Below are 144,179 nucleotides of genomic sequence, written 5' to 3' on the forward strand. Positions count from 1 at the left end.
TTTGACAAAAAAATTCTGTACAACAAATTATTTTGAAAGTCCACCTATGCCTAAAATTTACTGGTTTACCCTGAAAAAATAACTTTACTGTGAAAGTTACTGTGTACTTCATATTTTAAGCCATAGGAGGCTTAAAACTTTCCACTACAGTGTCTGACAGATGCCACTTTTTTTATTTTTGTGTTATTTTTTTTTAAATTTGTAACTGAAATCAAATCCCCGTGTACTTTTATTCTCTAACTAGTTATACGGTATTTTATACTTTCATTTCGATATACGATGATATTCAACAAACTACTTTTTTCTAGTTATGTTCCTAAATCACCTTCGTCATTTATTTACTATAAATCATAGAAGTTTAGTTCTTCTTACTCATTTTTGGAATGTCAATCTTTTGCTATTATCTTAATCATAGAAACATTTCTTCACTCTACTATTCTGGAACCTGAATTATTTCAACCCTCTTATATTATCTACCATGCTGATAGAAATTCTGGGGGAGGAGGAATTGTAGTGTTTCTTCAAAAAAAAAAAAAAAAAGTCAACATTCTTTCTTTCAAGCACTTATTAATTTTAGGTTTATCTGTGCTAGTAAGTTTTGTCAGATATCAATTTTTCATGTTATTCGATCTGCCTCCTCCAGTTGGCTCATATGTGCTGTCAGTTTTGGATGACGTTATCAGTGAAGTTGTGTTGAGCAAGCCAAACCAGGCCACCTCCCACCCCACATTACTATTGGTGGTTTTAATATTTCCAGTGCTTTTCATTCTGAACACTAATCTATGTCAGCTGCTATTCAGTTTCACAGCATTTGGTTCAGCAATAATTCAGTTAGTTTTGTCAGTTCCCTACCAGGAACTGTTCTCATCTTGATTTAGTTTTTATTTAGGTTCCAATTGTCATTAATGCTTCACAGGTAGCCCCTACAGGAAATTGAATTATAATAAATCTCTGTCAAAAAAATCAATCTGAAATAACTCTTTGTTGGATCCCAGGTCACTCTGGAATAGCAGGCATTGACAAAGCAGATAATGCTGCTAAGTCAGCATCACAGCTACCCAACAAAGCAATGATAGTCCCTTACAATGACTTTGGACCAATTATTAGAAGAGCAAGTGAAAATGAATGGGCCCCAGGCATAGAGAAACCAAACCAGCAATAAATTACATGAAATAAAACCTAATCCACAAATATGGTACTCCAGCAGCATCAGACTGTGACCTGGCCACACACACCTGCCATTAGCATCTATTAGCTAATAAAAATCCAAGTTCAACTTTCAGTAAAACACATTCTTTTGGTATGCCCTTGGTTTCACAGAAATTCCAAAAATTTGAACTAAATTGAAACATACACCCACACTTTTCAACAAGCATTATTCTTGCTTTGTTTCTCATTATGAAAATTCAGATCTTTTTTTCACAAGCTTTTTCAGCATCTTCTCTGAATTGTGGCAGTTTCTGACCACTATTCTCAGCCAACAGTTCGCATTCGGGATTATCTGAGTTCAACTTAACTTCAGCCTGACAATATTTTAACTATTATTTTTAGCATCAAAGATCATATTGAAACAGAACCTGATGGGTTACCAGTTATTGTTTAAAAAATGCTTGTGTTATTTTTTAAACAATAAGGAACAGGCAATGGTGAATACACCATTGCCTGTTCCTATAATATATTCAATTTCTGCATTTCCTTTGATGTTTATCCTAATGCTTTCAGAAGTTCACACTCAGTTCCTGTTTTCAAAAATCTGTGAAGATAAATACGATCCCTGTATTGATTATTGACATTTTAGCCAAGATCTTTGAAACTGAAATCTTCAAGTTTTCAGTGCATGCACATGTCCATCCTTTAATACACAAATTTCAATTTGGGTTTATGCTCCATAGTTCAAACCACTCCACTTAGGCCTCATTTTTGCACTTCACATATATTAATCTGCAGAACGGTCATCAGACTGATTGTCTATTCTTAAACTGACAAGGCTTTTGACTCTGTCCACCCTAAAGTGGTGTTTATCTTAAGAAGTGCTACCACTTTTACTTGACTGTAATTCAGCAAAAGTCATTTGCAAAGGGACTTCATCCTTTACTGTTTTTCTTTCCCTTGAGGAGCACCACAGAGCTCTCCTCTGGGCCTTCTACTGTTCATCATATATCTCAATGACCTCACAACAGCACTACAAACTTTCGATGTCAAAATGGCAAATGTTCGCTGGTGACCTTAACGTCTACAAGGTTATCAATTCAGTATCCAATGCTCATATTTCACAGTCACCTTGAATTCATCTCTTATATTAGCTTTAAATACAAGTAAGTGCAAGCTGTGTCAGTGTTTTTCTCAGATGTCAACTTAAACCTTTAATACTATTGAATTATCACATTGATCAAGAAGAGGTTGGTGTTACTGATCACTCCAGAGATCATGGTTTTGCAATACATCATGATCTTCATCCATCAGTTCATAAATTCTAATATTTCATGGTATGATCCAGAATTGATATTTTTGTTCCCAAAAATCTGTTCATGAAGTTGACTCTCGGTGTGCTAAAGTAACTTCCCACCACCATTAACTTATTTGTTCATTTAAGGCAGGGCTGTCCAAAGCACGGCCCGCGGAACGATTTTGTGCGGCCCTCCTGTGGGTTAGGCCTTTTGATTTTCACATGCGAAAATAAAACTCGTCACAAAACTAGCTTCTACGTGTGACTTCAAGTGCATTTCGTTGCATCCATGCTAGATGTCTCGTCTGCCAGGGGCAAAGGTTGATGACGTTGTAGAGCGAATATCATCTTTTAAGGGCACAAAAGGTGATATAGTTGTACACGTTGGCACTAATAATATTAAGAGTAGGAGACCGGCAGAATTACTTAACAAGTACAGGTCACTGTTGAACAAAAGCCGAGAATTAGGGTTGAATTTGAAAGTGTCTGCAATTCTGCCCAGACACGATAGGAGGGAGTATATGATGAGAGCCTTGTCGATCAATTCGGCCCTGGAAAGATTGTGCAAGGCTCAAGGGGTAGAATTTTTTTCAGCCTGGACTGTACTTGTTAACAGGAGAGATTGCTTCTACAGGAATGGGATACACTTAAATAGAAAGGGTGCAAGAATATTTGCTGATGCTATCGAGGCAGTGTTAGGTGGGTCGGAAAACTCCTAGCTTGGGGGGAGACAAAGACCAATAGATTGACAGTAGCCACTGGCAGAGGTGAAAGAGATTCTTGCACTGCTTCTATTAGAATGAGCAGAAGCCTGAAAAACAAGATGCATGGTATTTCAGAGACTCTTGGAAGCCATTGCGGTACAAGTAAACACATGGGTTGTGTTAGGGTAGCTAAGAATAGAAACAGGTGCACGTATACTTGCGTGTACACCAATGCTAGGAGTTTAGTAAATAAATTTGATGAATTTGAGGTATTGCTCAAAACATCAAAGGCAGATATTGTTGGGATATCAGAGACGTGGTGTCACACAGATATAAGGGATGCAGAACTGCAACAGAAAGGATAGGAAGGGGGGAGGGGTTATGCTATTAGTTAAGAAACACATAAAAACCAAGGAAGTGAAGCCAGTCGACATCGCTGGACAGTGCAGTGTTGAGTCAGTTTGGTGTGACATAAGCATTGGGAGATCAAAATTGAGAGTAGGAGTGTGCTATAGGCCTAGTGACTCTGATGAGTATAATAAGGAACTGTACAGGGAAATAGAGTGGGCCAGTAAATCAGAGAGTCTTATAATGGGAGATTTTAATTTCCCAGATATTGACTGGAATTTGGGGGCTGGTTACTCACACACTAGCAGGGCTTTTGTGGATTTATTGGATGATTGTTTTCTACATCAGCATGTTTGGGAGGCAACTAGAGGGAGTAATACTCTTGATTTGATTATCAGCAGTGATTCTTCATGCATTAAGAATCTGCAGATAAATGAACCACTAGGTGGCAGTGATCACAGTGTGCTGAAGTGGGATTTACTGAAAGAGGTAACTACCATTAGGGGTAAAGGGAAGGGTTACTGCTTCCGTAAAGGCGACTACGATGGACTGAGACAGTATTTAAATTCTATACAGTGGGACCAACTGATGATGTTACCAACAGCAAATTCAAAATGGGAAGCATTCAAAGAACATATCTTGGAAGCTACTAGGCTTTACATACCAACTAAGAAATATTGTTCAAGGTTTAGGCCAAAATGGATGTCAGATGAAATAATGAGGCATATGGCAGAGAAGAAAAATGCGTGGGATACTTACAAATTAACACATGACACAGAAGCCTATGATAGATACAAGTTGATATGCAACCAAGTTACAAAGGAGGTTAGGCAGGCGAAGGCAGATTACGAGAAATCCTTGGCAAGGGATGCAAAGAAAAACAGCAAAGAGTTCTTTACTTATGTAAACTCTAGAAGGAAGGGGATGAATCAGATTGGTCCACTTGATATCGATGGGTCAACTGTTGATGATCCTGCTCAGGTAGCTAACAAACTAAATGAATATTTTGCATCGACATTCACACATGAGTTATTCAGCAAGGGGAATGCCAGAGGTGTATTCAACTCTAGCAGTAAGCTACAGAATCTTGAAATAACTGGCAGTAAAGTGGAGGAGAAACTGTTGAAGATAAACACAAGAAAGGCACCCGGGGTGGATGGGATCTATCCAGTTATATTAAAGGAGGCAGCAAAGGAAGTAAGCAAACCCTTAGCCATAATTATGAGAGCTTCCTTGGACTCAGGGTAGGTACCCATAGACTGGAAATGTGCAAATGTGACCCCAATTCACAAAGGAGGATCAAAGGCTGACACAAGTAATTATAGACCTGTGAGCTTAACTTCTGTTCCAGGAAAATTAATGGAGGCACTGGTTAAAGAAGCACTGCAGGATCATTTAGACAAGACTTCAGTTATAGCTCAGACACAGCATGGTTTTGTTAAGGGGAAGTCTTGCCTGACCAACTTGATTGGATACTATGATGCAGTCACAAAAGAACTGGATGCAGGGAATAACTTTGATATTATATACTTGGATCTTAGAAAGGCTTTTGATACTGTTGCACATGGAAGACTGCTACACAAATTGGAGCAGTGTGACATTGGAGGCAAATTGCTGCTATGGATAAAGGGGTGGTTGAGGGGGAGAAGACAGAGAGTGGTAATCAATGGACACTGCTCATCGTGGACTAATGTTATTAGTGGAGTCCCTCAGGGTTCAGTGTTGGTTCCTTATTGTTTTCTGTATTTATAAATGATATTGATGATGGTATATCAAGCTTAATGTCCAAGTTTGCAGATGATACAAAGGTTGGCAGGGTTGTCAAGGACTCTACTGACACTATGCTGCTGCAACAGGATCTGGAAAGGTTGAGCAGATGGGCTGAGAGGTGGCAAATGAAGTTTAACATTGACAAATGTAAAGTACTACACATGGGAAACAGCAACCCCAGAGCAACATATCAACTCTGTGGTACTACACTGACAGTGGTAGAGAATGAAAGGGACTTGGGGGTGATTGTGCAGGCAGATATGAAGTTCTCTGAGCAGTGCAGATGGGCTGCAAGAGTAGCTCATGGAGTATTGTCAATGATATATAGGAATTTTTCCAGCAGGGATAAGGAGGTGATTATTCCATTGTATAAGGCAATGGTCAGGCCACACCTAGAGTACTGTATACAGGTCTGGAGGCCTCATTTCAAGAAGGATGTAGAGCTGCTGGAACGAGTACAGAGAAGGGCAACAAGATTAGTGAATGGAACAAAGGGGTGCTCTTACGAAGAAAGGCTTAAGTTTTGCAAATTACAGTGTCTGGAGACTAGGCACCAGCGAGGTGATCTGATAGAGGTGTATAAAGCCTTGAATGGTTTAAGCATGCTCAATGCTGATGGGATTCTTCCTCTAGCTCAGAAAAATCACCTGAGAGGGCATAAATTCAAATTGAGGAAAGACAGATGTAGGATAGACGTGCGGAAATTTGCCTTTAGCCAGCGGGTGGTTGGTTGGTGGAACAGTCTGCCATCCCTTGTGGTGGAGGTTGATAGCCTAAATAAGTTTAAGGCTCAGCTGGACAGGTATTTTGAACGAACAGAGGGGTGAAGTGGAAGTGGGTTTTTTTTTTTTTTTTTTTTGGCTGATGCTGCATAAGCTTGCTTTCTTGCATCAAATGCCTCTACTAATGCTAATGCTAATGTTTCAACGCGCATGCTCCAGGCAGGTTGCCCTTCGTTAGTGTCATTCGTTCATCCGTTTACCAAAGTTGTGTCACCGTGGCTCACCAAATTACTAGATACGCATTGCGATTGATTTCCGTGTTATTTTCAATATACTTCACTTCTACTTAATAAATTACTACTTATCGTCGAACAAGAAAAGAAAAATTTCAAAAGTGGCAAAATGTGGGTACTTTTCATTGTGTCTGGATTAAAGCACTGATCAAGCAGATGTAAGTCAACTTTTAATTTTTGTTCGAACTATTCAGGAGGATTTTACTATTAATGAAGAACTGTTCAGTCTTATATCTTTGCATGGGACTACTAAAGGTACTGATATTTTCAAAGCAGTTCAAAACTCTGCTATAAACTATGGAGGATTGGATAAATGTTCCTGCATTGTCACTGATGGAGCCAAAGCTATGACGGGGACTGGAATCGGGTTTTTTGGACTATTGAAACAAAATAATATTAACTGCCCTACCATTCATTAAGAAGCACTCTGTGGAAAATCTCTACGTCAAGTCAATGCCATGAAAGTAGCTGTAAAAGTAACTAATATTATATGAGGAGGTTATAGATCTCTGACCCATCGTAAGTTTCACGATTTTTTGAGCGAAATTGATGCTGCATATGGCGATTTGCTCCTCTGTTCTAATATTCACTGGTTAAGTGCCAGAAAATGTCTGGAGTGTTTTTTTTGCCATTCGGAAAGAAATACCCATATTTCTTAAAAACGAAATGAAGTCTGACACAACAGAACTTGAAAATAAATCAAATGCAAGATCCCACCTTTTTCTTTGATCTTGCATTTTTAACAGATATGACCAACCATTTGAATGAGTTGAAGCTGCAGGGCAAACAATAGAATATTGCCAACTTATATGGTCATTTGAATGGTTTTAAAAGTAAATTGAAGCTTTTGAAATCAACATTGGCCAATAATATTACTTTTTTTTTCCTAACTGCAAAAAACAATTTGAAGAAATGAAGAATTTTGAGAGAATATCATTTTCAGCTCATATAAAGTGCATTGAAACAATCATGGAGGACTTTGAGAATCGATTTGGCGACATTAAGGAAATTGAACATATTTCAGTTTTCATTCAACCATTGACTGTCAGCATTGAAAACGTAAGATCTGACCTCCAACTGGAATTGTGCGATTTGTAATCTGACCCTTTTTATACTGGAAGAATCGAAAAATGAGGTTTTTTTAAAATTATTACCAAGAGAGTGCTATCCGAAATTGAGGGACTTTGGACTCAAGATGTGCTCAGTGCTTGGGGAGCACATATCTTTGCACTTTTTCAACGATGAAATTCATAAAATCTAAATATAGATGTTCATTGACTGATAAATCACTTTCACGTTTACTGCAATTGGTAACAACAAGCATCAATATTGATATAGCTACATTAGTAAATGAAAACTAACAACCTCAGAGCTCTCATTAAAATGAAATAATTATAAACAATTGTATCCTGTCTACTCTTTCAATAAAAACCTTTATAAGCAACATGACTTTCCTTTATTACGAAATTTTAGAAGTGATTGCTAAACCTAACGGTAGGACTCTCCAAATATTTTAATATCTGTACTGTATTTATTATTCTGGATGCAGCCCTCGGATTGATCTTCTTTTTTTTTTTTTTATTGTGGCCCTCGGATTACATAAGGTTGGACAGCCCTGATTAAAGCTGATTTAAGACAAACCAAGAGTATTCACCTTCTGTCTTTATGTTATTATTCATATGCCATTAAATATTTTTCAAGGCTATAAATAGCTGTATATATATCACTGATTCATGTAGAATATGTACAATAATTATGTACATGTAGAATATGTACATGAATAAGAATTCATGTAGAATAATTGAACCTTATTTTGTACAGTTAATTCAATTCTTATTTTGTATTTCTGCATACAAGTGAATTAGTGCTTAAGCACTGCAATGTATGCAATTTTCCAAATAAATAAATATGAATTATAAGACATTAAATTTTTGTTTGGCATTTAACAGATACGTGGACAGCATTTCTCTTTCAAGGTAACTCCCATTCGCACATGGTATTGTAAGATGCCAGCAACAGGTGTCTAATCTTGCTTTGGTTTTACTGGCACATGACCAGTCGATAAAAATACAAATGTTTTCATGTTGTATCTGCCAGATACCACACATTTGTGTTTCATTCCAGGAGATAAGTGATCTTAAATTCTAAAATAAATATGATAAAAAATTTATTATTATTATTATTGGTTTCTCTCATTTATTTTTATTTTGAGTTTAAAGGATCATAATTAATACATCACCATTTTCAATTCAGTAAAAAAGAATTGAAAAAACTAAAAATTAATTTTTTATAATTAAAACAAAAAAAGGGTGTCTCATAGGGGTCATGTAAGCATCTCTATTAAACTGAGAGCACAAGTGACAGAAGGTTAAGGAGATGGTAAAAGAATTCAGGATCACTTCCTCTCCAATGTTCTCCACATTTTTGAATGATTATGCTAATATTCTTCGTTCCCTCAACTGATAATACTGTCTTTACTTACATGGGCATTCCTAATTCTTAATATAGTTCTCTTCCTGAAAAGTGTTGAGGATTCCAACTATAATACTGAACTGGAACATCCAAGGTGAAGAGTATTTTATCTATTGCTAGTTAAGTTTTAAAAATACCGTTTAATCTTATTTTCATTAAGCATTTTATACACTTAAGGAGGAGAAGCAGGAAACAAAGAATGAACAGATACTTCTTTATTAAGCCTACTTCTCAGTATCACAACACACTGCAGTCTGGTCTCTATCTAAATAACTAGGCATAATTTTACTTCTAAAAAACAACAATTTTGATATTTCATACAAACTATAAATACACTTATGAACATTTTGAATATTTTTAAAACAGTTGAGAATATATGCACAAAACCCACTTTTAATATACCAAACTGCACATCAAAATAAATACTTGTAAAAAAAAAAAAAAAAAATCAGTAAATTTACTAGTGCTATAAATTGTGTATAAATTTCTAAAACTGGAGGAAACAGAAGGCAGTTCTCATATATGCATTTACAATTTCTGGGGAGAAAAGAATTATAAGAAACTGCTTTAGCACCTGGCATTTTGCATAATCATAATAAAACTTTAAGCTGCACTTAATATATGAAAAAAACTATCAAAAAATACAATTAAAAGATCAAAATATAGCACACTTGTTTTAAATGGGTACACACAACTCTATTTCTGGTAAAACTTGAAACAGGTAATTTTTTTTTTAACTGGTTGATAATTATATCACCATTTCAACATTTAAGTTAAAAACATTAATTATTCTATATAATTGCTCTATTTAAATCTAAATACCATACTTTTAAGAGATACATCAGACAATCATTAACAAGATTCAGAGAATGTAGGAGAGAAAAAATATATAACAAGTCTATAAAAAAAACTTTCAGTTTATAAGTTTTATTATCTACTACTAAACGTACACATGAATTATCCATCATCTGAAGTGATTTCTTTCTCATACACCTAATGTTTGATGCATACAAGCAAGTAAGCAAGCAGTGGTAGGTGGGGTATTTCACTCATCTTAATAAACAACAGTAAATTTAAGACAAAAATCTGTTTTAATAGAAGTGTACTATAATTTTCCTCAGTAGGTATGATTGTTTTATTAAAACACAAAAGTCTGTGTTTTACTAAAACAAGCATACTCACTGAGGAAAATTATAGTGGACTGTCCACTTGACTAACATTTCTTAAAAAGTCACACTTTACCCCTGCGTACAATAACTGAGGGAGGGGGAAGTTTAGTTTTTCAACAAAGGTTATGCAGTTAATCATGAGAAATGCTATACTGTACATGAAATGTATAAACACACACACCTGAGGTATGTTACCATTTGTGGTGGCTAACACAGTACAGTGGCTTGGAAAATATCATACACACCCCTTTCTCCTCACTGCTACTCAGCTGAAATTATTGTTTGAGCAGATATGGCTAGCTTAGGAATAACTTCTTAAGAAATAAACAGGACAATGCAAAACTTTAGATATCTTAAAATACTGTGTAGATGGACTAATAATAAAATAGCAAATGCTTAAAAAAAGGGGGGGGACTCACCTTGAATAAATCTGCATGGTTTAATTAGAAAGGGTTGGTTAATATTTAGGTTGGATAGTTGAGTTAAAAAGACTAAGGGAGGGGAAAAAATAAAGTGTTATTTCGGAAATTAGAATAGGCACAAGGAAGGAGGTGTGTACACATCTAATCCTTGGTTGTCATTAAAGTAAGGAAAAATAGTTGAAATTAAATAAATAATATAGTGGGCCAATAGTCATTACGGGGACTTTTGTTGGATTACAACGTCTTCAGTTGGCAATTGAGTGGGTAGAGAACGTGCCCGATATTTAAGAAAATTTTTATACTCTCATGATGCACTTTTTGACATGCGGTAACCTCAACCGTGAAAGGTTCCAAATCGGTGAAAGGTTGAAGAGAAGTTTAGTGTTTAAGACTTTAAGATTGGAATGGTGTTGATACCACTCGATGGCTAGTGCTTCGTATTGAAGAATCCTATAGCTGGATTTGAGTTTAATAATAGAAATGGCAGAATCAAAATAAACAGGAGTGATGAGACTGAACCTTGATTTGGGAATGCAGTCATTATGGACAAAGGAAGGGTGTAATTGAAGAAATTCTGCATAATGATGAACCTGCGTTTTTTGCAAATTTTCATATAGGTGCTACTGAACTAGGAGGCCAGTACTGAAAATGATAAACAGTCCACCTAGGAAGAAAGTGAGCAATTGCAATAAAACAAAAATGATTGGGTGCATCTACTTAATTGAGCCTCTCCCATCCCAACACATACTTTGACTGGTTGTCCATATGTATTATGCATTGCACCTATGGGTGGCATTCCTCTGACTATGCATTTAAACTCACTTTAGTTCAACAAATGTAATGCCAATATCCTTTTAGCTTAAGTAGAAACTAACTTGCATTGATTCTCTTGGGGGGGGGGAGGAGGAACTGACAACACTACCATATTTCTGCATATGCTCCTAGCAGAGCCATCAATGAATTTTTGTCAAAACGAAGGAATGTATACATTCTTAACTACCTTTTGAATTTTTTTGTCAGTTGTTTACGATCCCAAGATTCTGTTTAGGAAACTTGCAACTCTGGCATATTTGTTCTGTGTTAAGATATTCTCTGGCTGGAGTGACATACCGGTTACTTTAGGAAGGATGGCACTAAAACTAACTTGGATCGTTTCAACTTGGAACTACATCTATCCTCAAATTAAAATGTGGCCATTCATGACTTTCTCAATTTTTTTTTTTACTCCTTGGAAATGATACCATGTGCATAAGTACTGTACTGATAACAGCAATGGTTAATTTTTTTTTATAGCTTTCATATTATTGGTTAACCACACTGGCCAATTTCCAATATTAATCTAGAAGCATGTAATGCTTCTGCAAATAAGATATTTCCCATATAAATTTGTTCTTCCAGCTAATACTCTAATGCATTAGGACTTAAAGCCTCAAGCTGCGAAAGAGATTAGACTATGTGTATTTGAGTGCAATTGCATCATTTATACACAGCTAAATATAGATTAGCAAATTTGCAATAGCGGCATCGTTTAAGTTACATCTCATATTGTGAATACCTTCACGACGAGTTGCCATGACATTGCACTACTTCGAATAAGTAACGCTTCACCTGAAGGAGAAGACTGTTGTTACTTATTCTCAGTGGATACCACCACCCAGACGGCACCGTTTCAGGGCTATTTGGCCCTTCTTCAGTGGGTTTGGGTAGGTAGGTAACCAAGTGATGTAATGATGGCAAAACAGTTGTGAAGTATATCTTCACAATATGAGAGATGCTTGATGGTGTATGATATAAGTTAAGACTCTAATGCATTAGGGCTTAAAGCCTCAAGCTGCGAAAGAGATTAGACTATGTGTATTTTAAGTGCAATTGCATCATTTATACACAGCTAAATATAGATTAGCAAATTTGCAATAGCGGCATCGTTTAAGTTACATCTCATATTGTGAGTATCCACTGAGAATAAGTAACAACAGTCTTCTCCTTTGGGTGAAGCGTTACTTATTCGAAGTAGTGCAATGTCATGGCAACTCGTCGTGAAGGTATTCACAATATGAGATGTAACTTAAACGATGCCGCTATTGCAAACTTCCAGCTAATATAATGAAAAGGACTATGAAAATAAATTTATCAACTTATATGGCTGGCAATAGCCATTTTTAATTAACTTCGTTTCCCTAATCAATAATACTACATACACTACGGAAATAAAATATCCACAATTCCAACAGCAATTTTAAGTATTTTTTTTTTTTTTTTTTTGTGTATATAAAGTGGTCATTATCTTGACAAATTTCACAACACTTAGGTTTATGCTACCAATAGAGATTTCAGATTTCACAACTCAGGTTTATACTGCCAATAGAGATTTTTCACTTAATTAATATTTTCAGAGATTTTTCAGAGCTTTCTTCCTTCGGTTTGTAAAATGATTAGTACATCATGATTGGGTTGTTATAGTCGACAGGTGCTTAAGCCAGTCCTATGGTGGGCATTTAGAAACCAAGGTGCCAAGGCTCCTGATGTGATCTCATCACAATAGACATCATGAGACCAAAATCCTTCATTTAATTTTTAGGGAATTTGGCTAGAATTTAGTTTCATTACATATTATAGTTGGCTTTCACACTAATCAAGGTAAGTGACTAGTAAGGAAGGCAGCAAATGTCTATATTAGTGAATTTTTTTATTTTATCATGCAAATTTTCACACCTTCAAAATTGCTATCTACAAAGGAAATATGTGATAGTAAAAAAGCACATCTTCTACTCAGTGCTTCTCAAACTAATGCAGTATAGCATAAAATACAACATACATTTGTAATTATCCTTTGACTATATTTTGACTATATTTAAGGTATTATTTTATGCTATAAAATACAACATACATTTGTAATTATCCTTTGACTATATTTTAAATAATGAAAGATTAGAAATTTATAATGCACACTATGAAAATAATTCAGTTTTTTTTTTACCAAAATTCAATAGATGTGCAAATTATAAAATTCAGCCAAAACTTCTACCATTCAATAATATTTATTTTAAGAAGAATTACTCAGATAGAACTGGCATAAAATGCAAACCTACCATACTAAATGAATTGTCCTGCTAAGAGGTTATTCACAAATTAAACTCTTTGAATCTCTCCTTACCTGCAACAATTTGTCATAACAGCTTTAATCTCCCAATTATTACATAACAAAATGCTTCAATTCAAGTAATTATTTTTATACGAAAAATTCTGGTACGCAATTCCACCCATAAATGGATCATGACATTTTACACATACCTCCCACCCTCCCCTCCTTGCATTACATAATCTGAATGGTCCCTAATGGTAATATTGAATTAAAAAAGAAAACTAAATTATAACAAGCTGGTTTTTGTTTTCACTCAAACTACACTGCTAATCTGCTTTACAAAAGCTGACTGAGTGAATGCAAAACTATTAAGCAAATAAATTTAACCAATGAAGTATGAAATATGCTACAGCATACTACTTATTGGTAAAATGCTTTCCACATCACAAATATCAAAAGTAGGTAAAAGCAATTGCAAAATAAATGTATTCCTTTGCTAAAATCTCAAGTGGAAGGAACAGGCACCCCATCTGACATGTATTCAGATTTTTTTCAGTCTGCACAATATGCAAATCAGCCAGTGAACAAACACACACTTGTAAAGATATAATACATGATAAACCATATTGTTAGTACTCAATGGCTTGAGTAGCCACTTAGCTGAAAAAAAAAATAGTAATATATATATATATATATATATATATATATATTACTAATTGCTTGGAAATTTGTTTTTCACAGCCAAAAACTAGTCCCAAGTTTTGGGTAAAACAAATGTGAATGAACTTCAATATAGATGCTGCCCCAAGGCAAGGCTTGCATTTCAAAATGCTAGTTCTGGTCATTCTGTAAGGTATTAAGTAACTGGCATACACAAATCAAACCCAACCCAGTAACTGGATAGATTAATAATTGTCAAAATAAATTTCAGTTCCTAAGTGTATAAGTGGTACACTATGATTTTTGCCATCAAATCTGATTTGAAATAGTTCTTTCAAAGGAGCCTGAAGTAAGATAAATTGTATTAAGTAACTTTGAAAGAAAGCATTCAGACCTGAATGAAAGATCAGCATTTATTTATTCTTTCTGGTTGCAGAAAAAAGTATAAATCAAGCATACAGGTACCGACACTGTTCTGCTTCTTTAGTATGGAATTAGTGCTTGATGTGTTGACAGCACAAAAAAAAATACGTAATCTGTAATCAGAAGTAACAAATCTTATACTTCACGTAGCTCTCAGTACTTTCTTTTCAAGATTATAAATAATTAAGAATATTTCTGCTTTTCCATCCATTTTTTCTGAAAAAAAAAAAAAAAAAACTTCAATAGTGAAGGATTTTAACAAAGGTTAAAAAATGGATGGAAAAGTAAGTGGTGTTGGTCCCAATGATGTTAGCATGTTACTGTAGGTGCCAGAACCACCAAATATTGCTCACAAGTATACTACAGATTTTTGGGAAAATATTTAATTGTGGTTAAATGTGTTGACTGTCTTATATTGTCTAGTACATTTTATGTGCAATGCATGATACATTCATATTTCTTGAAAATAATGCATGCTGTATCAGTTTTTGAAATGGGCATCAAAAAACTTGAATAGCCATTTTTCACCCCCTATAAAATTAGTTGGTTTACTGGGAAGATGGAAAATTTGCAAAGCTGGCAGTCACACAAATCACTTATCTGAGATATGCTCAAGCAATTTCAACTTGTTTTATGATATACAGTGAGTAACTGCTATCTGGTTTGTTAAGTCCTTGCTCCCAGCAGTTAACAGAAGATAAAAAGTTTTAGCAGTGTTGCAGGTCAGAGTTGGAAAAAATTTGTAATTCCACTCATTTTTTCTAACACATGGTACTTTTCAACCCTTTTAGAACTGAAATGGAATTTTCCACAGAACCCAATATCTACAAAAATAGTTAACACACAAGGAAGGATCCAAGTCTCAGGATTCAATTTTTATCCTCAACAGTCACAAATCAGGCAAAAACCAATCAAATAAACTTCTGCAAATTAAATAGAAACTTCAGCCACAGAAGTTATTTCCATATGAAAAGGCACAAACAAGTCATTCTAACAAGATTACACACTGGACATGCTCATCTCACACACTTGTACTTGCTCAAAAGAAAATCCTCCAGAATGTCTGCTGCTGCTTTCAATGCTCTGTGAAACAACTCCTTAGAGAATCTCCACTGCATCATATGCAACAAACAGCCTTCTATTGCCCCGTAAATAAGCAGGACACCCTTACCTTATTGCAAATCATAGGCAATAACTCTAACATTGACAATGTATTTACTTTTTTAAAATTAATAGAACATTTCAGCCACATATAAATCATGTTGAAACAATATTATTTTTCATAATACCAATAGTTAAGTGCAATATGGCCAAAATTGCTTTTGCAAAAAAAAAAAAAAAAAAATCCAAACAAGCACACAAGAGCTCAATTACTTGATTTCTAAGTACAGTCTTAGTAATGGGTATGACCTAATATAAATTCATAATGAATTATTCCTTTAAAAAAGGATTCTAGCATAACTTTACACCAGTCAATCTGTGGGAGATGTGAGAAACTCCCATTCAGAGGGTTAATGCTTTTTTCCCTATACTACACTTCATCTCCTGTCACTAGTGCTTTTATAAATCTCGGTTCATGATCCCAAATTTAAATTTTAATCTTTTTTTCAGAATTAAATTGTGTGAAAAATTCAAAACCCATTTTTACTTGTCACGTTCATATTCACAGATTTATTACTATTATTATTAGTACTGGCAAGGAAGCAAGCAAGTAGAGCAACAGCAAAGAAAAACTACCCATCTTATCTATTTGTCTGCTCTAATAATACGTCTAATTCTTCCTTAAATTCATTCAAACTACTCACTTCCACTCTCTGGCTGAAAGCAAAGTTATGCATAACTATCCTGCAACCATTCCTTTTCAATTTAAGTTTGTCCCCTTTGTGGGCGTGTTGTCTGAGAATGGGCAAGATGCCATCAAGCTTACTTAATCCATTTAAAGTCTTATCTCATCAGGTCTACCCAGAAGTGCCCAGTTTCCAAGTACTTCAATTTGCATAACTGAAGTCTTTTGTGGTAAGAGTACTCCTTTGTGTTTTTGACTAAGCTGGTTGCTTTTCTCTGCACCCATACTTAAAATGAGGTTTCCACACCTGTATGCAGTACTCAAAGATGTGGCCTAACCATTGCCTTATCCAATGAACAATCATCTTGTCCCTGCTGTCAAGATTCTGGTATATCATTGACAAAACCCATGATGTTCTCACAGGCATGCTTGCACTGCTCAGAAAACTTGATGTTAGACTATGCAATTATTCATAGTTCTCTTTTATTCTGCACCATCTTGGGTGTAGTACTACCCCTAACTGGTATGCTATTCGGGAATTACTGCTGTACATATGCAATACCTTGCATTTACATTGTTAAACCTCAATTGCCACTTCTCAGGCTCATCTCCTTCATTTTTCTAGGTCTTGCCATATACCTTGCTTCCTGTCTTTACCAACCCTACCAATCCTGTATCATCTGCAAACTTGCACAATAAGCTTGACAGCCTTCATCAGTATCATAAATCTTGTAAACAGTAAGGTGCCCAACACTGAACCCCAAGAGACTCCCACTAATAACATTAATTCAAGAAATGCAGTGCCCATTTTTAACTACTATCTGCCACTTAAACACATCTCTTTATCCATAGCAGTAACCTGCTACTAATAACAAACTGCTCTAATCTGTACAGTAGTCTTTCACATGGAACACTGTCAAAAGGATGCTGAAATTTCAATATATGATGTCAAAATTATTGACATCATATATCTTGCATCTAGAGCCTTTGTTACTGTAGCATAGTAGCTAATCAGACTAGTCAGCAGACATCTCCCCTTTTAACAAATCCATGGAGTGATTTTTGTATAATTACAGGTCTATAATTACTCATATCCTCCCTTTGTGACTAAGAGAGAGACATTTGCACACCTGCAATCTGTAAGAACCTCTCCACCTAAGGTTGACTAACCCTTAATCCAAGGATGCTGTCATAATAATAATGACTAGAGGTTTGCTTACATCTTTTGATGCTGCTTTTAATATAATTGGAGTGATGCCATCGACCCCAAGTGCCTTGTTTACTTTTAGCTGCAGCAGTTTCTCTTCCACTTTCTTCTCAGTTATAACAAAATCATTTGGCTCCCAGTTATAACTTGGTGTACTTCTGGTGTTTCTATCCCTAAAAACTTCATGCAAAATATTTATTTAGTTTGTCATAAACCATCAAAAGTTATGCTGCTCATATCTATCTAGTGGACCAATATAATTTGTCACTTACCTTCCAGTATTAACATAAGCAAAGAATTCTTTGCATTCTTAACCAAGGGCTAAATCTGCCTTTGCTTGCCTAACCTTCTTAGCAACCTGATTGCAGACTATTTTTTACTTACTGTGGGTTTCCATGTTGCCTGCTAATTTATAATCATCTCTTGCATTTCATGATCAGAAATCCAAATAATGTACAAATCATTCTCAAAATATGCTTGCATGGCTTTTATTTTATGAAATAAAAGTATTTCATAAAAAACTTGGCAAATACAATAATTTTTTATTTGATTATTATTCTATTGTTTTTATGAAGTTATTATAGCCTTAATTTTTTAATAGGTTGCTTGGCTTATACAACCCATATTGTTTTATATTCCTATTTTTAGTAAAATATTTTAAAAAAATATTTCAATCCGTATGTTGTTATTAGCTAATATTTAAAATAATTAAATGCACATGGCATAATACTTTAAGAGTTTAGTATCTATATAATATCGGTGTTTAGATACACCATAGACACTCTTAAAAAAACTACAAAGTAGTTGTTGTGGGCATCATTTGCTCTTTCTCATATTGTGCTCTGCCTTCACGACGAGTTGCCATGATACTGCACTACCTCAAATAAGTAACGCTTCACTAATAGAGAAGACTATTGTTACTTATTCTCAGTGAGTACCACCACCCAGACATGTTTCAAGGCTATTGGCCTATCATCAGTGGGTGGGCAGGTATCCTAGTATTGCAGACATGACGACCCAGTTGTGAAGTTAATCGCATCATGGCAACTCGTCGTGAAGGCAGAGCACAATATGAGAAAGAGCAAATGATGCCCACAACAACTACTTTGTAGTTTTTTTAAGAGTGTCTATGGTGTATCTAAACACCGATATTATATAGATACTAAACTCTTAAAGTATTATGCCATGTGCATTTAATTATTTTAAATATTATCTTATACACCTTTTGGCATCTCTCATATTGTGCGATTAACTTCACAACTGGGTCGTCATGTCTGCAATACTAGGGTACCTGCCCACCCACTGATGATAGGCCAATAGCCTTGAAACATGTCTGGGGAGCCTGATATTCACGGAGTTTCCGAGAATGGGTAACAATAGTTCTTCTCTACTGGGGAAGCGTTACCTATTCGAGGAGTTTATGAGTTTTTGAGTGGTGTGAGTTGAAGGAGTTAGTCCCTTTCATTGTTCTACATGTTTCTTTTTCCTCTTCCACTCCTACTATTACTTTCCCTCTACCTTTTTTGCTTTCTAAGTCTAATAGGGACAAGTGGATAGTAGAGCTATTATCCCACACATATACAAATAGCCTTGAAACATGTCTGGGTGGTGGTACTCACTGAGAACAAGTAACAATAGTCTTCTCTATTAGTGAAGCGTTACTTATTTGAGGTAGTGCAGTATCATGGCAACTCGTCGTGAAGGCAGAGCACAATATGAGAAAGAGCAAATGATGCCCACAACAACAACTACTTTGTAGTTTTTTTAAGAGTGTCTATGGTGTATCTAAACACCGATATTATATAGTTGTTATTAGCATACACTAGCATTATATATTAACAAATTTCAATATTGCAGTTACAATACTTATATAAAACTTAATACTTAAATACACATAGAATATTTATATACTTACATCAAACAGTCATTTGGTATAGAATAAGGGTGGATAATTTCTATTCATCTGCAGGTTGGGTGAAAATTTTATAAATTAGGTTTGTGTGTGCCATTTATATTTTCAAAAATTATTTAAATAACTATGTTTTTAAAAACAAAAACATATTTAACACATTTTGCAGCATATATAATATACTAACACAAGAAAATTAAAAAAAAAAAAAATTTTAATGTGATTTTTGGACATTGATATTTTTCACAAAAGTCTATTTAATTACTTAAATGCTGAAATAAGTGGTGCTAAGTCTTTATTGTAGCTATTTCTAAAAAAAAAACAGTGTCAGATACCATGCGAGGTTAAATCATAAAAGGTTAAAATTGTCATGCAAAACAAGAAATAAAGGATTATCACCACTTGTTTCAGCATATAAAAAGGTCCACAGGCTGGGTGCAAGTTGTTATTGATTTTTCAAGGAACACATCAATGGCTTAGGCCATATTGTACCAAAGTTTTACCTGTACAAGTATGTTTGTGGGCCAATTTGCATATTGTTGGCTAAAAAACCCGGAATAACTTTGAGAAAAACTACTCTCTCCACCTAAGGTTGACTAACTAAAGCTGACCAAAAATAGCTTTAAAAATTCCTCCTTCCTCCAAATATTTGAACTCTCAAAATAAATAAGAAGTGTTGTGAAACCACTATACTCTCATAGATGATTAGGCCATAGATTGTCTAACCCTGATATAGAATGTAGCAGAGACAGGCATGCAGCACGTTAAACTTTTGTCATCAGGACACCCATAAAAGAATAATAATTAGACTCATAAGACTATAATTAATTTAAACTATTAATATTGTTCAGTCTATTTAAATATGCACATAAGTGCACATACTTAAACACAGTTGAAATTTATTAGAAATCAGGGGAAACAAAAACAGCTTGGAGACTAATATAATACATGAAGAATATATGTAGACTTCATTGAATTTATTTCATAAATATCAATATAAGGTACTCCAATTTCTTTATGTTGATAAATTTCATTATCTATCTTTCTGTCTTGTTTCTCATTATTTGATTTATAGGTGCAGCAGGAGAAAGAAGGTAAGGTTTGTCGCTCATGAGGCATTTTACTTTCTTGGGGAGCTGAGAAATATCCTTTAAGAAAATTATATGTTGATATGTTGAATTTGAGCTTTTTTGCTCCCTTTCTCACTTAGTGCTTTAATTACTCTCTCAATGTAATTAGATCTAAATGTATGCCTTTGACTTTAGCAAATATGAACTTCATTACCTAATGTCATACAGTACAATTTGTTTCCCCCCAAGAGTTGACTCAACTCCATTTCTTCCCTTATTAGTTTAATACTCCATAATAAACTAATAAAAAGATCCACAAACAACTGAGAGTTGAATAAGTTGACATTTAGGAAGTGAATGATTTGAAATTTATCCATTCCATTAAAGATACATAATATTTCATTCCAAACTGACAACACCATATAAATATCTCCAACAATAACATCACTTAAATGACATGTTTTATATACAGGTAGTGTGTAAAACATGTCATTACATAGTACTGCTATCTGTATACTAAATCTCAACAAAAAAATCACTATAATCATTTCTTTTACAATTAAGTAGCTAGTACATAAAGACAATGTATAATGGTTAAAAGTACAGTACTAAAAATAAGAGGCTAACACAAAATGCCAGAGCTTTTCAAAAAATATACTCTTTCTTTATTGATAGTAATTCATTTCAAGTTGTACATCAAACTTTACAACCAGCACAACTATATGATGGTCAATGATTCCACAATGCTCATCCATTTCCAATAACACACCCCTATTATGTGCTATCAACAAAGGGTATTCTTTCAAAAGCTCTACCATTTTAACTTTTAATCTTTTTTAACCATTAAAACATAATGGTTATGTACTGGGTCATTTATGAAAGAAGTGCTTTTCTATTTTGGTTTCCAACAGTGGGTTATTTCTGATCTTTGGTTCCTTCCCCCTCCCCCATCCAACCTTCTTTATAGATCAGAGAAATCTACACTGCTAATAGAAGGAAAAAGTATTAATAACTTGCTAATAATTCAGTTCCTATCAGGAAACTGTAAGCCCCATCAAAAAGCACAATGTATATACAAAAACAGCTAAACAGAGAAAAGTAAAGGAGGTGGGCTGAATTACCAAGGATGGGATGAACAATATCAACTCCAGTAAGGCAGGAAGCAACATTTTCCAACATTAAATAATGCCTTTTACAAATATTGTATTTGTAAAAGGCTATTAATGATATTATATTTTAATAATCAGAAACTTTATAATAATTATATAATATTGTTAATTATTGATTTTGATGTTTGGTTAAATGACTAAAGTTAAGACTGAATTATGAAATTATCAGCAACTAATTTAAAATAACTTTCCACCATTTATTATCCATTTATTTTTCACCCACACATTCATACTATGAAAAAGTAACCCAATTTATAACTTCAAGAATCAGCAAGAAATAATCCAAATTGTTTACTTTTTAATGCAACCTTTATTTTTAATCTCTTCTGAACACATTTTCAATCTTTTCTGTGAAAAATACAATTTTGAATATTGAAAATATATTTTTTTAATTAAATTTTGTAAAATAAAACATTTTTTTGATGAAGTCCCCCCGACCACTGTGCTTCAGACATTTTTGTAATACAACTTTTAATGCTCCATTTTGGCATTTTTCTCACTGTCAAGCAAACAAAAATCAAAAAACCCACACCCTTCAACATTCATTGCCAGCCAGAATCTCAAGCAGGCATCAGCAGTTAGGAAACTGCTGCAATCAAATGTGAAGCTAGCACACTCAATTACTGGCCAAATGCTGCTAATTTTAAATTCTCATTAAAATTTTTAATGGTAGATAAAAGAATAGGCTTACTAAAAAAAACAATTCCTTTTATTCTTTTAGGGACAAGCTTCTTCAATAACAAAACAATTAATGATACAGATAAATTCAAACCAATAGTGAACATTTACCAGCAATGTGTCCCGAAGGTAGTTCAACTGCTTGTTATCACCATCACTTATTTTTGTGTAGATGGCATATTCCAGTCATTTGCACACACACACACCTACCTAATTCACACTTTGTATCTGCATAATGTACATGCTTATTCCAGATTAGCAGAATGTAACATTAAAAGCTTTTTTATGAATGACACTCATATCATATGCTGTTGCCACTAATATGTAGTTCTAATCTTATAAAAAAATTTAGGATGCAAAGGAACTGATTAGTACTAATATATAATATAGTACCTACTCAATGACTTTTAAATGAAAAAATTATTACATATACAATTGAAAGCAAAGTTGAAAAAACTTATTTTGATCTTTTCCTTATTAAATCTTAAGCTGAGTTAGGCTGCAAATTATAACAGTCTTCTTTCTTTCTTCTAAAATTGTGCATTACATATTCATATATCTTAAGTGACAAAAGTTTGGCAGTGGCTGACAAAAAATTACTATTACAATCTATCAACATTTAAGATACTAGAAATAGATGATACTGAAATCTAGGACTTTCAAAGAAGCACAATAGTTTCTATTTACAAAGTGTTAGATACACTATAGCAGAGAATATTATATAAAGATAGAATGAAATCATTTGTAAATGCTGCAGTCCTGACTGGATGATACCAAATCATTTGTTTGTGGTTTCTCCCTCTTTTACTTCATTTTATGATACTAGAGGAGTCATATCCTGTAATATAACTGATTTATAATCTAAAATCTTTTAGGATTCATAAAATGGATAATTTCAAGCTGCTTTGGTTAAAACCAATAACATAATTTATAAATTGGGAAGAAAGAGTCAGAGTTACTTTCATTAGAGTAAAAAGGTCAAAAATTTTATTACTAATTTTATCAAATTTTATAAACGAACAATGGAAATTCAAAATCTCTTGGCTTGTTTGCTAGCTTGATAAACACACACACACTTTAAAAAAAAAAAAAAAAAAATGACCCCAATCACAAAAAAGTAGTCACAAATTAGAAAAAATTTCATTATTTACATTTGATATATTAAAATGAAAGTAATGTAAAATCTAGATAAAAGCTGGAATGTTACTATGCTGTAAAAGAAGTGTGCAGTGAATGTTTCTGAGAATTTTTTGTTGTATTCCTTTAAGGAAAGATCAAAATTACATTCTTAAAAATAAATTAATTTGGTATTTTAAACAAAACTCTACAACAAAGTTCTTAAGGTAATATCAGTTATTTATATAAAAAATTAATAAAACCTCAACTGAATTTTTAAAATAGTTAATTATGAGATAGACTATAAAAATAATCTATTCCATTAAAAACTGATGTTCTTAATATTACTTATAACTTCAGTGTTTTTATGATCTGATTATATACACATCATTAGTTTTATTAAATAAACAACACAAAAAATCATTTGAGGTATGATTAAAAAGTAAAATATCAAATTCCATCAGTTTATAAACAGTATATTACAGCCTATCAGAGGAGTTTGAAATATAGGGCACTCAACATATAAATCTTTGACTTCTAAATAAGAGATACTCATTGCCACATTTCTTTCACATACAAAATGTATCTTTCGGCAATAACTGTTCTATCAATTCAATGCTTTAATGCCACACATACCTGATATTTCATTACATATTAAATGCTTAACTGTTTACATGAGAAAATTTCAAGTACTTAAAAGGCTTTTTATTGTCTAACAGTTTGATTTGATTAGTGAATCAAAATGGGATAGAATGAGAGATACAACTTTGCACTATATTCTTTCCAAGGAAGTTTTAACAGTGTTGTTGTTGTTTGTTCATATACACATTTAACACCCATTACAGGACCACTGTTCCCCTTTTCTTTTTTTTTTTCAAATAATTGATTATTTTGAAATAATTATTTCAAATAATTGATATAATTTTGCAGATACTCTGAGCCATCATTGAAAAAACTTTTCCCTGCTTTGACAATGTTGTACTGTAAATTTATGCTTGAGCATAGCATTTCACCTTTACTCTCTCATAATGGAGGACAGACTCAATACTCATCCAACCAAGTTGCTAGATCAATAAACATATACACTATTTCTCTCCATTCTGCAAAGCTCTTGCACCATTACAAATTAATCTGCCAATCATTATTTCAGCTGTATTTTGTTTTCAGTATCACACTTTATAGAAATGAACTAATTGCTACAGAAGAAAAGCTAGGATTATGACGAATAACCTATAAGTTTTTTTCATTACTTTCTTCATACATTTTAAACAATATAAAATTGTAGTTATTTATATTTAGAAACATCAAAAGTATGGAAAACAGAAATATAAAAATTATGCTCATGAATTACTGCAAGATTTCAAATTAATACAACTAAGTTTCAAATATATTGTAAATGTACTGGTAATAAGTAAATCATGAACAGGCACAACATGGTCCAGATGGCCCTTCCAAAAAATAACAGCTAATAAGCTGTTATTTTTTGTATAAGAATGTATATTCTTATGCATTCTTTCTTATTTCTATAATGATCTATATTTGTAAATATTCACAATGTGAAAGTCAAGGTGAGAATATGTGGATAAGAAAGGCACTGAGAAAGAGGTACAATAGCTGGAGTCATTAGCATGGGATTACTGAGAAGCTGCTCTAGTTTTAAGTTTAGAAATTTTCTGATAAGTTTTTGAATTTGATGTTAAAACTAAATTAAATAGTATTGCTCCAATTTACATTTTGCTAAATAAACTACTTTTATGCCAATTGAAAAATTGATACCTCACTCGCCATCTGGTTTTAGTCTACAAACATCACTTTGTTCATTAAACAAACAAAAACCAATTCTATTTGCAAAAAAAAAAAAAAAAAAAAAAAATGATCACCTCACAGGTGCCTAGTCTTCAGATGCTGCAATTTGCAGAACCTAAGCCTTTCTTGGTAAGAGCATCCCTTTGTTCCCCTCACTAATCTCGCTGTCCTTCTCTGTACTCGTTCTAGCAGCTCTACATCCTTCCTAAAATGTAGCCTCCAGACCTGTATGCAGTACTCAAGGTGTGGCCTGACCATTGCCTTATACAAAGGAATAATCACCTCTTAATCCCTACTAGCAAAGTTCCTGTATATCATTGACAAGATCCCACCAGCTGCTCTGGAAGCTCATCTGCACTGCTCAGAGAACTTCATATCTGACTACACAATTACCCCCAGGTCTTTTTCATCCTCCACTACCCTGAGTGTAGTACTGCACAGTAAGTACATTTCTCTGGGGTTACTGCTACCCATATGCAGTACTTTGCATTTGTCAATGTTAAACTTCAGTTGCTAACTCTCAGCCTATCTGCTCAACTTTCCTAGATCCTGTTGCAGCAGTGTACCATCATTACTGTCATTAACAACCTTGCCAACCTTTGTATCATCTATAAACTTGGACATTAAGCCTAATATACCTTCATCAATATCATTGATAAATACAGAAAACAACAATGGTCCAAACCCTGGGGGGCTCCACTAATAACATTAGCCCACGAAGATCAATGTCCATTGATTATCACTCTCTGTCTTCTCCTACTCAACCAGCCCTTTATTCATAGCAGTAACTTGTCCTTAATACCATACTGCTCCAATTGTGATCACATTGTAGTATCGAATCAAATTTGTCAGGCAAGATTTCCCCTTAACAAATCCATGCTGTGTCTGAAAACTGCAGTCTTGTCTAGATGATCCTGCATTGCTTCTTTAACCAGTGACTCCATTTGTTCATTACTGGGATAAGTTGCCCCATGGGGGGGGAAATAGAGTCAGCTGGCTAGATACCTACATAAGGAAGAAGTCAGTTTATTATTTTTTTATTAATTTTAATGTTATTGGCTGGTGTAGCAAATGCCTCAGGCTTCCTTATATCATATTGGCTAGTACTAATACTATCAATTTTTTTTCGTTGCATCATTCTATCTACTCTTTTTTGGTAGTATATCTTGACAAATGCAAAGTACTGCATATTGGTAGAAGTAACCCCAGAGAAACGTACCGACTGTGTGGTACTACACTAAGGTGGTAGAAAATGAAAAAGACCTGGAAGTAATTGTGCAGTCAGATATGAAGTTTTCTGAGCAATGCAGACAGGCTGCCAGGGCAGGTCATGGGGTTTTGTCAATGATATATAAGAATTTATGAAGGGATCCTCTTACCAAGAGAGGCTTAAGTTCTGCAAATTGCAGCGGCTGGAGACTAGGCACCTGCGAGGTGATCTGATTGAGGTGTATAAAGCCTTGAATGGGTTGAGCACGCTGAATTCTGATGGGATCCTTCCACTTGTTCAGATTACGAACCTAAGGGGGCATAAATTCAAATTGAGGAAAGACAGATGTAGAATAGATGTACGGAAATTTGTCTTTAGACAGCGGGTGGTTAATTGCTGGAACAAACTTCCATCTGTCGTTGTGCAAGTTAATAGGTTAAATAAATTTAAGGAGGACTGAACAAACATTTAGACGGATTTGTTTTGTAAATTTTTTTTTTTTTTTTTTTGGCTGATGCTGCATAAGCTCATACACTTGCTTTCTTGCATCACATGCCACTACTGTTATTTCAGATTTTAAGCTCTAACAACTGATTGTGCCAATCCTTTGGATATTTTGTTGAAATTTTAAATGACTTGAGTAGTAGTTAATATATGTTGTGTTAACAGATCATTTCATCTGAACAGCCAAAAAAAAATGAAGGTTTTTAGCATTTTTATGATTGTGTTAAATCATTAAAGGAATAAATATGTTAAATTACCCTCCTGCCCAACTCAGACTAGAAAAATGTCATCTGCAAAATGGATCCACAGTGGTAGTTTCAAGGGAGATTAAACATGCTTCTTTATTGGTGTGCAGCAAAAGTTACTTTACTGCAAACCAATTTCAGTACAATGATAGTTGTTTTGTTGAGGTGTACGTTTTGTTGGTATGTAGCGAATATAGTCCACAAAGTCTATCGCATTTGCTAAGAGTTGGTTATTATGGATTTGGTTATGGATTAAATTTTTCCTAAGGATGCATAGAATTTTCCATAGTTATTTCTAAGTATGGTGATAGCATTCTTAATACTGTAGGGTATAAATTAAAAATATATTTAAAAATATATTTAATGGATCTAACCCACCAAAGAATGCCATTCATTCATGATTTAAATATACAGCTAATCTATGGACTGAAGTTTATTCAAATCAATGAAAATCTATCATTACTAAACTTTTGCACATTATATAAAAAGATCAGTAAATTTAAGTTAATTTAGTAATTTATGATATTAATAACTGGTTCCTTCCTGCAAATCATGAAAACTAACGTTTTTTGTTTTTTTTCACAAAAAAATAATACCACATAGCTTCTGATTACAAAAGTACAATATGTGCAACATCAGATATGAAATCTTGCAGTATTTCTTGATGTTGATGTATTATAGCTACAACTGCAATTAACAAGTTAAGCTTTCATTATTAAAAACATTAATTAAATCATAAACAATAAGGATCTTACTGACATATTTTGCTCTACTTAAATTACATGCACAACTTGGCATGACAATAAAATGAAACTAGGTAATTATAATCAAGGCCACTGAATAACCATCTTCATAAATATCCCAAATGACAAATTGCATAATAAAATTATGATTAAAAAAAATATATATATATATCACCAGAGTAATCAATGGTCATGATTGGTCCTACAAAAACAGGTCAAAATAAAGTGGGGAAAACTCAAAAGAAATGTATGCGTGAGCGTGTGTACATATATATATACACACCAAAACACATCAAACTGAATTTAAAATACACTAGACTAGTTTAAGTAGTATTGAGCACATTTTTGACATTTTCATGTAAATAACTGGTATCTTCCTGTCAGAAAACAATGTAACTGCTAGAGAGCAGTAGTAGTTGAACTACTTTGCCTAACTAATGTTGTATTAGTTTTCTGGGTTCCAGAAAAGGGATGGAGGGGAAAAAAATCACAAGGAGATGTAAATAAAGAAGATTAAATGTTAAAATGGAATTTTAAATTAAATGGTAGACTCAAAATGAGAATCAGCATTCTGATGGGATGTAGCTTCATGAAGCACAACATTGCAATTATTGTTAGATTTTACTTCTTTTGGGCGCTTGAGTGGAGACCGAGTTTTGTAATTCCCCACTTTGTAAGCTACTACGGAAACATGGTCAAGTTTCCCTGGAACCATAGCAAGTTTTTCTCCAACCTTTTTCCTTCGAGATCTTTGTTCTAATTGTGTATCTGGGTCCCCTTCCTTGTAGAGTTCTGGATCCTCAAGAATTCTTCGCTTTGCAGCTGTTAATTTCATGGCAAAGTCAATTAATTCTTCACACAACTTTTGAGCAGATTCACATGGTCCATCTCCTTCATGAACACCATTATTGAGAAGGTCCTCCATTCTCAAAAGTGTCAAGTCATGACGTTGATGTGCCTCCACTACTGGAAGACTCAGTTCAGTAGGTACTGGTTCTTTTTCATGAAGATTACTGTTTTGTCTTTTCAAACCATGTCCCTGGCTTGTACTATTTTGTCTTTTTAGCCCATTACCATGACTCCGGCTGTTCTGGCGCTTTAGTCCACTTTCCTGAGCATTACTATTCTGTCGTTTTAAGCCAGAAGGATTCTTACTATTTTCATTTCTACCATCTACAGATGATCTATGATGAGGTTTATCTGCTTTTTTTGGAACAGCAAATTTTCCAACTACAGGATCAAAATTATCTGATATGCCATCACTAGCAAGAAACACAATGTCACCAGGGTCAACAGTTGTCATGGAAACTGTTAGGTTATTTAGTTCTGGATTCTGTCCATCAACTGGTCCCAGGGCACCAAGAGCATCTCTCATATCTCGCATAGAATGGATATCATGTGATCCTAGGAAGGGAAAAAAAAAAGAAAAATTATTTACAATATATGGTTCACACAAAATTCTTTGATTCACCCTCCCCCAGCAAAAAGACTAATATTCTCCAAAGCAAAACAAGAATTGCCCCTTAACTTGTTGTGAAGAATGTTATTCTGCATGTTTTTGGAATGTTAAGACAATCACACTGAACACTACATACATTGAAAAATCATGTATCTGATTCAATCCATAAGAAGATTTAGACTCGAGTATTTTATTCTAAAACTGCATATGGATTATCAGTGAACCATACTAGATGCACTATAGATCATGTTTACCATCTGTCAGCAGATTCTGAAGAATCTCTTTTCATATTTTACCACATTTGCCCCTTTATGTGGACACCAGTACATGGTAAGGGGACCTCCTAGTGTTGCTGCTGATCCTCCAGATTAGCATCACTGGGATCCAATGCCCACAGCCTAGGTTTCAGGCTATGATCATAGAAATCCAGCATGTCTGTCGTGTGCTGTGACCAGTGGAAACTTTGAAAGGGGGATCCTGGTGGTCGAGGGTCCAGTTTAAATGCACCACTTTGGCCACTACTTCAACAAAATGGGTGGTACTGGGATGGGTCACCCAGCATCAAAAGGCTAGGGGATTTGCCTGCAAGGGTCAACTGTGCCAATGCCATGCCCCCACTCTTGCAGTCCAAGAGACGGGATTCAAGCTGGCAGGGGTGTGGGATGTCAAAGCTACCCATGAGTGGGTAGCCTTGGCATCCCACTCCCAAGAGCATTTATTGCTTGCCACTTTGGTTTCACAGTCATGCAATGTGAGGGTTATCAAAAGACAATGCAGCATGCCTCTGACCATGTCAACCCTTGGGCAACAACTAATGGGTTCAAGTTTTCATCCCAGAAGACTATCTGTGTATACTTTTTTCGTAAACAAAACCTTCACCCTGAACCAGAACTAAAGCTCAGATAAAACATCATTCCAATAGCACTTGAGACAAAATTCTTTTAGGGCTGGTATTTGATAATACAGTCAGTCCTCGTACAGCACGATAGTTGCATTCCTAGAAACCCTCGTGCAATGCAAAATCGTGCAATATAAACAACAGGCCCTATGGGAAAAATGGGGTTAGGTGCCGACCACCCAAGATTGAACACACATTTATAACCAAAACATTACCAAGCACAATAAATAATTGTAATAAAATACTTACGCATTTTATTACGACTATTACGTAATAAAATATTGCTAATGCTTTTACTTCTATTGTAAGCAAACTTGTTTTTTGTTTGATTTTCTATCCAAACAGATGACAGCCGTTCCATCTCTAATTCTTTGTGTCTTAATCTAATGGATTTTAATTACACTTTGAGTTGTTCCTGCTATGAAACTTGTTTTTATTTTCTCCGCATTCTTTGTAATTCTCGGCGTTGCCTCATTTAGGTCTGTAGCACGTGCATTATCACATGGTCTTTCATTTCGCTCAAAGCGTTTCACAATTTCATATTTTTTCTCTATCGACAGAGGCGGACTGGCCATAAGCCTTACCGGGGAAACCCCCGTGGGCCAGAGCCCGGTGTGATTTTGGCCATAAACGCTAGTGTGAGGCCACTACAAATTTTCCCGGGTAAGAATTTTTGACCCAGTCCGCCTCTGTTTATCGATATTGCTTTTCTTTTTCTCTCTGAATATGCAGTAACTTCACCAGGACGCTTCCTTTTCACACCTTTTAAGTATTTTACTCATTTTTAGGGAACAAAGCACAATTACAAAACGAGGAGGCATGCTTGATACACATAAACAAAGCTGCGCGCGTGTAGCAACTGAATAAACAACACCGTAAAGGCAGAGATACACTATTAACACCTCACATTTTACTAAAGCACATTTCTGGGGGTTACTACCATAAAACAATAAAAATAATTTCCAGTTTCGTTTCTGCTAGTGGAATCTGTTATAAACTGGTAGTAAACTTGATCTAATTGCATTTGCGATTATACCGATAGCTGGAATTGTGTTGGTTTTTACGTTATTATGGTGAAATGTGTTTCCCCTTCACTGATATAAAAAACATAAATACATTTTTAGAATCTTCTCTTTATTCCTATCGTGTTGCGTTCAGTTGGGGTGATTCTGCGTTCGACTACCATTTCTTGTAAACACAAAGGCGAATCGTGCATAAGCGAATTCTGTTTGTGTTATATAAGATATCGTTCCCCTATTTATAAATCGTGTATGATCGAATTCGTGTAGTGTAAACACGTGTTATACGAGAACTGACTGTAAGTTGATAATAATGCCTGTCTATTGTCATTCACCTCTCTCTCTCTCTCTCTCTCTCTCTCTCTCTCTCTCTCTCTCTCTCTCTCTCTCTCTCTCAAACTTACAGGAATTGTCACTTGGCCATATCATAGGCAAAAAATCAAATCTTACAGAATTTTCTTTTTCCTGAAATGAACAGATTTATATGACCACTTCTAACTGCTTCCATAGCACCAACACAAGTAGTATGAGCCACACTGATAGGTGTAATATGGCCTAATTAGCCACTGCAACAGAAAATCCAATAATAACAACAACAATAAGTAACGTTTTGCTGGATTCTAGGGCATTCTGGCATTCCTGAAAATAAAAGTGAACCTTGCCACTAAACACCCTCAACTTGCTCTCTTACAACATCTTAATGTTCCTTATGCTAACTATAAACTTATCATTTGCAAAGCTTGTTACAATTGATCACAGATCTGGAAACGTAATACCGAGAAACTATCACATAAAGCAAAATCCAAATATGTGACCCTCTGATCACTTCCTCTGGTCTGTTTCCAGTGAAACAGATGAGAGAAAGTGGTATTGGCAAGACCGAGAATTGGGCAAACCCCTCTTCCTGTTGTAACGAATGGGTCTGGTGTACTGGGGTCCATGATTATGAAAAATATATACAGTGATAACCCAGTTTAATATAATACAATAAAATATACAATAGTATATTTTATTCAGAAATCTGTATTCAGAAGCTTTCGAGACTGTAGCGTCTCTTTTTCAACTGATAATTTGATTTGAATACAAAGTATATAGTGCATTGCACTATATATGTTGATAGTGCACTTGCACTATATAATTTGATTTGAATACAACGTATATATAGTGCATTGCACTATATACGTTGTATTCAAATCAAATTATCAGTTGAAAAAGAGACGCTACAGTCTCGAAAGCTTCTGCTATTGTATATTTTATTGTATTATATTAAACTGGGTTATCACTGCATATATTTTTCATACCCTCTTCCTGTTATTGGGAGAAACCCTCCCTAGTGCTCATCCTGTCATCCTAAGTTTACAGCCTTTGTCCCCTATATTTAACCATCTGCTCAAGCACTTTTCAATCATTCTCCATATTTAATGTTTCTCAGGATTTTTCCTTTCTCCTAGGAAAAATGAAATTATGCAAATATAGAAGAACTTTTACTCTATTTGAAGCATATTGACCTATATGGAAGCATATAATTCAATATCTATGATGATAAACTATGGGCAGACACGATTTAGCCTGTAGCTCTTGTGTCGTTAAACCTGAAAACAACAATAATAAACTATGCTACGAAAATAAAAGGATAACCAAACCATCCAATCTATAAAGCACTCATTTCTCCACATGGGGAAAATATATAGAAATCATATCTCTCCATAAATCAATCTACAGAAATAATCTTCAAGCCTTACTTACCGAATAAAAAATTAAACTCTCTAGTACTTCCCCCCCCCCCAATACTCATGCATTTATTATATTCAATTGTGTGACTTTTCACTACTAAAGTGGGGGAAAGTATTTTCCTCCAACAAAACATTCAGTAACTGCATGCTCCTGCTTCCTCTCAACCAGCATATTCAGTATACACTCCAATTTACTCAGATGGTTTCAAATCTGGAAGTAGCATTGGCTCAGCAGTGGTATTTTGGATCATGATGATATTTCCCAATATCACCATGGTCCAAAGACTTCCATGCAGTAGTTATGCCTGCCAAACTTTATGCAATCAAAATAGCTCACATTTGGAATAAATCTGTATCTCAGCATCATATATATATGGACTCGATCAGTGCAATCCAAACTATATAAAAGAAGAAAAGGCACAATACTCGGTTACTTCAGCAAATTTCGAATAGTCTCTAACAAGAATAAATGATAAAAAAACAAGTTACCTGCCTTTGTTGGAACCTTAGTCAAACAGGCATCCCAGGAAATGCAGTAAGTGTGGACATGGTGCCAAATTAGCAGATTATGTGCACCACATTATCACCATTTAGTGCACCATTAAATGATTATAAATCTATCATAAAGGATTGGTGTATTGAAAAATGGCAATAGAGCTAGCAAACAATAAGCTATACGGCATAAAACCAATCCTCAAATCATGGAAAGCCAGTGTTTGAGATGACACACACGAAGAAGTACTAGCCAAATTAAGGACAGGCCACACCCCTATCTACTTACATTTTCTGTTTCACCTCAGTGCTCACATTGTAAGAGCCAACTTATTGCCCAACACTACCATTGTGGAATGCCCTTTATAGGACAGAGCATGACAAGCAATGTTTTACTTGAAATTTATGATAAATGCTACACACTCCATGATCCACATCTTACATGATGATCTGCAAGTGGCGTAATGGCCTGTGTAGCTCTTGTACCGTAAAACCCTCACAACAAAATGGCTACTTTGCAAGAGGACTAAATATAATTTATCAGTAACCACTCTTCACGAATGATTCTGTTATATAAAAAGTGTGAGTGATCATAAATTTTGGAAGAAGGTGTTGAATCATTTCATAATGGATGTAATCTGGTCCAACAGCACTTGCTTTGGTAAGAAGCTATTTTTAACACTTGTGTAGTGAAAATTTGATTTGAAGATAAGTGCCAGTGTTTCATTCTTTTTGCAACATCGTCTTGCTCCCCAGTGTTCTTGGTCCTCAAAAAGAATGAAACACTGGCACTTATCTTCAAATCAAATTTTCACTATACAAGTGTTAAAAATAGCTTCTTACCAAAGCAAGTGCTGTTGGACCAGATTACATCCATTATGAAATGATTCAACACCTTCCTCCAAAATTTATGATCACTCACACTTTTTACATAACAGAATCATTCCTGAAGAGCGGTTACTGATAAATTATACTTAGTCCTCTTGCAAATAGCCATTTTGTTTTGAGGGTTTTACGGTACAAGAGCTACACAGGCCATTACGTCACTTCCAGATCATTATCTAAGATGTGGATCATGGAGTGTGTAGCATTTATCATAAATTTCAAGTAAAACATTGCTTGTCATGCTCTGTCCTATAAAGGGCATTCCACAATGGTGGTGTTGGGCAGTAAGTTAGAAAAGGTTTCTTCAAGGGCACTGACCATTGCAATTGAATCTCCAGTAGCAGATTCAACTGAGGTCATTGTCAGTGAGAATATGCTCTATGACGCATCCCCTTCCATTAATACGATCATTACACCACAAGGTATTATGTCCATTGAAGTCCTTAGGAAGTTAAACAAGAAAAGGCATCTGTGTAATCAGATCAAGGTCTGTCTGCAGGATGCCAGTCCTAGATAGCAAATCTAGGACTGACATCCTGCAGACAGACCTAAGTATTAGATTATTAATACATGGAATAGACTTAACAAAAATTCCAATGCAACTGTGACTGCATGCCACTGTGTTTACCATGAACAACAAAGGCTGAAATGGGGTCTGCATGCCCACAAGGAGGGCAACTCCTCCATGAGTGGGAGCATCCATAACTCTATCTTTAGAGCTGATAGTAATTAGCATTAGTAGAGGCATATAATGCAAAAAAGCAAGCTTATGCACCATCAGCCAAAAAAAAAAAAAAAAAAAAAAAAAACCACTCCCATTTCACCCCTCTATTTGTTCCAAATACCTGTCCAGCTCAGCCTTAAATTTATTTAGGCTATCAACTATCACAACAAAGGATGATGGAAGTCGGTTCCACCAACCAACTACCCGCTGGCTAAAGGCAAACTTCTGCACATGTCTTTCCTCAATTTGAATTTATGCCTTCTCAGGTGATTATTCTGAGTAAGAGAAAGAATCCCATCAGCATTGAGCATGCTCAAACCATTCAAAACTTTATACCTCAATCAGATCACCTCGCACGTGCTTAGTCTCCAGACACTAATTTTCAAAACTTAAGCCTTTCTTCGTTAGAGCAACCCTTTGATCCATTCATTAATCTTGTTGCCCTTCTCTGTACTCGTTCCAACAGCTCAACATCCTTCTTAAAATGAGGCCTCCAGACCTGTATACAGTACTCAAGGTGTGGCCTGACCATTGCCTTATACAAGGGGATAATCACCTCCTTATCCCTGCAAGAAAAATTCCTGTATATCATTGACAAGACACCATGAGCTATTCTTGCAGATCATCTGCACTGCTCAGTAAACTTCATATCTGCCTGCACAATTACCCCCAGGTCCTTTTCGTTCTCTACTACTGTCAGTGTAGTACCACAGAGTTGATACGTTACTCTGGGGTTACTGCTTCCCATATGTAGTACTTTACATTTGTCAATGTTAAACTTCATTTGCCACCTCTCAGCCCATCTGCTCAACATTTTCTAGATCCTGTTGCAGCAGCGTACTGTCATTAGTGTCCTTAACAACCCTGCCAACCTTCGTATCGTCTGCAAACTTGGACATTAAGCTTGATATACCATCATCAATATCATTTATAAATACAGAAAACAACAATGGACCCAACACTGAACCCTGAGGGACTCCACTAATAACATTAGTCCACGATGAGCAGTGACCATTGATTACCACTCTGTCTTCTTCGACTCAACCATCCCTTTATCCATAGAAGCAATTTGCCTCCAATGCCACACTGCTCCAATTTGTTCAGCAGTCTTCCATGTGCAACACTATCAAAAGCCTTTCTAAGATCCAATATATGATATCAAAGTTATTCCCTGCATCCAGTTCCTTTGTGACCACATCGTAGTAGTAGTAGTAGTGGATGTGTGACGCAAGAAAGCAAGTGTATGAGCTTATGCAGCATCAGCCAAAAAAAAATCACACCATTCCCTCCAAATGCCTGTCCAGGTCCTCCTTAAATTTATTCAACCTATCAACTTCCACAATGACAGATGGAAGTTTGTTCCAGCAATTAACCACCCGCTGACTAAAGGCAAATTTCCGCACATCTATTCTACATCTGTCCTTTCTTAATTTGAATTTAAAAAAATCACACCATTCCCTCCAAATGCCTGTCCAGGTCCTCCTTAAATTTATTCAACCTATCAACTTCCACAATGACAGATGGAAGTTTGTTCCAGCAATTAACCACCCACTGACTAAAGGCAAATTTCCGCACATCTATTCTACATCTGTCCTTTCTTAATTTGAATTTATGTCCCCTTAGGTTCGTAATCTGAACAAGTGGAAGGATCCCATCAGAATTCAGCGTGCTCAACCCATTCAAGGCCTTATACACCTCAATCAGATCACCGCGCAGATGCCTAGTCTCCAGCCACTGCAATTTGCAGAACTTAAGCCTCTCTTGGTAAGAGGATCCCTTCATTCCCCTCACCAATCTTGTTGCCCTTCTCTGTACACGCTCAAGTAAATCTATATCCTTCCTAAAATGAGGCCTCCAGACCTGTACGCAGTACTCAAGGCGTGGCCTGACCATTGCCTTATACAGAGGGACAATCACCTCCTTTTCTCTGCAAGCAAAATTCCTATATATCATTGACAAAACCCCATGACCTGCCCTGGCAGCCTGTCTACATTGCTCAGAAAACTTCATATCTGACTGCACAATTACTCCCAAGTCTTTTTCATATTCTACCACCTTAAGTGTAGTACCACACAGTTGGTACGTTTCTCTGGGGTTACTTCTACCCATACGCAGTACTTTGCATTTTTCAAGGTTAAACTTCAGTTGCCACTTCTTAGCCCATCTGCCCAAATTATCTAGATCCTGTTGCAGTAGCGCACTGCCATTACTGTCATTAACAACCCTGCCAACCTTTGTATCATCTGCAAACTTCGACATTAAGCCTGATATACCTTCATCAATATCATTGATAAATATACAAAACAACAGTTGACCCAACACCGAACCCTGTGGGACTCCACTAATAACATTAGTCCACGAAGAGCAGCACCCATTGATTACCACCCTCTGTCTTCTCCCACTCAACCATCCTTTTATCCATTGTAGCAACTTACCCTTAATACCATTCTGCTCCAATTTGTACAATAGTCTTCCATGGGCAACAGTGTCAAAAGCTTTCCTGAAATCCAAATATATGATATCAAAATTATTTTTTGCATCCAGTTCCTTTGTAACCACATCATAATATCCTATTGAATTTGTCAAACAAGACTTTCCCTTAACAAACCCATTCTGTGTCTGAATTATTGCTGCAGTCTTGTCTCGATGATCCTGCAATGCATCTTTAACCAGTGACTCCATTATTTTACCCGGAACAGAAGTTAAACTAACTGGTCTGTAATTACTCGTGTCACCCTTCAATCCCCCTTTGTGAATTGGGGATACATTTGCACATCCCCAGTCCATGGGAACCTCCCCTGAGTCCAAGGATGCTCTCATAATTCTTGGACTCAGGGGAGGTTCCCACGGACTGGAGATGTGCAAATGTATCCCCAATTCAATAGTATCCAATCAAATTGGTCAGGCAAGACTTTCCCTTAACAAAACCATGCTGTCTCCGAGCTATAACTGAAGTCTTGTCTAGATGATCCTGCAGTGCTTCCTTTAACAGTGCCTCCATTAATTTTCCTGGAACAGAAGTTAAACTAACAGGTCTATAATTACTTGTGTCGCCCTTTGATCCTCCTTTGTGAATTGGGGTTACATTTGCACATCTCCAGTCCATGGGTACCTTCCCTGAGTCCAGAGAAGCTCTCATATTTATGGCTAAGGGTTTGCTTACTTCCTTTGCTGCCTCCTTTAATATAACTGGATAGATCCCATCCACCCCGGATTCCTTTTTTATGTTTATCTTCAACAATTTCTCCTCCACTTTCCTCTCAGTTATTACAAAATCATCTAGCTCACTGCCAGAGTTCAATTTACCTCTGACATTCCCCTCCCTGAATAATTCCTCATGTGTGAATGTAGATGCAAAATACTCATTTAGTTTGTTTGCCACCTGAGCAGGATCATTAACAGTTGAACCATCAATATCCAGTGGACCAATCTGATTCATCCCTTTCCTTCTAGAGTTTATATAGATAAAGAACACTTTGCTGGTTTTCTTTGCATCCTTTGCCAAAGATTTCTCATAATCTGCCTTTGCCTACCTAATCTCCTTGGTTATAGACCAGCTTATATCTATCATAAGTTTTCATGTCACCCATTAAATTTATAATTTTAGTAATTTTGTACACTTTTGTAATTACATGAGATAAAAAAATTGAATAAATAATTCTATTTACATGTTCGTTAAACATTTCTTTTTTGCTTCAATCAAATTCAGCATGCATAGTTGCGAGTGCTGCATAAGCATTTTGGGAAATTCCGACTTACGTAAATTCCGTGGAACACAACCCTTATGTAAGTCAGGGAGTGGCTGTATTCCCAATGACAAGAATTATGGCAGAGAGAGAGACAAAAAATGAATTATACCAGGTAAAGCCTATAACTTAAATATGGTAGTCTAGTCTAGTCTGTGCTTCCAAGTCTGGGCAACCTGGGAGTGGGATTGCTGGCACCCACCAGTATTGCATTAACTCTGGTGGGTGCGGGATTTTGTGCACATAAGCACATATAGGATAGTACCCAGGCCAGTGTCATCGTGCCTGGGGATGGACACCAGGTGTTGGCTGCTCCCTGGTGGCAAAGTGGCCTAGAGTTTCTATGTCATCACAGTGAACAAAGGTGGAGAGGCTACTGCCTTGGAGTCACCATGATACACGTACACACAAACAAAGTCTAGTCTGTGCAAGAATCAGAGCGAGGAAGTTGTTCTTGCTCAATTCTGCATAGGACAGTCATCTTGCACATTCATTCCTGCTGAGGGCAGATGGCCCTACTAAGTGCGAGTCTTGTGACACCATTTTATCTATAAAATATATTTTAATCAATTTTATTAATTTTACCCATGCTCGGCAATATATGTTTTACCACTTTTACTTATCTGTTTGGGCCTTATATACTCGGTCAGCTTTTATTAGACAATGGCCACGTGTCAGGTGTTTTTTAAATATCTACAATTTTATATATATATTTTTAGTCTAAGTATACCATCATTTATTCTATTTTTACGTTTGTGTATATATCTTGACACAGAAACCTTTTCAAATGGTTACCAAAAATCCTTATCTCTTATTGAATGGCTGTGGTGCACTACAACTTAATTTGCTTTTGAGCCAGAAAAACAGAAACCAATCATCTCTCTCTCTCTCTCATCTTGCCTAAAGACACCTTAAACCACTAGCAACATAGTTGATAAATTAGATTTCACTATTGTTCAATGTATTTTTGGAAGTCTGTTTAGATGATATGCCTAATTTAATGGTTTTCTTTCAACACATGTTCGAATGCCCTCTGCTTTCGAGGTAAGGATGTAAAGAAATAGAATTTATTGGTTATTTTTAATTTAAATTTGAAAGTTATGTTAAAAGTGTTTATTCAGAAAATGTTTTAACCCACATTTTAAAGTTTAAAGGAACATTCTTTCACATTTTTTAACATTCTTAATATTCTTTCAAATGCTGGGCAAAGCATGACTCTGTCTGTCCCTCATTAGAGGTTACTATATAAGCTTGAACAAGTTGGGATTACTGGTAAGATTCTAAGATGGATTGATGTGTGACTGCAGGGCAGAAAACATAGGGTTGTGATTAATGGATATTCTTCAGATTGGTGTAACATCAGGAGTAGAGTCCCTCAAGGACCACTATTGTTTCTCATTTTTATAAATTACATCAACAAAGGGATAGAAAGCATGATGCCAAAATTTGCAAATGCCGTAAAGACTGACACAGTCGTTAACGATCAGTTCCAAGCAGCGCTCCTTCAGTTAACACTTGAATGGACTTCAAAGATGGTCAGAGAAGTGGCAGCTATGTTTTAATGCTGCTAAATGCAAGGTAATTACATTACCTTGCATTTAGTCTTGGGGAGTAGCAACTACCAAATAAATTATACACTTGGTGGGGTTGAATTAAAAACAATGGAGAAGGAAAGGAATCTGGGAATTACAATACGGGCAGATATAAGTTTTGATTTATCAAATGTTATCCTGAAGAAATAGGGAGATCATAATCCCGCTGTATAACGGAATTCTAAGGCCACATTTGGAATACTGTCTTCAAGTATGGAAACCATCTGAAAAAAAGACATTGAGCTTCTTGAAAGGGTCCAAAGATAGGCAATTTGAATGGTGAGATTGGCAGAAGGATGACCATATGAGGAAAGACTCCAATTATGTGAGCTACAGAGCTTGGCAACCACCTACCTCAGAAGTGACCTGATTAACATTTTTAAGGCTCAGAAAGGGATTAGCAAAATGAATGAATGTGGAATTCTCACTGTTATAAAGAATTTCAGAACTAGGGGCCATAAATTCAAATTACAGGAGTTTGTTTAGATTAGATTGTAAGGAAGTTTTCTTTTAGTCAGAAAGTCGTTGCTTGTTGGAACAAGTTACTCTTGCAGGTAGCTGAGACTGACAGTTTGAACAAATTCAAGTCAACTGGATTGTTACCTGTATGAGGAGGGAAGCATATAATTTGAATTTTCTTATCTACTTGGTTTTTTTTTTTTTTTTTGTTTTTTCCAGCAAACATCTGTGGCTTCCTTGCACTATACGGCAAATACTATTATTAAATTTATATGATTATTGCTGTGTTCTATGTATTATACAAGTTCACAATACAGTAAATACAGTAAATTTGGTTATTGTGGCAAAAAGTGCAGCTTCTTACACAACATTAAGAAAATTATTTTAAAATAATCTTACCCTGAGTGATCTCTCTCACACCATGTTTTTGGCTATAAACATATGCCAAACTATCTCCTACGTTGCATGTGCAGACAATAAATTTTTCAGAATTCCTCATCTGACACACAACAGCTGCACAAAGAGTGGTCAATTGACCGTCTTCTTGTAGGATGAGGTTATGAGCAGCATGGAAAGACCTTAATAAACACACAAAGATGTCCTAAAAATATATATATACCAGTCATCATCTGAGGATTCTTTATGGTAGTTTTATAATAATTTCCTTTAAATTAAATAATTAGTAAAGAAATAAGGATATTATTACTTATTTTAAACAAAGGAGTCCTAATTCTAACCATTCTTATAAATGGAGTACTCCCCACTCATAGTCTCAGATTTACTGGAGAGTATAAAAATAAAATAAAGGATTTTATTAATTTTTGATGATGCTTTGACATACCAAATAAAAAAACAAACCACTTGTGGAAAACTACACACAAAACAAAATAAATTATCTAATTAACTTTTGCACATTTGTGAAATGTGCAAAAGTAATGCACATGAAATGAACTGCTAAATTCTGTCAGCAATTGATTGAACTTTCAATAAAATTTTCAGTTTTGTTCTGATTTCAGCTCAGTTTACATAGATGATCAATGCAATGTTGGGTCAGTTTGGTGTGACATAAACACTGGGAAAGCAAAAATGAGAGTAGGAGTGTGTTATAGACCTAATGACTCTGATGAGTACAATGAACAACTGTACAGAGAAATAGTGGGCCAATAAATCAGATTGTCTTATAATGGGGGATTTTAACTTCCCAGATATGGACTGGAACTTGTGGCTTGGTCACTTGCACACCAGCAAGACTTTTGTGGACTTACTGAATGATTGTTATCTCCAGCACATCAGGTTGTCACTCTAACATGTTAGAGAGACAACCTGAGAGAGTAATACTCTTGATCTAGTTATCAGCAGTGCTTATTTGTACATTTAAGAATTTGCAGATAAAGGAACAACTTCTGCAAATAAATAAAGAAAAAAAAAATAGATAAAGGAAAAGGTAGTGTACTGATGTGGAATTTACTTAAAGATGTAACTACCATCAGGGGTAAAGGGAAGGGTTTTTGCTTTCGTAGAGGTGACTACATTGGTCTCAGACAGTTTTTAAATTTTATACAGTGGGACCAACTGATGATATTACCAATAGCAAATTCTAAGTGGGAAGCATTCAAGGAAGTTATTGTGGAAGCTACTAGCTTTTCATACAGATTAAGAAATAATGTTCAAGGTTTAGGCCTAAATGATTATCAAATGAACTAATGAGACTCGTGACAGAGAAGAAAAATGCATGGGATGCATATAAATTATCAAGCAACTCAGAAGCCTATGCCAGATATAAGCAAGTCTGTAATCAAGTCACAAAGGAGGTTAGGCAAGTGAAGGCAGATTATGATATATCTTTTGGAAAGGATGCTAAGTAAAACAGCAAAAACCTCTTTAGTTATATAAACTCTAGAAGGAAGGTGATGAATCAGATTGGTCTACTTGATATTGAGGGTTCGATTGTTGATGATCCCACTCAGCTAGCAGACAACCTGAATGAGTATTTTGCATCTACATTCGCACATGAGGAGTTATTAAGGGAGGAAAATGCCAGAAGTTTATCAAATTGTAACAGAGTGCTTAATGATTTTGTAATATCTAAGAGCAAAGTGGAGGAGAAATTGTTGAAGTTAAACATAAGAAAGGCACCCAGGGTGGATGGGATCTATCCAGTTATATTACAGAGAAGGGTAACAAGATTGGTGAGGGGAAAGAAGGGGTGGTCTTAACAAAAAAGGCTTAAGTTCTGGAAATTGCAACATTTGGAGATTAGGCACCTGCAAGGTGATCTGATTGAGGTGTATAAGGCCTTGAATGGGTTGAGCAGGCTCAATTCTGATGGGATTCTTTCTCTTGTTCAGATTACAAACCTGAGAGATGCCTCCGTAGCCAGATGGGAAGGAGCAGCAGTGTGTAGCACACGCTTCTTGATTAGACCGGGGTTCGAGCCCGTCACCACCAAATACGGAAGATGCGGAAAGGTCAGGGAATGACCACCGCATATCCTGGAGCAATATAGCCTTAGTTGCTAATGCTCCTAAAAAACCAAATAACAACAACAACAAACCTGAGGGGGCATAAATTCAAATTGAGGAAAAATAGTTATAGAATAGATGTACAGAAATTTGCCTTTAGCCAGCGGGTAGTTGATTGCTGAACAAACTTCCATCTGTTGTGGAAGTTGATAGCTTAAATAAATTCAAGGAGGAACTGGACAAATGTTCAAAAGGAATAGATGTGTGAATTTTTTTTTTTTTTGGCTGATGCTACATAAGCTTTCTTTCTTGCATCATATGCCCCTACTTTTATGATAGCAAGAATTTTGGCATGGGTGCACCACCAATAAGCTTTTACTAAATTAAACCTGTAATTACACACTGGCAGTCTAGTCAGCACAGGATTCACCAGGATAAACAGTGTTGAATTGTTAAAATGGTATCATAATGCATTCCTATCTGTGATACCATTTTAACAAATCAACACTGTTTATTTTTATTCTATTAAGTGACTATTACTGAGTCTTATACGCTCAGTCAAGTTTTATCATACAATGGCATTTGTGATATATTCAAGTTTTTACTCCTTATTAATTTATATAATTTCATTTTAGGTGTTTTTACAGCTTTATCTCTTAACTGCTTTATATTACATATTAATTAATTATACTTTTTTATATCATACCATTTGACTTAGCCATGTGCCAAGTAAAATGACATATTATACATTTGACTTGGCCTTAGCTGCTAATGCACCATTAAAAATCTAAACAAACCAACTAACAAAATTACATACATTTAAAATTCACTGAAAATTCAACTTGTCACATTGTGACAAGTTGAATTTCCAGTGAAACCCTACTAGTATGCCTTCAGTTCAGAAGGTCCAGTTTACTTTGCTTTTGAAGTTTACATAATCAGAATGCATACTAAACAATGCTCCTAATATAGAGGAATTATTTTCCTTTATACAACAAATCTAACAAAACATGAGTTGAGTTAAGGACCCTAGAAAAGAAATTGACACAGGGGCATCTGACTTTACATGCCCTTGTGTCATTAAACACTTAAACAACAAGTGGCTCAACACTATGGAAATCATCCAGAAATTGACTGGGAAGTGAATGAGGAATCTCTGAATAGCCCACACATGTCATGTAATTTTCATGTTGTAAGAATAATGAAAAATGCTCTGGCAGGACAATGACTCCACAGACAACAAAGTATTAGTATCAGTACCAATAGTGCCAAATGATGCAAGTAAGCAAGCTTATGCAGCTTCAGCTTAAAGAAAAAAAAAAAAAAAAAAAAGCCAGCATATCAACCTATCCATCCATTCTAACAGTTTGTCTAGTTCTTCCTCAAATTTCTTCAAGCTACCCACTTCTACAATATGGGAGTTCTAACAATCAACTGCCCACTGGCTGAAGGCAAATTTCTGCAAATCTACCCTACCATCATCGATTTCAGTTTGAATTTATGTCTCCTCACGTGTGTAGTCTGAGCAAGAGGAAGAATTTCATCAGCATTGCTCGCTCAATCTATTCAAAGCCTTAAATACCTCAATCAGATCACCTTGCAGGTACCTAGTCTCCAGGCTTGCAAAAATGAAGCCTTTCCTGGTAAGAGTACCCCTTTGTTCCCCTCACTAATTTTGTTGCTCTTCTCTGCATCCACCCCAACAGATTCACATACTTCCAAAAATGAGGCTTCCAGAACTGTACTCAAAATGTGGCCTAACCATTGCCTTATACAGTAGACTTACAGCATAACGGCACCTTCAGGAATCCAAGATGCCATTATTTCGATTTTTCTGTTATCTAGAAAGTTTTATTTTTAATATATTTAATGCAGAAATAAATAATGAGGCTAAATAAGAAATAGAGAGATTGCAATTTTATTAACTGCACATAAAAAACATAAACATGTTGATGATCCAATGTTGCCATTAATACACTCCTGCTTACACCCATTCTATTTTCTGTTATTATATCAAGTTTGTCACTGAGCTTTAATGTCCTTAATTAGTCTTCTTTTCTTGTATGAGGTTTATTAACTTTAGGAGCCATAGTGAGGGGGTTTTTAATTTAAAATAAATGTAAAACAGGTGTATAATCCATGATATCAGTGCAGAATTCACTTTAATAATGGTGAATTTAAACAAAAAAGTAATCGCATGACTTGCCATTTTCTTTTTTCCAGCACTGTAAAAAAATCTGCGTTGTATATAAACATCTGATCTCAATGTGCCGTTATCTTAAATGTGCCTTTATTTCAACAGTCTACTGTACATGGGATAATCATCCTTATCCATGCTGGCAAAATTCCTGTATATATATATATATATATCATTGACAAAATCCCATGCGCTCTCCTGGCAGCCTGTCTGCACTGTTCAGAGAACTTCATAGTTGATTGCACAATTACCTCCAGGTCTTTTTCACTCTCCATTGCCCTGAGTGTGGTACTACACCCACACAGTTGGTATTTAACTTGTTACAGTAGTATAGTCTGATTAACCACCTGGCTACCCTTAGTATCATTTGCAAACTTTTTAGATATTAGCCTGATTTGCCTTCATCAGTATCATTAATAAATACAGAAAACAACAACTGGTTCAGCACTGAACCCTTGGGGTGACCCCGCTAATAACATTAGTCCAAGAAGAGCAGTGACCAAATCAAGTGAATGAAGCCATCAAATGTTTCAACTTTTTTTTTTTTTTTTTTTTGAAAAATACAGCAAAAGTTATTAGTAAGAAATAATTCTTGTTTACATCAGAACTTCAGCAAAGATTATCACATGAATGCACACACACACATGATATTCCTCAGAGAGATTAAGGTAGCTGAAGTAAATTGGCAATTTTTTTAAGGCAGTAAATATTTTAAAATAACAGATTTCTAGTACCATTCATGTTGTAATAGTTATATACGAGGGGATATCAAAAGGTTTGTACCCTTACCTAGAAATAATAGCCCTAGAAAGGTGAAACTTCACAGGAACATTCTTTTCTATGTACTCTCCATTTTTAGTAACACATTTCTCCCATCTATGGATCAGTTGTTTAATGCCTTGATCATAGAAGTCTGCACTTTTTGCCTGAAACCACGATTCCACTTCACTGATGACTTCCTGAGATGAATCAAATTGGCATCCATGCAATGCTTTGACATGTCTTTAGTCTCCATTTCATACTGGTACACCCAGCATTCGTCACTTGTCACCAACTGATCAAAAAAGTTCTCAACTTCTACATTACACAAATCCAACAGTTGGCAAGGATATTGCATTCGACATTGCTTCTGCAAAGGTGTCAGCAATCTTGGAAGCCATCGTGCAGAGACCTTAGACATGTGCAGATGGTCAGGTAAAATGCTGTGGGCAGACCCATAACTAATTCCCATCGCATTTGCAATGAAATAAATTGTCACACATCTGTCACTCGGCACCAGCTGCTCAACCTTTGCAACTGTCTCACTGTCTGGGATGTTGATGGCCTTCCTTCTCTTGGCTCATCAAAGACACTTGTACCACCACACTGGCCCATTCCACTTTTTTACAGTGTCACAGGATGGACAATTCTGCCCATACATAGCTTTCATTTCTTCGTTAATTTCCTGAGCTTTCTTGCCCTGAAAATGCAGGAACCTTATCACTGCTCGACACTCCACTTTGTCAACCATAGTGTCCTTCCTCAGATTCTGGGCTCCACCTCTGGTGTACAATCACCTACAGGAATGAAATTTCACATGTTAGTTATTGAATATGTAGACACCTTATATTAAAAACGGCATGTTCCTACTAATGTTTATCTAGGTCTGGGTACGAACTTTTTGATACCCCTCATTTTAAATGCTGAAATTTCTTCTCTTCTAGTAAATCTCAGTTTTGGCAATTACTTTAAGAAAATAAAGCTCTTGATGTACGATGCTCTTGTACGAATAAAGCTCTTGATGTAAGAGAATTAAGCTTTTCCACAAACCACTGAAATGATTTATGGAAAACTATTTGCTTCACGAAAAAGTATAATTTACAATAAATACAAATAAATCATACCATAGTAGTTTCAATTCGACCTCCTTCCCTGTAAAGTGCTTTGTTGAGGTAGTCCATACATCCATGAATTGCACAACGAGCAGCCAAACATGCTTTTTCGCCCCAGTTAACTCCATCAGCAAGTGCTAGGATAGCACTGTTATCTCGCATACATACAGCAAATGCATCAGCCACAGGCTCCCCTAAAAATAATGACAACTATTAAATTACAAGATCAATTTTTTTTTTTTATCTGACCTGATAAACCTCCAAAGAAAAATGTCAAATGATCTTGTAAATTGAGAAATTTTTAAAAACATAAGGGTTAACAGTAAGCTTCAGAAAATATGGTTGACTTCTGTACAGTTTTATTTAGGTCCTCAACTAATTAGAAACAATTTACTTTATATCATATTTACATTCCATTACAGTATATATGTTGCTGATGCACCAATAAAATCCAAACAAACCAAATCAAGCAGTATATATGTAGCACAGTCAAGAATTTTTCAGATTGGCTGCATAGTACTGCAGTCAATAAACAGAGCACAATTCGCTACTGTCGAACTGCAAGTTTAAACATATACAGACAGACAGATACACAAGTTGTATATCATTCACTACATATTTAGGTATACATTAGAAGTGCATTTAGTAAATAGAAGGAATAAAGTAATTAACCAGAAACATCTCATCGCCCTCTTTATACTGTGGACAAAACTTGATCAATAACAACATTTGGATACAGTGTACAAATAAACAAAAAAAAAAAAAAAAAAAAAGGGAATATCGAAATATATTTGTGCATATGAATGATATAAACAAATATAATGCAGAAAGAAAAATATTTAGAGATTACCTGGATATGCAAAGTAAAGGTTAATACTAAAGTAAAGGTTAATTACAAGAGAAATAAAATTTGCTTCATTTAAATTAATTATCTAGTATATTGAAAAAATGTGGGTTATGCATTACAGAATTTTACAATGTAAATAAAAATATATTAAAATTACTTTTTTTCAAAGTATCTATTCAGTTTTATCTGAATTTTTTTTTTTTTTTTGTCATCAATTTTACTTTTAGAAATGTCCAGAGCTACATGTTTCATAGGTCTTTGTTGTCTGAGTTCTTTCTAAGGAATTGACAGTTTTTGAAGACAGCTTAGCCATCACTTTTTCACCAGCTTCCATCTCATCTTCACTATCACTGTCAAATGAAAGCTCATTTCTTTGTATTAATTCCACAGTTTCCTCAGTTATCATTTCTCCAAAAGCAGGTTCTTCTTTGTCGACTGCAAGAAACTTTTCGGGAGACAGAGATGCACTCACAATTGGAAGATCATCCGTGGCTATTCACAACTCCTGTATAAGATTATCTTCTATTTCATCTAAATGAACTCTTTCGATAAGACCAGTGTGAGTCCAACAGTTAGTTACTGTTTGCAATGAAACTTCATCCCATGAAAATTTCATTGTATACAATGTGTCTTTCAAGGACAATTCAGCTGTCAATTCAGGTGCTTTAAGAATTTCAACCCATCCAAGCTTTACTGTTATGTATCTCACGTAAATTGATGGGTTGAAATTCTTAAAGCACCGAGGTTTTGCTGCCCTTCCAATTACAGTAGCAACAAGTCCCTTTGCCACTACTGTCTGCATTTTTACTGAACACAAGGGTGATTCTTTTATTTTTTTTCATCCCTTCGCAGTACCACTCAATATTGTTTTGTCTAGTTGTATTCTATAAAAGAGCTGTTTCATCCATGTTAAATGTCTCATTGATCGTATTTTTTAAAAAATATAGAAAATTCTTTGACGATATCATTCCACTGATTCGTTGTCAATCTCAGCTGTTTCTCCATATCTGTTTCATTGAATCAATTGATAGCGCTGCTTAAATTGCTGCAACCAACCTACACAAAATCTCTGATTTCCATCTGTTCTCCCATTAATTTCACCTCCTCCTTAATTACTTCATCAATTACTGTTCCATTTCTTGTATTAACCTGTCCAATCCAAATAACTAGAAGCTTTTCATGTTTTGGTCCCTTAAGCTGCTTCACTGATTCACAGGCCCCGGGTGCCAAGCATTCCGTGGCCAAGCGATCTCATGGCATTCATTAAAGCAAACTTTCTAAAGAGCATTTTCCATATACAGTTTCTTCTTTTTTTTTTTTTTTGTTCTGAATACCGTTTTCCTCATTTTCTATTGGAGTAGCTCTTTCGCTCTACAAGAAGTAGGCAAAGGCCCAGAAAGGAAAGACACCTTTCTGTTTTTTTTTTCTTTCATCATTAACACAACTACAGCCTCTTGGTCACCTCGTGGCACTGATCCTGGCTCCCCATGGTGGGGTCAGAAACCTGGAAGGAAAATTATCCTTCCAGGACTAAAACGAGCAATCATGGAAAATGAAAATTTCCCTCCAATAAAGATTGCATGCTCACGTATGGATCTGCAAAAAACCTGATTTTGACAATCCAATCCGAAAGAGAATGAAAACAGTTGTCCCACAAATGGAATTACCAACTTTCCTTATACTGATTTCACTAACAAATCAGTCGCTAGGTACACTGTCACCTGTCACTTTTCTATATTCAAAAATGCTTATAAAGTATAGCCAGATCACCAAAAATGGTACGAAGACTCAAATCTAGCGACTTATTAGTCGAAACCATCAGCCCCAGACTTTCCGAGTCTCCTGAAACTTACATCATTTGGTAGGGTTCCTACCAAGGTATCACCTCATGCTACCCCCTTAACTCCTCCTAAAGAGTCAATTCCAAATGGGATCTTTAAAATGTCTCGGAGGAGGAGATTGTTCAAGAACTACAGAACCAGAAAGTTACTCAAGCAAAGCGAATAATGTTTTCAAGAAAGATGGAGAATTTGTTCCTACTCAGAGCATCATTCTTACTTTCTCTATACCAAACATTCTTATTTTCTCTACACCAAATGGAGTGCTACAAGTGACAGAAGTTTGGGCATTCCCAAACTGTCTGCCAAGGAGATTCAGTTTGCTCAAATTGTGAATCAAAAGAACATATTCATACTGATTGCAATTCTGAATTGTCACGATGTCCAGATTTTTCTAAATCCTGTGATCAATGGAAGCTGGAGAAAAAAATTCCAGAAATACAAAGTAGACAACAAAGTATCATACCCAGAAGCAAGAAAACATCTGCTACAAAATCTGTTGAAGCATCTCAGTTAGGACAATCCTAACCATACAGCCAATATGCTTGATCTTTTTCTCACAAACAACCCTTCTAAGTACACGGTGGAAGTGAGTGGTCCTTTAGGCACCTCAGATCACAACTTGGTGATTGCCTCTTCTCCAATGGAACCTTTATGTCATGGTTATTCACAACCTTGTGTTGTTTGGCATTACAAGGATGCAAAATGGGATGACCTGAGAGATTTATTTTCTTCTTTTCCTTGGTCGGATTACTGTTTCAAAACTTCTGATGTCAACCTTTGCTCAGATCATGTCAGTGAAATTATTTTTGTAGGAATGGAATCCTTTATTCCACATTCCAACTTAAAATCTCGTCCTTTTTCGAAACCTTGGTTTTCCAATAACTGTGCTAAGGCTGTTCAAGAGAAGAATATTGCATATCGTAATTGGCTTGTTTCCAATTCTTCAGTTTCATTTTCTGCCTACACCAAAGCTCGCAACAATTGTAAAGCAGTTATTAATCAGTCCAAACTAGATTTTGAACAGGCTAACAGTAGAACATTCTGGTCTCTTGCCAATGCCATTGACTGCAACTTTTGCCCATCTCTGCTCCCACCTCTGTCAAAACCAGATGGTTCTGTTGTCACTTCAGCCAAGGATAAAGCTGACCTGCTAGCATCCCATTTTTCTTCCAACTCATGTATTAATGATCTTGGTAAAACATCTCCCACTATTCCCAACATGCTCCATTCAATGCCTCCTGTGGTCGTCTGTCAAAAGGATGTCAGAATGATTTTGACGAAACTTGATGCTCAGAAAGTTCCAGGTCCTGATGGTATTTCTCCACTTGTTCTCAAAACCTGTGCTCCTGAACTTACTCCTGTTCTTTGTCACCTTTTTTTCTTATTCCAAAGGTGTTTTACCTTCTGCTTGGAACTTTGCTCATATCCAGTCAGTTTCTAAAAAGGGTGACAAATCCCTCCCATCCAATTATCGACCCATTGCAATTACTTCTACTCTTCCTAAAGTAATGGAGGAATCAATTACCGTGAACTCAAACTACCTGGAAACCTTCCATCTGATCAACGATCACCAGTATGGATTCCGTCAATGTCGATCCACTGGTGATATTGTGGCTTATGTTACCCATTTATGGACAAAATTCAATGAAAAAGTTTGCTGAAACTCAAGCAGTTGCTCTTGACCTCTCAAAGGCTTTCAATCATGTTTGGCATAAAGGTCTTCTAAACAAACTTCCATCTTATGGTTTGCCAACTATTTTTTGTAATTGGTTATCCAGTTTTCTCTCTGATCGCTCACTGAGGGTGATGATAGATGGCTCTCTGTCTTCTAACTTCTCCACTAATGCTGGTGCCCCCAAGGTTCAGTTCTTTCCCCCACTCTTTTCCTCTTGTATATTAATGACCTTCTTCCAATGACTGGAAACCCTATCCAGAGTTTTGCCGATGATAGCACATTGCATTCCACTTTCCACTTTGTTCTCAATGCCCTTGCCCTGCTCAATCAGCTTCAACTTCTCGAATATCTGCTACCAATTCTTTAAATGCCGATCTCCAGGTAATTCTCTAGTGGGGCAAAGACAACTTAGTTTATTTCAATCCTTCTTAAACTAAGTCTTGTCTTATATCTCGCAAAAAGGATTCTTCTGCTCATATGCTTTTCTTTGGTAACACTCCGATTTCTAGGTATATCTCTTTTGGGGATTACCCTGATTACTAATCTCTCTTGGTACAAGCACATTACAAATGTTGCTTCCTCTGCATCTAAAAAACTTAGTTTTCTCTTTCGCTCTCAGCGTTACTTTTCTTCCAAACAGCTGTTCACTCTGTACAAATCGCAAATCTGTCCTACCATGGAATATATTGTTCCCACATCTGGGGCGGTGCCCCCAAAACCTCTCTCAAGCTTCTAGATTCCATTCAGAAGAGGGCAGTTAGGTTAATTAATGACTCATCTCTAACAGAATCTCTCCACTCGCTGTCTCATAGATGTACTGTTTCTGCTGCATGCCTTTTCTACAGATACTTCCATGGGCACTGTTCTTCTGAATTGGCTTCTATAATTCCTGCTCCCTCTCTTTCAAAACGGTCTGAACACGTGCTGCCACCAGCCAACATCCATTTACTGTCCAACTACAAACTCACAGAACCAACTTTTCATCTTTCTCGTTTATTCATTCAACTGCCGTTCTCTGGAACAACCTTCCTTTGTACGTATTTCCTGAAAATTACAATCTGCAGAAGTTCAAGTCTAATGTCAACAGTATCTTCTTTCGTCTTCTCAACCTCCAACCTAAGCACAGTACTAAGTACTATAGGTTCTAATACCTCTCGTGTTTGGGGCTTTCATAAAAAAAAAAAAAAAAAAAAAAAAATACCACACAGTTTCAACTCAAACAGATACATCGATTTCCCCCAAAAACGTCAATTTCTGAATGGGCTCTGTCACTTCCATCGTGTGTATCACAATCAACTATAGATAAGATGAACAATACTCCACGCTGAATACCACCTACTGCTCAACTCCAGTAATGCCAGACCACACTGAAAATCCAGATTACGTTAGAAAGAAACCATCTGACACCACAGCTATCGATACTGCTGAAAATAATTTTTATGATGAATACATTCTACATCTTCATGTGAAAGGCATCTGTCTTTCACATGTCATCATGCATCTACATGTGAAAGACATAAGTCTATTCTTCCCAAAAAAGGGTAAAATAAAAACTTACCACTACAAGCAGAGCACCTCTAAAAAATACACAGATTCCAATTCTAAACCTAAACAATAACTAACATAATCCAATGGAATTGCAGAGGCTTTCACAGCAACATAGATGACATCAACGAGTTAATCAATCGGGATCAACCAGCCGGTATCTGCCTAAGAGAGACAAATCTAACACCTCAAGTATATGCTTCAATTAAATATAGTTTCAGCTCTTTATAGCGACCCTCTTTTTAATGTCCCAACATGTTATAACATCCCATGTGGTTGGTCCCAACTAATTTCTCAATAACCTAAAGCTGTTTTACATTCTGTATATATTTAATGAAAAATGATTTCTCCATAATGACCATAAATTTCTACCTCTTAATCTGAATTTTTACTTTTTTTTTTACAATATATGTGTTTAAAAATGACAGAATGCTTCAAATATATAGAAGTAATTGATGAGCTTGCAGCCTGACCATGAGAAATCATTTAAGATTTCCAACACTCTTTTCTCGCAGTGCAGTAATGAAATGAACATCGGCTAGAAATTCACTTCATTAGTTAGAGTATGTAGCTTAATTTAGTTTATTATGGTACTCACCTTTTTATAATCTGCATTGATGTTAGAATAAAATGGATGATAATTTAAAATTTAAGTTAGCGTGAATAAGTTAGGATTTAAAAACAGAATTAAAATATGCGCAAGGAAGTCGAAGTGCATGTCTTCGTCCTTGGTTGTCAATATTGAAATTGGAACAATTGAAGTTATATGGTTGAAAACAGAAGGCCAATAGCCATAACAAGTGGCTTTCGTTTTACACGTCTTCAGTTAGCAATGGTAGAATGAGAGTGAACGCGTGTATTTAAGAAGACTAAGTTCCCGTGATGCTCCTGGATACACGTGGGACTCTCAGGTGCATGAGGTTCCAGACCGGTGCTATGTTATAGGGTAGTTTGGAATTTAATACTTGGAGAGTGGAATGGCGGCGAAACCATTCTATAACTAGGAAATCAGGAACCTCATGCACCTGAGATTCCCACGTGTATCCAGGAGCATCATGGGAACTTAGTCTTCTTAAATACATATGTTCACTCTCATTCTACCATTGCCAACTGAAGATGTGTAAAACGAAAGCCACTTGTTATGGCTATTGGCCTTCTGTTTTCAACCATATAACTTCAATTGTTCCAATTTCAACATTGGCAATCAAGGGGATGAAGATGTGCACTTCTACTTCCTTGCACATATTTTAATTCTGTTTTTAAATCCTAACTTATTCATGCTAACTTAAATTTAAAATTATCATCCATTTTATTCTAACATCAATGCAGATTATAAAAAGGTGAGTACCATAATAAACTAAATTAAGCTAAGCTATTATATTGTGTCAGTTATAAATGGTACTTTAAGAGATCTACAATTTTCGAATTGTTAGAGTATGTTTATTGGTATGATGTCAAGTAAGCAGACAGCTTGCCAATCGCAGATAAAATTAGGATTTTGCAAGCTGTAGATAATGATGTGAATTCTAAGACTGACATTATTATTATTATTATTATTATTATTAGCTATATGGTGCAAGGAAGCCAGAGGCTTATGCTACACCAGCCAAAAAAAAAAAAAAAAGTCCCTAGTTACCCTGAGAGAGTCAAAAGTAGAAGGGCATCACCAAGAAAGAGAAGAATGATGATATCCAGCTCAGGACCCTGGGTGTTGCCAAGCCCATACTCACCAGATGTGAGCCCCTGGAATAATCACCAAGGATAACATTAACTGTCAAGGAGAACACCCTGCATACTCACAAGCATGCTTGAAGTGGAAGGAAGAAAAAGAAATACAAAGACTTGAAGCAGGGCTGAACTCAAACAGACCATAACAAGATATCATATACTTGGATTTTAGGAAAGCTTTTGATACCGTTGTACATGGAAGACTACTGTACAAATTGGAGCAGTATGGCAAGTTGCTGCTCTGGATAAAGGGATGGTTGAGTGGGAGAAGATAGAGTGGTAATCAGTGGACACTGCTCTTCGTGGACTAATGTTATTAATGGAGTCCTCCAGAGTTTGGTGTTGGGGCCCCTTGTTTTCTATGTTAATCAATGATATTGATGAAGGTATATCAGGGTTAATGTCCAAGTTTGCAGACAATACAAAGGTTGACAGGGTTGTTAATGACAGTACACTACTGCAACGGGATGTAGAAAAGTTGAGCAGATCGGCTGATAGGTGGCAACTGAAGTTCAACATTGACAAATGTAAAGTACTGCATATTGGTAGCAGTAACCCCAGAGAAAGGTATCAACTGTGTGGTACTACTCAAGGTTGTGGAGAACGAAAAGGACCTGGGGGTAATTGTGCAGTCAGATATGAAATTTTCTGAACAGTGCAGACAGGCAGCAAGAGCAGCTCATGATGTCTTGTCAATGATATACAGGAAATTTGGTAGCAGGGATAAGGAGGTGATTGTCCCCTTGTATAAGGCAATGGTCAGGCCACACCTTGAGTACTGAATACAAGTCTGGAGCCCTCATTTTAGGAAGGATGTAGAGCTGCTGGAATGAGTACAGAGAAGGGTAACGAGATTGGTGAATGGAACAAAGGGTTGCTGTTACCAAGAAAATCTTAAGTTCTGCAAATTTCAGCATCTCGAGACTAGGCAACTGCGATGTGATCTAATTGAGGTTTATAAGGCCTTGAATGGATTCAGCAGGCTCAATGCTGATGGGATTCTTCCTCTCTTTCAGATTACAAACCTGAGAGGGCATGAACTGAAATTGAGGAAAGTTGTTGAAAGGGTAGTAATCAACTACCCTTTAGCCAGCAGGTAGTTGATTACTGGAACAAACTTCCATCTGTCATTAAATAAATTCAAGGAAGAATTGTACAAACTTTTGGCGCAAATGGATGGGTGAAATGTTTTTTTTTTTTTTTTTGGCTGATGCTGTATAAGCTTGCTTTCTTGCATCATATGCCTCTACTAATGCTAAAGAGAGAAGAAAAGCAGAAACTTATAAATGCAAACAAACCTACCTACCTACGCTCAGAAGGTAGCAGGGAGATGTTCCATCAGAACTCAGACTGATATGACCATCCCACCAAAAGAGTCATTCACTCCCACTACCTGTCAAGCTCAATAAAACCCACAGAGAAGGATCAATCAGCTGCCACTCCTATATCTATACCTCCTAAAGCTCCACCAGTAACAAAATAAATTGCCTGTCAAGAGAATAAGAAACCTGAAGTATGATTGAAGTATCTTGAAGATTCAAGGTAGATTTCAAGAGAACTTCAACTGATCTTGCATAGATTCAATTACATATATTCAACAGAATCTATCTTGAATATTAGTTTACAAACTCAAGGCATAGAGGCAATTGTGCTTGCCTTCCCCAAGCCAGGAAAGGATCCAAAACTTCTGAACAATTACTGCCCAACTGCTTTGACATGCTACTTGCACAAAATCCTGGAAATGATGGCCAATGCTTGCCTTATGTGGTATTTAGAAAAAAAAATGACCTCCTTTCCAGAATATTTAATAAGACTAGAAACATCTATTCAAGATATCTAAAAAGATATCTATATTATTGTTCTTAGGGGTCATCTAGCATTTTTTATTAAAACATTTTTGTTAAACCGTTCATTCCAAGTTCATGTAGTGTCTGTTCTCTCAACCTTTTTTGCCAAGATGGAGTATCCCAATAGTCAGTGCTGCATGTTATGCTTTTTGTTATCCAAGTTAATTCTATTGTCCCTGAACAACTTCCTCCAATAATGAAAAGTGCCATATCTGTTGACTATTTCAGTATCTTCTCCTCTCTATCATGTAATATGAGGGTTATCAAAAGGTAAGTGCAACAACACATTGACAATCTCACCTCCTGAGCAATGGCTAATAGTTCCAGGCTTTCATCTCAGAAGGTTGTCTGTGTACACTTTTGTCGCAAATAGAACCTTCATCCAAAATGAAAACTAAAGCTCACACAAAACATTGTTCCAGTAGCACCTGAGATTTTTGGGGCTTATATTTGATAATAAGTTCCTACCACATATCTGTCAACTGTGGATGAAATATACATGGGGACTGTACATCTAATAATTGCACAGAAGAGTGCTGCACTTTATTCACCTTTATTGTGCACTTCTCCAATCTAAATTATATTATGAGTCCCAAGCAGCTGCTAGAATGGCTTACTTTGATGGCTAGGCAAAGTTCACCATAAGCCATCCACATGCTACTGGAGCATTTAGGACATCCTGTCCAGTTTTTTTGTTGAAGCAACCAAACCAACTCTGTCGCAACAGGAGAGTTACCCTAATTTTGAAAGCACCTGGAGGTTAACAACAGCCATGCAACAAGATCTAAGATAATTGGGTTGATGGGCTGAGAAATGGCAGTTGAAATTTAACATTGACAAATGCAAGGTACTGCATATGGGTAGCAGTAACCCCAGAGTAACATCAAATGTTTGGTACCACACTCAAGGTATTGGAGAATGAAAAAAAAACCTTGTGGAAATTGTGCAATCAGATATTAAATTCTCTGTGCAGTGCAAACATACTGTCAGGACAGCTCATGGGGTTTTGTCAATGATATGGAGAAACTTTGCTAGCAGATATAAGGAGGTGATTGCATCTTGAGTTCTGTATACAGGTCTGGAGGCCTCACTTTAGGAAGGATGTAGATTTGCTAGAATGGGTGCAGAAAAGGGCAACCAGACTGGTGAAGGGAACAAAAGGGGTGCTCTTAAGAAACACTTCAGTTCTACAAATTTCACATTCTCGAAACTAAGCACCTGCAGGGGGAGCTGACTAAAGTGTTTAAAGCCTTTGATGGATTGAGTAAATGAATGTTAATGGCATTCTTTCATTACTGAGACTATACACATGAGGGGACATAAATTCAAGTTAAGGAAGGATGGTTGCAGGACAGATGAGCAAAAATTTGCCTTCAAGCCAGTGGGTAGTTAATTGTTGGAACAGGCTTCCATCTATTGTTGTGGAAGTGGATGGGTTGAATAAATTCAAGGAAGAACTATACAAATTCAAATTCTCGGAGGGTATGGATGTGTGAAGTGTGGTAGAGGGTATTTTTTTTTTGCTGATGCTATATAAGCTTGCTTTCTTGCATCATTTGCCGTTACTACTACTACTACCTTTCAGAGTGCAAAATTAATTCAAGCAATTCAAAAACGGCAGTTATATGCTAATCTTTATCATTCAAAAATTAGCTGTTAAGTATTTTGTGAAAAATTACATTATATATGAGGTGTGGCAATAAAGTTTCTGGACTGGTTCTGTTGCAGCCACATTCGACAAGTTTGAAAATAAATGGAAGTGGTATCTTTTAGTTCAAACTTCCTCCAACAGATCGTGGCACAGAGGTTGTCCAATAGTGGTTACGAATAACCAGTTTCATTAGTAGTGTTAATGTTTCATGTCATGATTTTTCAATGGATCAACAAATGAATATTAAATTTTGATTTAAACAATATCAAATTTGATTTAAATCTGCAATAGAAATGTATGAAATGTTAAAAACTCTGATTAAACATTAAGTTGTACCAGTATGTTTGAATGGTATAAGCAGTTTGAATGGTCAAAGACAGACATGAAGTTCGAGATGATCCAAGGAGTGAGCACCCTAACCTCTCAAAATGAGGAGAGTTGCAAAAGTTTGGAAATTGTGGCAAGAGATCATCATTTGACCCTCAGAATGATGGCTGATGAGTTGAATATGAATAAGGAGATGATTCATCAAATTCTGCATGAAGATTTAGGGAAAAGGAAGGTCTGTGCGAAATTTGTGCTGCACAGTTTCAAGGATGAGCAGAAGCAACAAAGAGTGTCATCATGCAAAGACTTCATCCAGACTGGTCAAGATGATCCTAATTTCCTTGACTGTATTGTCACTGGAGATAAGTGTTAGGTGTTTCAATATGATCCAGAGAAAAGTTATTTACAGAAGTCGAGGCTTCTGTAAATGAAACAAAAACATGATCAGCATCAAGACAATGATCATGTTTTTCAACAAATAGGATGCGATTCAAAAGGAATACAAAGATTACTGAAGTGCATTTCCTGGGTGAGGCCACAATGTCGAGATAAAAGCAGCTGGTTCCTGCTGCATGAAAATGACTGCACTTGTTCTGCCCTTGTTGTGAAGACATTTCTGATGAAACATGGCATTGTACAGATCAACCATCTACCCTACTCTCCCAATCTAGCCCAGCAGAAAGATTTTAGGATGTGAAGAACATAAAGAAAAACATAACCGCCAAACTGAACACCATCTCTTTAGATGCCTTCACTGACTCTTTTTTGGAAACTTTTCAGAGTAATAAGTGCATTCAATAAGATGGTGATTACTTTTAATCAAAATAAAACAATTTTTGAGCTCCTTCACTCTATGTTCTTTTCCCTGTGCCAGTCCAGGAACTTTATTGCCACACCTCATTTTTAGTTTATAGTTGGTTGAATTTAATAGTTTTTTGTTTATGTTGTGTACAATTTCTAAATTATACCTGCATTTTCCTTTGTGACTGGATGGCACTCATATAGAGTTGTAGCTAAACCATGTGCTTTATCTGTTGGATGATTCCAATTCTTCAGACCTGCAATTTCCTCCTCTTCATCTGAAACAGAAATTTAATACCCTTATATGATTAATAAGTTAGAAAATTTAGCTTTATTAAAAAAAAGTCTTAGAGGCTAAATATTCTGTTCTGTATAATAATCTTAAATTATAGATGAAAACCTCATACCTTTGAGTAGGACTGTTAATCTCTCAACACTCAATTGTGAATGATTATAATACGAACTTACCCCCCATGTATTGTCATAAATGAATCAAGTTAAAATAACTATTAATTAAAATAAGCATGTATTCAATTCTCATATCACGTCAAGGGAATCAGAAAGAATCGTGGAAAGACAGCGGCCACCAACATCCAAAAACCAACCAACACCACAAGCCATCATGAGAATTGAAAAACAATTATCGCGAAATTCTAAAACGACGACACTAATAAATTAATTCGCACATAAGTGAAACTTTAAAATCGTTATTAACTTTTTTTAAGAGACCACCTCATTCGGTTTGCTACCGTGTTCGCAAGAAGTACAAAAGTGATTCGCGAATGATATCCCCCCCTGTTTTATATCAAATGAACGACACCTGACACGAGATTATTTATATAAACCAATGTATGAATTGCTATTCGGGCATGCGTGTAAGAGTCCACGAGTCCGAAATATTATAAGGTCTGCGTATATTAATAGAATTAACATTTAATCTTATTTCTAATGTTTTGGCAATTAATAATTTAAAATATTCATGCTGTTTATTAAGAACCTTGGATTCATTAAAAAGAAACACATGTCCATCAGTGATTGAATGAAACGCAAGCTCAGATGAACCCGTCCTACCTGCTCTAACTGATGCCAAATGCTGTTGTATCCTTACCAAAAGTAAATTTTGGGTAGAGCCAATATAAGTAGAGCATTCACAACAAGAAATATCATAAACAATATTGTGAGCTTCCATGGTAGGAACTACATATGCCCTATATTTCAAGATCGCATGGAGCTTACTCATGGGTTGTGGAACAATCTTAAATTCAGTGTTCTTAAATAAGTTAATAAATTGTCTATACCAATGTTGTATATAAGGAACTTTAATAAGGTTTGTGATCCGCCCTGTCATTTGTTGTACCTGTCTCTAATTTATATTTTGCCTGTTCACTAATCTGCATAATGATACCTAATGAATAACCCCTATTTAAAAATCTTTTTGTCAGTTCTGTGAGCTCATCCAATAAGGATTCTTGAGTAGAGCTGTATCTATGTGCATTATGAAACTGGTTAAAAATAATGCCCCTTTTATATGTAAAAGGGTGGTAGCTCGAACGGTGCAAAAATTTTCCCGTATTCGTTGACTTCCTATAAATTTTTAAAAATATGTTTTCATTAATTTTGGTTAAAGTAAAATTTAGAAAATTTATGGATTTGTGATGTGGGATTTCCATTTCTAGAGTGAACTTAAGTCAAGTATGAATGTTATGAATGTTATTAAATGTATCCAGGACCTTCTGTATTATATATTTATTAGTAAATATTAATTCTGTTCTGTTCTATATTCATACCTGCCTACTTTTAGAAATCCAAATCCAGAAATGCACATCAGCCTTTCAGCCAAAAATCATTCCAGAACATTTCTTCCAAATGAAGCAGAATAACTGTGTACCATATGATGCAGTTAAAAAATTATATATCATTGCAAAATGCAATAAACTGTATTTTAAAGTTATGTTTCATTTCCATTCATTATTTTTTCTCTTTGGTTCAATTTGAATTGTAGTACTTTTTTGATACAAACATAGATCAGCACCAAATGTATGCCTAATCTTGGTGTTAGGAGTAATTTTGACGTTTTTATTAAAAATTTCTTACTGAACCGTGCAATAAGTTCGTGCGGGATCTGCTGTCTCGACCGTTTCGTCAAGAGGAGGGGGGGTCAGTTCTAAGTGTTATGCTTTTTGCAAAGTGAATTCTATTACTGAACACAACTTCCTTCAACTGTAAGCAGTGCCCTCTTTGCTAATTTTAGCATCTTTTCAGTCTGACTTTAGCATCTTTTCAGTCATGCAACATGAGGGTTATCGAACGACAACTGCAGAATGCCATTGACCACGTCAACTCTTGAGCAATGATAAATGGTTTCAGGTTCTCATCTCAAAAGATAGTTTGTGTCCACTTTTTTCGCAGACGGAACCGTCACCCTGAACCAGAATTAAAGCTTTGACGAACAATCATTCCAGTAGTGCCCGAGACAAAATTCTTGGGGCTTGTATTTCATAGAAAATTGAAATTCCTTCCACATATCCATCAACTGAGTACCAAATACACAAGAGGACTAAATCACCTCCATGCCATCTCATCTAATAATTGGGGAGCAAACCGATTTACTTTACTTCACCTCTTTCATGCACTGGTCTGATCTAAACTAGACTATGGGTCCCAGGTGTACGCATCTGCTAGAAACAGCGTCCTATGGTGTCTACACCCAGTTCACCACCAAGCCATCCATATTGCTACTGGAGCATTTTGAACATCACCTGTCCAGAATTTATACGTCGAAGCAAGTGACACCTCTCTCTCTCTCTCTCTCTCTGACAAATGCAATTATCACTAAAATATACCTTTAAAATGAAATCCCTGGCCAGACCACCCTGCGTGGACATCCGTTTTCGAGCCACGATGGGAAAATTAATATAACACTCGTCAGATTGCCAACTGTCCCTTTGGTATTCATGTCCAAGAGCTGCTCAGACAGCTGAATATTATGGTAGACAATGTCACCGAGGCAACCCGTTCCACCCTAGCATGCTCACGTTCCATCACACAACTTCATTCATGACAGGGGAAAAGCCAGAACTTCATCTGTCTACTTATAACTCTATGCTTTCCATCAATCTGCTTACTCTGATTTCCTGCCTGTCTTCACTGATGGCTCAAAATCAGAATCATCTGTGGGATCTGCTGCAGTCTTCCCAGACAGTATGCTATCTGAGAATATTCCCCGCGAGTGCAGTATATATACCGCAAGGTTGTATGATGTTACAGAGCTAGCCTTGAACCATATTAAAACTAATAAATATCAAAGGTGTATGGTATACACAGATTTCTTAAGTACATTACAGGTCCTATCAATAATGAGATATAATCCTCATCCAGTCCTGTCCAGGATTCAACAGAAGCTATACCCTATGAATCTAGGTTCAACATCCGGCTCCTGGATCCCAAGCCACATTGGGATCAGAGGTAACAATCTGGTAGATGCCGCAGCCAGACAATCTCGGAACAGTCGTAGCCTGTTAATCCCCTATACAAACTGCAAGCATATGATATACTCCAAATTATTATCCCAATGGCGACAATCTTGGCATGGGGCAGACCATAAACAAACTATCAGATAAAGCCTGTAATTAAACTGTGGCAGTCTAGTCTGTGCAGGAACCGAAAAGAGGAAGTTGTTCTTGCTCACTTCCACATAGGACACAGTCATTTTACACACTCGTTCATGCTGAGGGCAAATGACTTTCCTACGTGTGAGAATTGTGAAAATGTTTTAAATGTTCAGCATATTTTAATCGAATGTTCACATTATAGACATGAATGTCTTTTACAATTTAACACTTTTAGTCATCTGACTGATACATAATACTCAGTCAGATTTTATCCGACAACAAACATGTGTCACCATTTTTAATTATTTAAAGGCCTTAAACCTTTTTAGCCTTATTTAAAATATATCTTTTATACCACTGATATACTTTTATTGTTATCCCTTTTGATTAAGTGACCTAATTTTTCAGGTCCTGAAATATTTTAACCATAATCTTTTCCATGACATGGTTTTGCTGAATTAGCCTTAGTTGCTAATGCACCAATAAAACCTAAACCAAATCATTTCAGTAGTGGCAGAGACAAAATTCTTTGGACTCATATTCGATAAAAAGTTGACATTGAGGGCTGATGACTATCCTATGTGCGAGCATTGTGACACCATTTTAACACTGAAACATATCGTTACTGACTGTTCTAGATTTTGAAATGAACACCATTTATGTTTTTACGCTTTTAACCACCTGACTGAGCCTTATACACTCAGTCAGATTTTAACTGATAAAGGTGATATGTCCAAAATTTTTAATTTTTTAAAAACTATAAACCAACACGTATATAAAAGTTTTTAGTACCCATTATCTATATTTATTTTTAACTGAATTTGTTTTTATCTAAATCTACTTGTATTTTAGCCATTTTTGTATATTGATACACCATTTTTAAGTTACTTGAGTCCTTTTATTTTTAAATACTTGACTTGGACACATTATGGCCTTAGTCGCCCTTGTGCCATAAAAACCAAAATCAAATAAAATAAAATTCCCTCTTTTTTTTTTAAGTAGAAGCCATCTTATCAGTAATTGATTGAAAAAGTCAGTTAAAGCAGAGAACTAAAAATGTATATGTACATATCTTAATTGTTTGTCACTTAAAACATGTAAAAAAAAAGTAAAGTGCAGCCATTATCAACCCACTGCAGGATGGAAGCCTCCTCAACAATTCATGCTGAGGGAAACGGACCATAATCTGCCACGCTGGTCCAGTGCGGGTTGGCAGATCGACCGTATTCAGCAGTCAGGGGCTTGAACCCCGGTCTACTCAAAGAGCGTGTGCTACTGCACTCCCGCTCCTGACCACTCGGCTACGGAGGCCTATACTTTCATTTGAATAATCAGCAATTTTCATCTATTTAATGATGAAATGTGACTGACTTTTTTTTATAAACATCATGCTGTTAAATCAGGCTGTTGCTCAATATAAAGCCATAACTCAGGTGTTTCTGGCAGCTGCATGAGAAATTTTTGCCTCTGGATTTGATTCAATCTCCTCTTCTTCATGTTTAGATTCATTTCTTTCTAACACAAAGTGTATGATTTCTGCAGTGCCCATGATTTCACTTTCAAAGAATCGATGGCGATTTGTTGGCAACCTTCAATTTGCCTGAAATCAGTTAAAAAACTGATTTTCATTATCTTCTTGTATTTCAGGACTTTCAATTTCATTTTCAATCTTGATACAAAGTTTTCTCCAAAAAAAGATAGACCTTGGAATTTCATTCTATCTAAAGCAATATTGTAAACGTGTCTTTGATGTCAACTTTTTAACAATTCTGTAAAACTTCAACAATGCTGTATTCATATCTTGTTTTTTTCCAAAATAGAACTTAAACTTTCACCTAAGTCATCTCTTTAGACATTCTAGTAATATACCCCCTTGATCAGTATAGGATCATAGATGTCATTTTCAGTGATAAAAACATGTCCTCTATATTCCCTTCTTTAAGTTTCTCACAATTGTGATCTGAAGGAGTGTTATCCAGAAACAACCATTTCAGGTAAATTTATTTTCTTCAATTTATTTACAGAAAGTACAAATTCATAAAAGAAATTCATGCTGATTTTTGTGAATGGTAGTAAGCTGGTAAAGAGGCACAATTTATATTTTTAAAAGCCCCAGGTTTAGTTGATTTCCCAACAACTAAAAGCAGTAATTTGTAAGTTCCAGTTCTTCTGATGCAAATGGCTAGCATGGCTCTCTCGCTTTGAATTTTTTGTATCGTAGTGCTGCAGTTTCTGTTTTTCTTTTCTTTTTGCCAGCAGCACCAGGAGAAGGTGAGCTTGACCTTACCATTTCTTTTTCCTTGCTAACACTCAATACAGATATTAGTGGGAAGAAATTATCCTCTAATCAGCCAGCTGATCAAAAACTAAATTTTTTCAGCAACTTTCTGATCAGCAGATCATCTCTCTCCACTAATACTCGATATACAAATGCCACAATTTTTTTTCTAATGTTCAATACTACCTGTCGCTTGCTGTAAAACTTTCTGTACCAATCTTCTGATGTAAGCAAGGCTTTTTTTTTCGTACTGCCTTTACGGGTCCACTGTTCATCTTCTGCCTTGCGTAAAAGACAGCCATGTGCATTTTCTACTATATTAATTTTTAGATTCTTTAAGGTGAAGTGAGAACATAAAAAACCAACCACAAAGTTCTTTAATTTTTTTATTTCAGGTGTTTACAGTTGTCTCACCCACACATTTAACAGCAATAATTTTTTAAAGACTCACCTTTATCGAATCTTTCCAGTGAATCCAACTTAGTTCTCGTAGAAACAGCAACTCACTTTCTTTTCATTGTATTTAATTTTATTTATTACATGACTCTCCCTCTGTAACCTCAATATCTCAGGGGGCAGCCATGCACAGAGTATCAATGAATGGTGCATATGCCCAGCCACCTCATGGCAAAGAATGAAAACTAGCCAGTGCAGTTCCCGATGATTTTTCTGCTTGCTGGTTCTAATTGGCCAGTCATGCAACACAATAAAAAAAAAAAAAAAAAAAATACAGCACCTACACAATGCACAACACAACTGGCTATGTAGAGATGCCACATCACATGACATTTGCAAATTTTAGGGTGGTCTTGGAGAGCCACCTAGACAGAATGCATACACATCATTTCTGTACAAGCTGTACTCACCATATTCAAATTTCATATGTCTGAGTGGCACCCTGTTTCTAATATCCCTGTAATTTCTGCATTTGATTATTTAACCAATACTTAAAACTCATTTACTATACAAGCAAGGAAATGTGTGTCTTCTTGTGTTTTTAGTAACTCTTATAATGGGCCATTTAATTGCTAGTCCCATGTGGACCAGCAGGTCATGTAATGCCACCCCCTTTCTGCTTTTCAGGATACTGAATGTAAAATAGAAGCAATGAAAGCATCAATTTCACCTCTGCTTGTACACTAAACTATCAGTCTGTTTAACCCCCCAAAAAACTAGCAGCTTTTTCATCCTTTTCCAGCCTTGAGAGCATCAAATATCCTTGCACTCCTCTGTATAAGTTTATAGAAACAATGTTAAGAAGTACAGACTATGCTGAGAAAAATTCTACCCCCAGGAATCTTGCACAATCCCTTCAGGGCCAAACTGACTGACAAGGCTGTTGGCTCTGGGTGACAAACATTTTGTGTGACTAACCAATACTTTGTGCGTAAATTGTGATTACATAGTTTAGAGTTATATTCCTTAACAAATCTCATTATATAGCAGTTCATCTTTCAAAAACTAATTGGCACACTATGGCCATAGATGCTGATGCACCAAATAAATCCAGAATCAACCAACCAATCAAAAACTATTTGAAGAGAGCAAGAAAGGAAAGCTTTCTTTGGTTTTTTTTTAGTACTTTTGTTACTAATTACTAATCTTTGCTTGTTCACACTGGCACTACTGTCTTCTTGTGGCAGGGCTGGTAACTTGGGTGAAAAGAGAGCACCTAGGATGAAAAGGAGTTCCAATGGATCAAGCTACTATGGACACAGACATATTCCCATCATTAGAATCTTCAAGACTGAGACCTACCACCACCATGGAACAGCTATCCAAAGAGAAAATAGAATGCAAAATCATGACATATCAACTTTTCTAGTGATGCACTCTATATGTACAGCCTATAGGCATGTATCACTATTCTTAAAACAAGAATGGTCCAGTCTGTTTCTGCATACCTGAAAATCTTGAAATTTGTCAAGTGCAGGGACTTTCCAATTGAAACATAAAAACAGCTGGAATAGCATTAAAAGTTGACAACTCTTAATGGAATACCAGAATCAGCCACTCCCCATAATACTCTAAATACCTCCAAAGGTATTATCTATATATAAATGGGACCTGCTTATGACCAAAGAGAAAATAACCAAGGAACTGAGTACACAAAAGGTGATTAATGCAAGATGTATTATGACCAAAAAAAGATGGCACCTCCTTCCAACCAGATCCATCATTCTTACTTTTAGTATTATGATTCTCCCATCCACAATTAAGCTGGTTACTTAAACTACAAGATTTGACCTTGCATAGCAAATTCCATTTGCTGTTTTAAATGTCAGAGGTATGGATATTCCCAGATGATGCATCAAGAAGATACTGTGTCCTATTTGTGGTCCTCAGGGGCATTCTTGAACTGGCTGCTTCTTCCCCTCCCATTTTCCCAAACTGCAAAGCCATCCAGCTTTTTCTAAAGCATGCGACCTTTGGAAAATGGGAAAAAAAAAATTCAAAAATACAAATTTGTGCATAAAGTCTCATCCCAAGGCATGAAAACAAGTTCTGTTAAAATGTGACTGACTAATCTTGTGCATCAGTCAACCGAAACAGACATTTTACCAGAACTGAACATCTCTCTCTAAATGGACCAAAACTTGCTAATAAACTCTAAAAACAAACAAATAGTAAATGAAACTTGTTGTTGTTGTTGGTTTAGCGATTTATTAGGTGCATCGGCAACTATGGCCATAGTGCGCCATACATATGGTAAGTATTAATTTTATTTTCTGTCAGATAGTGATAATCGCAACAAATAGTACCAGCAAATTAGTTTTTAACTAGTTAAAGGAGGTGGTATACATTAATAATTTTTAGAAAGGTAAAAATTCTTGAGACATTTGCTTTATTGCCTAAAAGTGAAATAAGTGTAAGAGGGTCTTCTGTTGTGGCTGGAGTAAAAAGATTCTGGCATTCTCTTGTATATTTTAGACATTCAACAAGGATATGTTTTACTGAAAGTACTACATTCCAGTGATGACACTCGGGGGGGGTAGTCTCCCCTCTTAATAGATAACTATGAATGATATTTGTGTGACCTATTCGTAGGCGTGCTAATATTACCTCCTGTTGTCGAATTGAGTTGAAGCTTGAAAGCCATCGCTCAAGTTTTGGCTTGATACTCCGAAGTTTATTGCTATATCGATTTTTCCATGTTAATTGCCACTGGTGCATGCATTTTCTCTGGATTATTGATTTGTAGTCCTGATATGGTACTTTCCAATTGTCTTTGGGTGGTAAGACGGCCGATTTTGCAGCATTGTCAGCTAATTCATTTCCTGAAATTCCCTTATGTCCAGGGATCCAGCACAGGTGTATGTTTTTCCCAAGTTCGAATAAAGTATGCAAAGAGGAGGTTACTTCCTTTAAGACAGGATGGGTGATATTCATGGGGTTTTTCAGGGATTGAAGTGCACTTAAAGAGTCTGTAAAATTATACCATATTTTTCAATATCGGAGGACTCTATATGCTTCAGTGCAATCTGAATAGCCATTAGTTTGGCAGAAAATATACTGAAATCATATGGTAATTCATAGGCCAATGTGATGTTCGGAAAAACTGCGGCAATTCCAACGTGGGCCTCATTCTTTGATCCGTCCGTATGCAATACGACGAAGTTAGGGAATTGATCCACTACGGCATGATACAGCTGTAAGAAATTTTCTTTATGCAATGTAGATTTATTCCATTGATGTAGGGATAAATCGCATGAAGGTGAAATAAAGTCCCAAGGAGCACAGGAAATTGGAAGTGTATTTGAAACATTATTAAAAGACAGATTAAGTTAGCATTAGCATTTAGCATTAGTAGAGGCATTTGATGCAAGAAAGCAAGCTTATGCAGCATCAGCCAAAAAAAAAAAAAAAAAAAACCACTTCCACTTCACCCCTCTGTTCGTTCAAAATACCTGTCCAGCTGAGCCTTAAACTTATTTAGGCTATCAACTTCCACGACAAGGTATGGAAGTCTGTTCCACCAACCAACCACCCGCTGGCTAAAGGCAAATTTCCACACGTCTATCCTACATCTGTCTTTCCTCAATTTGAATTTATGCCCTCTCAGGTGATTATTCTGAGCGAGAGGAAGAATCCCATCAGCATTGAGCATGCTCAAACCATTCAAGGCTTTATACACCTCTATCAGATCACCTCACTGGTGCCTAGTCTCCAGACACTGTAATTTGCAAAACTAAAGCCTTTCTTCGTAAGAGCACCCCTTTGTTCCATTCACTAATCTTGTTGCCCTTCTCTGTACTCGTTCCAGCAGCTCTACATCCTTCTTGAAATGAGGCCTCCAGACCTGTATACAGTACTCTAGGTGTGGCCTGACCATTGCCTTATACAAGGGAATAATCACCTCCTTATCCCTGCTAGAAAAATTCCTATATATCATTGACAATACACCATGAGCTACTTTTGCAGCCTGTCTGCACTGCTCAGAGAACTTCATATCTGCCTGCACAACCACCCCCAGGTCCCTTTCATTCTCTACCACTGTCAGTGTAGTACCACAGAGTTGATACGTTGCTCTGGGGTTGCTGTTTCCCATGTGTAGTACTTTACATTTGTCAATGTTAAACTTCATTTGCCACCTCTCAGCCCATCTGCTCAACCTTTCCAGATCCTGTTGCAGCAGTATAGTGTCAGTAGTGTCCTTGACAACCCTGCCTACCTTTGTATCATCTGCAAACTTCGACATTAAGCTTGATATACCCTCATCAATATCATTTATGAATACAGAAAACAATAATGGACCCAACACTGAGCCCTGAGGGACTCCACTAATAACATTAGTCCACGACGAGCAGTGTCCATTGATTACCACTCTCTGTCTTCTCCCCCTCAGCCACCCCTTTATCCACAGCAGCAATTTGCCTCCAATGTCACACTGCTCCAATTTGTGCAGCAGTCTACCATGTGCAACAGTATCAAAAGCCTTTCTAAGATCAAAAGTATATAATATCAAAGTTATTCCCTGCATCCAGTTCCTTTGTGACTGCATCATAGTATCCAATCAAATTGGTCAGGCAATAATTCCCCTTAACAAAACCATGCTGTGTCCAAGCTATAACTGAAGTCTTGTCTAAATGATCCTGCAGTGCTTCTTTAACTAGTGCCTCCATTAATTTTCCTGGAACAGAAGTTAAACTCACAGGTCTATAATTACTTGTGTCAGCCTTTGATTCTCCTTTGTGAATTGGGGTCACATTTGCACACCTCCAGTCTGTGGGTACCTCCCCTGAGTCCAAGGAAGCTCTCATAATTATGGCTAAGGGTTTGCTTACTTCCTCTGCTGCCTCCTTTAATATAACTGGATAGATCCCATCCACCCCGGGTGCCTTTCTTGTGTTTATCTTCAACAATTTCTCCTCCACTTTACTCTCAGTTATTACAAGATTCTCTAGCTTACTGCTAGAGTTGAATACACCTCTGGCTTTCCCCTCGCTAAATAACTCCTCATGTGTGAATGTCGATGCAAAATATTCTTTTAGTTTGTTAGCTACCTGAGCAGGATCATCAACAGTTGACCCATCGATATCAAGTGGACCAATCTGATTCATCCCCTTCCTTCTAGAGTTTACATAAGTTAAGTAAAGAACTCTTTGCTGTTTTTCTTTGCATCCCTTGCCAAAGATTTCTCGTAATCTGCCTTCGCCTGCCTAACCTCCTTTGTAACTTGGTTACAGATCAACTTGTATCTATCATAGGCTTCTGTGTCATGTGTTAATTTGTATGTATCCCATGCATGTTTCTTCTCTGCCATATGCCTTATCTGACATCCATTTAGGCCTAAACCTTGAACAATATTTCTTAGTTGGTATGTAAAGCCTAGTAGCTTCCAAGATAAGTTCTTTGAATGCTTCCCATTTTGCATTTGCTGTTGGTAACATCATCAGTTGGTCCCACTGTATAGAATTTAAATACTGTCTCAGTCCATCGTAGTCGCCTTTACGAAAGCAATAACCCTTCCCTTTACCCCTAATGGTAGTCACCTCTTTGAGTAAATCCCACTTCAGCACACTGTGATCACTGCCACCTAGTGGTTCATTTATCTGCAGATTCTTAATGCATGAAGAATCACTGCTGATAATCAAATCAAGAGTATTCCTCCCTCTAGTTGCCTCCCGAACATGCTGATGTAGAAAACAATCATCCAATAAATCCACAAAAGCCTTGCTAGTGTGTGAGTGACCAGCCCCCAAATTCCAGTCAATATCTGGGAAATTAAAATCTCCCATTATAAGACTCTCTGATTTACTGGCCCACTCTATTTCCCTGTACAGTTTCTTATTATACTCATCAGAGTCATTAGGCCTATAGCACACTCCTACTCTCAATTTTGATCTCCCAATGCTTATGTCACACCAAACTGACTCGACACTGCACTGTCCAGCGATGTCGACTGGCTTCACTTCCTTGGATTTTATGTATTTCTTAACTAATAGCATAACCCCTCCTCCCTTCCTATCCAGTCTATCCTTTCTGTAGACGTTGTACTCCCCAAATTCCAGTTCTGCATTCCTTATATCTGTGTGACACCACGTCTCTGATATCCCAACAATATCTGCCTTTGATGTTTTGAGCAATACCTCAAATTCATCAAATTTATTTACTAAACTCCTAGCATTGGTGTACACGCAAGTATACATGCATGTGTTTATTTGTACCGCAATGACTCCCAGCAGTCTCTGAAATATCCTGCATCTTGTTTTTCAGGCTTCTGCTCATTCCAATAGAAGCAGTTCAAGAATCTCTTTCACCTCTGCCAGTGGCTACTGTTAATCTATTCGTCTTTGTCTCCCCCCCAAGCTAGCAGTTTTCCAACCCACCTAACACTGCCTCGATAGCATCAGCAAATATTCTTGCACCCTTTCTATTTAAGTGTATCCCATCCCTGTAGAAGCAATCTCTCCTGTTAACAAGTACAGTCCAGGCTGAAAAAATTTTACCCCTTGAGCCTTGCACAATCTTTCCAGGGCCGAATTGATCGACAAGGCTCTCATCATATACTCCCTCCTATCGTGTCTGGGCAGAATTGCAGACACTTTCAAATTCAACCCTATTTCACGGCTTTTTTTCAGCAGTGACCTGTACTTGTTAAGCAATTCTGCAGGTCTCCTACTCTTGAAACTCAGTTCATCTGAAAGGTATTTTATTCGGAACTCCTACTCATTCATCTGAAAGGTATTTTATTTGCATACCTAATGGTTGGTTAGCAGAAGGGCGGTTTCAGTATAACATGCTGTGCTGGGTAAATGAAACTAGTAACACTCCAATCAGTATACCAAGTGATGCTATCTCAACCTGATACAATTGCATGATACAACAAAACCTAAAACTGTTGAAAACTGAAAGAAAATGCAATCACACACACACACAGTGGCAGCATGTAAATCAATGCAAAGGTATCAAGGGCAACATTCCCACTACTCAGAGAACATTACTTATTGCTCTGGTCTGAGACATGATTTTAGTTTAAATTTAAATTGATGCACTCATTAAGAAATTTAGATTGCTCAATGGTATGCACAAACAACCTATGCCCTACCTTAAAAGGCACTGCCTCCATAGCCAGGTGGGCAGGAGCAGCAGTGCATAGCACACGCTTCTTGATTAGACCGGGGTTCGAGCCCGTGACCACCAAATACGGATTATTTGGAAAGGTCAGGGAATGACCACCGCATATTCCCGGAGCAATATGGCATTAGTTGCTAATGCTCCAAATAACAAATAAACCTTAAAAAGGTATAATGATAAAACAGCTCAGTTTTTAATTTTTTTACCCCTCAATAGCAGAGGTAAAGAAGAAATTGTACTCTTTACCTCATCTATTTTAATTTCATTAATTAAAATGATTTAGAGTTGTCAATGGCATGATCTTGATAAACACTTATATTGTACATTAATTGAATTAAAATAAATATATTATAATAATTATGCTTTCCTTATGAAAAGGAAGCTTTTGTACATATCTCTTTTTTAACATAAGATAATGGATAATAAAAATAAACAAACCTGATATGCTGGACTCTTGATAGCTCTGTTTGATTTCCTCTTTATGAATAATCTTCTCTGGTGTTTGGGTGAGGTTGATGTTTTCTTTTTCCTCTATAATGGTGTTAATGTTGTCACAACTTCCAGAATAATCTTCATCAATGAAGTCAACATCTATGTCCAAAAATTCAAAGGCCTTTGGTTTCCTGTTAACTTTGGTGAGTCCTCCTGAAGGACCGCTGAAAGCTGCTAAAACCTGTTTGGATAATCTAGCTACTTTCTTTACTGGAAGATCATAACAGGATTTACCAAAAAGAATTTCTGGCTGATTCCTTTTAACCTGGCTAACAAAAGAAATGTCTAATATTACTAAGCCATTTACACATCATTTTTTTTCAATAACTAAACTCATATTTTACTTAGAAGTTAAATCAGAACCCTATACAGGCACTACAAAAACCATTTAAGATATCTTATTCAAATTTGAAAACTAGAATGGAAAAACTTTCAAATCAACCTTTCGTGGCTAAAGAATACTATGTCTGTACTTCATACTTAAAATAAAATCCCTAAATTGATACGTTTTCTTCTAACAGAACCTTAAAAGGTGCCATCATTATAAATTTTATACATTAAATATGGATAACTGTGATGATTTCAATTCTTACTCTTCTCATCATGAAGATTTTCTTTTTGATCTCATGCTCTTCTTGGGCTAATATTATTAGTAGAGTCCCCAGGGTTCAGTGTTGGGCCAATTGTTGTTTTCTATATTTATCAATGATATTGATAAAGGTATATCAGGTTTAATGTCCAAATTTGCAGACAATACAAAGGTTGGCTGGGTTGTTAATGGCAGTACACTACAGATCTAGAAATAATAGGCAGATGGGCTGAGAGGTGGCAACTGAAGTTTTTAACGTTGACAAATGCAAAGTACTGCATATGGGTAGCAGCAACCTCAGAGTAACGTAACAATTGCACAGTACTACACTCAGGGTAGGGGAGAATGAAAAAGACCTGGGAGTAATTCAGATATGAAGTTTTCTGAGCAGTGCGGACCAGCTCCCAGAGCAGCTCATCTGGTCCTGTCAATGATATACAGGAATTATGCTAGCAGGAATAAAGTGATTATCCCCTTGTAGGCAACGGTTGGGCCACACCTTGAGTACTGCATATAAACTGGTCTGGAGGCTTAATTTTAGGAAAGATGTTGAGATACTAGAATGAGTACAGAGAAGAGCAACGAGATTAGTGAGGGGAACAAAGGGTTGCTGTTACCAAGATAAGCTTAAGTTCTGCAAATTGCGGCATCTGGAGACTAGGCACCTTCGAGGTGATCTGATTGAGGAGTATCAGATATCAAGGCCTTGAATGGTTTGAGCAAGCTTAATGCTGATTGGATTCTTCCTCTTGCCCAGATTAATCGTCTGAGGGAACATAAATTCAAATTGAGAAAAGCCAGTTGTAGAACAGATGTGCAGAAATTTGCTTTTAGTCAGCATGTGGTTGATTGCTGGAACAAATTTCCATATGTTGTGAAAGTTGATAGCTTAAATAAATTCAAAGAACTGGACAAACTTTCAGTGAATCAGTGGATGAAATGGGAAGGATTTTTTTTTTTTTTTTTTGGCTGATGCTGTATAAGATTCCTTTCTTGAATCATATGCTGCTGGTAATTCTAATTTTCAGTTACAAAGCTTACCTTACAAAATTTTATATTTCACTGATCACAAATTTTTAAAAAAATTTAGCCATCACGAGAGCTTGTGATTTCACCTAATATTGATACCCTGATTTTAAAAATGAAAATGTTTTTATCATGTTGGTGTTTTGAGCTATGGTATTCTTATACTAAGAGCTTATACTTATAAAGAACTGTGTGTCTGTCTGCATACATATATAAAAAATTCCCATTATAACATTCCTGCTTATAGCAGGACTGAAAATTAAATTAGCGTATTATCAGAATACACAAATTTCATCATTTAAAAAGGAACAGCACATATGAAAACTAAACAATGCTAAGTCAAACTTAATACATTTTGCTACATAGGTATTTATTACTTGGGAACAAAGGGGTACTCTTACCTAGAAAGGGCTTCAGTTATAAAAACTGCAGTGTCTGTAGACTATGCACCTGCAAGGTGACCTGAGTGAGGTGTTTAAGGCTTTGAATGGATTGAGAAAGCTTTATGCTGATGGGATTTTTTTCTCTTACTCAAACTACACACATTAGCAGACATAAATTCAATTGAAGAAGGATGGTTACAGTACAGATGTGTGGAAGTTCCTTTAGCCAGCAAGTGGTTGATTGCTAGAACAAACTTCCATCTGTTTGGATGTGGATAGCTTGAATAAATTCAACAAAGTGGACAACTATTTTGGAGGGGATGGATAAGTAAAATGAGAAGGGGTTTTTTTTTTTTTTTTTGCCGTTGCTGTAAAAGCTTGTATTCTTGCATCATTTGCCACTGTTAATACTATTACTTAAAACACGACTTCATAAATAATGCATCACACTGTATTTTCCCTATGGAAATCTTGACTTGGTTCAACATGACCAAAGTTGCCAATACAGCATAAAGAAATAAATAAATCCATTAAATCTGTGGAAGAAAGTGGTCATGCAGAGTTATCAAAATGCAAGCTGCATTCTAAAACAGAACTTACTGAATCAGTTTTTAATGTTTGGCATCAATGCTCATGGGATCAGCATTGAGCAATTATGATGAAACCATCAGTATTAATGATGGTTTGAAGCCAATTCATATTGTAGCTGATTATCAATGTTATAAACTGCACCAGAAAATATAATTTATACAGATTTTCATACTCTATATATTATTAAAATTAATAACGTTTACTATTTTTAATGTCCACAAATGAAATGGGTGAAAATCACGAGGTATTATTGTAATGATAATTAATTACTTCTTAAAAATATAAAAAGAGTAAGACAAAAAAATAAATGCCAACTCAAATTTAATAGAATTTTTCCACATAACGAATGATTTATCTGTTATTACATCTCAGTATTTAATTGGCCAGATTTTGTTTTAATGGCCATTCATAATTGGGCATTTCATGACAAATTAATCCATTATAGTCAGCTGACCCATCACCACCCCCAATCAGACTCTTTTCAAATCTATTCTGAAAGCATCTAATGCTTTTATTAAATTTTGCCTGGTTAAAAAAAAAAACAAAAAAAAAACTTAATTACATTAAAGGTATCTGACACTTCATCTTTAAACACTAGTGCACTAGCACTGAGATTAAAGAGCATGTTGTTAAGAGCTTAAAGGTGGAGGAGATCAAAGAAGTCCAGGTTAAAACCCTTTGTCTAATCAAGAACAAGGGAGTAATTTCAGACATCAATTCCAATAAGGACATGAATACTATTTCTTCTTAATTCCTGACAGATTCTGGAATTGCAAATGAAGTTCCAAATGAATTAAATCCTATTTTTTCTGGTATTCAACATAAGACAATGTTCTTAATAAGGAAGAGATATTTCATGATTCTTATTTTTAAGAATTTTAAGGACCACCCACTGGCTAAAGGCAAATTTCCGCACATCTATTCTACATCTGTCTTTTCTTAATTTGAATTTATGCCCCCTTAGGTTCGTAATCTAAACAAGTGGAAGGATCCCATCAGAATTCAGTGGGCTCAACCCTGAATTCTGATCGCTACTCCCTAGTAATAAATTTGCCAGAAACAGCATTACATTCATTTCTAATCAATTTAGTACAAAACAGTACAGTTTAATGTTCAGGAGGTTTTCTACATAAGATAGAACACATCCACATGAAAGGCTTCTAAGCTTTTACTTGGCTCTAACTCTTTTGTCTCAACCTTGTGGTTGGTCATGGGAGAGAACAGTTGATGGATTTCTGGATGCTGTAAAGGGATAAGTATATTGATAATTCTGCCGTAAAAAAAAAGTAAAGTGCAGCCATTATCAACCCACTGCAGGATGGAAGCCTCCTCAACAATTCATGGTGAGGGAAATGGACCATAATCTGCCACGCTGGTCCAGTGCGGGTTGGCAGATCGACCGTATTCAGCAGTCAGGGGCTTGAACCCCAGTCTACTCAAAGAGCGTGTGCTACTGCACTCCTGCTCACTCGGCTACGGAGGCCGCTATTCTGCCGTATTCTTCATTAATTAATATACTACATTGTGTTTACAGAGATATTAAATAGGTTTAGTAGCATTTGTTAGCTTTTCATTTTGAATTTAACCAGTGTTTTTTGGAAGTTATGACTCCCAGTGTTGGCGCCAATATTGTTGAACTAGCAGCCATATTGTAGTCGTTAAGGAATAGCGTAGCGTAATACGAAGCACTGTATTAGGAATCTGTTAGCTTATTATAGTATTATCAAATAATCAAAAATATTATTAATCTTATTACATTTCATTGTTAATTAATTAAATTGTATTTAAATGGAAATCACGACCCAGACTAGAGCTGCGAAGCAGACTAGCAAGAGTGCTGTGACTCGGGAGAGAAATGAAGGGGGCAATTCTCCAACGCATCAGTCTCAAAAAATGTGCGAAATGGGAAATGTATGCCGACGTTTTTTAAAACAGGACATGATCTAGCCAAGGAGGATGTATTTGTGTGTGCTAGGTGTCAAGAGTGTCGAAATTAGGCACAAACTCAGCATTTTGATAGGTGTCTATGAGAGCTTGAGGTGTAGGGTAAATGCCCTCAAAGAAATTAATATGAGGGGCCCATCAAGCTCTCAGCTGTCCAGCTCAACGGCAGAGCTCACTCCTGTACATCAGGCAACAGAGAGGCAATCTCCAAGGCAGAATACGCTGATCCCACAGGAACTAGTTATTATTGGTGACTCTATTGTCAGGGAGATGGGGAATATACTATGCAAGAAGGATAGGTAGAACAGGACCAAGGTATGTCTGCCAGGGACAAGTTGATGATGTTGTAGAGCAGATATCATCTTTTAAGGGCACAAAAGGTGATATTGTTGTACACGTTGGAACTAATAATTTTAAGAGTAAGAGATCTGCAGATTTACTCAACAAGTAAAGGTCAATGTTGAAAAAAAGTCATGAGTTAGGATTGAATGTGAAAGTGTCTGCAATTCTGCCCAGACACAATAGGAAGGAGTATATGATGAGAGCCTTGTCGATCAATTCGGCCCTGGAAAGATTGTGAAAGGCTCAAGGGGTAGAATTTTTTTCAGCCTGGTCTGTGCTTGTTGACAGGAGAGACTGCTACTACAGGGATGGGATACACTTAAATAGAAAGAGTGCAAGAATATTTGCTGATGCTATCGAGGCAGTGTTAGATGGGTCAGAAAACTGCTAGCTGGGGAGGATACACAGACTAAAAGGTTAACAGTGGCTCCAGGCAAAGGTGATTCTTGCACTGCTTCTATTGAAATGAGCAGCAGCCTGGAAAGCAAAGCAATGAAGATTTCCAGGACTGCTGGGAGTCAGTTAAACAAGTAAATATATGGGCTGTGTTAGGGTAACTAAGAGTAGAAACAGGTGCATGTATACTTGCATGTACACCAATGCTAGGAGTGTAGTTAATAAACTTGAAGTGCTAGTCAAGACATCGAAGGCAGATATTATTGGAATATCAGAGACGTGGTATCACACAGCCATAAGCAGTGTAGAATTGGAATTTGGGGAGCACAATGTGTACAGAAAGGATAGACAGGATAGGAAGGGAGGAGGGGGTTATGCTGTTAGTTTAAGAAACACATAAAATCTAAGGAAGTGCATCCAATTGATGTTGGCAGACAAAGCAATGTCAAGTCTGTTTGGTGTGACATAAGCACTGGGAAAGGAAAAATGACAGTAGGTGTGTGTTATAAGCCTAATGAATTTGAGGAGTATAATGAGCAATTCTGCAGAGAAATAGAGTGGGCCAATAAATCAGAATGTCTTATAATGGGGGATTTAACTTTCCAGATATTGACTGGAACTTGTGAGTTGGTCACTAGCACACTAGAAGACTTTTGTGGATTTATTGGATGACTGTTTTCTACAGCAACATGTTTGGGAGGCTACCAGAGGGAATAAAATAAATTTTCTGTTTATACTCCGGGACGACCAAACGGTCAGAAGAGTTCACAAGATAGACAGAAACAGCACCGTATTCAGTGGTCACGGGCTTGAACCCCGGTCACTCAAGGCACGTGTACTTATGCACCCGCACGCCTGACCACTAGGCTACGGAATAATACTCTTGATCTGATTATCAGCAGTGATTATTCATGCATTAAGAATTTGCAGATAACGGAACCACTGGGTGACAGTGATCACAATGTACTGATGTGGGAATTACTTAAAGATGTAACTACCATCAAGGCTAAAGGGAAGGGCTTTTGCTTTCGTAAAAGTGACTACAGGGGTCTCAGACAGTTTTAAAATTCTGTACAGTGGGATCAACTGATGATGTTACCAACATTGAATTCTAAAGCCTTCAGGGACTTAATTTTGGAGGCTACGAGGCTTTTCATTCCAACTAAGAAATACTGTTCAAGATTTAGGCCTAAATGGATGTTAGATGAATTAATGAGTCTCGTGGCAGAGAAGAAAAATGTATGGGATGCATATAAAGTATCAGGTGACACAGAAGCCTACGGCAGATAAAACCTCCTTTGTGCAAGTCACAAAGGAGGTTAGGCAGGTGAAGGCAGATTACGAGAAATCTTTGGCAAAAGATGCAAAGAAAAACAGCAAAGAGTTCTTTACTTATGTAAACTCTAGAAGGAAAGGGATAAATCAGATTGGACCACTTAACATAGATCGGTTGACTATTGATGATCATGCTCAGGTAGCCGATAAACTGAATGAGTATTTTGCATCTACATTCACACATGAGGAGTCATTCAATGAGGGGAATGCCAGAAGTTTATCAAACTCTAACAGAGAGCTAAGTGATTTTGTAATAACTGAGAGCAAAGTGGAGGAGAGATTGTAGAAGTTAGACATAAGGAAGGCACCTGGGGCGGACAGGATCTATCCAGTTATATTAAAGGAGGTAACAAAGGAAGTAAGCAAACCATTAGCCATGATTATGAGAGCTTCCTTGGACCCAGGGGAGGTCCCCTGGGTCCAAGTAAGCACACCTTAGACCCAACTGGTGATACATTTGCACACCTCCAGTCCCCATGGACTGGAGGTGTGCAAATGTATCACCAATTCACAAAGGGTGACAAGTAACTATAGACCTGTTAGTTTAACTTGTGTTCAGGGGAAAATAATGGAGTCACTGGTTAAAGAAGCATTGCAGGATCATCTAGACAAGACTGCAGTAATAGTTAAGACACAGCATGGGATTGTTAAAGTGAGTCTTGTCTGACCAATTTGATTGGATACTATGATGTGGTCACAAAGGAACTGAATGCCAAAAATAATTTTGATATCATATACTTGAATTTCAGAAAAGCTTTTGATACTGTTGCACATGGAAGACTGCTGTACAAATTGGAAATGTATGGCATTAAGGATAGGTTGCTACAATGGATAAAGGGATGGTTGAGTGGGACACGACAGAGAGTAGTAATCAATGGATGCTGCTCTTTGTGGACAAATGTTATTAGTGGAGTTCCCCAGGGTTCGGTATTGGGCCCATTGTTTTGTATATTTACCAATGATATTTATGAAGGTAAAAAAAAAGTAAAGTGCAGCCATTATCAACCCACTGCAGGATGGAAGCCTCCTCAACAATTCATGCTGAGGGAAATGGACCATAATCTGCCACGCTGGTCCAGTGCGGGTTGGCAGATCGACCGTATTCAGCAGTCAGGGGCTTGAACCCCGGTCTTTTATGAAGGTATATCAAGTTTAATGTCCAAGTTTGCAGATGATACAAAGGTTGGCAGGGTTGTTAACAACAGTATGCTACTCCAACTGGATCTCGATAAGTTGGGCAAATGGGCTGAGAAGTGGCAATTGAAGTTTAACATTGACAAATGCAAAGTACTGCATATGGGTAGCAATAACCCAAGAGAAATGTACAATCTGTGTGGTACTACTCTCAAGGAAGTGGAAAGCAAAAAACACATGGGGGTAATTGTGCAGTCAAATATGAAGTTCGCTGACAGTGCAGACAGGCTGCTTGGGCAGGTCTTGGAATCTTGTCAATGATATATAGGAATTTTGCTAGCAGGGACAGGGAGGTGATTATTCCATTATACAAGGTAATTGTCAGGCCACACCTAGAGTATTATATACAGGTCTGCAGGCCTCATTTTAGGAAGGATGTACAGCTGTTGGAACGAGTACAGAGAAGAGCAACAAGATTAGTGAATGGAACAAAGGGTTGCTCTTACGAAGAAAGGCTTAAGTTCTGCAAATTGCAGTGCCTGGAGAGTAGGCACCTGCGAGGTGATCTGATTGAGGTGTATAAGGCCTTGAATAGGTTGAGCAAGCTGAATGCTGATGGGATTCTTCCTCTTGCTCAGATCAAGATCCTGAGGGGGCATAAATTCAAAGTGAGGGATCTAGGGAAATAAAGGGTTGAGTGGGACACGACAGAGAGTAGTAATCAATGGATGCTGCTCTTTGTGGACAAATGTTATTAGTGGAGTTCCCCAGGGTTCGGTATTGGGCCCATTGTTGTTTTGTATATTTATCAATGATATAGTAGTAGTAGTAGTGGCACTTGATGCAAGAAAGCAAGTGTAGGAGCTTATGCAGCATCAGCCAAAAAAAAAAAAAATCACACCATACCCTCCAAATGCCTGTCCAGTTCCTCCTTAAATTTATTTAATCTATCAACTTCCACAACGACAGATGGAAGTTTGTTCCAGCAATTAACCACCCGCTGGCTAAAGGCAAATTTCCGCACATCTATTCTACATCTATCCTTTCTTAATTTGAACTTATGTCCCCGTAGGTTCGTATTCTGAACAAGTGGGAGGATCCCATCAGAATTCAGCGTGCTCAACCCATTCAAGGCCTTATACACCTCAATCAGATCACCGCGCAGGTGCCTAGTCTCCAGCCACTGCAATTTGCAGAACTTAAGCCTCTCTTGGTAAGAGGATCCCTTCATTCCCCTCACCAATCGTGTTGCTCTTCTCTGTACACGCTCAAGCAAATCTACATCCTTCCTAAAATGAGGCCTCCAGACCTGTACGCAGTACTCGAGGCGTGGCCTGACCATTGCCTTATACAGAGGGACAATCACCTCCTTTTCCCTGCTAGCAAAATTCCTATATATCATTGACAAAACCCCATGACCTGCCCTAGCAGCCTGTCTACATTGCTCAGAAAACTTCATATCTGACTGCACAATTACTCCCAGGTCTTTTTCATTTTCTACCACCTTAAGTGTAGTACCACACAGTTGGTACGTTTCTCTGGGGTTACTTCTACCCATATGCAGTACTTTGCATTTGTCAAGGTTAAACTTCAGTTGCCACTTCTTAGCCCATCTGCCCAAATTATCTAGATCCTGTTGCAGTAGCACACTGCCATTACTGTCATTAACAACCCTGCCAACCTTCGTGTCATCTGCAAACTTCGACATTAAGCCTGATATACCTTCATCAATATCATTGATAAATATACAAAACAACAGTGGACCCAACACCGAACCCTGTGGGACTCCACTAATAACATTAGTCCACGAAGAGCAGCACCCACTGATTACCACCCTCTGTCTTCTCCCACTTAACCATCCTTTTATCCATTGTAGCAACTTACCCTTAATACCATTCTGCTCCAATTTGTACAGTAGTCTTCCATGCGCAACAGTGTCAAAAGCTTTCCTGAAATCCAAGTATATGATATCAAAATTATTTTTTGCATCCAGTTCCTTTGTGACCACATCATAATAACCAATCAAATTTGTCAGACAAGACTTTCCCTTAACAAACCCATGCTGTGTCTGAATTATTGCTGCAGTCTTGTCTAGATGATCCTGCAATGCATCTTTAACCAGTGACTCCATTATTTTACCCGGAACAGAAGTTAAACTAACTGGTCTGTAATTACTCGTGTCACCCTTCGAACCTCCTTTGTGAATTGGGGATACATTTGCACATCTCCAGTCCGTGGGAACCTCCCCTGAATCCAAGGATGCTCTCATAATTATGGCTAAGGGTTTGCTTAGTTGCTTTGCCGCCTCCTTTAATATAACTGGATAGATCCCATCCACCCCAGGTGCCTTTCTTATGTTTAACTTCAACAATTTCTCCTCCACTTTGCTCTCAGTTATTACAAAATCATTAAGCACACTGCTACAATTTGATAACCTCCTTCCATTTTCAAACTGTAATAATTCCTCACGTGTGAATGTAGATGCAAAATACTCATTCAGTTTGTTTGCTATCTGAGCAGGATCATCAACAGTCGAACCATTGATGTCAAGTGGACCAATCATATTCACCCCTTCCTTTTAGAGTTTATATAAGTAAAGAAATCCTTGCTGTTTTTCTTAGCATCTTTTGCCAAAGATTTCTCGTAATCTGCCTTTGCCTGCCGAACCTCCTTTGTGACCTGATTACAGACTAGCTTATATCTGCTACAGGCTTCTGCGTCGCCTGATAATTTATATGCATCCCATGCATTTTTCTTCTCTGTCACGAGTCTCATTAGTTCATTTGATAACCATTTAGGCCTAAACCTTGAACAATATTTCTTCATCGGTATGAAAAGTCTAGTAGCTTCCACGATTAATTCCTTGAATGCTTCCCACTTAGAATTTACTGTTTCTAACATCGTCAGTTGATCCCACTGTACAGAATTTAAAAACTGTCTGAGACCACTGTACTCCCCTTTACGGAAGCAAAAACCCTTTCCTTTACCACTGACGGTAGTTACCTCTTTGAGTAAATCCCACTTCAGCACACTGTGATCACTGCCACCTAGTGGTTCCTTTATCTGCAAATTCTTAATACACGAATGATCACTGCTGATAACCAGATCAAGAGTATTACTTTCTCTGGTTGCCTCTCGAACATGCTGCTGCAGAAAACAATCATCCAATAAATCCACAAAAGTCTGACTAGTGTGTGAGTGACCAACCCACAAGTTCCAGTCAATATCTGGGAAGTTAAAATCCCCCATTATAAGACATTCTGATTTACTGGCCCACTCTATTTCTCTGTACAATTGTTCATTGTACTCATTCGAGTCATTAGGCCTATAACACACTCCTACTCTTATTTTTGCTTTCGCAGTGCTTATGTCACACCAAACTGACTCAACAGTGCACTGTCCATCTATATCAACTGGATGCACTTCTTTTGATTTTATGTTTTTCTTAATTAACAGCATAACACCTCCTCCCTTTCTGTCCTGTCTATCCTTTCTGTACACATTGTACTCCCCAAATTCCAGTTCTGCATTCCTTATATCTTTGTGACACCACGTCTCTGCTATCCCAACAATATCCGCCTTTGATGTCTTGACCAACACTTCAAATTCATCAAATTTATTTACTATACTTCTAGCATTGGTATACATGCAAGCATACATGCTCCTATGCCTATTCCTTGTTACCCTAACACATCCCATATACCCAACTATTCCAGGATGACTGCCATCCGTCCCTGAAACCCCCAACACCCCTCGCTCCAGGTCGCTTCTTATTCTAATAGAAGTTGTGCAAGAATCACCTTCACCTCTGCCTGCGGTTACTGTTAAACTATTAGTCTTTGTATCCCCCCAAGCTAGCAGTTTTCCGACCCACCTAACACTGCCTCGATAGCATCAGCAAATATTCTTGCACCCTTTCTATTTAAGTGTATCCCATCCCTGTAGAAGCAATCTCTCCTGTTAACAAGTACAGTCCAGGCTGAAAAAAATTCTACCCCTTGAGCCTTGCACAATCTTTCCAGGGCCGAATTGATCGACAAGGCTCTCATCATAAACTCCCTCCTATCGTGTCTGGGCAGAATTGCAGACACTTTCAAATTCAACCCTAATTCTCGGCTTTTTTTCAACAGTGACCTGTACTTGTTGAGTAATTCTGCCGGTCTCCTACTCTTAATATCATTAGTGCCAACGTGTACAACTATATCACCTTTTGTGCCCTTGAAAGATGATATCCGCTCTACAACGTCATCAACCTTTGCCCCTGGCAGACATACCCTGGTCCTGTTCCACCTATCCTTTTTACATAGCATGTTCCCCGTTTCCCTGACAATAGAGTCACCAACAACTAATAGTTCCTGTGGGACCAGCGCATTCTGCCTTGGGGTTTGCCGCTGTGTTGCGCGATGACCAAGTGCAAGCTCTGGCGTTGATGTGGGCAGCTGAGAGCTTGATGGGCCCCTCAATTTATTTCCTTCGAGGGCATCCACCCTGTTCTTCAAACTCTCATATAGGCCCATAACAACGCTGAGTTGTCGCCTGATTTCTTTACATCGCGCACACACAAAGACATCCCCCATGGCAATATCATGTTCCGTTCCAGAGAGTTCGGCAAACATTTCACAAGTTGCACATTTTTTTAGGCTGTGACGCGTTGGAGAATCGCCCCCCTCAGTTCTCCCCCGAGTCACAACACTCCTGCCACTTTGTGCCCATTGCTTTGCTGCTCTAGTTCGGGGCATGGTAGTTTAAATTAATAAAATCAATAAATTAAATGTCAGTAGTATTTGAATAGAAACTTGAAATAGAAACAGTGAAGCGTATTACTATATAATTATGCGTTAGAGCTACCTAGCTACCTCAATTAAAAAATTTGAATTCCCTATATACAAAAACAATGGCTACAAAAATCGAACAAAAATAACGGTTTTACCTATCGTAAGTAAAATCCACAAAAACTCTTTATCTAAATTAAAATAAAAAATAACCAGCGTAACTATAACTATATGACTACGTATTAAGTACAATATAAAACAACAATCATGTAAATAAAAGGCAAACACTTATCGTTTTTGCGGAGCTTGTAACTGACAGCTGTAACTTTTAAATAGAGTCAGCGCCCTCTCCTACAAACAGTTTTGGCCCACCTCCTCATGGCATGGAGGGGGTAGAACTGTGGGTATTATTATCTTAATCCATATGGTGCAAGGAAGCCTGAGGCTTATGCTGCACCGACCAAAAAGAAAAATTGAGAGAGAAAGAGAAGTAGAAAGGAATCACCAAGAAAGAGAAGAATGATGATATCCAGCTCAGAACCCTAGGTGTGCCAAACTCATACTCACCAAATGTGAGCCCCTGGGGTGATTCTTCTTTCTACTTCAATCCCTTTGGTGTCTTTTACTGTGTTCCTTTCTCTCTTCCTCCCAATACTTGTGCTGGGAGTTAGCTTGGTCACTTTCTTGGCTTTTGTGTCAAGTGTGTTAACCATGACACACTCTTAATAATAGCCATTTCAGTAGCCTATCTTATAATGTCATGTTCAATTTCAGTACAATCTACATGCAAAATATCTCTAGTTGCTGTCTACAAGCCTTAGCTCTATAGCAAGTTGTCTGCTACCCTATCCAGCTCATCAGAAAAATTAAAGTATCTTCTGATCCTGATTGCCATGATTAATAATTCAATGCACACTGCTTATTATGATCACAGATCATGCTATTTTTGTCTTATCACCATTTATGAATGTTTAGTGATTATGTAACATCCCACTGTGTTCTCCAGCTCCAATAGATTGTGTCTAGTTACTGATTTTGTTTTGTACAGATCTCTGTGTAATTACTACATAAACGAAGTACTGTATCTGTAATCCTACCAATTTGAGTGTTTTACAGTAGAACACTTAACTGTTTTCTAATTCTTGATTTTAATATATTCTTGGCTTATTAACAGTTGGTATAGATTTACATAAACAAGACACCATTTTTATTGAAGACTTTCTCAAAGAAAGTGGACAATTAAAGTATTTTATACTGCTTTATTTCAATATTTTCTTTCTGTACATTTTTTTTTTTTTTATGAAAACCCCAAACACGAGAAGTATTAGAACCTATAGTACCTAGTACCACACTTGGGTTGGAGGTTGAGAAGATATTTGTTGACATTAGACTTTAACTTCTGTAGACTAATTTTCAGGAAAGACATATGAAGGTTGTTCCAGAAAACTGCAGTTGAATGAATAAACAAGGAACATGAAAAGTTGGTTCTGTGAGTTTGAAGTTGGACAGTAAATGGATGTTGGCGGCACATGTTCAGACTGTTTTGAAAGAGAGAGCAGGAATTACAGAAGCCAATTCAGAAGAACAGTGCCCATGGAAATATCTGTAGAAAAGGCACGAAACAAAACATCTATGAGACAGCAAGCGTAGAGACTCTGTTAGAGATGAGTTGTTAATTAACCTAACTGCCTCTTCTTAATGGAATCTAGAAGCCCGAGAAAGGTTTTGGGGGGCACCGCCCAAGATGTGGGAACAATATTCTATGGTAGGACAGATTTGCAATTTGTACAGAGTGAACAGCTGTTTGGAAGAAAAGTAATGCCGAGAGCAAAAAAAAAAAAAAAAACACCGCAAGTTTTTTAGATGCAGAGGAAGCAGTATTTGTAATGTGCCAAGAGAGATTAGAAGTCAGGGTAATCCCCAAAAGAGATATCAACTTGCCTGTACATTGGAGTGTCACCAAAGATAAGCATTGGAGCAGAAGAATCTTTTCTGCGAGATATAAGACAAGACTGAGTTTTTGAAGGATTGAAATTAACTAAGTTGTCTTTGCCCCACTGGAGAGTTACCTGGAGATTGGCATTTAAGGAATTGGTAGCGGATATTCGAGAAGTTGGAAGCTGATTGAGCAGGGCAAGGTTTCTCAAAATGGAAAGTGGAATGCAATGTGCTATCATCGGCAAAACTATGGATAGGATTTCCAGTCCATGGAAGAAGGTCATTAAAATACAAGAGGAAAAGAGTGGGGGTAAGAACTGAACCTTGGGGGCACCAGCATTAGTGGAGAAGTTAGAAGACAGAGAGCCATCTACCATCACCCTCAGTGAGAAAACTGGATAACCAATTACAAAAAACAGTTGGCAAACCATAAGATGGAAGCTTGTTTAGAAGACCTTTATGCCAAACATGATCGAAAGCCTTTGAGATGCCAATAGCAACTGCTTGTGTTTCACAGAACTTACTTTATGTATATATTTCCACTCTGTATCAGTAAGCAATGCTTAACTTCCTACTTGTTCCATTGGTTATTGTTATCACCTTAGTTGATTCCCAAAGTGATCACAATAAGTGGTGTCTACCATATATAATAATAACAAAAAAATGTACCAAAAAACTTAAGTGAACAATAAACAGACAGAAAAACTATATCCACAAAGAACAACTTGACAGTCTACCATAAAAACAAATTGGACCAAGACAACAAAAGTGAAGCCCAGACCCAAGGCCAATGTGCAAGTATCAAAACAAATTTGAAATTTTGAAAAAGCACACTGCCAAATGGGGGGGGGGGGGGAAGAACTCTATTACCTGGCCCTGACCATGAGAAAGTACAGCTCCAGCAGAAAAATGTGTGAGAAGTTATCCCATTTTTGCTGTTATACATGATAACCTTTACACTAGTGATCAGAAAGGAAGGACACCTTAATATTTCTCTTTTATTAATAAGGGACATTGAAACCTCTCTGTATAGCAGTACCACTGGTGACAGAAGAAAGTATCTACTTTAGGGAAACGTCCACTTTGCTGAGGTTAATGTACATTTAGTCAGTTTTGATAATTCAGAAAAATGAAAGTCACTATAATTGTTACTCAACACTGACTTTTATTGCTTATCATTATACATTTGTCTTTCAATTAACTTTTAATAAATAATGCATAAATTTTAATAAATAACAAACTTGTGTTTTATATTATAAAACAAAAACTTTTATTAAACATTAATATAAATTGCTTTGTTTACAGTATTTTATTTTCATGGTGAATAATTAGATTTCACTAGTTTCACTCAATATTCATTGTTTTTGTTTATTAAGAATTCTTTTAACGTCTCCAGGTAACGTAATACATTAGTATAATTTTTCTTATTTTATGGCCACACTGCTGTCATCCTTTTCAGGTTCTTCTTCTTCCTCCATAAGTTCATTAATTTACTTACAACATCCTTTACTTCTGCATTTGACTTTCATCACTGCTCAGTGAAGAATTTCCTGGTCTATAGTAAGCCATTAAGTACAGATGCATCAGCAAAGTCACCATCATACTGACAAATCAAATCCTGCTTTGTGGGAGCAGTTTCTAATTGTAAAGGGGTGTGCTAATCCAGATTATAGCTTGCAGTACACCTATACTTTTTTGAAGTTGTTTTAAACAACTTTTCTTCATCAAGTTTTGAAGTCAGGTCTTTAAGAGCCATTTATCAATATTTCACCTTAACATTTGCACAGTTGTATATTCCTTGATCTAGGATTGAGAAGTGTATGTGACGTTGGGAAGAAAAAAAAAAAAAAAAAACACCATTTCAACATTATTCAGTTTAATGTGTAGGTAAGATATGGCACTGTCAAGAAATAAAATGATTTCTATTCTGGCAAATCATTTTATCCAACTGGATTAGCCATTCTGTCCTAGTCATCCAAGCCTTATTGTTTGATTTCCTATGTACATTGAGTTTACTTAAACCCAAATGTTTAAAACACCTGGTTTCATAGATTTGTCTATAACAAGAGGTATTTCACAAATGCCCATCCTGTTTATACACAAAAATACAGTTACATGCTCCTTTGCCACTTTATCTCAAGCACTTTAATCTGTAAAGCACATTTTATCCAGACCTGTGCAAAAAAAAAAAAAAAATTCATTGACATTCGGTGTAGTTTCTAATAAGTATGCAAAAAGTACAGTAGTCTTTAGGAATAATGATGCCTTTGAAGATTCAAAGTGTTATTTCGATTTTTCCGTTATCTAGAAATTATTTTTAATATATTTAATGCAGAAATAAATAATGAGGCTAAATAAGAAATAAAGAGATTGCAATTTTATTAATTGCACATAAAAAACAAACATGTTGACAATCCAACGTTATATTCTGCCATTAATATACTCCTACCTACACCCCATTCTATTTTCTTTATTATATCAAACTTAGTCTGAACGGTAGGTAATACAGTAGTATCATCAGTCTTCCCCACACCAATTGGAAAAGACTGAGGTTCATATCACATCGATGATGCAAAGAACTTTAATGGGCTTTTTTTTTCATTCTGTGACTGAGCTGTAGTTGGTCTCAGGCACAGATAAGGTTCCCCCCCCCCCAGAAACTGGGTTTTTTTTGTCCAGCAAAGGATGCAAATCGACCAGAGAATGCATGCAATTTACTAACACAATACACATGGGTATATGAATTATATCAATTTGTCACTAAGCTTTAATGTTGTTCTTGTCTTCTGCATGAGGTTAACTTTATGAGCCATAGTGAAGGGTTTTTAAATTTAAAATAAATTTAAAACAGTGGTATAATCTGTAATATGTGCAGAATTCACTTTAAAAATGGCAAACACAAACAAATACACTAATCACATGACTAGCCCTTTTCTTTATTCGGCACTGCAAGAAATCTGCTCTGTATGTAAATATCTGATCTCAATATGCCATTAGCTCACATGTTTTGTTATTTGTGCTGTTATTTTGACAGTCTACTGTATTGACAACAGCTTTTTTTTTTCCCCCTCCCATTCAGCAATAGTTTACAAATTGGCATCAGCAGACTGCCACAAATTTATTTGAAGGAAACATTATGACATCTACAGAACTTACCTAATGAGGAGCCATTAGACTGTATAGGGTCAATGGCACCAATTTCTTGAGCAATTTCTAAAGCTCTGGTTTGAATTGCAGGCCAAGAGTAGGAATGTTTTGACTGCATACCTGACTTAACCACTTAAATGTCAATTTATCCACCAAAGCACTTTTCCCCGTGAGACGATGTATGGCACTGCTTCCATTTTCCCACCAGTATTTAAAAAAAAAAAAAAAAAAAAAAAAAAATTCTTGATTTTTAGTAATTGCTGCTGCTGCTGAAGTCAACAATTTTGAAATGATCAGATAACTTATGAACTCCACTTTTCTTTTTAGAATATTCTGTCACTTCTACTTCTCTAAAAGAGAAGTTCTTTTAGAGAAGTAGGGCCTGCAACTCTGCACAGAATTTCAACCAAGCAGAATCCATTCAACTTGAATTTTACTGCAGTATTGTAATAACCATAAACACTGAGTCTTACAGAACAGACAGATGGTAATGCCAGATATGAGAGTTTTTTTACACTTTGAAGATTTCTGAATTTAGATAAGATTTTGTACGTTAGTATTTAGTATCCACAGAAATTTGTACCATTTGAAACTTGCTGCCATTGTTGTAGTATGTTAGATCAATACAGAATAGCATAACATATATCCCAAACTCTATAGCATAAGCTATAAGGTAAAATTAAATAGGGTAAGATATAAGGTAAAACTAAATAGTGTAATGCATAGCATGTATTAGGAATCAATTAGCACAGTATAATCAATTAAATTGTATTTAAATGGAAAATATTGCCCCAGACTAGAGCAGCAAAGCAACGAGCACAAAGTAGCAGAAGTGCTGTGACTCAGGGGAGAAACAAAAGGGGCAATTTTCCAATGCATCACACTTAAAAAAAAATAATAATAAAATAAAAATGTGTGAACGTGAAATGTCTACAAACCTTTCTGAAACAGGACATGATCTAGCCAAGGAGGATGTCTTTGTATGTGCTAGGTGCAAAGAGATTAGATGCGAACTCAGCAGTCTGATGAGCATCTAGAAGAGTTTGAGGTGAAGGTAGATGCCCTTGAAGGAATTAAAATGGGGACCCAAACTCTCAGCTGCCAACTCAACACCAGGATTCACTCTTGTGAATCAGGCAACACAGTAGCAATCTCCAGGGAAAAATGCACTGGTCCTATAGGAGCTAGTTATTTGTCAGCAACTCAATTGTCAGGGAAATATATTGTACAAAAAGTACAGGTGGAATAGGTCCAGGGTATGTCTGCCAGGAGGTCAATGTTGATAAAAGTTGAGAATTAGGGTGGTTCAATTTGAAAGTGTCTGCAATTCTGCACAGACACGATAGGAGGGAATATATGATGAGGGAATATATGATTGATGTTAATCAATTCGGCCCTAGAGACTGTGCACAGTTCATGAGGTAAAATTTTTCTCAGCATGGTCTATGCTTGTTAACAGGAGAGACTGCTTCTACAGGGATGGTATATACTTAAATAGAAAGGTTGCAAGAATATTTGCTGATGCTATCAGGGCAGTGTTAGATGGGTCAGCAAACTGCTAGTTTGGGGAAGGGATACAGACTAGTAGATTAACAGTAGTCGTTGCCAGAGGCAAAAATGATCCTTGCACTGCTTCTAGTGGAATGAACAGCAGCCAGGGAAACAAGGTGCTGGGTATTTCATGGACTTCTGGGAGTCTTTCCAGAACAAGTAAATACATGGGCTGTGTTAGGGTAACTGAGTAGGAACAGGTGCATGTACACCAATGCTAGGAGTTTAGTAAATAAATCTGAGGTGCTAATCAAGATAAAGCCAGATATTGTTAGGATATCAGAGACGTGATGTCACACAGATAAACAGTGCAGAATTGTGATTTGGGAAGTGCAATGTATACAGAAAGGGAGGAGGGGTTACGCTATTAATTAAAAAACAACATCTAAGTGCATTAATACAGTCTACAGAAGTTCAAGTCCAATGTCAACAAATATCTTCTTTCGTCTTCTCAACCTCCAACCCAAGCACGGTACCAAGTACTATAGGTTCTAATACCTCTCGTGTTTAGGGTTTTCATAAAAAAAAAAAAAAAAAAAAAAACCTAGTTGACATGGGTAGATAGTCCAATGTTGAGTCAGTTTGGTGTGACATAAGCACTGAGGAAGCAAAATTGAGAGTCTGAGTGTGTTATAGGCCTACTGACTCTGATTAGTACACTGAACAGCTGTACAGAGTGAGTGGGCCAGAAAATCAGATTGTATTATAATGGGGATTTTAACTTCCCAGATTTTAACTGAAACTTATAGGTTGGTCATTCGCACACTAGCATAGGCATATGATGCAAGAAATCAAGCTTATACAGCATCAACCAAAAAAAAAAAAAAACACCCTTCTCATTTCACCCATCCACTGTTTGTCTAGTTCTGCCCTGAATCTATTTAAGCTATCAACGACAGGTGGAAGTTTGTTCCAGCAATCAACAACCCGCTGGCTAAAGGCAAACTTCCACACATCTATCCTACAACTGTCTTTCCTCAATTTGAATTTATGTCCCCTCAGACAATTAATCTAGGCAACAGGAAGAATCCCATCAGCACTGAGTTTGCTCAAGGCCTTATACACCTCAATCAGAACACCTCGCAAGGCACCTAGTCTCCAGATGCTAATTTTCAAAACTGGGGCCTTTCTTCTTAAGAGCAACTCTTTGTTCCATTAGCTAATCTTGTTGCCTTTCTCTGTAGTTGATCCAGCAGCTCTACATCCTTCCCAAAATGACACCTCCAAAACTGTATACGGTATTCAAGGTGTGACCTGACCACTGCCTTATACAAGGGGATAATCACCTACTTATCGCTGCTAGAAAAATTCCTGAATATCATTGACAAGACACCATGAGCTACTCTTCAGACAGACTGCACTGCATAGAAAACTTCTATACCTGACTGCACAATTACCCCCAGGTCCTTTTCATTCTCTACTACCCTGTGTGTAGTACCACACAGTTGGTAAATTTCGTGAGGTTACTGCTACCAACATGCAGTACTTTACATTTGTCAATGTTGAACTTCAGTTGCCACCTCTCAGTCCATCTGATCAACTTTTCTAGATCCTGCTGCAGTAGCGTACTATCATTAGTGTCATTAACAGCCCTGCCAACATTCGTATCAGTAACCAATAAAATTGGTCAGACAGGACTTCCCCTTAATAAACCCATGCTGTGTCTGAACTATAACTGAAGTCTTGTCTAGATGATTCTGCAGTGCTTCTTTAACCAGCACCTCCATTAATTTCCCCAGAACAGCAAGGCTTTTGGGAATTTATTCAATAATTGTTTCTACAACAGCATGTTCAAGTGGCAGCTAGAGGGAGTAATACTCTTGATCTGATTATCAACAGTGATTCTTGATGCATTAAGAATCCACAGATAAAAGAACTACTACATGGCTTCAACGGTTTTTAAGTTCTATCCAGTAGTGTTACCAACAGAAAATTCTAGATGGGAAGCATTCAAAGAATCAATCTTGGGAGCTACTAGACTTTTCATACCAACTAAGAAATATTGTTGAAGGCTGCCAAATTTGGCAGAATATATATAAATAAAACTCCACCTACAACCTAGAAATTATCATGAGAAGTTGTATCTAGAGGGAATCTGTTGTATGTTTGCAAGGAAGAAGTTTGTTTAGAACTAAGATCAAGGAGTAACTACAGTAAAGCATATTTCAGTCAGCAGAAGAAATATAATCCCAACCAGACATTAGACCTATACCTCCACCAAATATCAAAGCAGGATGCCTAAACTGTCCAAGTATAATCCCAAACCTTTTAAGTTTCCTTCAATGCCAATTTTATGCTCCCTTAACCATGCATATAAGTGTTCCTAGGTCTATCTAAAATAAAAAATTAAAAAGAAACCTAATAATAATCCCCCCCCACACCTCTTACAATGATACCTGGATCCAATAGTGCAAAACCAAACCAAGCCCAAAACTGGACAAGCAAACATTCAACTTTATATTGAATTCAATATGGTACTTCCTTTAAACCGAATGAAAAACCACCTGCATCAGCAGATACACCAAAGAAAACGGAAAGAGATTTGTCGATTTTAGAAATTTTTTAAATGGATAATATGGATATGAGGAAGCCATGCGTCCCCAAGAAAGAAAAACAAGTCCTCTGCCAAAAGTCTGAAGGAATCCAACTAAATAATGAAAACAAAAATACAGTGGAATGTCAAGGTTTTTCACAAATTTCTAAATGACATATAGGTATAGTTACATATAAATATAAACTGGTTTGCTTTTGTTTACAAGAAACAAAAGGTTAAACCACAAGAAAATTTATCCTTTCTATGGTATACTGCATTTCTTAAGAATAGAATCAGAGCTGGACCAACACATGGACATGCAGCAATTCTAGTTAATAATCATATACTAGTCCAGCACAAATCAGATTAACACTAAACCAGAAGCAGTCAGATTAAGTGTTTTCTATGAATAGACCACTGGGATATGATATCACACAATGTCCTTGACAATCTTATCCTGCAGTTTTCTGCTCCTGTATGCTTGTTGGGATATTTCAGTGATCAAAACTCATTGTGGAAAAGCTCTGAAATCAATTCACACAGACAACTCAGAATAGATAAACTTAACTTTACCCTTAATTATATCATCAACACATTTTTCTCATTTGTACCTCATCAGCAATAGATTTGTCAATCTGTTTTCCTTCTTTACTCAACTATTACCTGGGAAAAACAAAAATCCTTTGGCTAGTGACTACTATACTAACATCAGCAACTGTTTGTGCACCCAACAGATGCCCACATTGGAAACTAAAACATGGCTTATTGGAACAGTTGACGTAGCACAGTTTGACCCAAACCATATACACAAAGGAACAATACACAAGGCAATGAAGCCATTATAGAGAGAGAATAGAATAACACAAGCTGCACAATCCTGAAAACAGACACTTTCTAGTTGACCCAAAGCCATAATGGGAGGGAATGTACCAAAGCATGAATAGCATAGAATGAAACATAGGATTGTTTCAACTAATTTTTGACATCATATACTTAGAATTCGGGATAGCTTTTTGTACCGTTGCACGTGAAAAAAACCAACAACACTACTGTATAAATGAGAGCAGTATGGCAAGTTATTGCCATGAATAAAAAGGTATGGTTGAGTGAGAGAAGGCAATTCAATGGGCAGCATTGCTCTTCTTGAAAGAAGAGCAAGGAATCCCCATTGTTTTCTATATTTATTAATGATATTGATGAAAGCTTACCAGGCTTAATGTCGAATTCTGCAGAAGATATGAAGATCAGGGTATGCTACTGAAACAAGCACCAAAAAAAAAAAAAAAAGGCAGGTGGCTAAGCGGCAATTGAAGTTTAGCATTGACAAATGTAAGCTACCTGTAGGTAGCAATAATCAGAGATTAAGCTAATCAACTGCGTGGTACCATACTCAGGGAAATAGAGAATGAAAATGACCTGGTGGTAATTGTGCAGTCAGGTATGTAGTTTCCTACCCTCTCAAAGACGTTCCCAAAACAAGGATTGCAGGGCTGGGTGTATGGCGGTAGAGTCCCTCACCCATGTCGCACAATGTTGTCATCTTATTCATGGGATGAGAATTCGTCGACATAATGTCGTGGGTATTGTTGCAGACCGATTGAGTCAATAGGAGTGGCAGGTTCCAAAGGAGCCCTGGTATATTACATCTGAAGTGATAAGGAAGCCTGACTTGGCATGGGCAAGGGACAGATCCACATTCATTTTAGATGCACAGATAGTAGGTTCAGGTAGTAGCTTGGATGCCTGTCATAGATTAAAGAAGGACTATTACAATTTAAACTTAGATCTGAAAAATCAAGTTAACCAGCAATATGGGGTAATGCCAATAGTTTCAACCATAACTGTTAATTTTAGGGGAATGTGATGTCAGACTTTCGCCACATTCCTTAGGGCTTATAGCATCAGACAAAAATTGATTTCTGTAAGGCACTTCAAGGAACTCATAGTTGCTTTGCTGTTCATCAGCATATGACTTCAGTCATATAACCTTCTCATACATCTGTTATCTAGTATTTGTATGGCTACCAGATGCCATAAACCTGGGAATTGGAAAAATAAAAAATAAATAAAAATAGTGCATACAGGAGGTCAGAACATCTCGTGGAGTTTTGTCAATGATATTCAAGAATTTTACCGAACAAAGATTATCCTGCTGTGTAAGGTAACAGTTAGGCCACATATGGAGTACAATACACACTTCTGGAAGCTATGTATCTGTTGGAACAGGTGTAGAGAAGAGCAATAAGATTAGTCAGAGAAACACGAGTGTGCTCATACCAGGAAAGTGCTGCAATTCTACCAACTGCAGCATCTAGAGACTGGGAACCTGAAAAGAGATCTGGGAAGGTGTTTAAGGCTTTGAATGGATTGAGCAAGCTCAATGCTGATGAAATCCATCCTCATGTTTAGACTGCAGAGATAAAGGGGCATATTCAAATTGAGGAAGTTAGATTGCAGGATAGAGGTGCAAAAATTTGCCTTCAACCAGTGGGTTGGTTGATTTTTACAACAAACTTAAATCTGGTGTTGCTGAAGTGGATGGCAGTTTGAATAAATTCAAGGAACACCTAGACAAGCTATTAAAGGGGATAGACAAGTGATATGAAAAGCATCTTTCAGTTGCTGCTGTATAAGCTTGCTTTCTTACATCCTTTATTGCTACTGATACACTATTACAGAAAACATTTTCTTCAAAAAAAAAAAAAAAAAAGCAAAATATGAAAGGCACAAAAGTCATGGAATTACTTCAGTCACTCAGCATGCAGTTTGGAAAAAATAAATTTGCAAAATGACTGGAAAACAGAAATTACCTCTCCAATAGCAAAATAATTGCACAACCTCCTGCACACATGCACTTAATCTTCCAGGATGTAGAGCTGATGGAACAAGTACAGAGAAGGGAAACATGATTGGTGAAGGAAACAAAGGGGTGCTCTTACCATGAAAGAGCTTCAGTTCTGAAAATTACAGCATCTGGAAACTAGGTGCAAGTGCACAGTGATCTGATTGAGCTAACGCAATCAGTCAAAGGGATTGGAGCTAAAAAAAAATCTCATCAAAAATTCCTTTGATGGGGTTTTTCTGCTTGCTCAGACCACACATAAGGGAGTACAAATTCAAGTTGAGGAAGGATGGTTGTAGAACAGATGTGCAGAAGTTTGCCTTTAGCTACCAGGTGGTTGATTGTTAGAATCAAACTTCTGTTGTTGTGGAAGTTGATAGTTTAAATAAATTGGAGGAATGAATAGGTGAAATGGGAGGAGTTTTCTTTTTTTGACCAATTCTGTATAAGCTTGCTTTCTTGTACATTTGCCACTACTAATGGTAACTTCCTATCAGATAAGGTAATTCAAGTCTGCGTGAAATCTCATCAGTCCTGAATTTTCTATCAGGGTGTTCCATGTACAACACATTATTCACAATAAGAATAAACAATTACAGAACCACAACTAGTCACACCTAATGAACTTTATGTAGATTATTTTAGTATTTGTGTAACTCCAGCAATGGACTGATCAAACAATTCCAGACTACTATTAATCATATCAATAAATGAGTACAAAATAATGTTTATAGAATATTAACACAAAAACAGCCTACATCCACTTTGTTATAAAATTAATCTACATCCTCAAGGTTTAAAGAAAAAAATTAAAGCCAAACTATTGCTGTCATTGCAAGTAACAACTTTTAGGGATATCATTAGACCTCAAATTAACATTTCTCAAACATATCAAATAAGTTCTGTATAAAAAAAAGTTTATATGCTGAAAGTTCTACTAGCAACCCCATGGGAAACTAGTGGACTCTTTTATCAAACCTGGTCCAAACTTGCTCATGGTACTCCTGTAGTAGTAATAATGGCAAATGATGCAAGAAAGCAAGCTTATTAGCATCAGCCAAAAAAAAAAAAAAAAAACCCCTCTCAGAAGACCCATCCTTAACCTCCCAAGAATTTGTTCAACTCTTCCTTAAATTTACTCAAACAGAGAAACCTATATTTCAACAATCAAACACTTGCAGGCCAATGGCAAACTTCTGCACATCTATCCTGTAATCATCCTTCCTAAACTTAAATTTAGGCCACCCCTCATTTTTGTAGTCTCAGGAAGAGGAAGAATGCCACCCACATTCAGCTTACTAAATCCATTCAAGTCCTTAAACACCTCAATCAGATCACCCCATAGGTGCCTAGTCTCTTGCAACTGCAAAAATGAATCCTTCCTAGGTAAGAGCACCCTTTTGTTCCCTTCACCAATCTGGTTACCCTTCTCTACTCACTTCCTTATCCCTACTAGCAAAGTCTCTATAGATCACTGACAATCCCATAAGCTATCCTGTCAGCACATTTGCACTGCTCAGAGAATTTCATATCTGACTACACAATTACCTTCAGCTAATTGTGTAGTCATTTTCTACTGTTCCAAATAGTTCCATACAGTTTATAAGTTATACTCTGAGATTACTTCTACCCATATGCAGTACTTTGCATTTGTCAAACTTCAACTGCCATTTCTCAGCCAAACAACCTAATTTTTCTAAATCTTGTTGTAGTAGAATAATGTCATTACTGCCAAACTTTATCGTCAACTTTAACATTAAGCCTGATATACCATCAATATCATTAATAAATATTGAAAACAACAATGGGCCCAGCATTTAACACTGGGGAACTCCACTGATAACATCAGTCCACAAAAGGCAGTGCCCCTTTGTGGACTAATAGCAACAATACAGCATCCATAGGAGTAACGCCCCTATCCCTTTATCTATAACATTATTAATGATATTGATGGTATATCAGGCTTAAATATTGAAAACAACAATGAGCCCAGCATTTAACCCTGGGGAACTCCACTGCTAACATTAGTCCACAAAGAGCAGTACCCCTTTGTGGACTAATAGCAACAAGACATCATCTATAGGAGTAACTTCACTATCCCTTTTATACCAGTAACTTGCCCTTAATGCCACATTGCTCCAGTTTATACAGCAGTCTTTCATGTACAACAGTAGCAAAAGCTTTCCTGAAATACAAGTAAAAAAGGTAAAGTGCAGCCATTATCAACCCACTGCAGGATGGAAGCCTCCTCAACGATTCATGCTGAGGGAAATGGACCATAAACTGCCACGCTGGTCCAGTGCGGGTTGGCAGATCGACCGTATTCAGCAGTCAGGGGCTTGAACTCCAGTCTACTCAAAGAGCATGTGCTACTGCACTCCCGCTCCTGACCACTCGGCTACAGAGGCCGAAATACAAGTATATGATATCAAAATTTACTGCATCCAATTCCTTGGTCACTGCATCATAGTAACTTACCAGATTTATCAGACAAGACCACCCCCTTAACAAATCCATGCTGTGACTGCAGTATAACTGCATTCCTGTCCAGATGTGGTTAAAGAAGTTATGAAGCATTCTTGTCCAGATGTGGAGTCAGTGGTTAAAGAAGTTATGGTCCTGCATAACTTCTTTAACCACTGACTCCATTATTTTCCTTGGAACACATGTTAAGTTGACAGGTCTAATTACTCATGTCACCTTTTAATCTCATTTATGATATATATTTGTACATCTCCAGTTCATATGGACCTACCATGAATCCAAGGATGCTCTCATAATTATGGCTAAGGGTTTGCTCACTTCCTTTGCTGCCTTCTTTTACGATTGGATAGGTCCCACCACCACTCCAGGTGCCTATATGTTTAGCTTCAACAATGTCTTCCACTTCCCTTTCAGTTATCAAAAGTCATTTAGCTTCCGATTAGAGTTCGATAAACTTCTGACATCAACCCACTCCCATAAAAAATTCATGTGTGAACGAGGATGCAAAAATATATTTCATTTGCCAGCAACCTGAGCGGGGTCATCAACAGTTAACCTAGTGACATTGGCCCAATGTCTTTCAACCTCTTTCTTCTAGTGTTAATAGAAGCACAGAATATGCTTATATTAAAAAGAGTCTTTGCTGCTTTTCTTGGAATTATTTTCCAGACTTCTCATAATCTGCCTTAGCTTGCATAAGGTCCTTTGTGACTTCATTACAGACTAATTTATATATACCATTGGCTTCAGTATCACCTGATAATTTACATGCACTTTTATTCTCTGCCACATTTCTCAATAGGTCATCTGACATCCTTTTAGGTCTAAGCCGTGAACAGTATGTATTTCTTCATTGGTATTAAAAGCCTAGTAGCTTTTTTGATTGCTTCCCTGAATGCTTTTCATTTAGAATTTGCTATTGGTAGTATCAGTTACTTCTACTACATAGAATTTAACAACTGTTTGAGACCACTGTAGTCACCCTTACAGAAGCAAATGCCTTTTGCTTTACCCTTAACAGTAGTTAAGTCTTTAATTAAATTCCACATTTGTACACTGATCACTGCCATCTAGTGGGTCTTTTACCTCCAATTCTTAATGTATGTGCAGGGCCAGCCACAAGCATGTTCAACTGGTTGTAGTAGTAGTGGCATGTGATGCAAGAAAGCAAGCGTATGAGCTTATGCAGCATCAGCTAAAAAAAAAAAAAAAAAAATTACAAAACAATCCCCTCTAAATGTTGGTTCCATCAAAGAGGGCCCTGTGCTCAAATGGTATAATTCAGTGCTTCTCAAACTGTGGTGAAGGAGCAGTTTCTTTTATTTCCAATTCGTCGTTGTTATTTGATTTTTAGGAGCATTAGCAACTAAGGCCATGTTGCTCCGGGGATATGTGGTGGTCATTCCCTGACCTTTCCGCATCCTCCGTATTTGGTGGCTCACGGGCTCGAACCCCGGTCTAATCAAGAAGCATGTGCTACGCACTGCTGCTCCTGCCCACCTGGCTACGGAGGTGCCTCAATTCGTCGTGGAATGGGACTTGTGTAATACAAATTATTGCAGACAGGTAACAAACATTTTGTGGACCCACGCCAGTCCACACTGAGTTGCACTGGTCTAAATAATAATATCATCTGCATCTTTTCAGCATTTCTATCAACGAGCCTACTCCCATATTAGCCACATTATCACTCCAAGACCCGCTTGCTAGAGTAGATGTGACGATGGCTAAAAGTAGAGCGCATGCTTTATTCTTAATGTGTTTTGTTTGATATCAAACATAGGACATTATTTAAAAATGTAATTTATACTCACTTTCAATAATATCTGAATTGTTTTTAACTTCTATTGGTTGACAACACTATGACCTGCTCTGGCAGCCTGTCTGTACTGCTTAGCGAACTTCGTATTTGACTACACAATTACCCCCCAGGTCTTTTTCACTCTCCACTTCCCTGAGCGTAGTACCACACAGTTGGTATGTTTCTCTTGGGTTACTGCTATCCATACGCAGTACTTTGCATTTGTTAAGGTTAAACTTCAGTTGCCACTTCTCAGCCCATTTTCCCAACTTATCTAGATCCAGTTGCAGTAGCATACTGCTTTACTGTCATTAACAACCCTGCCAACCTTAGTATCATCTGCAAATTTGGACATTAAGCCTGATATACCTTCATCAATATCATTGATGAATATACAAAACAAACTCAACCCTGAGGAACTCTACTAATAACATTAGTCCACAAAGAGCAGTGTCCATTTATTACCACTCTGTCGTCTCCCGCTCAACCAGCCCTTTATCCATTGCAGCAACTTGCCCTTAAAAACAACACTTGCTTAGTTATCACCAAAACAACAGTTACTATCATCATGGACTATAACATGCACCTTGTGACATTTCCTTTCTGAAAGGAAAGGGGGGGGGGGAATTACCTACCTTATACATCCAATAACTATATGCTAACCATCACTCCTAATTTTCAGACTTTATGCCAATCTTCAATGATAAGAAGACCATGTAGGATTCACAGCAGTTTTATCAAAAAATAGAAACAATTCAATCTAAAAAACGTAAAAATACATACATACATATAGATACCTTGAATGCACATCTCACCTGACAGGGTATGTAAATTCATTCTCATCCAGTTATCTGGATGAGAATCAAATGTTTCATGCTCATTCATACAGAAACAGTACAACATTCATTTTTGTTGGATAGCCACATTAGAATTAAAGGAAATGAATTATCCAATATGGCTACGCCCTTAGAAACATTTTCTAGTTCCACATAATACAAAAACAATTCAGTTTTACTGAATTTCAAAATAAGCTCATTGGAATGAACAAAATTCTAGAAAACAATCAAGATTAGGCCAATTACTACACCATGGGCCAAAGTCTCTGGAAGGTGAACAAGTAATATTTGCATGGCTTAGAATAGGTCATAGATTTTTCACACATATTTATAACATAGGCATATATTGATTGAATGTCCAGTTTACAATAACAAAAAGAAACTCAGGAAACTTTTCTGATGAAGTTAAAAAATTTCAAATATTCAGATTTTTATAGGCTATCAATATATTACCTTTTAGCTGCAATCTAAAATGTTATCTAATATATTTTTCAGTTTACTTACACAGCACCATATGCAGGAGAATGAACTCATTTCAAAAATTAAAATAATAACACTCATGCATTGCAGAAACTCAAACTTGTTCTTAAGTTCCAGTACGTACTGCTTTTTCTCCTCTTCTGTTATCTCATAGACCTTCGTATTATTTACTTCAGTCAAGTTTTTTTCCATTCTTACATCTATATCAAGTGTGCATCTTACCATTTTGTGATCACTTCCAACATTCACTTTGTTCAGAACAGTAACATCATTCACGATATATCTTCTGTTAGTGAGGATGGAGTAGATTTCATTAGTTATCATAAGAACACCTAATTTATTTATTAGCATTAAGCATGGACATACGATACAATAAAGCAAGCTTATGCAGCACCAGCCAAAAAAAAAAAAACCCTCCCATTTCACCCCTCCATTCACTCCAAATGCCTGTCCACCTCAGCCTTAAATTTATTTAGGCTATCAACTTCCAGAACAAAAGATGGAAGTCCGTTCCACCAATCAACTACCCACTGGCTAAATGCAAATTTCCACACATCTATTCTAAAACTCTTTCCTCAATTTGAAACTGTGCCCCCTCACATTCTTAATCTGAGCATGAGGAAAAATCCCATCAGCATTCAGCTTGCTCAACCCATTCAAGGCCTTATACACCTCAATCAGATCACCTCGCAGGTGCCTACTCTCCAGGCACTGCAATTTGCAGAACTTACACCTTTCTTGGTAAGAGCACCCCTTCGTTCCCCTCAACAGTCTTGTTGCCCTTCTTTTTACTCTTTCTAGCAACTCTACATCCTTCCTAAAATTAGGCTTCCAGACGTCTACACAGAACTCTAGGTGTGGCCTGGAGATTGGTCAGACAAGACCTCCATTTAACAAACCCATGCTGTGTCTCAACTATTAGTGCAGTCTTATCTAGATGATCCTGCAATGCTTCTTTAACCATTATTTTCCCCGGAACACAAGTTAAACTAACAGGTCTATAGTTACTTGTCACCTTTTGAACCCCCTTTGTGAATTGGTGACACATTTGCACATCTCCAGTCCATGGGGACCTCCCCTGGGTCCAAGGAAGCTCATAATTATGGCTAAGGGTTTGCTTACTTCCTTTGCTACCTCCTTTAATATAACTGGATAGATCCAGTTCACCCCAGTTGCCTTTATGTTTAACTTCTACAATTTCTCCTCCACTTTGCTCTCAGTTATTACAAAATCACTTAGCTCCCTGTTAAACCTTGATAAACTTCTGGCACTCTGCTCATTGAATAATTCTCATTTGTGAATGTAGATGCAAAATACTCATCAGTTTATCAGCTACCCGAGCATGATCATCAATAGTCAACCCATCTATGTTAAGTAGTCCAATCTGATTCTTCACTTTCCTTCTAGATTTTAAATAAGTAAAGAACTTTGCTGTTTTTCTTTGCATCCTTTGCCCAAGATTTCTCGTAATCTGCCTTCACCTACCTAACATCCTTTGTGACTTGCACAAAGGACGTTTTATCTGCCATAGGCTTCTGTGTCACCTGATACTTTATATGCATCCCATACATTTTTCTTCTCTGCCACGAGATTCATTAATTCATCTGACATCCATTTAGGCCTAAACCTTGAACAGTATTTCTTAGTTGGAATGAAAAGCCTCGTAGCCTCCAAAATTAAGTCCCTGAAGGCTTCCCATTTAGAATTCAATGTTGGTAACAGCATCAGTTGATTCCACCGTACAGAATTTTAAAACTGTCTGAGACCCCTATAGTCACTTTTACGAAAGCAAAAGCCCTTCCCTTCAGCCTTGATGGTAGTTACATCTTTAAGTAATTCCCACACCAATGCATTGTGATCACTATAACCCAGTGGTTCCTTTATCTGCAAATTCTTAATGCATGAATAATCACTGCTGATAATCAGATCAAGAGTATTACTCCCTCTGGTAGCCTCTCAAACATGTTGCTGTAGAAAACATGTCCTCCAGTAAATCCACAAAAGTCTTGTTAGTGTGCAAGTGACCAACTACAAATTCCAGTCAATATCCGGAAAGTTAAAATCTCCCATTATAAGACATTCTGATTTACTGGCCCACTATTTCACTGCACAATTGCTCATCAGATTCATTAGGCCTATAATACACACTCATTTTTCCTTTCCCAGTGCTTATGTCACACCAAACAGACTCAACATTGCACTGTCCACCAACATCGATTGGATGCACTTCCTTATATTTTGTGTGTTTCTTAACTAACAGATAACCCCTCCTCCCTTCCTGTCCACATTGTACTCCCCAAATTCCAATTGTGCACTGCTTATATCTTTGTGACACCACATCTCTGATATCCCAACAATATCTGCCTTTGATGTCTTGACTAGCACTTCAAGCTCATCGAATTTATAAACTATACTCCTGGCATTGGTGTACTTGCACCTGTTCCTACTCTGAGTCACTCTAACACAGCCCATGTATCTACTCATTCCACTATAACTCCCAGCAGTCCTGGAAATCTCCCTTACGTTGCTTTTCCAGGCTTCTGCTCATTCTAATAGAATGCAGTGCAAGAATCACTTTTGCCTCTGCCTGCGACCACTGTTAGCCTTTTAGTTTGTGTATCCCCCAAGCTAACAGTTTTTCTGACCCACCTACCACTGCCTCGATAGCATCAGCAAATATTCTTGCACCCTTTCTATTTAAGGGTACCCCATCCCTGTAGAAGCAGTCTTCTGTCAACAAGCACAGACATGCTGAAATAAATTTTACCCCTTGTGCCTTGTGCCGAATTGATCAACCAGGCTTTCACCATATATTTCATCCTATCGTGTCTGGGCAGAATTGCAGACACTCACATTCAACCCTAACTCGGGACTTTTTTTCAACATTGACCTGTACTTGTTGAGTAAATCTATAGATTTCTTAATGTCATTAGTTCCAACGTATACAACAATATCACCTTTTGTGCCCTTAAAAGATATTTGCTCTACGTTATCAACTTTTACCCCTGGCAGACATACCCTGGTCCACCTATCTTTTTGCATAGTATATTCCCCGTCTCCCTGACAATAGAGTCACCAACAATAACTAGTTCTTTGGGACCAACACATCTGCCTTGGAGACTGCCTCTGTTGCCTGATGCACAGGAATGAGTTCTGCCGTTGAGAGCTTGACAGGCCTCTCATTAATTTCTCAGAGGGCATTTACCCTACACCTCAAGCTCTCACAGATGCCCATCAGAACGCCGAGTTGGCACCTAATTTCTTGACACTCTACACAGCTAGCACACACAAAGGCATCCTCCTTGGCTAGATCATGTCCTGTTTTAGAAAGATCAGCAAATATTTCACACATTTGAGACTGATCCGTTGGAGAATCGCCCACTTCATTTCTCCTCAGAGTCATAGCACTCTCGCTAGTCTGAATCACGATTTCCGTTTAAATACAATTTAATAAGATTAATGATATTTTTGATTAATTGATAATACTATAATAAGTTAACAGATTCCTAATACAGTGCTTCGTATTACGCTATCTAGCTTTACTTTATACCTCACGCCATCAGTTAGAGATATACAGGGTGTCTCAAAAATATTGGTACAAACATTTAGGGGAGGTAGGTAACATCTAAAGGAATGTGAAATCGCATAGGAACCCATAACCAGAAACGTCACCATAAGTCGGTAAACGGCGCTGTTCATCAGTTCACGAGAGGGAAAATTTCAACGTTTTGTTCACGGATGAGGCTTATTTCACTTGGGAAGGCTTATTCAATCAGCACAATACTCATGTGTGGGTTCACGACAACCCACACGGTGTGCTCCCCTGTGGCACAACATTGCTTCGCAATAAATGTGTGGGCAAGTATGGTCGGTGACTGCTTAGTCGGCCCATACCTGTTACCATCCCGCACGAACTCTGCTAAATATCGGATCTTTCTTGAACAAGTTCTACCAGGGTTACTTGACGATGTTCCAGCAAATGTGAGACAACATTTGGTTTCAACATGACAGGGCGCCTGCCCATTATGGAAGGTGTGTTCGTGACCATTTGAACAGGCATTTTGGGCATCGATGGATTGGCCGTAGTGGACTTGTTGCCTGGCCCCCAATGCTCACCTGATTTATCGAGCCTTGATTTCTTTCCGTGGGGCCCTCAAATCTATCGTGTATGAATTGCCTGTGGAGACTGAAATGGATCTCGTCTGCGCTGCTGCTACTGTCAAAGAAACTCCAGGTGTGTTCGACCATGTCCGCCAATCCATGCTGCGTTGGTGTCATGCATGCATCGCGTGTCATGGTGGAACCTTCGAGCATCTGTTGTAACATCATGAAATGCATCCATCTCATAATCCATTGTTAATATTATGTCAAATAAATGTTTGCCATTAATTACTGTCTTGTGTCATTTCTGCTTCTTGTGCTTTTGCTACTACTTTCCCGTGACGTTTCCGGTTATGGGTTCCTATGCGATTCACATTCCTTTAGATGTTACCTACCTCCCCTAAACGTTTGTACCAATATTTTTGAGGCACCTTGTATAAATGTTATGCTATTCCTTATCAACTACAATATGGCGGCTAGTTCAACAATATTGGCGCCAACACCGGGAGTCGTAACTTCCAAAAATCTCTAGTTAAATTCGAAATAAGAAGCTAACTAACGCTACTAAACCTATTTAATATCTCTGTAAAACACAAAATGTACTATGTTAATTAACAAAGAATACTTATTTCTTCTGATCCACAAAAAGGTAATATCAAAAATTACTAGAAAACAATATAATTATTATATATATTTCAGAAATACTAAAATTAGCCTCACTGTTGTTTTTCTCACATCTAGCACTTGTAAGACCAATGCTCTTATTTACAAACTAAGTGTGGAGGTTATAATATCCACATAGGACAGAGTAAATAGATTGTTCATGGGAGTCGGAGGCCAATCTCAGAATATGGCGGAATAAGAATCAGATCCTGCAATCCTCTCAAAACTGCAATTTTAACAACCAGATCCGCATAGTCAAAAATAAAGTCAACTAATTAAACAAGAAATTGAGCATAAATAGAACTAAACAGACAAAACATCAATAAACTCAGGTCATATTTCTGGAAATCTTTAAGATTAACTATTAAGTACTAATTCCACTCAATTAGTATTTAGTCCTACTTAAGTCTAGTCTATCAAATTAGAGTGGTACCAGAGTAACTAATGCATAGATGGGATTATCCATAAATAGTTTGTCTGTGATGATATAATAACAAGACTCACAAATAAGTTTTACCATAGTATTAATTCTAAATTTTTAATCACTGTTTTGATTACATTAAATTAAAGATTAAGAACTGACAACTCTGTTTAAATTAAAATTAAAGAATAAAATTAATAATCTACATAAAAATAATTAACAGGTAAACTGTCTTATTTTCAATTTTGCAGTCAGTGAAGAAACTGAGGAGAAAGCATCAATGAAATGATGTTTTTGTCTATTATCAATAAATTGCTTCTGCACTTTAGACAAGTGAAGTGCATTCATTTCAGGTATTTAGATAACGGTAACTTGTACAACATTCTGTGCAAACATTATATAAATAAACATCACTTCCTGGCACTGTCTTCTGTATTATTTGTTGAAGGTTGTTTGTCCTAGCTCAAATGTACACAATTCAGAAGAATATCCACCAAAACACAACCCAGATATTCTAGTAGTCAAATAATTTCTTTAATAGGGTAATGAAAAAAAATTAGAAATGTTCATCCTTGATTTACTGAATAACCATATAATAGTAAGGGTACAGTCAATATCCATAATTCTAAATAGCATATTGATGAGAATTTCTAGTGGGATACAGATAGAACTTTCCATTGAAAATTATAAAACATTCAGATCATAAAAATTTTACTACAGGGAAAAAAAATTCTTTTGTTGGAGGCTCAATTAGTCAGTGAATACTACTACAAAATATTTATTAAACATGAATAACTATACAGTAGTACAGATAATAACTTAAGATATTTTAAGCCTATAAGTTATTGTATTTCTCTTCAAGAAATAAGAGTTGATTGTTGTTAATAATAAAACAAGTGCAAAACAAATTGCAGCTGGGCAAAGTAAAACAGCTGGAAATATCTGCATTCAAAAAACCATGCAATACAGTCTCTGGAAAGGTGCCAGCTAAGTCATTCAACCAGTCCACTTTCCAAGGCATAGCAATAGGATTTGACTGAATATTAGTTGTATTGTCAATTTTAGGCACCATTATATGGAGATTAATTTCCAATAAATATTACATTAACATATTGGATATATTAATTTTTTTAAAGCTTAAAACATTACGGCTAATAAATTTCGGGGGGGAAATATTATATCCCAAAACTGTAGTATCCTTTTGTTCTAGCACATTCGTAATTAATTATGTTATCCAAATATCAATGAGATATGTTTGTATATATTGGATGCTTGTGTTAACATTTGTTTTTCTTCTAAGAAATCATTCTCGATGTTTACATTTGCCAATTCCAGCTTTGATTAAAAGGATCTCATATATAGGGGGAAATAAAAAAAAAAAGTTTAAATCTTTTTCTGTAACTACTATTGTCCCTCGGGACATATTGTACCATTTTGCTTTTACGTGCCTATTAGAGATATATTTATGGCAAGTATCACTACTGGTGACTCACGATTTCTGAAGAATCGTCTATTTACGTTCCTTTCTGTCCCCTTTGCAATATTTATGCACTCTTCAACAAGAGTGCATTATACAATCTGCTTCCCTCCCCATCCTAGGATCGTTTTCTGAAGAAGGCTGCTGCATCAGTAGCTAAATAAGGCATTTTTTTTCTGACAAGATAAACCATCAATGTGATGGGCCGCGGATTACTTGACTGCAGTGACCGCCTTCAACTTTATGTATGAAAAGACATTTACTGGTTGTTTATATGGTTTGCTTTAAGTGTTTTACTAACAGTAAAAGAAATTGATCTTTTTATTTAAAAAAAAAACTATTAAAAAGCTAATCATTTCCAAAAACAGCGTCAGTCAACTTGTAAATAAGCGTATTTGCTGATTGATTGATTCCGATTTATCCAGCTAATGCAAATGATGGTACGGATAACATGAGTATGGGAACAAAGTCATCCAACATTTAAATGTTCTAATATAAAATAATAATTCCAGTTTTCGGAGAGGGACATTAATCAAAAGTTATTTTCGCATAAAAGTTCAACAGGCTAATTACTATCTATAGTTGGTCTCTTACGCTCCAAAAAAAGCAGCACTGCTGTTTTAATGATTCTATTTTAAGAAACCAAATACTATTTACGCAAGAATAAACAATTACGCGAGGCAGCTGGAAATTAATTATAAGAAGAAATAGTTTACATCTCTTCCCCCCCCCCACACACACACATACGCACGCACAAAGAAATGCCCAAAAGTATAAAACTGGTATGATCAACATACGAAGCCATTTCAGAATTAATTTATCAAGCAATTACATGAAGTACTGAATATTACTTCCAAGTAGTATTGTTCAAAACACAACTAACCCGACTATTTCTTATTGTGATCTACATATTTTAAGCTAAAATCAAGCACCTGGCACGTTTGTCTCCTTAAAGAACACAATCAACACCTAGTTATAGCTCACCCATTCAAGTACTTCTGGATGAAGGATTCCGGAGGCGCTGATGTTGTGGGGGATGTGCATGCTGAAGTGCTCTCACACTTTGTATCTGGTCCTGAAGACAATTGTCTTAATAAACCAGCAACTTTCTCCCTCAGAGTTGGCATTGCTTGTTTGTTTCCAGCGCTTCACCTTCCACTAGCACCAAACAACCGATTGCCACCTTAATCCAAGACCACCCTCTGCAAACTGCACTAGCACGCTAAGGTTGCAGCGCGCAAATAATCGTCAAAACAACTCACTGAAATACGATACATGAGCGCCACCACGCGACCAACGAGGTAATTCACCTAGCAACGCCTGAACAGCTTCAAAAAGGAGATGTCCTTGAGGATGAGATGACTGGACGGAAGAAATGGCTGATGGAGGAAAAGGAGGGGGGGGGGAAAGAGCAACCTGCCTTTAACACTGTTTGATTAACGGTTTTCAGTTAAATCACAGGATTATTCATCTGAAATTTAGACTAAAGAGTAATCGCTTAACTGAAAGGCAGCAGCGAAAGCACGGGGCATATGCCTCCCCCCACCAAACAAAAAAAAAAAAAAAAGTAAGTTGTAAAACAGGTCATGAAAAAAAGTTTTGTTATCTAAAAACGTTTTGTTGGTGGAACTGCCAGAAGGTCTCGTCTCAAACTGAAATAGCAAATGACTTGGATATATTTGCAATAATTTATAATTTTTTTCGCATACAAGAAAATACAGAAATTATAATTGATAGGTTTATATTTGGGGGGGGGGGCTGTCATATTACTTCATCTACCCGTGTATATTAAGTTTGTAAAACTGCGTGCGTTCTCTAGTCTATTTTTCTGGACGAATAACCAGAGTTCCCCTGGGGAGAACTTACTATCCTCACTCCACACCAACCAACTTATGAACGTAATGAAAAAAACCATAAGAATTCCTCCCGTCATTGGCCTTTTCCAACCCGGGTGAGGAGGATGGTGATTATAATCACTGTGCTACAGCATATTTCGGGAAAGTAACTCAATAAAAAGGAAATTCATGATTATTGGCAGCGAAGCTCCAGAGCTCATAGCCAATAATACATATGATTCCCCCCCCCCCAAAAAAAAAAAAAAAAAAAGTATGAGAAAGAGGTGCACAGCAATCTTAATATTTTACAATGATCAGTGAACACAAAAAATACATTTCGGAATTTAAAAAAAAAACACTAGCACTTCGCAATAAAAAATGTCCTTTATCGGAATGTTTTTCATTCTGTTTCTGATCATTTACAGAAGAAAATAAATTTTAGATGGTAATTTAATAGGCTGGAAATTTTAGTTGTTTAGAATAAGAGAGAAAAGAAAGCTCATGTTGAGCCAAACTATAATCTGTGTAACATGTCCAAAAAAAAAATAAGTTTCCGTGGAGAAAACTTTGTTATGCACGCCTGAGAACGGAGTGGGAAAAAAAATCCATAAGAGTTCCTCCTGTGATTAAGGGGACTCGAAAACGGGCCTTTTACCACCTGCGTGAACAGTAAGGTATGAAGGAAAACGAAAATAATCATTGTCGTTTAATTTATTTTAGAATTTAAACTTCGGATGATGTCTTCCTCAATTAATTAGCTACCTTTGTGCAGTACACAATCTACACTTTCTCGTGCAATGGCCATTCTCGCACCTTTAAGGGCAGTGGAGGATTAAGGATAGTTGGGACCCCTAGGCAAATTACATTTCGCGGTCCCCCAAAAAATAATAAAAAAAAAAGAAATAAAAGTTAGGTGGCAAATAAATGAAATTTTGTATTTTTGAGTTTTTTGCTTAAATTTATCAAGATTTTCGCTTAAATTAATCAAGATTTTTATGATGTTTACTGAAAACAATCTATTTTAGAACACTATAGGAAAATAGTCTTGGCTTGGGGCCCTAGGCACGTGTCTTAATGGGTAATCCACCACTGTTTAAGGGTATCGCTGCTGAAAATGCAAGTACACATAGTCTGTTTTTCTGGACGAATTCGTTTGTGGTATCAGGGGTGGCCAACTTAATTTGTGTGCGATCTACTTTTTTTTTTATTCAAAATGTGCCGCGATCTACCATCTGAAGAATTTCAATGCACATGGTTAATCAATACATTGAAAATGTGTTGTTTATAAATTTTAAAATTAAATACAATTCAGAATTCTCATTTTAAATTAACATATATTTAAAGTTTTAATTTATGTGAAGTTTGTGTCTTCATGTCATCTGCCAAGCTTTCAAAATGGGGGATATACTGTGATAAGGCCAATCGTAAAGAATCTTCCGTATGCAAGTCTGTAAGAGTAGAGCAATTCTTCTTTGTTTGTTTGAAATACAAAAATGCCGATTCACATAGAAATGTGGAACCAAAACAGGAATTTAAAAGTTCACTGCATTTTTTTTTTATATCTTGGTACTTTTCTCGGCAAACATATTTCCAGATGTCGTCTTCTGATGATCTGGCTTTTAGGAAGATATCGTTTCGCAAGTAATAATTTCATTTTCCAGTAATATTTTCTGCATGTGAAAAATCTCAGCGATTTTTTCTGCAATTTGTTTCGTATCTAAGTCGACATTAAATGGATAAAAATGTATTGAACAATGTCTTCAATTGTTTTAAAATCACCGAATCTGGTTTCAAAATCATCCACAACTTTCTCAATTTCAGAAACATTTCTCATTATTAAATTCAAAAACAGGATTTCACATCTGTTGAGTATAGGCTTGACACACCCACGGTCCTGAGTTGGTCGATCTCTCTCTCTCTCTCTCTCTCTCTCTCTCTCTCTCTCTCAGAATTTTTGGCTGGTTTTTTTGCATAAACCTCAGGCTTCCTTGCACCATACGGCTAATAATAATATTTTTGCAAATGATCTTGCATACTTGCAAAACGATAGATTTTTTCCTTTGAGATCCTTAGCCATTGCCAAAAATTGATATTTATATGCAGAAATACTACTAATCATGTCACCCACATTTTTATTTTTTCCAAATTCAGATCACTTTAATTTTCTGGTAATATCTGACAGAAAAGCCAGATCACACAACCACTCCGTATCATGGAGCTGCTGATAATCATCTCCCCTTTTATCAGCAATTTTTTTTAAATTTCATTCAGCAAAAATCGAAATTTCTGTAGAAATTTACTCCGACTCAGCCACCTCACATCTGTGGGTAATATCAGATCTGGTTCATTTTCATCGAGTTGCATTTTGAAATCTCTTTTTGAAGAGACTGTCCTCCGATAGAATTCACGATTTCGAAAGCTATGTCCATAAGATTTTTAGTATTCAATCTTTTGCTGGCTCACCCTTGTTGGTGGATGATACAGTGGTAACAAAAAAAAAATCTGGGAATTCGTCATCCTTTTGGCACAATGCGATGAATCCGTTAAGATGTCCCGTCATTGCTTCGGCTCTATCTGTTGTTATTGATACGAGCTTAAATAGTGGTAATTTAATTTTTCAATAAAATTTTTGAATGCGTTAAATATATCAAGACCTCTAGTTCTTTCTTTTAATGAAACCATATCCTGTAGTTCTTCTCTAGTGGCAGAATCATCGAAAACCATACGAATAAAAACGAGCAGTTGAGCTAGTAGTCAGTAGCATTAAAGATCATTAAGAATGAGATCAGTTCCGTAAATGGCAGTGCCTTCAGGCACTCAATTTAGTTTACGATGCTGTCACTGACACTAGGGGTTTCGCAACTTGTCACTCACTTGTAGAGGTATGGGTTCGATCACTATCGACAACTGTTTCTTACGTAATGGTTATAGTTAGCCTATCTCTTAGAAGAGATTAGGATTTCCCCTCGATTTATTGAGGTTTTTTATCCCGCACAATGTGCAAATCGGCCTGTGAACACATTGCCCGTGTTTCAAGCGCCCGCGTTTCAAGCGCCCGCGTTGTCAGTAAATTCAGCGATGTTTTCTGTCTGTTCAACTCTATGAATAATACACAACGTCCAATATGAGCTAACTCGATGCTACACTCAGAAGAGTAATGAGGATATTTAATTCCTATGGTGAAATATTAGAAATACAACTTGGATTTAAAGTGTCCACAAAGTTTAATAAAGTTATAATATATAAGTTTGATATTGGATTTAATTTATCATAATTATATTATTATGGGTCTAGTATAAGGAAGCCAAGCTTTTGCTGCATCAGCTAAAGTAATAAAAAAAAAAAAAAAAAAAAACAATCCTTGTTCCCTCTTATCCAGAAAATAATTGATCAAAGCTGGCTTTTGAATTTCCCAGCTTCAACTACCCATGAAAACAACTTATTCCAATGATTAAATACTTTCTGTGTAACGTGCTATTTCCTACAATCTATTCTATACCTGTTCTCTTAATTTAAATTAGGGTTCGAAATGGAAAATGTTACGAAACGGGTACTCGTTAGCATAATGTGCAGAAGGCAGTTAACGCGATGCCTATGACCAACCGTGGTGGCATTCCTGTTTCCAGCTGGCTTTCCGGTTCAAGCGTCATTAATAAGTGAAAAATTCTTTCATTCATCATATTCCTTTGTTCAGATTTTCCATGAGGAAAGGCTTCGATCGGTTCACAGTGTTTATTATTTAAATTTAACGAAATAAAATTTTATTAATTTTTCATTTCGAGCCCTGCTTTAAGGTATCTAAGTTCTGCAGCCTACATTCGAGGCCAAACTCGCGCCTAGTATGGTGCAACCTTTTGAAAACATCACCAGACGTACTGCTAGTCTTTATTTTTAGGTGTGAGCCCCAATAGCTCGATGTAGTATTCCAACTGAACTCTCACAATTTCCTTGAGTAGTGGAGGAATAGCCACTCGTTCTGTACAATGTTGTTCCACAAATTGACAAAACACCATGGGCCTCCTCCTTGCCATGGAATAGGAGCGTGTTAAGGGCCAAATCAATTAAAACTGAGCCATCTGTATATTTGTCTAACTGAAAAATTGCTGGAAGAAAAACCAGTTTTCGGGGGGGGGGGAGAAAAGAATACACCGACTAACTTGACTACGTGGTGAGGAAAAGTCACAAACGTTCCTTGCTACAACATTCACGGGGTTTCGAACCCAGGCCGTTTTCACCTACTGGAAGTTCGGTGATTTTAAGCACCAGCTAAGAACACTTCATGTTTATCTATATCATAATCTTTTTTCCCTCTACCACTTTTGATTCAGACCCTCAGTGTATAAGTTATTTCCCAAATATAAAAGTCTCATCTGAAAATACTGTATAGTTGTCACTTATACAAGTCGTCCTGAAGGAATGCTGTTTGACGGTGGTTAATAAGAACTCTCCCCTACCCTCACTTCATATTCTAAAATAATGTTATGTATTGAAGCTCAAAAGCTACGTGTTACTGTTTGTTTGTTATATTCAACGAAAGTCGAGTAAAATAGTTGCTGTATTTCAACTTACTGAATTGAAGATTAAAAATGTTCAGTGAATATTGTGCTGTAAGGGCACTGAAATGCAAAGAATAACTGTCGTATATAGTTAGTAATTAATTGACAAGTTTAATTTTCACTGATGTTAATCGCACAAAAAAGGAGAATTTAATTTAAAAATCGAATGCAATGTACTACATCCACGTAGAGTTTGTATCACACTGAAAATCACGATACGGATGAATGGGTATCTGATGGAAAAAAAAAAAAAGTGGTGCAGTTCTCGTTTTCGAAGGCCAGGTGTTAAGCGAAAATGAAGGAATTAGCTTATTGGTTAAAGAAATTAAATTTACAGAATGTTGATGAAAATGGAATATGGCCTAGGCACACCCAGGGTCCTGAGCTGGGTATCATCATTCCTCTCTGTGTGTGTGTAATTGAGAAATTATTTTTTTGGCTGGTGCAGCATAAGCGTCAGGCTTCCTACACACGTGATATTGCTCCATAGACAGGTTGCTGTTGTAATAGTGTTTTAGGAGCGTTAGCGACTAAGGCCATATTGCTCCGTATATACTTATCTGCAAATTGCAGATGGTCCATCCATTGTCAATTTCCTGTTTGCTGGACGAAAAACCATGTTACCCTCGCCTGACTAACTCAGCCAAATTGCGAAAACGGCCCAAATAAATTCCTCACGTCATCGCCGGCACTCGAACTCAGGCCGTTTCCGCCCGGTGTGGAGAGAACGGCAATTCTACCAACTGTGCTACCCACGAGGGTCGATGGCTAGGTATAATTACCCTCAAAGTCGTAGCGTGACATAATACTCGAAAACCCAACCTAGTACGAAGGCATTTGCGACACTTACAGAAGGGAACAATATGGTCTAAGTGCAATGCAGCTAAACCCAACTACAGTACTCAAGTAAACTGGTCATTCCCGAATATCGGTGATAGTGGGAGGAGGGGGTGTGGAAGAACTCGCGGCAAGAAATTAACTTCCACGTATCGAAGCAATTAATCGATGAGCAAATCACTCCAAAGTGGCCAGTGCTCTGATATTAAAAAAATAAACAATAAATAAAAAAAAGTTTCAAACTGTTGCCAACTTGGCTAAGAAGTTCTGTTTACTAGTAATAATGGAATTACTAGTGTCACCAACAACTTTTAAATGCATTCGTCAAGTTTCTTTACTCCACGCCAGATATTTGGACACATTTAAGATAAAAGAAACAGTATCGCCAAAGAATAAAATATAAAAACATTGCTCTGGTTGTCCGTCTCGCACTCAGAATAAAAGATGTCCACGACTCAAGCCTAACCTGCTACAAAAGTGGACAGCTCGAAGTCCGGTAAATCCAAGGCCTTGCCAATTCACTGTAGTAAAATCCCTAAAATACGAACTTTTTCCAAAGCGAAATGAAAAAAGTCACATCAAAAAAAAAAAAAAAAAAAAAAAAAAAACTTCCATTCATTGGTTCATTCACTTTTCCAATTTTTAACAAGAACCTGGGAGAGGATATACAAAGTCGTCTGGGTGACATTACTATAATTTTATAGTTCCAAAATATTGGAAGCTCGTGAATATGAATACTGACTACCTTGGGGCGGGGGGTAGATAGGGGATATATCCCATACCCTCGTTTATCACCACAACGTTTCCTGACTATTACGGGTATTTGTTTCTAGAAGAAAATTCAAACTGATTACAAATCGCTTCAGTCAGTCTTCGCTAAGTCGCCCCCCACCCCATCGTGTTTGCAAACATTAAAATCCACAAAGAGGATGATCCTATATGTAATTTTGATCCAGCACAGAAGTTTGCCAAATGAGAGGGAAGGAATAAAATTTTTATTCGTGCTCAAGGAGAACATTACTAATCCAGAGAAATTAAAAGTGATTAAACAGGAACGCAAAAGGGATATGCTAAAAAGTTTATGTTAATAGATTGACATCCCAATAGGCCAAGCTATTAATAGCTATGGGGGGGGGACAGGTTGGGAAGAGCTTCAAACTAAAGTATTCTCAATAGAACCCTTGTACATTTAAAATTAGCGTTAGAACCGGGCTATTTTAAGTTAAGATATATTAAAGAGGCCTCAAGCATGGGGACCCGTTATTACCGATTACAGCGCATCTGTTCATGGAGAACTTTGAAGCACTAGCCATCCAGTGGGTCTCGTTAAAGCTCTCCTTATGAGTCCGTTTGATGGATGACGTACTCATAATTTGAAAACATGGGCAACAACATTCAGACCATTAAGTTTAAGCTTGAATGCCAATAATAGCTTTTTTGGATGTCCTAGTGACTTAAGAGAAAGGCAGGCAGAGTTTGCAGATTTATAGGAAGCTAGCAGTTTCTGCACAATTAATAAGCTAGGAGTAAACTCACCTGCAAAAAAATTAAAATGGGTTTTAACTATCAGAACTTTAACAAGTAGATGTTTGAAATTTTCTATTAACGACAAGAAGTTTACAGATCAAATCAACACTATTAAGGGATTATTAAATAATAGTGTACAAGGTATTTAATCAACAAATACCATCGAAAAAATATTCGAACAAAGAATAACTCAACATAGAACACTAATTATAGAAGCGTGGTAGTGACATCAGCGAAAAAATAAAATCTAAAGATTATAGTCTGGAGGTTATCTTTAAGCTGATTAATAAAAGAGTTTATTCAAAAGATTATATGAGACAAGATTATAATAGACAATATGTGGAAGTGTGTCAAGATACATATAGGCGAGACGGGTGGATTGCTCGAAACTAGTATTGTTGAACACAAACATGACTTGGCTAATCTCAATTGACAGCGCACATGCTGGGATGCATCCACGCACATCGTGATGCGCGTTTTACAGTAAAAGGAGGGGGGCGGGGAAGACTTAAGACAAAATAAAACCTTTAGATCAAGAAATTAAGGAAGGTTGCTTTAAACAGCAGTAAGGTGAGTTATGGCATGCACTTTTCAAATATTAAGTAGACAGGAGTGAAGTGTGGTGGGGATACTGGAGAACAATAGATTGCAAAAATACTAGGTTACAGAGGCTTCTTACGACATGAGGTCAGCAGTATGAGAAAGACAAATTTCTACCACTTGTTCTTTAATGTGAACGTTACAAACGCCATACCAAAAGCTGCCTAAATCACTGATAACTCGACGCAATTCGTTGAGTTATCACTGATACTCTACCATAAAAAGGTAGCATAGATACCGCAAAAGAAAAAGCTTTAAATAAAAGAAAGTTATATGCTAATGTCCTCAGTGACCGCTTTACTAGTTACACCTACCTAATACCGTACTGAATCTCCTTTTGCCACATTAGCGAGTCATCACCTGATAACCAACTTTCCGTATCGGTCTGATAGTAACCTGGACGTGTTCCATACACACAAGATTCTTGCAGTTCCCTTCCGATACGCCCTTATCTTAACCCCCACCACCCTCCTGGATCTATGCATATTTTTGTTTTTTCGTGTATACACGACAAATCGGTGGCTCCGTCATGTTTCCATACCCTAACCTTGAGTCAAAGGGGAATTCTTCATGGCTTTTTGATAGTATGCTCCATTCTTCTTGTTATATGCAAGCAGCAGTGGTATAGCCGAGGTCGTCTACTGATACTCCTGTAGTTTACTCAGTGTAGTTCCAAAAAGTTACATACCTGCACTGCAGGGACGGACTAAGACATTGCCGCTCTCCGGGCAAAAAGATTATTTCGGCGACCTTTGCATATCCTAGAAATCTGCATAAGGTTTTGTAAAAAAAAAAAAAGAAAATCCTTCCCTTGCTCTTCAGCTTCTGGCGGCCTGGGGGTCGGGTTATTAGCCCTTGCCTTGATCCGGCACTGCTGCAGCGTGTTTGCTGATCAAACAGAAATATTAGCCGCCACATGCTGATTATTAGCGGATGCTGTTCTGCCAGCCCACTGTGCTCTCCCCCAGTTATCTTTTACTTATAGATACATATGCACACACCTTTCCCACTATTGTCCAGGGGCGGACTGGCCATAGAACTTACTGGGGAAACCCCAGTGGGCTGGAGGCCGATGCGATTTTGGCCATAAACACTAGTATGATGCCGCGACAAGTTTTCACCGGATAAGAATTTTTGACTCAGTCTGCCTCTGCTGTTATTCTTCCATTTTAGCCTTTTTGAAATACTGATGTTTATTCTCTGGATGCTTTCACTATGTCTACGATGTTTTTTTCCATGATTGCTGGGATATATAGCCAAAATCACGTGCTACAATCACCTGCTGTATTTGCATTCGACTTTTGTGGGGAACCCAAATAAAGTGGGCAGGTATATTTACTGAATCCCCTTTGTCTTTTATACAAGGACTAAACGAAATAACTTTTATAAGGACTAAACGAAAAAATAACAGAAGATGTTCTGGTATGGAGAATATTTTGGTTGAGGACAATGCTTGCAATGTCTTATTTTCAGAGAAGCTCACACTCGGATACGTATATTAGTCTTAATGACAGAATAGTCTATGGATGTCAGATGTGTAGACAGCGAAAGGAATACAGTATATCAAAAAAGCTTTGTCAAATTTTTTAATGCAAAAGTGTTACGGTTATCATTTATTAAAACAAAACAAAGTGCCTTCAGGTCTCAGCTGGGAAAGAGGAAAATACTCTGAGAACACCTAAGATTATGTGGGGGATTTAGAAGAGGCACAGGGAGTCGCTTACCGAACGCTGTACTGTAATAATTGCATTTGCATAAACAATATTGAATGTTGGACGCTATTTGCATTCCATTTTCGACACCCCTCCCCAAAGTGGCACAAAGACTGCCACTGATTGGAAAATTTCTTTTTGTTGGTTTCTGGAAAACTAGAGACTTAAATCTTTCTTCTTTGGTTATTGTTATTCGTCTGAACGATTTTATTATGTATACGAAATGATTCCAGTGAAGACTTTTTATTTTGGCAAAATAAGAAGATGAATGTACGGTAAGTTTATTAATTTTTAATTGACCACTTCTCGTATGAAGGCCGTCCAAAATGCTGAGTGATAGTCGAAATACCGAGCGGACCATTTATAATTCTCTTTCTTCGCCTGGAGTGTAATAGCAAAACGCGTTACCCCTTTTAGCCCCGGGTTAGGCGTACCAGGCTGTCTATTTTCCTTCTTGTTCCCACGCTTGTAACTGGCTTCATTACACCTGACATCTGATTATGGCTGTTCGTGTCTTTTTGCCCCTATCATTATCCCCTGCACATTAATACAAAACCCTTTATAATTTTGCCTTCTTTTCTCCTTTTAAATTCACGGATCTCTTAAATTACGCGAATGCTTTCCAGCTACTAAAGTAATCCCAGGTGTTTCGTTTTCGCAAGCATTCCTTAACTCGATCTCATGACTCACAGAGGTAATTTCCTTATTTAACGTAACTTACTATTATAAGATGAATAACAAATAAAGAAATTTATTCAATTGCCAATGATTCACGTGGTAACTGGTGAAGGGGAAAGAAATAAAATGTTAATTAGTCGAAAGGTTTATCATTACTAGAATTTTAATGAAATTAATACAGATTGGTTATGTTGAAAGTTGGACTCTACATTCGGACCTCTAAACATAATATGAGCTGCTGGCACTGGAATTGGCCACTAAGCCACAGATTAGTTCTTATTAATCTGTAGCATATTCCAACCAGTATTCGATAAGCTGTTCAAAATTGTGTTATTGCAATAATATTGCAGCGCTGCAATGTTACTATAACATTAGTTTCAAAACTGAAATGGTTAATTTGGTAATGAAAGACAGTAGGAAAACTATCATATCAACACTGGTGTGCAAAACCTAAGGACCAACGCTATTTCTAAAGGTTACCACCACAAAATAAAACGAAACAGCCTGTGTTGATTTGCATAACTGTGGCTGTTCAGTAGAAATCTGGTGCATATGCAAAAATTTGAATCGTGATGAGAGTACTCACATAAACAGATAAAAGCAGCAGTTATGTGCAAATTACCGAATGGCGAGCACGATTGTTACAGACATTGGATTGGTTTCACTGCAGTACTACAGACAACGAAATGGCCAGTAGACAACATCTGGATGACTTTACCCGGGTCGAATAATTGGGAAACTCAAGGAAGGTCGAAGTGCGAGGAATGTGTCTGCAGAGTTAGGTATCGTCTCATGTGCGTGGTCGGCCTTCAGAACGACAGGTACAGCTATTCGAAGGACCGATCAGTGGTGGTCGTCCACGAAAAACAACGCCCAAGGATGAACGCTATATACTCCTACAAGCCAAGAGGGACCGACACCAGACAGCGGGATCCATTGCAAACCAGAGGCACAGGACGCATGATATCGCGGTTTACTGTGGCCAGGCGACTCCATAAAGGTGGACTGTTTGCTCGACGGCCAGTACGCTGTGTCCCTTTGACACCTGCCTATTGGAGACACCGTTGACAGTGGTGCATCGAACACAAGGACTGGACAGCAGCGCAATGGGGTAAGGTACTCTTTACTGATGAGAGTAGGTTCAGTCTCAGCAGCGATTCTGGATGTTAGCTAATCTGGCGAGAGGTTAGCACACGGTATCAACTCGCAAACATCACTGAAAGGGATCGATATGGCGGTCGAGATGTTGTCGTCTGGGGAGGCGTTATCTTGGATGGACGTACACAACTCCAGATACTGGAAGGCGGTACTGTAACCGGTGCACGCTACTGTACTGAGATACAGTAGCGTCTGTTCCGAGGTGCCATTGGCCCCGAGTTCGTGTTTATGGATGATAACGCCACACCCCATCGCACTGCAGCTGTTGATATGCTTTTGGAAAGTGAGGACATTGTTCGTATGGATTGGCCTGCCCGTTCCTGCGATCTAAATCCCATCGAACACATATGGGACGCTTTGGGGAGACGCCTAGTGGCACGTCCACACCCACCAGAAAATGTTCACTAGCTGAAGATGGCGCTGACAGAGGAATGGACGATGTTACCGCAAGAACTTATCAACAACATTGTTCTAAATATGGACAGGCGGTGCAAAGCCTGCATCGACATTAGGGGTAGGGTGGCCATATCTCCTACTGAGGACCACCTCTTCCCTTTGTTCCATCTTTGGCAGTGATGCATCTGTATCATGGCAGTCAGGGCTATGTTGCATTTTTGAATAAAGTCCCTCTGTACCGTTTTGTTTCCGTTGTTGTTTCCTTCATCATTTATGTACCTCACGAGGTTCCTTTGGTATGATTTTCCCATATCCAGGCCACTCCTATGAGAAGCTGCAGGTGAAAACCTGACTGGTCCTTAGGTTTTGCACACCAGTGTAGTAGAATTTATTACATTATTTGAAAATTTCAATATTTAAAGATCGGTTGTGTATATTTGTGTGGTTAGTAAATTCATTTCTGCCTATTGCAAAAAGTATTAATGACGAAAAAGTATATAATGACGAAAAAGTATATAATGACGAAAAATATTTTGATTCTGAAGACCTTAAATTTTATAAATAAATTTATAATATTCTGTTTTCTGAATTGTGTTATTCCATATTAAAATTTCACATTAAATTTATTATTACAAATCTTTGCTTTATGAAAAATGGGGAGAAATTATTTCTTTAATAAACTATTCAAACGCTTTGTACACCACGTTAAATAATTCTAATAAACGGGCATCTAGTTACAACCCCTTTACTAGGTCCTTGCACGCATGCATGTCAGAACAAATATGGTAAATATGCCTTTCTCCAACTGAATTTCTAATCCTTGTTTTGACTCATTATGCACGTGAACAAGGACTTTCTAAAGGGTTTGTAACGTGATGCTCGTTTATAATTATTTTTCATGGTGTACAAAGTGTTTGAATAGTTTATTTCTTCGATTCCAACAAAGAAAATGTGTCATTTAAAGACATAATTAAATCCAGCATGGAATATTTTATAAAACGATTTTTGGGACGAGATATATTTGACATCAATTTTCCATGGTAAAATTTAAAATAGTACTGAGTCCACAGAATGCAAATTCGATTCCATGTGTACCCAAAATAAAGTAATGTTTATCTATTTGTATCTCACAGAATCCTAGATGATGTGGTTGTCCTGAAATGCATATAGAATATTTATTTAAAATTAGGACTTGCACTTCAAGTAGATTAAAATTTCATTTAGTAAATAACAATACCGAGTATGCTACAGGTATTCTTGGAATTTGACGCCGAAGTAGTTTTACCAAAAAATCTATTGTAATAGTCTGTTTATAAGTGAGAGGGCGCTGAGATCTTTTTTTTTTTTTTTGTACTGTCGTGGTAGCCTGTAAAAGTCAGCTATCAGCTCTTACTAATCTGTGATCGATTTACAAGTTGTCCTAAAAAAATGCACGGAGAACTGTTCCTACTACCTGAAATCGAGTGACTGTTGAAGAGGTGGTTAAGAATACCGGTAACTATATGTAGCTTTGCAGTTCCATGCTGCAATAAAACTCATTTTTTCAAAACACCACATCGTTTAGTTCTGAATTAGGCTTAATTTTATTTACGACGAGACTGCAATAAAGGCCACTTTTATTTGTACTGATTAGTATAGTTAAAATAATTACAATTAAGTGATAACTATTTTAATTGTTATTATTAGAATGGAAACCGAATCTTTTTTTTTTCACAAATAGTTCATCCTGTTTACTATTAGGCAAGGAATTAGCCATATGTGTATTCCTAATTTTAACCTAAAATTTAATTTTTATGTTTTGGCCAAGTTTATTTCTCTTTACAGCATATGCACTGACTGGAAACTTTATTAGGACCTTGAATTTTGTTAGCCCGATTAATGTACCGACGCAATTTTCCATTTCGTTCCGCAAAAGCAATGGGATTCAGATCTGAGGATTATTAGAGCCTATCCTAAAGGTTATCCTCTAACGTTTTCTGATTTGCCCTATGATCCCATTACCAACCCAAGAAATGAAAAAGCGAAATATTGGACTGAGCTACATAAAAGATGGCAAGTGAGATGAAATACCTTGACCAAAGGAACAGGTTCAGGGACGCCATAAGGTAAAACTTGTGTCGACCCTGGACATTGGAGCCATATCTTATACTTCTGCCCGTTTTACCAAGATGGAAGACAAATATAGACGATGTGGATTACATGACGCTGCCTATTCAGAAACACTTTCAAATTAGAATTCTGATGTTTAATTTGCTTGGAACAAATGAAATTAGAATTCTGATTTTAAATTTGCTTGGACTCATTGGATTATTCTGTTGAACATATTTGCTAACTTAAAACAACTCGCCTACGCTTACTTCTGGGTTGCCCTCGTGGGTAGCACAGTTGATAGAACGGCCGCCCTCCCCACACTGGGTGGAAAAAGTCTGGGTTTGAGTTCCGTCGATCACATGGCGGATTTTTATGGGCCTTTTTCACAACGAGGGTGAGTTAATCGGTCTCAGACGAGCGTAGTATGGTTTTCCCTCCCGGAAACTCGGGTTTTGCAAACAATAAATTTACCACAGAACACACGCCATTTACAGACATAACACATACGGCGCAATATGGCCTAAGTTACTGATGCGCCTAAAACCCAACAAAAACTTCTGGGTTGTCCTGTTCATTCGACGACTGATGTGGCTTCTGGTCTCGCTACTTTGAAGACTAATTTTACGACCTGACTTGAAGTTTAGTTTTATTTATTTGGGCCTCATTTATTTCATTAGAGTAGTAGTAATCCCGTTTTATATATTTTTTAAATTTAAATTTTTATTTATGCTAGTCCCTTTGGGACTAGGGTTTTTTATGCAACTACCTTCAAGGACAGGATTCTCTGGTACCCAGTTTACTATACGGCATTATCCACCTGATGGTACTAAGACTTGGGATTCCTCGTTATGTGAACTGCTGGCATCCACCCGTATTGCGCTATCTCCAGGTGGATGTGGGATGCATTGTGGTATTGACCACAGTAAGTGATAGTAGGAGATTATTGGCACCCATAGGACTTGTACTACTTCTATGGGGAAGGATACTTTCTGTCCTGGTGATTGCTGCTGCCCTGTAGGGGCCAGAAACAACTAAACAGCACACACACACACACACACACGATAATATTAAGATAATATTATTCATTAACTAAAATAAAACTAAGATTAGAAAAAGAAATAAAATATATATTTTTAAAAGTATTCCAGTAGGCTAACTCTCAGATTTTTACTAAGGCAGAGTCCAGCTTATGTGTTTCTAAGAAAATTATTTCCTACTCGTCTGACCTTCAAGTCTGTCTTTCTCTTGTAGCTAATCATTTTCCGCTCCCTCAAGTTTTTTTTCATTTCCTGACACTCCTGACTGCACATGAGGAAAATCTTTTAAAATGCCGCCTCTTTGTATGCTTGTCTGGGGGTATATACAGTGCCTCTAACAAAAATTTGATTTCCGCAGAGATAACATCATTCGTGATATTTATCCTTAGAAAAGCAGTGAACGAGAAATAACTGTTATTTATACGCAAAGTTTCAACTTTTATGTTCGAATGATTTACATTAATGGAAATCAAGGAACTGGAATTTGTAGTGTAAGGAACCCGAGAAACCGTTTGAAATGGTCTTCGTGATAGTCCTCTGCTGCGCTTTCCCTAGGGCGGTAACTGGCTGAACAGTTCTACTAATTGAGCTCTACCACCGATGGAAAGTGACTCACAGAAGCGAAGAAACGACGCGCTGGGGTTGTAGTTGCGTAAACGACATTATATCCACCCTCTTCCCACCCTATTCGCAAAAAAAAAAAATCTGTGATTCCATTTGCTTGCACGGTAATAATCAAGAGAGGGTCACGAGTAAATGGATGTGCGCACCCATTAAGTTCGGATTCACACGACAACTGACCAGAAATATACTGTCTCATTTATTTTTAAAGGTATCACTATAAAGAAATAAAATAAGCCAAAATCGAAATCTGGAGCCAGTAACTGTTAGTTCTAAAACGTAAAGCATTGTCCCCACCCTCGTCGGTGGTGGGGGGGGGGGGATAATGGACTTCTACATTGAGAAGTGCAGTATTGGACTTCTACAATACTGCCCTTCTCAATACACTTTCGCAGAGCAGTTTTGTAGAAGTCCTTTGACTACTTCAAACCACGACTCGGCAGCAGAAATCACCTCATCATCAACAGGAAAGTGATTTCCGCGAAGAAAGGACTTCAGCATGGTGAGGAAGAAATCCGAGGGTGCAAGGTCGGGGGAGTAAGCAGGATGCAGTAAAATTTCAAACCCACATTCTTGTGCACGCTCATCGCAGAATGCGAGGAATGCGCAAGGGCATTATCGTGGAACAGGCGCACACTTTTTGATAGCTTTCCCCGTCTCTTCTTTTATAGCAGCACGTGGCTTTATGAGTAGGTTTGAATAATACTTCACCGTCAGTACAGCCCTCCAGAAGATAATCTGTTAGTATTACACCATGATAATCCCAAAAAACTGACAGCGTCACCTTGTCAGCACTTGGTTGCAACTTTGCCTTCTTTGGGAGGTGGTGATTCTGTAGGTTTTGATATTTGAAAGTTTCATTCATGCTGACTAGTTGCTTTTCCTGGTACATCGACAACATTCATGTGCACATTGTGCCTTTCCTTCTTCTGGTAAGGGATCAGAAGTCTGGGAACCTATCTAGCAGGCACTTTACTCATAGGCAACTGTTGATGAATAATCTCCACAGACCTTACACTAATTTGGTGTAGGGCCTGTGGGGAAATAAAATATAGCGTTTTAGATCCTGCAAAAGTCAATTCTGGTTTTATTAAATCTGTCTGTTTGTCTTCTGGAAATTATTGATAAACGTGAAAATTTTTACTTTTATTAATAGTCTCCAGAAATCATTAATAAAAGTGAAAAATGCTGCCTCAGTTCATTATACTATCTCCCCTCAGAACCTTACAGATCTCATTTGGCTTCTATGAAAAGCCTCTGGTTGCCGCATTGGAAGTCTTTCCTCATATGGGTGCCTTTTTAAAGATCTCACCAAGCGAGTTGCTCATCTGCGAACCCTTTCAAGAAGTTGGATGACTTTTTTTCAGGTACGGTCTTCATACTTGGACATAGTATTCCAATTGCAACCTTACAATTGCCTTATGCTTATACTTGACCTTATAGTCATTCGCGCAGTCACTCCTCACTGTGAAGGGCGTTTCGTCTCTGAAGGATTCCAGTCAACATCACTTGATTATCTAAGATTTTTCCACATCTATTACATAAGGATCCGATCTGATTCGTTTTCTTCTTCTTCACATAATACAGAACTCCTTATCTCCGTTTGTTGTTTAGCCAGTGAGTTTTCATACTCCACCTTTTCCACCCTAGACTTTCTGTGGTACTGTTACAGAATGTAGCTTTATAGGCTTCAGTAATTTCATTGCTCTGTAAGTTCCCATGATTGCTTTTTTATGCTCTATTAATCTGACTGTCGAAAGAAATCAAATCAATTATACTTTCAGATTTTATTTTAGTATAAATCAGTATTATAATGCTCTGGTAATAAAAAATATATGTACACCGAAAGGACAGAATTCTAGGGGTTCCTGGGCAACGCGACGCTGTCACCCCGGTCGCTAGTCGACGAACTCAATGCTTGGCAGGTACATTGCATTCACGAATACGGTAATTTGATGTCAGTATGGATAAACGTCGTGGGTTAACCGACTTTGAAAGACGGATGATAGTGGGTGCCCGACGCATGGGTCACTCTATCGCGGTACAGCAATTGCACTGTCTCCGTTCAAAAGTATCAAGAGTATATGGGGAATATGCCATTTCCGGAATAATATCTCATTGTGGACATCTCTGTGGGGAGAGAAAGGTGGTGGATGAACGTGGCGTGCCCGTCGACGTCATTCTCGCATTGTTTCAACCAACTGAAGAGTGACAGTGGCACAAATCACCGCCGACTTCAACGAGAGAGGTGCCAGAAACGTCTCCACCAAGACCATCAGGCGATCATTAGCCGCAATAGGTTATGGGAACCGTCGACCCACCAGAGTCCCACTGCTAACACACAGGACTCTACGCTTCAACTGGGCGAAAGAACATCGGCAATGGACCCTGGATGATTGGAGACTGGTCTCCTGGTTCGATGAGTCCCGTTTCCAGTTATTTCAAGGGGACAGGAGGGTGCGTATCTGGCGAAAACCGCACGAAACTATGCACCCGTCTTGTCAACAAGGAACTGTTCAGGCAAGTGGACGGTCGGTAATGGTCGGGGCGTGTTCAACTGGCACACGTACGTCTAGTACGTCTAGACGCATCTCTGAACGGTCCAGGCTACATGTCCATCTTTGCAGACCATCTTCATCCCTTCATGATTATCATGCACCCAGAGGATAGTGGACTCTTCCAGCAGGAAAATGCGGCTCCCCACAGAGCCGTGGTGACTAGAACTTGGTTCGAAGTGCATTCCGCAGATTTTACCACAATGGAATGGCCTCCCTTTTCACTGGACATGAATCCTGTGGAGCATCTTTGGGATGCTGTGGAAAGGTCCATTCGAGCTTTGGATCCTCCACCTAGGAATACGACGAAATTATGGACAGCGGTGCAGCAAGCATGGTTTAAAATACCTGTGGAACGCTTTCGTGAACTAGTGGACTCAATGTCTCGCCGTGTGACTGCCCTTATCCGGCGAAAGTTGGATTACCCGTCACTAGATAGGTATCCCACGATTTTTGTCCACTCAGTGTATTATTTCTAAGTTAACCGAAGATGATACTTGGAAAAACTGTAAGCATTTTAAACAAACATTGTTGTCAGCTAAATTTCATCAAATATATCAAATACAGTGGCTGAAAAAAAAACTGCATCACTTGTGAATTTTGCAAATAATGTGTTTTGCGCTGAAGTGTGGGTTGCAGAAATGCTCGAAATGCATTTGTTAGTTGGGATATATATTTCTGTGAATGAAATCCAATAAAAATGACTCCACCTGATATACCTAATTGCCATAAATATCTTCCCAAATGGTAAAATGTGTAATTAATGGGAATATGAGAAATCATGCAAGGGGCAATCATGACAACCAATCATACATTTTATTGCATTTACCCATACAAACTGAAATGACAAGTTAACGTAATAGTATTATGTACTGTAAATCAGCAAAATAAGTCCTCAATATTTTGTTGTTCCTCCTCAAGCTGCAATTACACCTTGCAACGATCTGCCATAGAGTTAATCAACTTCTGGATATACAGTTGCCCAATTTTGTGGTACCACACCCTTACAATGCTCTCCTACAGCTGAATCCTACTTGTTGTCTTCTTCTGAGCAATTTTAGACGACAATATGTACCAACAATTTTCAATAGGGTTCAAATCTGGACTGACTGTTGCCGGGCCAGTCCAACACTGTAATGCCAGAATTTCTGAGGTATGATTGCTCCTTAAGAGAGAAAAACATTGGTGTAAGCATGTTTTAAGCCTTGTGAGACAAGAAGACAAACTCATCATTAAATCTAAATAGCATAAAACTTACCAATTTTGCTGTGTGGCAAGGTGCTGAGTCCTCTTGAAAAAATGCACTTTTGAACGCGTGTGGTGATCCCTAATAACGGGTTTCAGGCACTCCTCCAAGGTAGCAGTGTAGGTTTCTGCATTCACCGTTCCGTTAATAAACTTAATTCACCCCACCAATTTGCTTGTTATGCATCCCCGGACCATCTGAGGATGAATGGCATGCCTCCGATTTTCGTCTTCTGACATATCGATTTCCATCCGAGCCATGGAGGTTGAATTTCGATTCATCAGAAAAGATGACGGTGTGCCATTGCTCTTTTGTCCAAGAAACATGCGTTTTAGCCCAAGCAAGTCGCTTCTTCCTCATTTGTTGGGTCAACAAAGGCTTCTTCTTGGGCATAAAGACCACATTCCGAAAGCCTCTTTGGATAGTTCGTGCACTTGTTTCAACACCAGAGGTTTCAACACCATCTCAAAGTCCAGTTTTAGATCAGGAGCACTAGCATGGCGATTACAAAGGCATAGCCGTTTCAAATATCGATCTTGGGAAGGCGTAGTCACTCTCTTACAGCCTTATCCAGGTCTTCTCTTCACTTTAATTTCAGCACCCGGGATACTGTTGACTAGTGACAGCCTATTTTATCAGCGTTAGCAGCGAAAGCCCTTCCTGGGACAGAGCAACAGCTACACTTTTTTTTTTTTTTTTTTGGTGTCAACTGAACATATGGAGCCACGCTTACACCTCTGCAAAACAGGATACTAATGAGCGTGTATACTCTTCCAACGCCGCATTTATAGAAACGGCTGGTGCAATACCTTGCAATTACTGTCTGATGCAATAGAAGCGTTATCTGACCCAATACCTTTGCTTTGCGACAAACATAATGACTGTAATCAAACAATATCTTATAAGTTTCACTACATATGTTACTTTATTTAAGGTGATGCAGCTTTTTTTTGTCCGCCACTGTATTTTTATATGTTTGAAACCATGGTTGTTACCGTACTACTTTTATTCTATATTTATACGAGTGGATTTTAATATGAATCCTGTTTCAGCAAGTAAACATAACATAAAACGTTAGGAAGGAATAAACAAAATAAGCAGTGTGTGCTCAGATTGCTGGGAGAGCACATACACATGAACGTGACAGTGGTCAGTCACTTACTATGTTAGTCAGGTGATTATTGCTGGTACCCGGCGCGTATATGGGATGGCTGCCAGCATTTGTCGTGTTTTAACACTGCAGATGCCAAAATTGTGTGTAGTCTTGTACCTCTGCTGCGATTTAAAACTTTTGTGACAGCTAGATAAGTTTAGGGACTCTAACCATTGTGGTGATAGTAGTGCCGAGATTGGTCGATCACCTCGGTTATGTCGAGTTGACCAGAAATGTTCTGCGATTGCAGTGTGCGCAGAGTCACCCAGGTGGATGGACCAATCATGTTCTGCGAGGCGGTCCTGGAGTCGTCTGGAGCTCTCCCCCACATAGCAGCTGCCACAATCGTGGCAAGTTATCTGGTATACAATACCGCTGCGTAAGAGAGGGGCGATGGGTGTTTTTACTCTCGAGACCAGAGATCGCAAACTTCTACTAGGAAGTTGTAAGCACTTCACGTGGTACTTGCATAAGATCCTAGAAATCTATTCAGAGGTGCCTTGGTAATATGGGATATAAGCAGTAGATACCGTTTCGCTGTCACGAGGGCACTCCTCCAAGGGAGCAAGAGCCTCGAGCGAGTTGCAAGTTCTTGTGCTTGTAGTGAACACTTGTCCAGCACACAGGCTGGGTAGCCACAGTTGGTTAGGTCAGGTTTTACCCTAGAAACCTCTCTGCGCCTGGCTTCTTCTGAGCTGGAATGACTCCAAGCTCGAGAGAGTAGAGCGCTTTCAGTGCTGTTCAGGTGACAAGGGGCATGCACTGACCTGTAGTTCATGAACTGCCCGCAGCACATCGGTTTCCAGTATACTGAGGTTTCCAGACGAAGATCCACCCATCTCACTAAGACATCCAGGAAAGAAAGGGTTTTGTTCGCTTCGAATTGTAAGGTGAAGTGGATGAAGGGGAACAGGAGGTTGAAGTACTCTAACAGCGGCCCATCCTAACCATGAGGGATGAAGGTGAAAATATCATCTACATACCTGCACCACATGGTGATTGGTACCAGTGGGTTTAGGAATATGCGTTCATCTAACTCCTCCATTGTGATGTTGGTGACGACGGAGCTGACAGGGGGGCCCATAATGTCTTAAGTCTCTGTGAGATTCGTTTAGTGTTAAACATCATAACTATATAACGAAAATAAGTGAGACATGTCATTTTCAAACACTGGGTGATTAAAAAAGATGTCAACATTTCCATATGTTCTTTAAACACTAACTATGCATATTTCTTAGTCTATTAAAGGGACACCCAGAAATAAATTTGTATCCCCAGTCTAGATGACTGGACCTCCCGCTGTGCACCATTCCAGTCTCAGGAGCAGGTCACCAGAAACATTAGGCTTCTTGCTGGTTTTCCGAGTTGATTTTCCTCTGGATTTTTCCTTCCCAAATGTGTAGGTCTTTGTCAAGAAAAATTCTGCCCAGGACCAGAAATCTTGAGCTCCTGGGGAACCGATGTCGCAATGATCAATGAGATTACCACGGGACGTCGGGGAATAATGTTCCCCCGGAGAGCGCCTGGGCGAAACAACTACATCCCAGCTATCGAAAACCCGCAAACCGTGCAGTTAACGCACCAGACGTTTCCTTAGGATGATAAGGGGCAAGTAGAAGCTACTTCGGATGATGGTTTGTACTGTATTTGCATTGGTAGCTTTTGCAATTTTCGCCACGTGACAGTAGTTATATAATATAAACAAAATGTAAAAAAAGGTAAAGATAAACTGCAGCCATTATCAACCCACTGCAGGATGGAAGCCTCCTCAACGATTCTTGTTGAGGGAAATGGACCATAATCTGCCACGCTGGTCCAGTGCGAGTTGGCAGATGGACCGTATTTAGCAGTCAGGGGCTTGAACCCCGGTCTACTAAAAGAGCGTATGCTACTGCACTCCCGCTCCTGACCACGCGGCTAAGGAGACCTTATTCAAAATGATCTAGGGGTTAAATAGATAAATTTCGGTGTGATTTTCAACAAGAAGTGGAAGAGGATGGTGTTGCAGCACGACTTGGTTTTCAGCGACGAAGACTCTCACTTTTTCATTTTAGCGGAAAGTCGACCATCACAACGTTCGCGCGTGGGGCGATAAAAATTCTCACCCACTCATTGAGCATGAATGGAACTTCGTCTAAAACATAATCGCTTTTTGTAAAAGACATCCTTTTTGTGGGCTATGTAAAGGATGTCATGTTTGAGCTACCATTGCGAGAAGATATACAGTACGTATTCCTGAACTGAAATGCAGGAGCACTGAGACAGAACAAATTACCATACATATTGGCAAAGGCCTGGGAAGAAAAAAGCTATTTAGTCAACGGGTGTCTGGTAAGGCTTATATCACGTAGAGCCTGCAGAGTCCACGGAAAACTTTCTGAAATTTCATCCTTCTGTATATCCATGCAATAATAAGTGCAAATTTTCATTTCTGTAATTTTTTTGAAACTGTTTACTTCCTTTTAATTACCCCACTTAAACTGCAATGTCTTGTTCATTAATTCCTTAATTACGCATGTAATCAACAGATACAGCTCATGTAGACCGCACATCTTTATCTAACTTGCAACATCTCAAGAGGCCTCCTTGGTATTCAATTATCTCTATATGCTTCCTCAGCGCGCTATTTCGCTATTCCTTGTTTAATCCCCAGAACGTCTTGTTGATGATGACATAGATCATCGTTATATCCTTGGATTGTACGGCCAGAGAACAATGCCGGAGCTGTCTTCTTCTTTTTTTTGCAGCAACAGCAGGGAAAGCTTCTCCACAAAGGCAGAATCCACCACTTTTTTTCCCTCACTGTAATTTTAGATCGATCGCTAATGAAGATACATTAACTTTTCCTGCATTTCTTTTTATTCCCATTAATAATATACTTGACAGAAATTTATTTAAAAAAAGATGAAGTGATGGAATATGAAGAATACAGCACCTTTGTCATTAACACGTTAAATTTTCGCATCACTGAAATCCAGACTTCTAACTTTAAAAATAAGCTTTACTGCTCCTTTGGACTCCTATGTATATAACGGGGGGAAACAAATTGGAAGGCGATAGTGCGAAACAGATCGTAAATTAAAGGCGCAACTCAGGACACACGTATACAGACAGTATCGATTTTTCCAGCGTCTTTGGATTGTGCAACTGTGTTTGCTAGAAAGAGTCCGAAACACTCATACCTTGCAATGACAACTAATGCATGATGAAACAGGTTTGTGAACATCCACATATTTATGCAACACATCTATTGTTCAAGTAGGTAGCTTATCTGCTCTCCCCTCTTGCCAATTATTTCGATTTCTTTACGAAATGTTTGGTGAGTCAGATAACACGAAAATGGCACATCTGATACCTCATAGGTCCCTTTCGCAATATTTTAAATGGTTCTGCATACTCCTAGCTAAAGGAGAGGGGGGGGGTTCTTTTGGAAGACCTTTGTTTTAGTATCATATTACGAGTAGGATTCGTTATTGGGGTCTTGGTTACGCAATAAAATGATAATGGGACAACTGTAACCAATCCCTCTGAGGTAAAACTTGACATATAAAACTTAATTGCGAACAAAAAGTATTAAGGGACAGTCCGGCAAATTCTCTAAATAATATTGTAAATTTTTAAAGCAAATCGATCTAAAAGTACAGAGATAATTACAAAATAAAATCAGTTATGGCGCCTTTTACAGATATCTGCCATTTTCAACAACGTGATAGCAGCAAAAGATATCATTTTGGGCAATACTGTATCTGGCGAGATGTTACTTACACGCTGAATAATTCTTACTTTCAAATCTCATAATAAGTGAATGTTTCCGTGATAAACATTATCCTTTAAAAAGCCCACAGCCAAAAGTTACAGGGAATAAAGTCTATTGAGCGTGATAGTGACCTTGAACCAACATTATGGCTAATCACTCTTCTGTCGGAGAAATGAGTCCTCGTACATAACCTATGTCAGAGGTCTAGCGATATGCATTGGTGCTCCAACGTGCATGAAGTGGTCTGAAGATTTCCGCATTGTAGTTGTGGAATGACAAAGTTGGTAATAGATGAAAGATTAGCGCTTCCAGCGGGGGACTTATGCACAGGCACATGATGTGCTAGCCCAGGTTACCCTTAAAAGTAACCACAGTAAATGGTTCTAAGAGTGGCTCACCATTGACTGTTCACGAACTTCCAATTTCCAGGTGGCAAGTCCTCTTATCATCCACCTTCCTTCATCCCCGTTATTCCTCCAACACTCAAACTATCACCTTCAGCATTCCCTTTCCAATAAAAACTTCCATAGTTTTTTTTTTTTTTTTTCTGGGGAGACTCTCTGGCAAGTTCACGCCCTCGCCACAGACTTTATTTACACCCTACAACCGGCCTACCTCCTCGTGGTGGTGGATGGGCAACGGGCGACGCCACCAGGGATCCCGTGGCTAAATGGTCGGATGAACGTACCAACACAACACAACCCAAAACTACACTAAGCAGACTACACCAAAACTCCCCTTATCTCTGGCCTTTACAGAGTTTGTACTGCGACACAAAATATACTATGCAGAGTTTTGGTTGGGTCAATAATGTTGTTTTCTTATCAAGCGGCACTCCAGGTGCCGCTTGATAAGAAAACAACATTATTGACTTTGCGCCTTTCTGGTCTGGATTAAGACCAGAATCCAGAACATTGCGTTGTAGTTGTGGAACGACGAAGCTCTTGAAGGGTTCAAAGACGGGTAACTCGCCTGGTAAATTCGGCAACAGGGCGTCCATATGAGGAAAGACTTCAAATATGTGGGTTGCACAGCTTGAAACTAGGCACCTTAGCGGGGACTTGACTGAGGTGTTTAAGGCTCTGAGAGGCAAAAGTAAAATGAATGAAAACGAAATTTTCACGGTTTAAATGATTCTAGGACTAGGAGCCATAAATTCAAGCGAGTTATAAATTACTGGAATAAGTTACCTACATGGGTGGTACAGGCTGACAGTTCGGAGAAATTCATCGGTCAGCTGAATACTGCAGCTCCACACATCTATCTGCGCGTGTAGCACAGTGGTAGCGTCACCGTCCTCCCCACATCGGGTTGAAAAGGCCCGGGTACGAATCCTGTCGATGACGCGAGGAACTTTAATCGGCTTTTTTCACTCCGTGGCTGAGTTAGTCGGTCTCAGGCGTAGATAGCAAAACAGACAAATCGACAATAGAACACACGAAATTTACAGACATAAGACACAGCACGGCAGATGAATTTAATTATTCGGGTGGCCTATAAATAATAGTGTTTTTTTTAGCCCCACACATCTAAATCTAAATTTCCAAATTATGATTTCGCCCGGCCTTTCAAATTCAAACGACGCTCCTACCCATGCAGTCGATCAACAATTTGTGTGTGTGTGTGTGTTGGTCCTAGCCACCGAAATCCCAGGAAACTAAGTGGCAGGACCTACCAGAGTAAAATTCAAACTCAAACTACTGGGTACCTGGTCTGCCAGCTAAACGGACAGAAGAACAACTGTACACGACATTACACACCTCAAGATCCATACAGTTTTAAACCTCTGGCCTTTACAGCGAACTGTAAATGAAAACTACGCGATGGGGGAAACCCTTGATACCGTTTGATCCTATGCACACTTTACTTCATCCATCTGTGGAATGTTAAATATCCATTCTGGATCCTGCTCAGTCTTATTAATCATTCACTAGACTGAATCAGAACATGATGGCTTTAATAGCCTTGTCATTCCAATCGATGCAGAATTATATTTTATAGGTGGAGGCCTACCTATAAGGATTTATGTACACAGAGAATTCAAGTCGCATGAGTAGCAAGCACTAGAAAATGTGAAGGAATTTAAACATTCTAAGGCGTTTTAAAATGCACTAGAATATTTAATACTGCTATTCTCGAAGACAGAAAAATGTCTCAGGGAGGCCATGAGACATTTTGTGTCTTCGATAAACCCCAAGGACTGCAATAACACCATCGCGATTCTTAAAACTAACTTGACTGAGGTTGATAGCTTGAACGAAGAATAAGACCACGAGTCTAGAATTCTCCGAGTCCATAGTCATTCCTTTTTATAACGAACACAAGAGTTAATTTGTTTAATGGAGTGAATAAGTCAGTTAGCCCCGTGGTGGTCAAATCTCGAACAATATTTTTGTTTTAAAAAATCCCACATACACTTATTACGCATATTTATCCGTTATCCTTCCAGCTTCTTTTGCCGGATCGATAAGGAAACCAGTCTCTCTCGGTATCCTTTTCTCTTCCCATACTTCTTTCATTACTCTGTGCATCCACTGCTTGGTCATCGCATCTTACCATTTTTATAATCACATCACACCCCTGAAGAGTTACCTTCTCCATATATACTGAATTCGGAATTCTTTTCAGTTTTATTAATTCTGCAAACAGACAAACCAGCTTTAGAACAACGCAATTTACAAAAGAGTGCCTCTTTGCCCGAGTCCTTGCTGCTAATCGAAATACAGCCTTCTCTTTTATCTTACATAACTGACTTTTTATTTTCAACTGTTATATCGGGCCTAATTCTTCCTTCCAACTGATGTTTCTTTGCGACAGAAGAAACCGTGCAGTCTCGCTCCAGACAGATTATCTTGACCTGGGGAGGAAAGCCCATTAAGGCTTCCCCCTGTCCCGAGAACAGCAATCATTTACCACAACGTAGCCACCGTTCTTAGTAGAGAACGCTGTGAATCAAGAATTACGAAGTCCCTCGATTCACCACAAGCTGTTGTGTAATGCTTCAGTAGCATTTGCAAAAACACTAGAGTGTAGAGCGATTTCCTGCACTCAATGATGATAAAGGAATAAATTTCTTTACTGCAGGCTAAGTATGAGATTTCCAGATAAGTTTTGAAATTATCTAACTTGCCTTAATGTTAGGCCAGTTAGATAATTTATATATTTGGCCCTTAAAAAAGCCGAAATATATAAATATACAGAACCCAGCTATCGCGAGAGAGAAGGATACAGTTTATGAGGTTCCGGGTGGTCATCCGGAACGTTACCACAAATGTCGCCTTGGAAACAAAATCTTAGTAGTAAACAATTTTTGATTTTTATTTACTTCATTAAGTTGGTACTGGATCCATAAATTCGTGGTTTGGCTCTGTATGTGCACGAGGAAGATTTTTTTGTTTCAAAAGAAAGGTAGATTCGAGAAAGTTTTTTTGGTTTTAAAGGAAAGCGAGATTCGGGAAAGATTTTTTTGGTTTTAAAGGAAAGCGAGATTCGGGAAAGATTTTTTTGGTTTTAAAGGAAAGCGAGATTTGGGAAAGATTTTTTTGGTTTTAAAGGAAAGCGAGATTCGGGAAAGATTTTTTTGGTTTTAAAGGAAAGGGAGATTCGGGAAAGATTTTTTTGGTTTTAAAGGAAAGGGAGATTCGGGAAAGATTTTTTTGGTTTTAAAGGAAAGGGAGATTCGGGAAAGAAAGATTTTTTGGTTTCAAAGGAAAGGGAGATTCGGGAAAGAAAGATTTTTTGGTTTCAAAGGAAAGGGAGATTCGGGAAAGAAAGATTTTTTGGTTTCAAAGGAAAGGGAGATTCGGGAAAGAAAGATTTTTTGGTTTCAAAGGAAAGGGAGATTCGGGAAAGAAAGATTTTTTGGTTTCAAAGGAAAGGGAGATTCGGGAAAGAAAGATTTTTTGGTTTCAAAGGAAAGGGAGATTCGGGAAAGAAAGATTTTTTGGTTTCAAAGGAAAGGGAGATTCGGGAAAGAAAGATTTTTTGGTTTCAAAGGAAAGGGAGATTCGGGAAAGAAAGATTCGGGAAAGAAAGATTTTTTGGTTTCAAAGGAAAGGGAGATTCGGGAAAGAAAGATTTTTTGGTTTCAAAGGAAAGGGAGATTCGGGAAAGAAAGATTTTTTGGTTTCAAAGGAAAGGGAGATTCGGGAAAGAAAGATTTTTTGGTTTCAAAGGAAAGGGAGATTCGGGAAAGAAAGATTCGGGAAAGAAAGATTTTTTGGTTTCAAAGGAAAGGGAGATTCGGGAAAGAAAGATTTTTTGTGTTCAAAGGAAAGGGAGATTCGGGAAAGAAAGATTTTTTGTGTTCAAAGGAAAGGGAGATTCGGGAAAGAAAGATTTTTTGTGTTCAAAGGAAAGGGAGATTCGGGAAAGAAAGATTTTTTGTGTTCAAAGGAAAGGGAGATTCGGGAAAGATTTTTTGTGTTCAAAGGAAAGGGAGTTTAAGGAAAGATTTTTTGTTACAAAGGAAAGGTAGTTTCGGGAAAGATTTTTTGTTTCAAAGGAGATTCGAGAAAGATATTTTGGTTTCAAAGGAAAGGGAGATTTTTTGGAAAGTTTTTTTTGTTTCAACAGAAAGGTAGATTGTTGTTTTTAATTGTGTGAACAAAATAAAATAAAGAGCAGGCCTTTTTATTTTATTTTGATCAGGTTTTTAATAATGATAATGTTAATTTATACAGTCGCTGTCTCAGTCATGAAAAAATCACTATTTTTGTAGTTACGGTTTTGTTTTCCTAACAGTTGACAATTACACGAAGCTCTTATAAAGATGGCACGATTGGAAAGCCAAATGATTGTCCTTCCAATCATAATGATATTATAAACTGAGTGATCACAGGATTATAATCACATACCTAATACTGTGTTGAACTTGGGTACCACATACCTGAACTTGTGTTGGGCCACCGTGCGAACGGTGGTCCAACACAAGTTCCAAAACATCCCGCAGATGGTCAAATGGATTGCGATCAGGCGCATTTGGAGGCCAATCAAGATGGGTGATATCTTCGGTGCGTTCCTCGGACTACTTGTGCATAGTGCGGGGCTGGATGCACGCCACAGCTCATGATTGACTTGGAAGATCCCGTTTCTGTCCGTGTTGTTGATACCACAGCATTCACTGCCGAAGATAATCAGCGACGAGGAGAGGGTGTCTCTTGAATCGTCTGCTGTGGAACCCCATTATCATTCTTGCTCCTAGTGTTTTCTTTTTTTGTGGAAGGGTTTCGAATTCAACTGTGGACTTTGATGTTTGCTTTCTGATCATGATTGGCAACTGTTGTTCAATTAAAATGTCACTGACAGTTGCCTCGAATGAAAGTTTACGTGACACACTTCAAGGCTATTTTGTTTAACATATTTTAGGTAACCTAACCTTATTTAATACCAGTACAGTTCCTAAATGCTTAATTAAAACCAACCACAGATTATTCTATGAGAAATGAACGTTATGCAGAGAGAGAAATTGTCAAGTTATCGATCTATTGTATAAAAGGTAGGAAAGTTTTCCATAGCATTAAAACAAAAGTCAATTAGTTAATGTTTGCCCATTTTTTGTCTCTTTTTTTTTTTTTAATTCTTTGCTCCGTGAAAAAATTTTAAGTTGAAGAATAATGTATTTGTCTGAAATATTGCTTAATGCTGGGAGTTATTTTTTAACCTGTAGTTACTACAACGTTGAATATGACTTTTATTGCTTATATTTTAACCCAGTCCCAAAATTACACTGTGCATAATAAAATGGGATGTAGTGTAGAAGGCTTATTTTTAAATAGGTCGTGAATATATTAATATTATTACAATAATACTCCCAAGGGACTGGTGGTCAATCTAAGTAGGAAATACTTTGTATACGGACATCCCGTCTCCACCAGCAATTCAGAATATGGATTAATGGAATCCGGTTTAACATCAACTGAATGGCGGTTTTGATACAACGAATGATTTATGATTTAGTTATTCGGCCTTTCTATGAGGTGCACTGGCAGTCCCGTTACCATATTAATTCATTCTGTTCTGCAGTTTCTGTAATGTTCCGTTCTGAATTTAGTTTCTGTTTGTGGTTTCAGTTCTTTGTGTTTTAGGGAACTTGAAAAGAACAGTCCAGTAGGTCGAACAGTAATGGGCCGATAGAGTCATAAGAGAATGAACCCTGGCAAGACTTAGAGACGAAATTTGAAGCAAATTTCAAAGGGGTTCCACTCCAAACCTGTACATTTTCAAATAGAAAAGGGGGAAAAAGGAAAAAACCTTTGTTTTTATTTTACTTTTAATTCCCGATGTCAGAAATTTATTTTTATCTATTTAACTTAATTTAGTTACATAATTGAGGACCACAGTGGTGAGGAGGAAGATGACTGTACGTTATTTCAACCTATAGTTCGAGCAGCTTGCTAACCTTAGCACACATTTTAAAATAGGTGCAATTTCGTTAACTTTTACCAAAGATAGATAATATAAAAACAGTTCTGAACATTGTAATAAGTTCTGCAACCGGTTGCAGAACTTATTCCAATGTTCTGAAACCCTCTGCTTATAGGTGAACTCTGTGAGATCCGATCTTCTGTTGTTCCCCGAGATTTTATATTTGTATCGCCTGGTGCATGTTTCGCCTACAATGGCGAATAGACCTTCCTTAATCATTTTACTGAATCCCCTCAGCGCCTTATACACATTAGTTAAACCTTCCCTTAGATGTCTGGTTGTCAAACTTTTCACGCACGTTCTGAACCATCCTTCATACATGCATCGCTTTGCACTGGTTACTAATCTTGCCAGCCTTCTTTGAACCCTCTGCAGGAGTGCTACGTCTTATTTTAGGTGCAGAGTCCAGACCAGAATACAATAATTCAAATTCAATGTAGTCATCGCCTTAAAAAGAGGAATAACGACGTCCTTCTTCCTATTAGCAAGGGCCATATAAATCATGGTTGTGCCTTCTTAACCACCTGTTTACGCTGTATGGAAAAGGAGTTCTGGTTCTTAAATACATAACCTTTCATTTAGAAGCATTAAACTTTAGTTTCCATTTTTCGGACGATGTATGCAACAGATCTAAATCTCTTTGAAGCAATATGGCCTGGCTCGGTTAGTTAACTACATTTCCCATCTTCAGATCATCAGAGAACTTGTTATATTTTATTACTGAATTACTTGTTATATTTTATTTACTGAATCTGTTATATTTGATCTACATGAATGAATGAATGTAGATCAAATACAAAGGGTACTAGGAAAGTTTTGCAATACAGCTTTGTTTATTTAATTTTTTCAAAGTAATTTCCTCTACATTCAATACACCTCTCCATCCTCCGAAACCAATCTTTAAACCAGTTCTGCCAAGTTTCACTAGGGAGTAAAGCACACTCGTTGTCCCAAGCCCGTAGAAGGTCCTCATCACTGGAAAACCGCCTCCCTTTTAGCTTCATTTTCACATGCGGGAACAGTGCAAAGTCGCAGGGAGCAAGGTCTGGACTGTAGGGAGGGTGCTCGAGAAGTTTCAGTCCTGTCGTGGTCAAATATTCGGTGCAGGCTTTGGCGCGGTGAGCTGGAGCATATCGTGATGGAGGTACCAGGTGTCTATTCTTGACTTTGGTCGCAGGTTCTTCATAGATCCAATGACTTTAGGCAGGCATTGTTCAGTATACCACTTAGCTGTGACTGTCTTCTGCGTGTCCAAAACGACACGTTTCACAATTCCACTCGATTTGAAAAATACAGCTATCATTTTCTTCTTTACAGATCGGGATTTTCTGACAATTACGGGTGTGTCGTCATCATCAAAGACCCAAACTTTGTTTTGAGCCTTGGTCGGCAGATCGTAATAGTACAGCCAAGTCTCGTCACCTGTCACGATGTTGTTCACATACCGAGTTTGTCCCTTATCAAACTTTTTTAACATCTCCCGGCACCAAGTCACA

The 144,179-nt window shown here is 37.4% G+C and overlaps 1 protein-coding gene across 1 annotated transcript; it reads right to left on the reverse strand.

The window, feature by feature from the left end:
* Positions 1 to 28,492: 28,492 nt before the first annotated feature.
* On the reverse strand, positions 28,493 to 111,703 carry LOC150077571 (PP2C-like domain-containing protein CG9801). Its single transcript, XM_090385947.1, has 6 exons — positions 111,483 to 111,703; positions 73,659 to 73,981; positions 59,921 to 60,031; positions 47,504 to 47,685; positions 41,361 to 41,562; positions 28,493 to 29,358 (listed from the first exon to the last, which is right to left on the reverse strand). Exons 1-6 carry the CDS (start codon positions 111,623 to 111,625, stop codon positions 28,493 to 28,495), a joined length of 1,827 nt encoding a protein of 608 aa, XP_090242073.1. The 5' UTR covers positions 111,626 to 111,703.
* Positions 111,704 to 144,179: the final 32,476 nt, after the last annotated feature.

The sequence above is a fragment of the Mastigoproctus giganteus genome, chromosome 12 (genome assembly GCF_048544385.1).
Source record: "Mastigoproctus giganteus isolate SK-2022 chromosome 12, ASM4854438v1, whole genome shotgun sequence".
In the NCBI taxonomy this organism is placed as follows: Eukaryota; Metazoa; Arthropoda; class Arachnida; order Uropygi; family Thelyphonidae; genus Mastigoproctus; species Mastigoproctus giganteus.

What these genes read in the sequence shown, in the direction of transcription:
- LOC150077571 (XM_090385947.1), bottom strand. Translation starts at nt 111,625, where the DNA reads ATGCCAACTCTGAGGGAGAAAGTTGCTGGTTTATTAAGACAATTGTCT. An exon ending in ATCCAGAAGTACTTGAATGG is followed by an intron (nt 73,982 to 111,482) that starts GTGAGCTATAAC and finishes TTCTTTTGTTAG; the next exon opens with CCAGGTTAAAAGGAATCAGC. An exon ending in GTCGAATTGAAACTACTATG is followed by an intron (nt 41,563 to 47,503) that starts GTATGATTTATT and finishes ATATATTTTTAG; the next exon opens with GACATCTTTGTGTGTTTATT.